Below are 142916 nucleotides of genomic sequence, written 5' to 3' on the forward strand. Positions count from 1 at the left end.
ACTAGATCAGCAAGGGTACTGCAGGAGAGACACAACCTATTTCATTTTACAACAAGGCAGTAAAGCTGAGACTCAACTTGTTATTGTAGTTTAAATCACTCCTTTTGTGAATGGAAAGAAAGACATTAAGGGTTTTGTGCATATACATTGGCAAACAGATTTATGGCAAATGTGTTTATTTAATGTGGCTACTAATCTGAAGTCCAAACGGTACGAGCCCAAAGCGAGCACATTAATCATACTGCGTGTAATTAGATGTGTTCACCCCTTTATTCACCCCTAAAGAACATGTGCACTATTGCTGGAAAAGGCAATGCATATATTCAGTCATAATCATTTTCAATTTATAGTTAAATTTCATAGGCAGGATAAAGTTGAGTGTTGTGCTTCTTCAGCTTGAAACGGTTGTGGTGTTACAGTTTTGCCTCAAGGCCCACATGTCCTACATTCTTTCTGTCACTCTCACACATTCCTGTAACAAGAACAATACCATTGAGATGAATTAATGTTCCCTGCATTTGTTTGTTTCTGGGAGGTGTCTAATTGATGTTTTAACAGTGCCATTCGTTTTTCTTGGTGGGCCCACAGCCTTTGCTTTGCACAGATCATTATTTCCTCAAAGAAAATTAACTGCAGCCAATACTCTCATCAAGGTCAGTTTAAAATACTTTTTTTAAGGGGGGGGGGGGGGGGGGATACTTTCTGTTAGTGAAAGCCTTTAAATGGAAAATTAGGAGATGCAAATGTGTTTGTACCTGTGTCTTATTCAATAGTTAGAAAACAACAGTTAATGCTGTAGATAAGGGATTGGAGAATAAAGTCTCCAGCTTTTAGAATCCACCGTGCAATGTACTAATAATGTAGAAATGTTAAGAGTCTTAGCTAAATCCAAATGAGCCTTTCATTATAATAAAAATAAAACCAAATATTGACGTCAAGGATACATAGTCATGGAGAAAGAAGAAAGTCATACTTCGTATAACTGGCCCCTGCTGAGTCAAAGAGTTCTCTAGATGACAGATGACTTCATGCTGTCCCATGCTGTGACAGCAGGCATGCCATCATTCCCTGGCGCCTTCAAGCTTCCTCAGGATGATGTGAGGATTAGCAAGGCTGACGTACCAATATACCACCGGCGGTTTTCATGGCAAAAAAAACTGCAAATGATATTCAATAAATGTCTCTTGTCAGATCCAGTTGCCAGAAATCACTCTGACTGCAGCGTGTTATGCAAGAGGGTACTTTTAAAAAACCTTTCTAATCATATTCCAAAATGTGCTGTGTCAAAGGTTATTCATAATTCATGCAGCATGCATTGGAGATGAATCCTACATGTATCCAACCTTCTCAAATATTGCTTTATTATCATTTTTGTTCAGACCACTAGCCTTTAAAGTATAAGGCCTAAATGTTATTTATAGTCATTCAATAGCAGTGTATTCCTTAAGACTTAAGGAGCTAAGGGCCGTGGACCACAATCTGTGCAGTATAAAGCTCAAGTTGCTGCTTCTGTGAGGTCAGCCAGTGCCGTAGATAATATGGCTGGCCAATCCAAAACCGCAAGTTATTTTATTCATATTACAAAAATCTGCTGAAAACCCAGAGCTTCTCGTGGCTGACACGGGGGAAGTCAAGTTGGCTTTTCCAATAGCCTGCAACACAACCGCCGTCACAGTTAACTGACTCGTATTATTTATAGGGGACATACAGGGTGACACAAGCTTTCCTGTAGCGAGGTTGCACACACTCGCATTTAGGAGCAGAATTTAGCTGACATATTGCTTCCCTATATGGAGACCCTGAGGAGCTGCTGCGCTGACAGAAAATAGAGGGAGGGATACAGGGCTTCCTCACCTCCACGTATAATCCAACCATCCTACCATTAGGACACATACCTATATACACACCGTGTCCCTGCAGCTGTTCAACATGTGCATTTTCATGCAGCTCAGCTAAATGCATGAAAATGGTGACACATTCACACCTGTTAGCACCGGCAGCACCGGCCAACTCTGACTGACAACTTCCCTCTGGCCATCATCACCTCTCAATCGCAGGAGAACTGTCCAAGCAAACAGTCCATCAGCAGCGCGTCGGAAGGCTCTGCCGTACAGCATTAGTATCAACAACCTTTCCACATCTCTGCTGATTACTGGACAAAGGGTCTGAAAAAACAAGACAAAATGTCATTTCTGTTTGTTAATAGAAGCTCGCTTACTGGAATCTGAGCCACCGTTTGGGAATAACTAGTGTGTGTGCGCCACAGGACACACATTACTGCTGTTTGGTGTTTGTGTGTGTGCTGGAAGGTAATGTATTAACTGCTATACTGTTGGTATCCGGGGTCGAACCAGTACGTTATTATTATTATGCGTGCAGAGGAGGCAGGAAGTTGACTTTATTTAATCAACTCTACGATTACGTTTTATTTGGTAAATTCTGATGAAAAAGAAAATATATAAAATCACTTAAATCATCGAATTCAAAAGATGACTTAAAGTTTGAGATGGCTCAATACATTACATTTACAAGAAAGGTTAATCACAAAATAAAACAAAGAGATATTTTTGGTTCCACAGATTTAAGGCTAAAATGTGAAGAGTTTACAGAATAACAATTGAAAGGGTCTCTAATCATTGACAAAGAGTACATCTGTCATGTTGACTCCTTTCTCTGCTGCTCATAACAGAGTCATACATTTACCCCGTGTTTGTTTTGATATGTACTGCAGAAACTTAACAGAGCTGTGAGGTTTATTTAATGTGCTGGGAGGAATGGGTCCTGTCAGTAAAGAAATGGGGAGATGAATAGTCTGTTATCATAGATAAAGATCATAAGGAGTGCAGGGAGAAGATGTATGGATAGGTATAAATCTCCTCTGAACTCAGAGAAGCATCCCTAATGGAAACAAGTTGTTGAACTATTAGTTATTATTTCGAATGATAGATTTACATGTTTGCAACCTAGGAACAGATCAACACAATATACTTTTCAGCACGAGGGCCATGGTGAGTATAAATCTTATAAGCATGACAAATGAAATAGCCCTTATCTCTATGTGTCTCTCCTTACGACTTAATAGCAGCTCTTGGTCTGCAGTGAGGAAGGTGGTATGTTAAACACTTCTCTGGCATGAACTCTGATCCCTCATTGTCTGCCTATCTGCACTAAAGACCTACAGATGGATGAGTGCAAAAGGCGGATGAAGGCTGTGTGGTAAAGTCATCACGTGGTGATGTAAAGCAGGCGCACGCCGGGGCTTCTCCACTTCAAGTTCAAAAGGAAATGAAATTCTTATATGATTTCTGTTTCACTTTTTGCCCCAAGCGCCCCCATCCTGACCATTACCAGATTTATTGATGTTATTCTTGAGATTGTCTACATAACTTATGTAAGAGATTTAAATGGCTGATCATGTTTTGGTCCAGTGTCAAAGTCTGACATAGTGAGTCTGACTCAGAGAGCTGCTGAGTCCTTAGTTTGACCCAGAGGATTGAAAAGGATCTACCGATGTGTCTACATGCCCACATAATGACAAACTGCTGGTCTCCTCCCTGTGGAATCTTAAAGTTGTTTTCACTATCATGCACAAAGCAGCGGTTATATTTTACAACGATATACTGAAAATCCACCTGATTTTTAGAAAGATGGAATATTATTGGTGATTATAGAAATGTAATGTCCTTTTTACCTGCAAATCTAGGATTATGACACATCCTTTTGAAAATATATACAGTATTTTGTGGACCATCAACCATTGACAAACAGATCTGATGGCTGTAAGGTAATGTGTTAGGAAGTGGAAATTGTGAGTGTAATAAATAATATTAAGAGAGGGCACTGTCTGTTTGTGAGAAAGACCCTAAATCAATATCAGAATCATGTACTTTGATGTAAATTATGCGTTTCGTCAAAGTACATGGCCTTGAATGACACACACAACCAATACCAAATTAATACTTATTCAATGTGGCTCATATAGCTTGAACAACAACATTTTCTTCCACATAAGCTGACCTTGGTTATCGCTGAGTTAGGAGCGAGCTGTGCGATATCTGCGTGGGCGAGAGGCCTTCCTAGTTTATCACCTGTGCCTCCTCCACCGCTGCTTATCCTCTCCGCCTTGAGGAGTCTAACAGTTTGCAGAGAGCCCCGGGCCGGGCCGACTGATAAAGCCTATTCAATTAGTCAAGGGGGGTAAGTCACAAACTACAATATGACCTTCATTTCCGTCTGCTCAGAGATACGACAAACAGTCATGATGTGTGTCCAACTTGTTATTCAGTACAGTGGTTTAACTCAGAGTTTGTTGCTGCCCTTTGGCAATTACAGAACCCTCAGTTGCTGTAGACATGTTTAAAACTAACAAAACAATATGGGTGTAACCTGCAGAAGTTTCAGAATGCATCTGTTTTTGTTTCATTTGAAAAACTCTTGTTGTAAAGGCTTCATAATGTGCTCAAACTTCATGTATGGTATCTTGTTTTTTTCATGAGCTCATGGCTGTTATCCTGCAGAACCTCTCAGCTGAGCCTCAGACCCTGAGGTCAAGAGGCTACCATGATCTTTCCTCCCATGTTTTAACAGTTTGAGTGTATTCTGACATCTCCGGGCTGTTTCCCTGCTGTATCACATCGTGTCCCCTCATCTCACACCACGTAATGTTACAGAACACAGAGTGGCTCCACTACTTTCAGCAGCTGACTTTCTTCCATGATCATGATTTTAAAAGTGCATAGAGTGCAAACACATATACCCTCATTGTGTCTATTAGTTGATGGGCCGAGCTGCTTGTGGCCGGTAATTCAGCCATTTGTCCTTTGTTGGCTAACAGCCCACCCGGCTGTGCTTTGGACCAAGCCAACTATCTGATGGCTGTGGAATACTGATGCTCAGCTGTGGGGCTCTGTGAGGGTGAAGCTTCTGCCTCTTCAAGGCAAAACATTCAAGGCCCAGTTTTTGTGTCAGTCACTTTTGTTTTGTTTTGTTAATACTGAGTGACCAAAATTAAATAAACTGCAATTAAACTGGATGGAACAAGTCGACGCTTACACATTATTGAGTGGATTTTACACTCTGCGTTTGATCCATTCAAACTTGTTTTGTTGTGCCATGTCCGGTTGAAAATATTACTGAATCTGGTATTGGGAATGTGGAAGTCATAACCACCAACATTTTTTAAATTGTCATTTTTGCTTTGCACAAATGCATAGCGTTCTTAAAATGTAAATCCACAACTGAACATCAGACTGTTAATAGCTACATTTACAGTTAATCGTTTTGTCAGACACTAGGAATTGATCTCAATGAGAATTAAATTAAATGGAAAAATGTATTCAAATAAAACGAATAGAATAGAATAAACAATCCGGCAAATGCAGACAAATAGTCTTATGTCCCACCCGAAATAATATAAACACAAAAACAAGATAATAATTGTACGCTAACAGAACAGTGATCTCTCAATGTGCTTCAAAAATGTATCCGGACATTATTTCTGTTTCTATAATGGTTTGATGTAATGTAAGCGGACACTGGCCCCATCAGGCTGATGAATTTTACAAAATACATTTGTTAAAAAAAAAAAAGGTGGAGCTGATTTACTTTAGATACCAAAGGTTCAAACAACATTCATTTTAGTCAGTATGCTCATTAATAACATTTAAGTACATGCAACGTTCCTGTTATCACCAGCTAAACATCATGTAACTCAAGATACATTGTAATTAGTCTGTATTGTTTGTGTAAGTTTAATGTTTACAGTTTGGAAATTCAACCTAAGGGGCACTAAGGGTAGAGTAAACATGCTATTTCTCAAAGCCATGAGCACTTCAGGACAATATTTATAACTGGTCCGCTTCAGACATTTCATATGTTTCATTATAGCTAAAGTTTTTCTAAAACCCCAAACCTCGGTCTTGATTTGCTTGGAAATATTGCTGCTGTCGACAAAAGAAAAATATACATGTTTCATTTTGGAAATCAAAGACAGAACATGAGCGGGCTGCCGGTGAGCAGCAGTAATAACCAAATGACTGACCCTGGCAGGAAATGACATGCATGTCGTTCCTGGGCATCACTGTGTAGTGCTGACTTACCCAAAATAGGCCCTGCCAGTAACAACAATATTACACACAGATCTCTCTATGTATGCGCAGGTTAAAAAAGCCGGAGCTGGCAGCCATTCCTTCCCCTCATTATTTCCATCTACTTCCCCTGCTCGAAAATCCTCAATGCTCTGATGCCATCTCTGATAGCCAAGACAACCAACAAATCACAGGCTGATCCTCAATAAGAGCTCCAGCTTACACTGAATGCCCGAGGACCAGAAATGAGTTGATCTCAAGACATATGGAGTGCCACAGTTTGAGGGAATAAGGCCCATAATAACATGTATTTACTTTCTGATTTGTTAAATGTTACTCTCTATGTACAACAGCGATTGGAGTCTTATCCAAAATACATGTTTTGGTCTCATTCACAGTCATAGGTAAGCCTTACTTCATGTAGTAAAGAGCTATATCTAACATTATATTTGGTTCTATGAGTTCAATGCAGCACTTTAGGTACACCTGACAATGTAAAAACTGCTCAAACATATACTGCCACAATAATTAGTTTCATAACAGTTATTTTGCATTACTAATTGTTGATGAAAGGGGTCACTCGTATCAACAATCACGCAACTCTAGTTTCCTTTTTGTACCCAGCATTGTAGCGTTTATCAGCTCAATGTTTTGGTTTACTGCTCTGCTTTTTAGCAGCTGTATTGCCCAATATTTCTCTGAGACAAGAAAAACTGCTAAAAGAGAGATAATCTTGAGAAACCGGTGAGTGATGCCCTTTAGATTTCACACACATTTAAATGTTGAGATTCCTTTTGCCCTAAAATGTATTTAAACATGAATCTGCATGCAAAATCAACAGTCTGACCGTGTTGTTTCTACTCTGAAAATGATGTATCATCTAGTTTTTGTTACTCATATCATTATGCCTAAGACTGAGGTTAGTCTCTCCGTTTACACCTGATTGTTATGCCTTTGTTTGTTTTACCGATTGAGTACTTCATGGTTTATTCGTTCTGTTCAACTAAAGTCATTAATACACTTATCTTTGACATTGCCTAGTTTGCAGATGAAGCTTTAGCTCACAAGAGGCTTATATAAACTGTGACCACCCCTAACGTGTGACACTTAGAGTGTATTCTAGCTGGTTTCCTATTTCACTATAGCAATGCATGCACTCAACACATGACCAAATATACAACCAAGTGCTTCTCCATTGCATTGGAGCTCTTAATGGCTACATTGCTTATTTTGCCCCACTGCTAAAGAGAACATGAATTGTCTGGAGTTCACGCAAGAAACCACCTTAGCACGGCGTAGTTGGAGGCTCAAGGCCGCTCTGCTTTGTCTGCTGCCACTGTACTCCACTCAAGAATCCATATCTTTGGAATTATAATTGAGGATAAATATTATCAAGTGCAATCCGAGAGGGTGTTGTGTATTTGTGCTGGGGCTAAGCAGAGAGCCCCTGGGAAACTGAACACCGGTTTGGGCCCTTACCACAGGAGAGCTTAGTTGGAGGCATCTTCCTCAGTGGACCACCGCAAGCATCAGGGAATATCAAGGTGGAAGGTCAAGGTAAAAAGTGACGTCATTTCCACGACTAAGACTGCGTATCGTTGGCTAGAGCTAACACAACTCTAAAGAATGAACAACCCAATGTATAATACAAACATGGAGGCTGGTGGTATACTTTCACCCAGGCTAGCGCTGCTCCCGGATAATTGGCATTGTAATGTTCAGCCTTTCGTTCTAGTCTCTCATCACCAGGTGAAGAATAACAACCCATAATCCTAGTTCTCTAATCTTGTACAGGATCACTGTCAGCACCTCCATAGAAAGTGGAAGGCTTCCTCAGCTTGTTACAACACTGGCACCAGTAGTAATCACTAATCCTTTGGTATCCATGGTAAACAAAACCTCTTGCACAGTCATTATCTATTCACAGCCAAAAGCCGTCAGATAACAAAGCAAGAGAGAGAAAGAATGAAGGGAGATGCAAGAAAGCTCAGGAGAAGTAAGAGAGAAGAGTGTGAGAGAAAGCAAACTGGAAAAAAGACAAGGGGACAAAGAAGAGAAAGAGAGAACAGTATTTAATTGTATTATATAACACTCATTGCTGTGTGCCAGACAGCAACTTCTTTCTCTCTTTCAAAGGAGAGTTTCATGTTGTAAAAGCTCCAGGCATTTCTCAGCCTTGATGTAGGATGATACTCTGTCGCTGATTTGTATTACAAAATACTTACCCCTCCAAGATTGAAAACCCTACACTGTCTATTTTCTGGAAATCTTACATAACAAAAGTTTAGTGAAATAAAACCGTAAAACTATAAAGATGGCAAGCCCTTGAGTATTTAAAAAAAACAGTAATGCACCCCTTGGCAGAAAAGAGAAATATAGTCAGGGCTTTCATGGACAAACGCACACAGTGGAGAGGCAGGAACTGGGTGGGGAACCTAACAGCTAAGTCCTCCTCAGTCAAATTTAGACATGCTTGTCATAAGCCAAAAAAGGTAGGTGGCTCTAGGCAGCATCTATAATCATTTTTTCTGTGTGGTGTCCAGCCCAGGCAGATGAGGTACAGTGTACATTTTGGGAACATATGAGGATCTGCTGAAGAGTAGCAGAATGATTCACATCTGCAGAGTGCTATCCTAGACTGTGTTGCAGGTCAGTGGGTTCAAATGTATTTGTACTCAACACCATGAAAAAGGGAAGTGTAGGCAACTACTCCTTAATTCAATAGTCTTAAATGATGGAGACTTATAATCTAACATCTTCAATAGCTGCCATATATCGTCATGTTGATCAGTAATAGTCCTTACAAATAAATATTTGATGGACAATGCCAGAACTTGAACCACAAGAGGTCAGCAAAAACAGGACTTTTAGCTTGTTGCCGTTAATACAAGCGTAGAAGATATGGTTATATACGAGTAAAAACAAGTCAAAGAAATGTATCTTTTTACATAGGCCCTATCCCTTGTAGGACTTCTTGCAAAGAAAAATGCAGACGTTGTGTCAATGACGGTAGGAACATTAGCCAGCAGCGTGATTCTGCTAAAACTCACTGGCACCTGATATCAAATGTGAATACCTAAAGGAACAAGACACTGTATTAGAGCACAGCAGAAACCCATTCTGTAACATAACGAGAGTTTGTCTCCAAGCCTTGTGACACCGCCCCAAATAGTTTTCCAAACACAATGCACGGATTATAAAATCCCTTTCCCTTTTTTCACAGCGCCTTTTCCAAAAACAAAAGTCAGTAGAAGCAGCAGGCGCTTCTTACAATGTGCATGTAACTCAGTACCCCATAACTCTGTCTTGCCTTTGCTTCTTCTCATTATTGAAATGCTTGACATATATCTGAGCTTCTCAAATGTGATCTCATCTTACCATAACAATCTGATACAATATGTGGTTTTATTGTTATGGAAAAGGCTGAGCTGCCTGCCTGTAGAAAGTTAGGTATTGAAATTCAAGCTGTAGTTATGCATCGGATGGATTTAGGATTTTGTAGCAGGCTCCACCTGGACTAGAGCCTCAGTATTTTTCAAAAACAACTATTTTCCATTGAGGAATGCATTGCCCATCATTTTGTAGGTAATAATTTTTTTGAAATACTTTTAATTGTTTTATCTGTTTTATCTTTAAGTTCACAGTGACCAACCAAACATGTTTCAAATCAGAATTGGTACATTTCTTGACTGGACAAACATTTGAAATGCAATGATATTTGAATTAATGTTCTGTACATGATGCATGTAGATCTTTCAATGGTGTAGCTTGGAAACCTGATTATGTGCATGGCAAAACATGAACTCCCTCTGCAATCGTGAAATGCTGTGCCTCTCATAATCCCATGTGGTATGTTCCCACTTAACTAGTAATTGTATTTTTTCTTCACATATTTAATAGAACAACATGGCAGCAGGGCTCTTAATGTATTCCTTGTGCTTGGAGCACAACCCTAGCGTTGAGTGCAAGGAGAAGTGCACACAATTAACTAATATAATTCACAGATGTGTTCACTGAGACTTTCTTTTCTTTCTCTCAGTCATTTCAGCATTGCACAGCAAGCTGAGCCACCTGAGAGTCTGGACACGCTCTCACCCCGCTGTGACCTACTGGCACATGCATTTCAGATGACGTAGTCATTAAAATACACTAATTTGATAATAATACAATAACAGCAGCAACCTAGGGCTAATTTAAAAAAAAAAAAACATTTTCCCAGACCGGCGGTAAAGCATATGTAATGCCCCATTGAAAATACAGTAGCCTGTTAGGTTTCTTTGTGAGGTCTCAGGGGTATTTCAGGGTGCTGATTTCATACCACAATCATTAAAATCTTAGCTCCTTTTTGGCTGAGAGCGCCTGACTGGCGACGGCGCCTGCCAATTATATTGGATCTCCAAGGTGTAAACATGATGAATATCTGAGGCTGTTTTACAAAGGGTTAAGGTTGAAGCTCCTCCACAGATCAAGGCACATTGACGATTCAAGAATGAACTTTCTATTATTTTAACTAGACTGTAAAGCTCATAGGGCATGCATAAAGGGGAGAAATGATTAAGTCTGCTGACCTAGATTTAAGTCATATTTTGTGACATTAACCTTTCCTTAAGGCTTCACAAAGAGAGCAACAGAGGGACCACTTGGAGAAAAAATGAATGACTAGATTCAAAAAGTTTGCTGGATACATTTAAATCAAGCATGTCTCCAACAAACTAGAAAACAGATGTGTTTTTAAGTGTTCAGTTTTCCCATGGTATTTAATACTGGTTTGAAGTATGGATAAAACTGGCTAAAGTGATTAATGGCATATTAATGACCCAGCAGAGTTACTGAAGTTAATGCCCGTAATACAGTCACAGCAGTCAAATACTCCAACATGCAAACCAAAAGGGGACGTTTTTGCACATTATTATCCAGCTATGTTAATCAGAAAAACCCTCATGCTTGTGACCTGATCCCAACTGTCCATCAACGATGAATATCATTAAATGTGAGCCACCATAGTAATTGTGCCCCTAATTCTTCCTCATCAAGAGACAAAAACAAAAACAATTGGCCCCTTTGTATCCTTCCTTTTGTACCCTTGGCATGGTGGCTTTGAAGCCTACAGGAGTGGAAGTGAAAGTGATTGAACTTGCTCAGTGAAGCTTGTTCTACAGTACAAGTTGCGCAAATCATGCATCATGACCCATTTGTGGGTGTTTATTAACCCCATGTACAGTATTTCCACATTTTGGGTTTGCTAATGAGCAGCACACATGTCTAGATGTGCATGTAAGTATCACCTTAGGGCTGGTTTTCAGTCCGTCAACATAACAATTATTTGATGATAGATTAATCATTATGCCACTGAGATAAAGTAAACACATAGGGGGCTTTCTAGGGTAATATCCGGGAACCTGGCAGTCTATAGGCCCTGACAGCTGACACACCAAACCAACATCACAAACAAGCCTAATTTTCCATGCAGCTAGGCCAACAAGACGCATTTGAACCAAACACACAGCAAAAACAAGAACATTATGGCCAACAATCACGTTGCCTTCTCTCTGCACCAGCATGAGAGGAAATGCGGCATGGGCAGGGAAACATGTAAATCAGAAAACAGATACATTACATCACATGTCACTTGTTCGACGCTTTTATCCAAAGCGACTTACATACTTAGATACACAAGCCATTACAGACATTTAAAAAAGCAGAATGTAACCATGTTCACGTCACTCTTACTCACCACTTAATTTGAATCAAGACAGCCATGAAGACGTGCACCTTTTCGATTATTAAAATGATCATATGAGATGAATATTTTAAAACAGGAAAAGCCTCCGTGGGCCTCTCATTTCACTAATTTCCCCTCCTCGACTCCTATCCTCGTGTCTTAGTCCCGCCCACAGGAGATGCGAGCGGAGGAGCCGAGGAGTCGAGGAGGGGAAATTAGAGAAATAAGAAAGGCCCCGTGTGTTCCCTCATGACTTGAGTTGTTTTTTTTCCTCTCGTCCATTTCCCTTCCCCTTCGCTGATTGGCTTAAGGTGAGCAGCCAATCATTGATTTATTTTGCCGTGGAAGATCCCGACCTATGGTCCCGACTCATCGACGCCTCCAACTCGACCATGTCGGTTAATCGACTTCAGGACCTTAGCGAATATCGTACTGCAGACTACTAGAGGGTGGTCGCTGACATGGTTTACTTTCGCAGGCGCATGCTTCCATTTGTCATTGTTATGCTAAACACTGCTTTGGTATAGAGGAAATTGAATTAAGAAGCCATCCAGCAGCAGGCTTGCCCTTATCATTTCCATCAGCCTGATCAGAAACACATTGAGCTGCCACCAACAGAGGGTCAGAAAGTCACGTAACCTTAGGCATGCAGCCATTTCCTGAGCACTCCATCATGGAAAGACTCTGTTGGCTTTTGGTAGTGATGTAACATGTAAATAAAGAGTCATTTACTTGTGAGCTACAGTAGGCTAGTAATGCTGTTGAGAATGTTCTGTAAAACATTCTCTGTACAACTGTACTGTAGACATACACATGGAATTATATAGGGGCCAGCAACAGAACCGCAGATCATGGATATCTCAAAACCATGTAAAGTAAAACAGAAAAGTTCTCTATGGGCAGATACTGAGATAACTGAGAAAATATGTTACGGTTTTTTTGTTATTTGTTGTGCCCTTTAAGCTGATGGCAACATGACACACAAAAACAATTGAATCTGCTTATTCCCATAAATGATGTTAGTCTCACAGGAGGTAAATCTAAGCACGATATCCACATTTCATCAGTGTTCTTGTTGCTAAACCCCTGCTGAGCAAAGTATTCTACTTTCAAACTCCACCATGACTACAGGATGTAAAACCAATTTATAGTCGAGTCAGGAAATAATTCTGTCAACAATGGCAGATGGAAACATTTACAATCCACCAAAATGCTGCCGTAACGTATTGGCAAAGTAATACTGTACTAGGCAACCAGCATAATGTGAGTAAAATGCCACATTTAAAACATGTATATCATGTGATTGTATCATCTCAAAACACACAAAACAAGCATGCGGTGGAATCATTTATTATAAGTATCTTTTACCATGCACAAATACCAGGGATAATAAAATAGGAATGTAAGACAGTAAGAGTATATTGTATTCTGTAAATATGCTGAACATAACATAAAAATAGTTATGTGAAGAAAAGGTTATTAACCTTAAAGAAACGTTTGCTTTAAATGAAATTAAAAAGTGAAAGAAAAGCAAAATACAACTTCTAGGAACATCAAAATAACATGAATGAACAGTGATAAAAAAGGATGAAAATTACAAAACAATTGGTTTAAGCAAAGTGAAAAGATATATTATATTGAACTTCCAGTACAGTTACTTAAGTCAAAGTGATTTTCAGAGCCCAGAGGTATTCCACATGTTCCTGAGTAGAATTTAGATTGTTCTCTGCCTCTTAAGGACAGACATGTTCACAACTAAAGTGCAAGAAAGAAGACTTTAAACTGTATGGAAACTGTCAACATGTTGGCGGTTAGAAAAATAGAAGACAATAAATACATCTTCAAAGATCACATCTTCATACAGCTGAGCTGTAAATGTGAACTGCACACTTTTTAATCTTTATGATATTTATATTTTGAGTCATTATGAATCTTAACAGCAGTGCTCTAAAAAAGGCACATCAGCTCTGCATATATTTGTGTAAAATAAAACACTGACTTCAATTCTGTGGAATCATCATGATTGTAAACTTCAAGTTTAGGGATTTGATAGTATCACACAATGAAGGCATACAAAAAAACATCCCTTTCATCACATTCTCATTGTCGCTGGCCGCGCTCCTGCTTGAAGGCCACGATGAACTTCCAGGCTTCAACATACTGGGACAGACAGATCTCCCCCGGGAATAGCTCCTCCACATCAGGGGGGGGTGTCCAGGTCTTTGCGCTCCATGTAAGACACCAGGGTGTCTTTCAGGCTTTTAAAAGACAAACATATCATTTATACATGTGAACTGACGTCACACTAACGTACACACACCTAAATATAAATTCTCCATTCTATAAAATTCGTTTTCATTCATTTTTTTCCCTAAATGAAATAAATAATATATTTTTTCACACTTGATTTAAGACTTAAGGTACATTTTGAAAGTTTGTGATCCATATAACATTAAGTGAATACTTAGTCATAATATATCAACTTTATGGTTCCATTGGAAAATATTGCAATACTAAAATGTAAAAAGTTGTAATATATAGAACCAAGTCTAACCAAAGTGAACTTCATGTTTGTTAGTGTGTGCAACATGTTCAATTCAGTCAAGGCGTCTCAAAGTGGGAGTATGAAACCATCCACTTTGTTTTAGCTGATGGGTTTCCCCTCTTATCTCTATCTTTCATCCTGAATGAACCGGCCTCTATTTAAGACATACTTTTAAGAAAAGATAGACATGTGCAAATTACACGTCATTTCACAAAAACCTTTAGTTTTTACCTCCAGTCAGGCCTGTAGGTTTCAGGTGCATTGGACTTTTTAAGAACAAGCACCAGGAACTCGTGCATCTCCAGCAGGAAACTGTCAGCGCTGCTCTTAGAGAAGAAGCCGATGAGCAGCCTGTGCTCCTCCTCGCTCAGGGCCTGTTTGTACTTCACTGAGACTTCCACAAATGGATCCTGAAGAAGAAAGAGAAAGCATTTATGATTTTAAGTTTTTTTTTAATGAATAATTAAACCATTTCCACCTGTGTGTTTGTATACTGATGTCTTACCCTCTTGAGCCGTAGCATATTTTCTGATTTGAGTGAGGCGAGCAGCTGCCACAGAGCCACACAATGCTTAAGACAGCACATGCTCATGGCCTGTAAGCAAAACAGGGAGACCATTAAGTAAGATCTCATAAATCAGTTCATTTTCATCCAACAAAAAAACAAGAAAAGTAGCTCTTTGGGGCAGATTTGGCAAATTCTAAGGGTTATGTACATTGTTAAAGAAATATCTGTTGTAGCGGGAGAACATGCAACAGGATACAATTATCAGTGTCCCAGATAGGCTGACCTTGAAGATATGTGCAGCCATCTGGTTCCCCATCTGCAGCACCTCCTCCAAGTAGCAGGACAGCTGCATGAGAGGCTCTCCCCCAGTCGTGGCGAGGAAACCGAGGGCCACTTCCAGTGTGGACAAGGCCTCACACACTTCACTGTAGGAGTGCAGCTCCCCAGCCATGGCAGACAGGGTGAGAGTCTGAAGAGGCTCCTGTTGGCACACAGTCACAGGTCGTATCAACTCATGAGGACATTATTTACAACAGTAGTGCTTAAGTGTGGGCTTTAATGTGTACTGTAAGATGCAAGCATTTTTATTCTAAATATTGTGTGCATGACTTTTATATTATAGTGTTCTGTTTTTTTTTTGTCTCTTTGCTGTATCATTGTAAATGTCCCCTCTCTGGGATGATAAAGGAATTCTGATTCTAATTCTGATGACAAGTAGGGTGCAGGTAACCCGAGGGGAAAATTGGATGCAGACATAATGTATGGACCTGGAATCTTTTTCAAAGCAGAAACAGAAACATATTTTTGATCAGATGACAGTAATCAGAAAATATGATGAAGCATATCCTGAGCCATGGTTTATATACCATATGTGGAAAATGAATGATAGTTGTAGTACTTACTTGCTGGACTTTTGCTTTTACATCCTTCAGGATGACCTCGTAGTTGCGGTCATGTCTGGTCACCAGTGTTGGAATGCCCTGTGGGAAAAGGGCACAAGGATTGTTGTATTAACACATTTCCCAACACAATTCTGTGATTTTCTAGTGCTTTCCTTTACTACTCACATTGAGAGTGATTAGAGGTTTGCCCAATAGGTAGCGGGAGATTATCTGTTGCTGGATCTTGGGCAAGTCGTACTCATGAAGAGTCTCCTGGCCTTTCTCTATGCTGTACTGGGTGTTGGACAGAACCAGGGGCATCAGGTCTCTGTCCAGCTCATACCGAATTACGTGCAGTTCAGTCAGATCGGCAGGACTGACTTTGTAGCTGGGTAGAGAGAGAAAAAAGGCCAGTCAGACAGTATCTGTGCAGCTTGTGCTTAAATTATTATATGACTATATCTGCAAACATGTTTTGTTTTGTAGTTATGTTTCAATCCTTGTATTGGTCTCTCAGTGAAGCCAACACTTTAATGTAGTGTATATGTTTGAGGCAGAAGTTAAACCGAAAAATGTGGCATGAGCGCCCCCACCTGGTCTCCTCTCCAGTGTGCTTATCCACACAGTACACCAGGTCATTATGCAGGGCGATGAGGTAGCTGACAAGAGCTGTGGAGCACAGGCCTGGGCCTTGTCGTCGTGGTAACAGCACCTTTAAGTCACTGTTGTGGTCCAGGTCATTCTGGCAGAACTCTGCTGGGATCTTGATTTCACCTGAGCGACAACATTTCAATTTAGGTAGGATCATCATGTTGGACAGACCAGTGTCAGTGTATCAAACTGTTTGTATTTACCATTAGTGGCCAAAGACACTCTGAGCTGATTCCAGGTTGTTAGGAAGATGTTGATGTATTTATCATACCAGGCTTTCAGCGAAACTGCACACATGAAAAAAAAAACATAATTGTAATACCAAGTGTAAACATATCTTTGTGTCCTCTGACTATTTTGCATGTTCTCCACAATGCTACTCTGCTAACTGCACAGCTCTTCAACTTCCATCAGAAATCTGAAATACTGCTTGTATCTTGTATGTTCTTGTTCATTTATAATATTTTTTGTAAGTTTTTACTATAATTGCTTTTATTCTCCAACTTTATTTCTGTGTTTATTAGAAACCAAAGCAAATGTCTCTTTTGTGTAAACCTACTTGGCATTAAACGTGTTTCTGATTAATTCGAGACATGACCCGCAGTACAGAGGATTGACTATAGCATATTAAAACCTCTCATGCGTCTAACAGCTCTTTGTCTCCTTCCTGGTTAAAACAACTCATTCCTTGACAGGCAGGTTTTTGAACGGTACACCGCCAGCTCCTTTGCTATGCCATTTCCGAGAAAGAGGTAAGTAGGAACTATGTGTAACTCTTAGCAAGTGAGTCATACTTGACAAAGTTGAGAATCACTGGCATAGGCAGCTAGTTTCAGTACCTGCTTTCTGACTGTGGAGGAACTCCGTAATGGTGCCACAAGTCAGCTCAGTGATGTTTTGAAACTTCTTGACCAGATCTCTCTGGAGCGTGAGGATATCAGGAAGGTGCTTCACTAGTCTGAGCTCCGCTTCCTAAACAAAAAAAAGAATGGATGTGTTCAGATAATCGCTTGTAAAATTATGTTTAAGATCTGGTTAAGTATGCGAATATTAAAGAAGCCACAAATTAGGAAAATGTGTTGTGTGTAAGCCGGTCTTGCGCCATCAGTATCCTTACATTAATATTTGTATTTATCAGCACAGATATTGTGGCATACAAAACGATGTTTAATTTCTGGTCATTCTGGAACCATTAACAATGAAGTCAGAGGTCTTTCAACAAAAATACAATTATATAGATATATAATGGTAAAACATTATTTGTAATTCTGCACATTGTGTCTTTTAGTGTGTGTACTGCACAAATAGGGGCAAAAGTGTGCTCTTTAATGTAATGCAAGCAGTATTTAATTATTGTGGTTGCCATAACACCCAGTCTCTTAGATACATTGCATACATTTTTTTTGTCCAGTTCCTGACAAAGCTTTTTGAAATCTGGTCATTGTTTCCTTACCCTATGCAGAAATCTCCAGAGCACCGGCAGCATGTCTTTGCCATCATTCTGCTCCACAATGTGAGTGAGGCTCAGCAGAGACACTTTCTCCCGGCAGCTCCACACCGCAGAGCCGTGGATCAGAGAGTTCTGGGGAAGTGAGGCCAAGAAGAGGCTGGGATTTCCAAACATTAGCTTCATGATTGGATTGGCCGAGACGCGAGAATCAGCCTGGAGGAATTTGTTCACTTCCTTAAGCCGTCTATCCAAGTTCTGTGGAGGAGAGAATGACATGGAATTTTAAAAATAAAATCCTGGAATGTATAATGCGTATTATTTGTTCAAATGTAGAATAAATACATTATTTCTACCTTCAGCTGAGGTGTGATGATGGTGTTGCTCACTTCCATCTCCCATCCATTTCTAGCGTCTTTGGTGGAGAGCAGATTGTCAAAAGGAGCAGGCCCTGAAAGGAAAGACCTGCTGTGTTAAATAGTAGAAGGTAATCCAGTAAATCGATTGTGTCCTTTTTTAAAAAAGGTCCAAAATGTAACTTAGTAGGACAGGTAAAAAAAGTTTCTATACTAAGATACACTGACATCGCATCAAAAAGCTAGAATTAGAACTGCAAATACCAATCTGGACTTACACGTCATATTTCTTTGGAGTGATTTAAAAGTACTTGATTTTAAAGCGACACCCCTCTTTTTCCTATTTTCCGTCACTGTCCTGCAGCTTGCAAATGAACAATATAACAAGATAAGAGCAAGGTTTAAGAGCAATAAACTAACTACCGTTAGAATAGAAATGAAAACAGTGAGAAAGCTGCTCTAAAGTGGCAGACTGATATTCGGATATTGATAGAGATGTTGGTATCATTATGTATCTCAAAACATTCTCAAAGCGTGTGACTGTTTTACAGGTTTGTTGTTCCTTACATGTTTGTTGTTGTTGTGGTTCCACGAGGCTGCTGATGAGCAGGTGAACAGTGCTGACTGTGTCATCTGTCCCTTTACCCAGAGATCTGATGAGATGTTTCAAGTCCTTTTGCAGGTGAGCAATTATAAATGCACCTGGGTCATGGACTGGTGGCTTGATGATGGCCGAAATAGACTAGAAACACAAATACAGTGGATGACTGACCAGACCCCATTCCCTTAAATGCTAAAAGCACAGTTCTATAACACATACATGATGGTTTGTGAGCATGTTTTCTGGAGATTCTCCAAACAATCAAGAATAATTTGCAGGAAGAGAGGGTGTCCATGATAACTTTCCAGTACCTGTGGGCAGCTGTGGGCACCCAGTAGCATGGCCATGTGATTGAGCATGCGGGCCATGGTGAAGGGAACCGGGGACATGCTCTTTGTGTCCAACATGTCTGGATTGTCCCTGCGTCTGTGGTCACCGAGGATGTGACCTGTCTGAGTGCGGTCACCTCTGTGAGAGGAAGATAACAAAAATAAATTGAAATTAAAACAAAACATACACTAAGTGACTGTTTATATTAGATGTTTGGCTCGAATTATATCACAGAACACTCACTGCAACTGAACAGCTTGAAATCCCGCCACAGGAATGTGGTTGTCGCCTCCTATTTTAACACCACAGTCCGGACATTCACTTGTTTGCATGGGCTGGCCGCACTGGAGAAAAAAAAAGAAAGAAGACGCAAGAACGTATTTTTCAATGTATGAAAAGCATACTCCAGAAAAGAGACTCAACTAGATTGCAACGTTTTTATGATTCAGACAGAACATAACATACCTCTCCAATGGTGCATGGGTGACCATTTGGACAATCTATGGTAAGAGTAAATACAAAATTACTTGTATAGTATTTTCAATGATATATCAAATGTGAGTGTCATTTTGTCTGTGACTTACTGTACCACTGCAACGGCCCCATAGCTTGTTGAGCCACTGCTAACATGTCCTCAGGCATAGTTGGCAAGAAGGCTGCCTGTAACAAAACATACAAATATGAGGTGGGCTTCAAAGAAGACAAAGCCAATACTGGAAGCTGTTGACAATATGCATACCTGCATGTTGGCAGGCGCCATGGCCAGCTGCTGCAGGGGGGCCAAGATCCCCATGTTATTGATGAGCAAGACAGCTGCCAGGTGAATGGTTAAGTCCGCCAGCACACACTTTGCACCAGAAGCCCCGGGACAAACAACCAACGGCCCCACCTGGTTGGTCACTAGAGCTTTGGCAAAGGCCTTTAGCTGTGGGCTGGCAAGGACTTTGGAGTCCTGGATGTAAGCCATTAGGGCTTCCAATTGCTGCAGGTAAAATAGATTCATTAATATATATAGATGTATAGTTTACTGACAAAGACAGAAAAGAGTCCAGTTAAGAAAAGCGTGGGTAACCGTTCCCAAATTACATAAACAAATAGTTATATCAGGGGGTGTGAAGATCTACCTTGGGCTTGGGGTGGAAGCTAGCATTGGCTTCTCTGTAGAGAGTGGTGACTTCCCTGTACAACGCCAACAGAAGATTAACTGTTTTACCCTGTGGTGAGCATCTGCACCCCTATAAAGAAAAAGAGCAACATGTAAACTCACAATTAAAAGCAGAGTCCTTACCAAATGCTCAGTTACCAACAAGTAAGTAACGTTACCTCACAAATCTTGTCCAGTTCGTCCACTTTGCAGTCCATTATTCCCTTTGCAACAGCATCCCTGATGATCTTGTAGTCGTCCCCACACACAAGAAACTGGTCTATTGGGGTGGCTTCTTCACTCTGGGTGTAACGTAAATAAATCCACACTATTTAGTTTCAGCTTTGGAATACAACATTGCTTTTATCTGGGTACTAACACTTAAAAATCACAATGTTGAACCTTTTGTAGCACTTCCACGGGGAAGAGCCAGCGCATGTCGTCCACTTTGAGTTGTTTCAGGACAAACTCCACTCCATGTTGGCTGCAGATCTTACGGATCAAGTAGACTCGATACCAGTCGTTTCCACTGCGCCGACACAAGCTTACCACACTGGCCAGGAAGGCTGCGGTTCCACTTTGACCATTATCCTTAGCCTCTGCTTTGACAAAAACAAGAATTACATTTTGTTAAACTGCACGCATTCTAAAACACACACAAATCACAAATTGTGCAGTATGTGTGTAACTAATACAATATGTCATTTAAATTACGCACCAGGGTTTCTGAGTTTTTCCATAATGAGGGTTGCAGCCATATCCAGGTCCATACGCACTCTGGCCATTTGCTGCAGATACTCCACAGTGGCTTTTTCAGCAGACTGGTCATGTGATTGCAGGTAGTCAGTCAGGAAGGCACTTTCATCCTTCAGACACCGCTGTTGGTCTGGAATGGACCTGAACTGCAACCTTTCAAACATGGAATCCTAAAGAAATGAAAAGAGACACTACTATTCACATGTGCGATAAGTACATTTGCATTTAATTGACTGATGCTGACAGGCTTTATTTGAAATATACAGCAGACCAAGAATTCTTGAGTACCTCCAGGCAGTTCAAGTACAACGAGTAGAGTTCATTTTTGTCTGACTCCTCCAAGATGATACTCTGCTCAACTGCCACCAGATGCTGCTGCAGGTAACCTTTAACTTCATCGAAGCTTCAGAAAAAGTACAATTCAGACCCAAATTATAAACAACGCAAACAATCTTAGAATTGTACATACATTAAGTAGGCTTTATGCAATGTGCCACAACATCACCTCACCTGTACTTCATCAGAAGTTTGAGCACCACTGACCGAACCACTGGATTTTTATCCACAGAGTCATCAAACGGAGAGAGCACCTTTGTCAGAATTTGCCGATTGACTGGAAAGAAAAAAGCATAGTCAGAGCTGATGAAGCATGTATAGGCAAAGACATGGTTGTGGACACGAGGGTCCTGCCTGGGCCGCCTGATAGCTTAGTGGTTAGAGCTGGCGGCCCATATTAGGAGACCGCTGCCAATCAAGACGGTTCAAGTCCCGAGCTATTTCCCCATTTCACTCTATATCTCAAATAAAGGCACTCTCTGGCCCAAAAAATATCTTTAAAATAAACAAAAACAACAAGTGTCTTACCTCCGAGAGTTGTAACATGGTTGGCCTCCACCATGAGAAAGGACAGCAAATGACGAATGACAGCTGAACAGGGGGGAGAGTTGTCTTTGAAGCACACGGTGGACACCAGGTCAATGAAGAAAGCATTGCACTGCTTCCTGAACTGAGCATGTTGTTTGATAAGAATCCTGCAGAAAATAAGAGATGCATAGTTTAACAGTTTTGAGGTAAAATTCACTACATGCCAGATTCACAACGCATGAAGCTTCTAATAACAGTACAGTTCATCAAAGGAGTAACCAACCTTATGGCATCTGAAGGAACCATGGGGAAGTCGTCGTTAACTGGCTGCATGCAGAGGGGACAGTACATCTGACCGGGAACCAACCACTGTCTGATACAGGCTAAACAGTAGATGTGTTCACATGGCAGGCAGACCGGATCTTGGGCGTCTCCCATACACACTGGACACAGCGTAAGACCAAACCTGAAACAAAAAATATTAGGTGAAGACATCAGGTGGAGGCGAAGAACAGTAGGGGTGATTCCGATGAAATGCAGACAGTGAAATCTGAGTTTTTACCTGAAGATGCATTCAATGGCTCCATCTTTGCAGTTCTTGAGCAAACTGATTACTGCCTCAAAGGACTCCTGAGTTTTGAGGTCTGCATTTTTTTCCAGAATCTATGAGAAAGGAAACTTTGATACTTTGTCTATAAACAGAGGAATTACTTTGGTTTATGGCAATTCAATTAATTGGTGTTATAAAAATTCTTAAAAATATAAAAGAACACGTATCAACCTGGCAAAGCCCTTTTGTATGCTTCAAAAGCAGAGGTGTCAGCTTCTGCTCTACCAGCTCAATGCCCAACAACATATGTTCCACAAACAGAGAGAGAGAGAATATCCGATTCCATCCAGCTCTAAGAATAAAGAAATAGAAACGAGCAATCTTAATGTAGCTGAAGCACTTTCTACTGGTAAATGTTGGATATAAAATTGTATTAAGCTTGACTTACTGTACTCTGTGGACGATAGCTTTGCACCTGTCTCCATAGCTTCTCACACTGTCCTCAGAGCAGATCAACTCAATGGGAACATGGAGTTTTTTGACCTGTCTGAGCCAGTCTTGTCTTTGGGCATCTGTGTCCAGGGATCTAGGCTCCAGGTACTCCACACATGCAAAAGCAGCATACACATCAAGTACCTTGAAGACAGAGGGAAATGTATTACTACACATCACAGGCCACTAAACAGACAACGTTAATAATACTAAAATACCAAACATTCATAAGTCGCATGCTTGGCAATTTCAAAAACCTTGAAGAAAACGGTCTTTTGAGGCTCACCAGTTCAACCCCGTCTCTGGTATGATGATTCTTCAACAGATGCTGGGTCACCTGGGGCTCAATGCAAATCATTCTGGAGAAGTTCTGAAGACGGTTCTTGAACTTATGATAAGCAGCATGGACCCATGGAAGAGATGTCACTGTATCCGTATTATTGAGCTGCAAACGCAGCTCATTGACGCAACAGTTCAGGGCACCACACAGGAGCTGGAAAAGAGCATGACGTGCATGAGTATTAACATGCACCAACACCACACGGATCTAGATTAACAATGGCTGCATGTCAAAACAACCTCCAAATCTTCCTGACATGTCACGTTCATTGTCATGGAGATGAAATCCTGAAGGTAGCGTTGGAAAAACTCTGTCTGCATCTCTCGGTCTGCTTTCTCAATGTATCGCCCCAGTGGTGTCTTCCAAAAGAACTCATCGAAATCTTGTTGGGTTTGGCCTAACAGACATACACATTTGTTTACACAACATCAACATCAAGGTGATAACATAGCACTAATGTAGAGTACCTGATAACAGGCCATTACCTTCACGTTGAAGGGCATGAACCCAGAGTTCCTCCAGGTAGTCCTTGATCCTCCAGCTGAAGGGCATGCTGCAGCTCATGTTCCTGTCTTGGGCAATGTAGTTCTGCACCAGGATTGTTTTTGTCTCAGAGCTATCAAAAGAGAAAAACAACAAAAAGTTTAAATATGTTAACAGTTTGTTAAATCTTATTACCTTTATTCATCATAACCATAACTCACTTGGGGTCCAGTGTTAGGTGTGGGATTTCCAGCACCTTATCATTGCCAAAGATATCTAACCAAAGCCTCTTGACAAATCCACCACACTTTTCATCGAGTAGGATGTTCATGTTTTGATCACGGTCAATGACTGAAACCAGTTGAGCCAAGAGGGGAATGACCACAGCCTGGACGCGCTTCCATAAGGTGTGCCTGTCACAACAGACAAAATGTTAACAGTGCAGTTCATAAAGAAATATGATTGTTTAGGCAAACAGAACATGTGTATTCTATGGCACTAACCTGAAAGTGCCTCCCTCTTGCAATGCGTCAATGTTTGAGGCCTCCTTAATAACCCAGTTGCTTTTGATGGATAAACCATCATGAGTCGCCAGCAATGAGTGAAGATGCTTCTTTACAGTTTGCAAAAATTCCCCTGAGAATAGAAAGATAAGATCATGAACACCGCAACTGCTGTAAAATAACAACACCAGTGAAAGAAAGTGTTGTTAGTACCTTTTACTTCGTCGTTGTCACTGAGGAGTGTCAGCAGGATCTCAACTCTCCGAGTACTGCGGCCACCTTCCACCTGGTCCCTGAGCATGCCGACTGCACTCTGCACGCAGCTCCGCACCAGCGCTGTCGTGTCCACAGCGTTTTCCCAGCCCTGCAGCAGGAAACAGTGGTTAAAAGCTGGTAGCACAAGCAACCCAAATAACATGACATATAATCTTTGTCAGACAACTGACTGAAAGCACATCTATCCAACATTAAGAATCGGTTTTATTACCAAGTAGGTTTACACATACGGGGAATTTGCTTTCGTATATGTAAACCTAGATGGTAATAAAACTGATTCTGATTAAACTGTAAGTGTAGATTTTTTTTAATTAATGGCAAATTAAAAAACACATTTTAAAAAGGTCCCATGTCATGGCCATTTCTACTGATCATAATTCCATTGTTGAGGTCTACTAGAATAGATTTATATTGTGCAATTTTCCAAACTCACATTGGTTTCTCATACAGCATCTCTGTATAGTATGTGTATTCACTCTTTGTCCTACACGGCTTGTTGGAGCTCCTGCCCCCCACTCCCTGTGAGCCCACTGTGCTCTGATTGGTCAGCTCGCCCACTATGTTCTGATGAGTCCACCACCGTTACAGCGGAACATCAGTGATTATGTGTTACAATGGCGTTAGCAACCAGAAAATGACACAAGTAATGACAAACAGATGCGAATGCTGCGTGGGGTCTGGGTGCCGTGTTGGCGGGATGTTGCGCGGCTCGCTGCTGCGAGGAGCGAACAGTGTGAGCTGGGTTCATTTCCTGAGACAACGAGACATCGCGAATGGATGCGGGAAGGGGGGGGGGTGCTGAGGGGGCTGCAGCACCCCCATCTGCGAGGCTCCACTAGCACCCGCACCCCAGCGCATCACAGTTTCACCGCTGAGTGTGTGTGTGAGGAGCTTCACGGATTGGTCCATTTGGACCAATGGGTCCATTTGGGTATGGAATAGACCATGGTCTCGTCACTGTACCCAGGAAGAAAAAGAGAAATCTCCAACGAGGCATTCTGGGGCAGCATAGACAGGTCTTTTCTGTGTTAGAGTTTTACTCACTACAGGGTGTACTTTGAGGGTTTGTGACTTTGCAGACCGTTTACATGCATAAAAACCTTCATAACACACAAGGGGACGGGTAATAACCGGAAAAGCATGACATGGGACCTTTGAATGTGTGGTTTTCCCACAACAACACATGTATGTTGTATCCGTCTGTACTCACATTTCCTTCTGCATTTTCCTCTGCTTCCTCATGCTCATTCTCAGTATACATGTCATCCACTTCCATGGCTATAGAAAAAAAGGTTGTAACTTAATGCCACAAAGATTATACATAGAGGAAATTATTATTTGCCATCGATTAATTATGAATCGTTACCTTCAGGCTGGCTCAACTTTGTTTCAAACATTTGACTGATTGTCATGTTTTGCAAGGCTTTGATGTCTGAAACAATGTCCTTTGACCGTCTGAGGTCATCAATGTGAACTGATCTCCAGGGGCCTGTAAATATTAACATGTGTCGGATTATTCTTCAAACCATTCGATACAAAATAAAAAAATCACAACTCTTATTAACTTTACCTCCATGAAAGCCGATGTAGGAAGTCCCTCCTTCCATTCTTGGCAGTCTGGTGATAAAGTAGACAAACACCCTGCTTCCGTTGCTCTCGTGAGTTATCTTGTTGATTTCATTCATGGATGAATATCTAAAAGTAAACAGCAAAACTAAATATGACGAATCCCAAGATGGACATATAACCAACAAAGAGGAAATGTTTGACCTACTTTGCAGATGCAATGAGATTGGCACTGTGAGAGGCTTCGACAAAATCACTCTGAATGAGGAGGATCTTGTTGGGGGGTCCAGTGTTACTGCTTCCATTATTAGCTGTGAGGAAGTTCCTACAAGAAAACAGGGAATTGAAGTTGAGACTGATAACATACTAAAAGATCAGAAGTGTATGTTCTTGGTAATAACAATGCTTTTCTGAACACACATTATACCCCTTAAAAATACTGTAACAAAGGATATATTTAATGGACATTTAAAAAAAAAAAAAGTTCACCCCAAGAACAAAATTAATTTGCCTATAGTGTTTTTATCAATATAGATTGTTTTGTTGCACGTTGCTGAAGCTTGGATAAAATGGCCACAGCCATATGTCCAGATATTATGAACCTGTTAGTCAAGATATTGATTAACAGTCATGTTGGAGCAGTTTCCTTTCGAAAAAAAAAATGTTATGCCAAATTCCAGCCAACTGTATTACATTTGTATTTGATTTCCCTCTCACCTAACAAAATGTTTCTCCTTTGTATTGTTTTTTTTACAACTTACCATACCCTTATTAAGAAGAACATTTACTTTCTGCATAATTGTGTTTATTGCAGTTTACTCTATGAGAATACCAACACGTTTCAGGTTATTTCAGTTTAACAGAGCCACATATTTTAGAAAATCTAAACTAATACATTTCTCAAAATATCAACAAACCTAATTTTCTTCAAGAACGAGTACTCAGTGTCAAACTGCTGGAGTGACAGAAGCTCAACACTATTCAACACTTGTTCTAGTGTATCAAGGTCAGAAGCTGTCAGAAGTCTGGAGAATGTCGTCACCTGTGGTTTGAAATGAGAAGTATCAAGGCCTTATAAATGCTTGCGAGCATGTATTTGAAACCACTATAACAACATAACAACTTTTAGGTTACCTCTGTGAAGAAGGAGTGGCAATGGACTTCCTGCATTGTGTGTGCAAGAATGAAGTCGGCTAAGCAGCTGTTATTCTGCTCTTGGAAGTAAACTCTGGCCAGATTTTCACTCTCCACTTTGGGAAGGCCTGTGCAGTCCAACCGCACAACTGAGTCTGGTGTGGCACATCTGAGCAGTATGAGTTTTGCCTCATCCAGTACTCTCCTCTCAGGATCTGAGATGTCCAAACTGCCCTTCTGCGTTTCTACAACTTGTAGTACCACTGAAGCACATGTGTCTGAGTGGTAGCCGATAAAGACGTCTGGCGGTTGGTACTTGTAAGCCTGAGCTACTGTTGCGTGTTGATTGCTGAGAGAGACAAAGAGTCTCAACCATCTCTCCAGTTCTTCCGCAATCTTCGTCTGCTCGGTTTTAAGGACAGTGTGGATGTCCATGTAATGTTTCTCCAGCCTGTTGATGAGAGGTATTGGAAACTGTTTGTAGACAACCTCTCTTTCCTCAATGACAATCAGCCGGAAGTCCCTGTGCACCCGACATTTCACACGGTGGGTTCCCAGTCCAAGATCCACATATTTCTGTCCTCCCAACCAAACATAGTATTGGTTGAGGGCATCGTACAGGCTTTCATAGAGGTTTTGCAAGTTTAGGAGAACAACCGTTTGACCTGTCTCCATGCAGACCTTTACTCTGTTGATGTTGCGGCAGATTTGGGTGTACTCTTGGTCTTTTGGGAAACTGGATCCAAAGATTATTTCTGGCTGACCATTTTCTGAAAAGAAGGTTTGCTGCAAGATTTGTAGCGCTGCATAGTTTTTTGTCAGTACCAGCAGGTAACGACATTCTTCTTGTCCAACCGACTGAATGTTTTCCTTCACAAACTCAATGGCACTGATGTTAGCCAGGTCCTTTGGAAAATTCAGTCTTTTGGTAAAGACGGAAACTGCGTCAACATCATCCTTTCCACTGAAATTTCTCAACACTGCCTTTATGGTTTCTTCTGGAGTGGGATTCCTTTGAGAAGCCTTGGCCACTGCAAAAATCATCTTAATCAAGCTGTAATAGTCACGTAGGCCAAAAAAGCCTTTGCCTTTTTTGTGGCAGATGTTCAAGTAGGCTCTTGCAAAGGGCTGGAATAAATCCCTGACTTTCTCCAAAACCATTGCATCAGACTTGCATATGCCTTTAGCACTCTCAATGAGTTCCCTCACATCAGGGTCACCACGGGAGACACAAATGCCTCTGTTCATCTTTGCAGGGTCTAAAGCCCAGTTTGAGATGCCAATGAATCCAACCTTTTTGTGTGGTAGTGGCTCATCATCAATGCATCCCTCTTCTAGCAGTGGATGGAGGGTTTTCAGTGGCATTTTTGGAGAGTCCTCAGCCAACCCAATCTCATCAAGAACCACAACTGAAATGTACTCAGCCAGGTTCTTTCCTTCCTGGAAGCGTCCGCATTGTTTGAATGTATTAATGATGCCTTCTGGTGTTGAATGAGGGCTACACTGGAAGGAGACCAAATGGATTTGTTTAAACCCTTTGTAGAGATCTGAATGAGCAGCTTGGCCCTGCATTGCATCAGCCACAAGAGTTTTAGACAAAGATTTTGAACTGCCAGGTTTCCCAACTAGGAAGAGAGGGATTTTTAGCTCAATGCAGATGACCATCATGAAGACATTCTCTTTCAGTGCACTGTTTCTCGCAATGGTATCCCCCATTGGAACACCGCTCAAAAGCAAATCCTGCATTAGTGTGATTTCCTGCATTAATTTTTCTGGGCTGTATTGTGGTGGTAGGCTTTTGCTGATTTTCTGTCTGTATTTGTCCTTTTTCTCTAAGCAGGCATGGTAGCACACTCCAATGGCCATGACTAGAGACCAGAGAACAGGGTCTCTGACCTCCTGCTGTCTGTGATGCCTTTCATTCTTCTCAGCTTTCTGTTTACTCTCAAAATCTTTTAGCTCTGCAAACAACTTGATGTGGTTGTCGTGGAACCAAACAAAAGACTGCATGCAGCGTTCGACATCTCTCAGGCTGACAAAGCTGCATTCATCCTTTTTTGTCCGCATGTACTTCTGTGAAGCTGAGAGGACATCAGTGATGCACTTGATGTAAGTTTGATGAATGGCCTTTTTTTCAACCACTCTTTGCACAATCTGCTGGATGTATATTTTCTCTGTTTGATCGTTTAACTGTCCAAAGTCCCACACCAGAGGAATCATGCTTGGTGGTAATGCTTGAACTCTGTAGACTAACTGGCGGAGGGGAATGGACCCAAGCTTTTCATCTGACTCTTCAGCCCGAACTCTGTACCCAAGGCCGGCAGATTCTAACCTCTGAATCATCTCATCCGTGTGCTTTCGGTAAGGGTTGCATGCTGCAATGATCTGCAATCCACAGTCGGATGTCAAACTTTCTCCCTTGACTGTCTTGTCACAGAGGACCTCCTTAATACTGCTAATGGCATCGGTTGTGTTGGCTTCATCAAAAAAGAGAACAGATTCAAATCCATAGTCTCCCTTGTTGATAGAAGCAAGGTCTTGAGCTTCTCTGATCTTGGTGTAAATCATCTCAGAAGTTGTGCCCCCATGCACCTTGACCAGTTTCATGTTCTCAGTGGCCACTCCACTCCTTCGCAACTCACAAAGGAATTTAATGAGCCTTGTCTTACCACAACCTGTCTCTCCCATGATAATGACAGGGATGCCACACCTGAAGCGCATATGGATTGCTAACATCTTCAGTATGTTATCAGTGGTAAGCTCATAGGTTTCATCAGGGTCAAGGGGCCACTGGATACCAAGAACATTGCAGAGTCGCTCTATTTTCTCTCCTCTTGGAAGGAGATCAAAGTCCATGTTGAAAGGGACTCTCTGTAGTTTGAGGCCTTCATACAATGTCTTTGTCATGACATTCTTTTTTATCACCCTTCCAGAAGTGGGATCGATGGCATCAACAGAGTTCGGTCCATTGGGCTCAAGATGGAAGCCAATAAAGGTCATGGACACATGGTCATCATTAAAGAAGATGTATGGATGTGGTTCTGTTTCCCATCTCTTTCTGATCAGAAAAGGAGCCAAGTCTTCGTCTTTGACACCAGTCATGTCCATCTGCAGCCTGCCAGGACTCTGGTCAGAGATGCTTAGTGATGGAGTGGCAAAGTCTTTTGCCATCAGAATCATGAAGTCCACCACAAAGGTTTTGAAACCAGTCAATCCAGTGTCTCCTGTTAACTCAGGGTCACAAAAAACTGATGACTCACAGTCTTTCAGCTGAAGATTGAGGAACCATGCGAAATTTCTCAGCTCTGCCCAGGATGGATCCATCATTCCACAGAACATGAGAAGCATCTGAAGGCATTCAACCTGTGACCCTTCAACATCCTGGTATTTGAACAAATCAAGATCATTGTGGTTATGAAACCGTGTGAGATACTGGTATGGCCGCTGAAAGGCTGCACTCCTGTATTCTTCTTTATCCATTAGTGGTTCTTCATTGGTCTCAAAATAAGGATCATCTTGCTTCTTGATCTCCAACATTAGCACTTCTTTGGGTGGTCGGCAGAAAATATTTGGAAACACACCTGTGAATGTGCTGTTCAAAGTTTCGGCCTATGCAGAAAAAGAGAAAATAAAAAAACACATAAAGCATCTGCAACGGTTTAAGAATCAGATGACGAATGATTAGCATAATTCCCAAAAAGTTAAAAGTTTTACCTGCCGTGAAACATTTCTAGTTGACATGACAGTCGGCTCTAACATCTCAATGAGATACAGCTGCTTGTCACTGCACTTCCACGTCTTTCCCTCAGAGTCCATCAAATAGCGCAGGATCAACAATTTGAAAAGAAACTCATGGAGACCTTTCTGCACCTTTTGAATCACATAAAACATAGCCCAATTAACCTTATATGTAAGCTTTCGAGATACTAAATATTTATTAGGCAATATTAAACCAAGATAAGCATTAAGATTCATATTTACCGATGATGTGACGTCAAAATGGAACATCGTGAGTTCTTCACCTTTGGGGGTGTTCAACAAAGATTGAAGGATGACATTCTCGTCAACATTTGGTTCAATCAGGCGAATGCATTTCATCTTTGATGGCTTTTTGGAGTGTTTCAGTTTTTCATACAGCCTCTTGATGTAGAGAGATTTACCTGCATTTAAAAAGAAAGTTTTTATTATGGGTATTAATACTCATAAGAGTTTACTTAAGTTCACCATCATCATTTTGAAACAGCCGAGTACTGTACACATGTACTAACCAACACCAGCCCTTTTGGATGACACAACACCGACGCGCAGGCGGTCTTTGAACACAGCTGCAGCGCTGCATTGATCTGCTGGAACAACGTAGTGTTTGTGGAGGTATCTCTCGATCCCGTCCAATGGCTCCTGGGGAACCATGTGCAATCTGTACTGGCTGAAGGCTGAAGGAAGATAGGCATGTTCTCTTTCAGAGCTGCAGATGAGGACAAGTCTATAGTCTTTTCGGCTCTGCATTTTCCTTCTCTGAAAAAAGTTCTCAACTTTAGAGCTCACATCATAAGTGAGCAGATCTCCGTACAGCAGAGTGTATATTTTATGTCCCCTGTACCCTTGGCTGAGACAGCGTCTGAGGAATAGCTCCACCTGTTCGTACGATGTTGAGGAGTTGCACAGAAGGACTTCATCATAGGTGGGAAGTGACTCTGCTTCACTACTCATGTAAATGGAGATGCAAGATGTCAACACCTCATCATGCGGGCAAACAATGAGGTTTGGATTTCCGGCGGCCAGGCCTTTGGGTAGCTGCCTCAGTATTAAATGTCTGGTGTCATCATCAGAAATGTCTTCATCACTCTCATCTTCTTCACTATCTTCTTCTTTGTTGGCTAGTAATTCCAACAGTCTTCCAAGACTTTGTATATCAAGAATGTGTGGAAGATACGTTTTCATGTTTTTCATATAAGCATTCCATATCTGATAAAATGTTTGCACACCATTTGCTTGGACCACAAGACTGAGAGAATCCATCTCATTGGCAAAGTCTGTGTCTCCCAGCTCACTTGTTGGCACGATAACAAAAGTCTGAAACTCAATTTCTTCATTTTGCTCTTGTGGTTTTTTGAGGATCTCATACTGGAGTGTATGCCAGACCTGCCTCAAGTCTGAAGCTGTGCAATTTGGCTTGACAAATGAGAGCATCATGAGAACTTGGTCCTCAATTTTGGCCACATTTTGCTGAGTCAACTGGCTGCAGAGGTAGACAATCTGTTCGGCTGTGTAGTAGTTCAGGTAGTAATGCTCGGACCTCTGTTTGTCCACAAAGTTCATCCAATAATCTAGGCATTTCTCAATTTTCCTGCAAAATTCAGGAAGCTGCTCTACTATGCTGCCCTCCACAATGACAACACTGAGAACACTGCCCAGATTGAAGTCCATCATAATGCTGGGTTCCTTACTGCTCAAACTGCAGTTGATCTGTGCTTCCCAGTGCCTGAAAAGAGGATTCCCAGCAGTGTAGAGGGCAATGAATGCCTCAGCTAGTCTTTGAACACTAGCAAAAACCTGAAAAATAAATACAAACCTATCGTCAGATTATACATTGAATCATCTTTTGTATGTACTTGGTAGTCAGGAGACATACTGTATATGTGACCTGCTCTATCGAAATCAGTCGCATTGACCCGAAGACACATTTTGAGTTGTATACACTGCTGGAAAGAGGAGATTCCCTAACCCTAGCTTTCTAATGATATCAGGATTGTTGTTGTACTCCAAATATTAAGCAAAATATGTCCCATTATATAATGACTGTCACCGAGTCATCATTTTGAGAAAAAGGCCTTCAAAGTTTTCTCTTCTCTGGATCGATCTGATTGATTATTAGTGGAGCAAATGATCAAAATACTACGGAGGGAAAATATTTTCGTTTGGATTACTGGTCTGGGGGAAGCTCGCGAGTGTGTGTGTGTGTTTGTGTAACTTTGTGTTTGTGTGTATTGCGTTTGTTTCCCGGGGAAAACCCTCACGAGAAACACCGGCTGTTGTTATGCCTGCTGTGACGTTAAATTACTCCGTTCTCCGCTTGTAATTATGCCGTCACAAGCTTCAAAGTTCTATTTATCATCTGAATTTGCCGAAAAAGCCAAGACTTTGTTTAATTGAAATCAGATGAAAACAAACTGTAACGGACCCTGCCGTGTTATTTATGATTACTCTACGCTTACATTCATAATGTCAGCTGCGGAAGAGCAGATTGCCTGTCATCTTCCCTTTACAAGCTTAAATAATGTATTTATCGTGTGAGTTTGGAAATAAAAGTTTCATATTCTGAAAGCCAAGACTTTGTTTGTTTAAAATCAAACAAAACACCCAAACCCCGAAAAAATAGTTTTTTACGCAAATCCACGTTTATTTTGAAATGAGCCGTTGCGACTTCCGACTGATTTCGATAGAGCGGGTCACATATGGTATATTCAATATTTTAAGAAATGTGTTAAACTTTGAAAGATAGAAAAAACTGAATAAAAAAATATTATAGGATTGTTATTATTATTATGAGCCCATACTGTATAGAAGAAGTGGTTCTATGGTAAACTGAAATGACCTAGCTGATAAACGATGAGGGAACAATTTCAATATACCTCTGCAAAGTGATCAACTTCATTCTGCCCTTGATCCCCTTTGCCAGACATGAGCATAAGTTTGTTCTGCAGCTCTCGAAGGTCCTCAAGAGAATAGCAGCGCATCCTCTGACCCTCATCATTCTCCTCTGGAATCTGCAGCTTCAGGGCGGAGTCAAGACTCAACTGGAACGAAAAACAGAAATATAATCTCATAAATAATTCTGTAGGAACTTTCTCAGAGACAACCTCTGTACTTCATGTATGTAAGTTTGCTATCATCTTGGATTTTGTTATTTACCTTTTTTACATTTTGTGCACTGATGAGGTAGATACCCTTGCTGTTGATGGCTGATGCTAAGGAAAGAGATGACAGCTCCACCGATCCATGACTGTCCTTCACAGTCTTCAGCCATTCCAAATGCCGTGCACTGTCCCGCTAAAAAATAAGATAAGATTGGCAATGTGCTGATTAATATTCCGTTTCTATTACAAATACTTGGGGTTAACCCAATTAGCCTAACTGTATGATAAAAACGTTCACACGAGTGTTTGTAGTTAATTTACTGTTTGCGATCGCTATTATTATTTTATGTCAGAGGATTGTCTCCTTCAACACATTTGTAACTAAGTAAATTGTACAATAACAACAGAGAAACAATGTCTACACGGGTTATTTTTAACAAAAGTAACTTTTAAGCTTTAATATTTCAGAAGTATTGGCTTTCTCACCAGTTTATCTGGTAGTTTGCTGTCATTCTTCAAAGCTTTCCAGAGCTTCTCGAGCACCTCTTTGAAGATGTTGAAACCAGCATCTTGTTTGAGCTCATAAAGCATTGAAGAATATCCTTGGACAGCATCATGGAAGCAGGCGACACGATCCACATCCATGTCATTCTCTCCCGCGGAGATGGAAGCCAGGTCAACGAACACCTTCAACTCATTGATATCTGAAAGCAAATAATAATTGTTTTAGCTAATTTGCCTGAATCAGCAATAAAAGCCTTGTGAATACAGCATATTGTAACTGTTCTTACCTTCAAGTGAATCTTTAACCCAGTTTACAAAGTGTCCTCGGAGTCCCAGCTCCTGCAGGCACAGTCTGCGAGCCTCAGTGATGTCCACCAGCACTATCTTTGCCTGGATCAAGTGATTGTCAATCCGATTCAGCGGCTCGTTCTGGAAGTCTGCATGGCTCTGAAGGGAGAAGAATGTGAAAAGACAATATTAAAAAAATAGATATAGCCGTATTGATTTTCACATAATGTGGAATCTTTGTTGGGTGCAATATACTTAGTTCATAGCCACTTACAACTTCAGTGAGTGTCTCCAGAACCCTGAAGTCCCCCTGGAGGCAAAGCGCCTCTTTGACCTTCATGATAATTTGAGCCGAGGCCACAGCTAGATGAAGTTCGTGATACTGCTCGATCTGTTGAACCCTGCTGTGGATCCACTGTTTGTCAGTGGATTTATCAATTCTGCACATGATGTCCAGATCCTTTGCAAGCTCTTCATACCTGCCCTTGTAATCATGGAAAAGCTGGTTTACCTCCTCGAGCCTTATACTGCTATTCTTCAGACGAGTGTAGATGCCTTTGTATTCACCATAGCAAGGCTCGAAAATGTCATTGTGTATCATTTCTGGTGTTGCATTAATGTCCGCTATTTGAAGTGCACCAGGGTCGGCTTCTGCCATTTCTTCTGCAACCATGAGTTTGGCTTGATTCTCCCAACACACTTTGAATATATGACTGTCTTTGAAGGTGAACAGGATCTCGCCCATGTATTTGATTTCTTCACCCAGATTAAAGTAGGTGACAACACCCGCATTAGGTGAGGACAGGTGTTCAAATGGATGAACCTCCATAAAATCGTTCAGCTGCATCGATTCCACGTTCACATGCTTTCTCTCTTCCATGTCCTCAAGATCAACTGTCATGGAAATTAAATAAACATATGTTAGCTCTGCTGCAACTATGATAAGGAAACCAAACAGAAGGTTTTTCCACCATACCTGTCATATGTTCCTCAAGTTTGTGGCTCATTGTTAAGACAATGTCCACAAGATCCTTCTCATGGTACACATTGTTCAATTCATCCTCTCTGCATTGTAACAGCCTCTTCATTTTGCCATTATCCCTGTATTGTTCATTCTCAGAGAGGCATTCTGTCAAATATCAATTCAAACACACACATCGCAAGGTTACTATTATGCTTGATAAATGAAATAGCATTTTTTGGGGGGTTATTTATTTTTGTTATAGGTGTGATGTGAAGCAGACTGTTTTACCAATCTTCAGCAGATCTAAGAAGGCGGCTCTCCTGTCCAAAATGATTTTCAGCAGGCTGGTCTTTATGGTTCCACGGACCAGTTGATTGTTGATGGCTGTGAATGATGATATTGCAATGGCGATTTGGTCCCTGGCATCTTGAGAGAGCTCATTGATCAGCTTCTCATCTGCGCCTGCAATGAGAGAAATGACATGGCAGTTTTTTGTCTAAAACCACAAATATTCTAATGCTTATCTTTTGCCATGAGGTCATTAAGTGAGTCTATTTCTGTTAGCTGGATTTTTTTTACAAGTATATTAAACCTCATAACTCTACAGATTATTTCTATTTGGTGTGTACATGTTTAAATTGGTTTATATATTCAAGCAGAGATACCATGTAGTTTGAAATAGTCTTTGGCGGCAGTCCAGGAGAGTAGGTGCTGAAGGACCAATTGTTCATCATCCTGATAATTTCCTTGACGGTCCTTTGGCCAGGATTTCTCGATAATGGCTGATATGAGTTTCCCGAACTTCCAGTTTACCTTGAACTTCTCCAACAGCTTCCCCTCAGACTTAGTCTACATTATGAGGAAAAACATTACTGTGAAGATTTGATATCCGGCCAGGACTGTAATAAAACAAGGAACCAATATAATAGGTTATAGATGTTAAGAAGTTGTCAAACCTGGCATAAAGATGTAACAGCCTCAAGAGCACACCTCTCGACACTAGCAGCAACGAGTGGATAGGATTTACTGAGTTCCTCTATCTTTGTGCAGTAAAACTCAGTTTGATCCACAGGAGATTCCTAAAAGCAGATGCATGGAGAATATATTTCATACTTTTTTATTACAGAAAATGAACAGTGATGTGTAAAAGAAGTATCACTTACCTGTTTGTATTTGCCCTCAAAATCCATTGTGAATGTCTCTCTCCATACTTGTGTGCAATCTTTATCCTTGAATTGGATGGACATGATGTTGTTCCACATCTGTTAAACACAATCAAACACAAGAAAACATTTCCAACTTTCTCTACTGATGATCGGTTGTGAGCATCAATCTGTACATTTTGTGTTTCATTCAAAAAATAAAACAAAACTGCTCACTTCAGTCTCTGCTGTGGCTTCAACTCTGGTGTACATGGATGAAATTGCCCTGTTTAGCAAACCCTGTCTGTAGGATTGACTGATCCAGTTTCTCATGAAGGACATCGCCCGAGAGATCAGTTCTTTAGCATAATGCTGCTCGTTCTCTCCTTTCTGAGTCTCCTACATAAGAAGCAATATTACAGAATTTGAGATAAAAAAAAGGATGAATTCTCTACGAAATGCCAATAGCTTTATATGATTCACTTCATATACCTGTGGCTTGTTACTGTGAACAAAGTCTGACACGGATGCAACCAGATTCATGCAAGCTACAGTTATATCCGGGTAGTTCTGGGTATAAGAAGCCGGTTTGACTCCCTTGCAGAGCTTTTCCAACAGTTTCACTGATGTGTCAAGGCACTCTCTCCTATACGCCTCAGTTAAAAGGCTTGAATAAAAACAAACAATAGAAAGTTAGTTAGCATATTACCATCCGTATACACATTTGATTTCAAGTTCTGCACAGTAAAATGTTTAATTGCAAACCAACTGAATATAAAACGGAAAATTACCTGTACTTTTCTTCAACAAGCTTTTCTTGGATATGTGAGAGAATGTGAGATACTGTCTGAAAAGCAGAAATCCAAAAATATTAATTAATTTAGTGAAACTTGCTAAAACCCTGAAATGTATATTATTTTTACTAGATGTTCCACTTCACCTGGTAGTTACTGCTCGTAATCTCCAGAGGAGCCTTGTTAGTGAAAACATGAAGCATGTCCAAAAGCTCGATGTCAATGATGTTACACTCCATCAGATCATCCAATGGGATCAGGAACATGCAGGATCGCACAAAAAGTGCATCCACTTCCATCAAGTAACTGTGGCTTTTCATCAGATTCACTAGAGACCTAAAAAAAAAAGATGATTAAATAAAATGCATGTACAGCAATATCTATTCTGAGTAAAAGCACTGGAAGATCGGACTCTTACTTCCTTTCTTGACTGCTCATGTATGATAATGAGGTGCCAATGTCAAGGCCTTGCAAACCTGCCCAGGCTGCACCATACTTTGGGTTTCCAGAAGTTGGTACTTCAAAGGGCTTCGTGTTGCCCTTGAGAAGGTGGAGGAGTGGCAGGACCAGAATCCATCGAGGCATTCCCGCTGTTTTCACAGTTTTGATCAGATACACCAACATATCTGTCAGACTACAACAAAGAAAATAGTATGAGCATCTGAATAGAAAAGTGTATTTGGCTGCTCTTAAATGTGTAGATCGCTACTTACTTTTTGTTGAGAATAGCGACATCCTGAGAAAACTCTGCCCAGTAACCGAGGAACTCTTCTTTGTCCCGTTTGGGTAAACAGAGCATATTGCAGAGCTGATTGAGTTCACCATTGTCCAGTCTGAGTTTATGCTGTCTCCATACATATAGCATGATCACAGCTGCTTTCATGCGATCCTGAGTGTAGAGCATCTCCCCACCTCCATCCTTCCTCAGAGGAATAACCTTTGTCAGCATGAATTCTTTCAGCATCCTGCTCACCTAGGAAATTATACCAGAGAAGCAGAGGTAAGGAGTAAGATGGTTTAGCCATAACTGGGGGTATGCACTCTTTTTACACAGCGGTTGTGAACTTACCTCCTCTTCCCCATAGTTTAAGGAGTGCCACTTCTTTTGTTTTTCTTCATACACAAAAGGCTCTCCATAAACTTGACAGAACTGATTCAGCTGGATCAAAAAACTTCTCAAATTGGTATCAGTCCAGCTCCTGAGAAGATCAAATATGGACTCCAGCATGATGTTCCCTGCGATCTCTCTGCCTTCAATCAGATTCTTCCTTTGGTCAGGCCAGATCGTTTCTTTAATGCGCTTCAGCACGTTCTTCGATGGCTCGGCACAAATGATGTCATCATATTGATGCCAGTCCCCTTTACAAAAGGAGAAACAACAGAAATGTTTTGTGTGTAAAGTAAATACATCATTATAGAACAATAAGATACCCTTTGGGTGCAGGCAAATATGATTACAATTTAACCAAGTAAACATTACATTTACCATCTTCATTGACAAGGCCGGGTTTCACAAACAAACACCTGTTGGTAGTTTGGTGAGTAGAATCCAGTTTGTATATGTACTCGTACTCGTACTCCCTCTTTTTTTTGTTATAGACAACATATTTGTACGGTATTGACACAGATACAGCTTCAGCTTTGATTGTAGGCAGACTGCCCTCAACCAGAAAACCATGTTCTCCAAGATCCCTGTGAAAGAAGACAAGAAAGTAAAATGTAATGTATGTGGTGTTAACCCTTATGTTGTGTTCGGGTCTCCCGTGACCCGTTTCAAGTTAAAATTATATAATAACTACGCTCTAGTTTTTTTTATCGGAACAAGGCTTCATGATATCCTCCACAACAGCTATATAAACACTAAACCATTTTTTTTTAGCGAAGTCTGAAGGTCTCTAAAACAAAAAGTGTATAATTTGGTGTTGGGGTCTGAGAAGATCCAGCAGCATTGTTGGGGGTGACTCGGGTCAAATTTGGCCCAATCAAGATTCATCTTTGACTTTAGACAAAATATTTTAGGGATTTATTATTGTTTCCCATATATTAGGCCACCATCTGATCTTAATTGACGATGCACCCAAGAATAAGCGTAAGCATAATACCTGGTCACAGACAGCTCAACTGCATCTTCTTTCCATGTTCCAATGTGGTGCCCAGCCCTGATGAAGATACGATCTTTTTCAGGATCAAATTTGAAATCCTTTGAGAGAACTGCATGGAAGTAAATTGTGAGTCTGTCCTGTGCAGCAATGTTCTTGTTCCTGGTCAGCCTGAAAAGCAGAAACAAATAAAAAGAGATTATATAACACACATAAAACTGATCCAAAGCTAATGTGTGCAATTGTGTGAGAGAGCTTCTTCACCTTTTGGGGGGCGGTTCAGCATGAGTGCTGGGCTCCTTGCTGTCCTGTTTACTTCCCTTGTCGGGGGTTTGTTCTGCTGTCGAGTCCTTCTCGCTGTCAGACTGCTGAGCCCCCAGGGTCTGCTCCGCGTCGACACTGGAGCCTGTGGGGTCAGCCTGGAAAAAGTAGCATTAAACATGCATGTTAAATATACAACTTGAACCAAATAAAAAAAAAACGAATAAACATTCTGCACCAAAAAACGTATTTTATTCAATAACATTTCCTTGTCATACATTTTAGTCTGCATTACCTTTGAAGGTGTTTGAGGCCCAAACACCATTGGATTCTGTTTCTGCTCCTGCTGACTCTTTCCCTTCTGTTTGCTTTGTCCTGTCTGCTTCTCATTTTTCTCTACATTGGCATTCTGGTCCATTGCGGGTGGTTTATTGGTGTCCAAGTCTTTCTTTTTCTTGGAGCCTTTCTTTTCAGTCTTTTCATCTTGTAGGTTTGTTGCCTTGTTCCCTTTGCCTGAACCTGCCTGAGAAGTTACTGTCTTGCTCTCACTCTTGCTGTCTTTTGAGATGGGAGTCGGAGTGTCAGCTGGTGCTGTGTTGGGAGCCTGATCCTGAGCTGATTTCAGTGCATTGCTCTCTCCCTCAACAGTGATACCTGGAGCGTCCCCAGAATGAATCGGAGTTCTTGCCTCTAATGCTAAAGCCTCCTTTTCACTCTGAACCTCTTGTTTGTCTTCAGACGGGCCCACAGGAATGTCAGCTGCTACTGAACTAGGCTGGCTCTCTAGTGAGGAGGGCCCATCTTGGAGGGACTCTGGTGTCTCATCCATTGCATTTTCTGAGCTTTCACTGTCAGAAGAGTCTGGCCCGCCCTGAGTCTTCTTTCCTTGGCTGCCTCCCAGTGAGACATGAGACATGTCTTGGTCTGATGACAAAGGGCCTTCTTTCTTCTTTTTGTTCCTCTTCTTCTTCTTTTTCTATGAAGACAGTGGAAAATCAGTTTTACAAAACCATCCTTTACTGCTAATGTAAAACTATGCGAGTCAAACACCTCTTTGTTTTAATGGCAGACATTTCAGATTTCTTAAGATCTAAACTACTTCTGATCGCTCTTCTAAATGACGTACAACATAATCACACGCAATAACAGCACAATTAGCACAATGGTGAAACAGACCTTGATATAACTCCATTTATAGCAAATAAAAAACAGGAAGGTGTCATTCTGACTAAAGTCTACCATAAAGACTTGTAGATAACCATTTGCAGACATAAATTGCAAAAGTGTAGGTTACACGTTACATTCACATGTGATTGTGACTCATGAAGTCACTGTAGACCAACAAAAAAAATGGGACAGGACACGCACCTTTTTCTTTGGGTTGCTGATGGTCTCATCATTTGGTCGTTTGGGGGATCTATTTGACTCTTTGTTGTCCACATTTTTTGAAACTGATTTCTCTGATGTACCTTCTGAGTCTGCTACCAAGGGTTTGGGCTGATCTGTTGTATCTGGAATCAAGATATGGGTTGACAAATCAGACTAGATCCGAACGTGTATAAACCAGTGTGACAATTAGAAAGAATTATAAGCGCAGTCTGCTTAGAGGGTTATCAATGGCAGTCTTATTTGCATTCCAGCCAAATTACATTAATTGTTTTACTTCTGTTTTCATTAAAAGTTACAAAAAACCCACAAAAGCCTGATCATTATGTCACATGATGTTTGTTTAATCTCAATTTGTCCAGATGTCTGAAAATGTGTGAACAGATAATGAAGAGATGCTGCCATCTTGAGGTAAGAGAATAACACTAACACTTGACAAACCTATTTTATTAATTTAATATCCAGCACTAACTATTTGACATTCAAAAGTACCATACAGTACAAATGATGTCAAATGGGTTCATGTCACGACAATATGAAAACATTTTGGTTTTGAAAAGTTGAACCCACTTCTTAAATCAGCTTTCATCCTTCTTAATTTCTTTACAAACAAGTTGTTTTATTTATCATTTAGGGATAGAGTGACATTTATTTATGTTCAAAACAAAGATTGTGGTAATATTATGCCATTTAGACTACCAACTTAAATTAAAAAAAGCTCTATGGCACACTGTTAAACAATACATGATTGGTTCTTTAAATCATATTATGGATGTTTTATAAACAAATAAAACATTATAACCACGTAACATTATATTGTGTGGACCTCATCATTCAATTTATCTATGTAAATAACTCATTATTATGTTAAACCACATGTCTTACTTACCCTGAGTGTTTGCAGATTGAACAGATAGCTTATACCCACACTCACTGCAAACTTGGCATTCTTCTCCGAAATAGTATGGCGACAACCTGGGCACTTCATCTTGAGAAGTCAGTGTTCACTGCAAAAGAAAGTAACAGGTTTAACTGCTTTAATTGTACATGCAGGTCCCACCCTGTTGCAGAATCCTTTCACTTTCATTTCTGACACTCGAGGCCTCATGAAACAGCGCTCAGTTGGCAAAACAACCGCCAACAGCAGAGCTGTTCCATTCACGGGCACGGACTTTGAGCAGACTTGCCCCACATACTGACCGATTTAGCGTTTCGTTTGGTTTGAGGCTGAAAGGTAAATAACCCCTAAGCAGCAGAGTGGCAGTGAACCATTGCAAGCCACCTATGGGCACGCCCACCTTTAGTCCCGCTAACTATCATCGAATAATAAAATCACGCGGACAAAGAGAAGGAAACAGCGAGGTCTTACTGCGCTCTAAAATATACGCCGATGCTTTAGAATAATAACACATCAAAACAAGTGGAAAATACTCTAAAGTAGACAAATAAATAAACGTTCCTTTTCATGAAATACTTATCACATGCTGCTGCACCAAATGACTTTTTCTGAGGGTGCAAAGGCCAGTACAGTAGACAAGGTGGGCAGTGCATTTAATAAGGGAGGATGCCGTCTTAACTTTGCTACTTGTCTGTTAGATAGTAGACACACAAGTTATCAGCTACTGTTGAAAAAACGAAAGACTTATAAAACAATGCTGTAAAAAAAACTACTACTACTTTATCATCGGCCTTGTTCATACCAACCCAATTTTGCACTTTGCTCCTGTTGTTATACACATGTTGTCTGTTCAGGTCAGGATTTAGCACATGTTCCTAAGATGTAATGGCATGCTAAGAAATCAACATCAGGGCCTTTGAAATAAGGGGCAGACTCATATTTTGAATATATTTAAATCGTGTGACTCTCAACTTTCTCTTTCACTGTGAAAATATGGGATGATTTATCTAATGAAAATGCTTGACATAATCACTTCAACAAATGGTTAATTTTGCAATATAGATATGCATGAACTAGAGGTCCAATGCGAAGAAAATCATATGGAGATAGGGTTGACAGTGTGAGTAGTGTACACTAGGTAATTGTGTTTTTATTTGTACTCCAAACTACATAATTATTAAAGACAAATATTGTACTATCTGGACGGGGTGAGAGAGTTATCATATTTCAATATATACTCTATACTATAGATATATATCCTTCATTATTGATTGATATATATATTCACTGTTTTGCATATTTAGTTTTACTGCTGCTGATAAAGTAAAGGTTTTTTATTTGTATTGTGTTTTATTAACCTCTAATTCATGTGCTATGTCTTATCTATGCTGCTGTGACGAAAGCATTTCCACAATTGGGATCAATAAAGTATATAATTAATTATCTCATCTTATCTTTACAATCTAAAATGTGGAACAATGTTCTTCAAATTTCACTTGAGTGATGCCTCTTGTTCACAAAAAGATCTTTGGCTCCAAAGTTCCGCCAATCACATGTTTGCTTCCTAAAGATCCTGCGTTGCGTCACTTCCTGTTTCGAAGCCAGCGTTAAAACGGATCATGCTAACTATAAACACACAGCAGCACATCTTCTACCATTATCATTGTTTAATCACGACACGTGTATCAACTGCAGCAACAGTTATATGTCACAATAAAGAAGTGTCCTTACTACATTTTGGCTTAGCTTAGCTTACCCACTTGTTATTTAACAGCCTGTCTAATTAGCTGCGTGACAGTTTCGTTAGCCAACACTAGCCGGGTCTGTTTGTTTATCTGACTTAAATAACAGAAAAGCAATAGCATTTGCAGGTGAAAGGACAGTGTAATCTGAGATAACACCACATTTGATCACATCCTTAGTTAGAAATGTCCAGTGACAGCGAGGTCTGATAGCTACTCTAGCTGATAGGACAATACGTTTATTTCTTGTTTGTCATCAAATGAAATATGTCGTCTTGACATGTAGTTTTCTATAAAGCAGTAACAACCTTGTTAGCAGTTCTACCTGAGCTGGATGCGTCATCTTTCTTCTGTTTTTGAAAGGAAACCCTCAGGAGTCTATCTGCTGTAGATGCACCGACAGAGTCCCAGGTCTACTGTCGTTTCATTTCCGCATGTGCTATAAAGTTTCGTTTTCTTTGAAATGGGCGTCAGCTAGTAATGTTTCTGAATTACTCATATCAGTATTTTTAATTATGGGAAGGAGGCCAGAGCAAATGTGCATGCACAGGTGTGCAAGGTTACTTATAAGGACTCTGACACAATTCAATAATTATAATGTTGATACATAAACAAGTACGCCTTTGATACTTTTTGCTACTTTTTAACACAAGAACAGACTATCTGATTATTGCACAATTAAAGAGGTAATTATGCGGTCCTATTATGAATGGAAAGCATGGTTGGCTGATATGGAGTCATGAGCCATCAAGTGATTTAGTTACATATTTGTTTGGGAGATTGTGTGATTTTCTTAAGAAGATAAAAAGGTTTCTTAAGACACTATGGTTCATATATTATCAAGTCTAGTGCTCTCATTAGAAAACCTTTGGTGACATGTTTTTGACGTCCAGTCATGTATACTTTTTGATGCATTTAAAATGATACATTTTGAGTTTTGCCTACCTTTCTCCTAAACTAGGATTGTTCCAAGGATATTGTTACCCAACCATGTACGCATTTTTGTCTAACTCTGTTCAGTGCATTCACTATATGGTCACAAAGCATTAAGGCTCATATAGAAAGGCTGCATGTGACTGTCATTTACTTTGAATTTGACTTTGAGCAAGGACACCACAGCAGTTCAAATCACAGATAACTCAGGTTTTAGGCTACTAGAAATTCCTCCATGATGTGTTAAAGTGTGCGTATTAAGTGAGCCGACTTCCACGGCATAACATGTCCTCAAAGTAGTGTAGTGGCAAACTGTATATGTAGTGCAAACTTTGTATGTAGTGCAAACTTTATATGATGTGCAAACTTTATATGTTACCTAATATGGTAAAGCCAAATGCAGTAGTTCCATGATGATGTATTTCAGTTCATGTCCTTTGTTCAACTTATGATTAACCTTAAGAATGTCTGGGGGTGAAGCACAATGTCTTGAACAAGTTCATGTGTTTTTTCCCTGTTCCACAATGAGTTCCTGCTTTCCTCAGTTATAACTGTCTTTGACCCACAATGAGTTCCTGCTTTCCTCACTTCCATCTGTCTTTATCCAGTTCCTGATTTACTATATTAGCAATGTACAGTTTCTGTTCCTCTGGAAAGCAGGCGTAGTTATCTCTCCATCCAGCCCTGCCACAGTGACAGGTGACGAAGTGTTGTTGAACTGTCAAGATCCTATAAAACCTACACACACACTGTGTGCACTCTTCCAGAATACTCTGTACTCTGTGAGACCTGTACCTTCGAAGCTTCGAATAAAGAACCAGAAAGACAACTCTGATTGTTTCACCAGTTTATTGATTGATCATTCTAATTGTATATCTCCACAGTATTGACTAGGTCTAAGATTTCCATAACAGAAGAAGCACATGGACCTGGTGAGATATTACTTTATAATGCACTCAGCATAGCAAAGTCAGTTTTGTTACATTGTCAATTTAAAACTTGATTTAGGCTGAAAGCACTTAACCAAGACAACAAACTGGTCTTTAACTGTGTTTGTAGCTCTTGCAATATGCTCTTGCTGTGAGTAGGCTAATAAGAAACAAATATATACAAAAAAAATAATCTATTGTGGGCAGTGTTGTTTTACATGCATAGAGGTCACTACAGTGGACAGCTATTCAAAAGGTGTTTTCTTGTATATGCATTTTTTTTTTTGCATAGTTGCACCATCAGCCACTACATAGGACCCTATTGCATCATCCCATACACTGCCACTCAGTGCCAAGTCAGTGTAAGTGCATGATACATGTCTCTAAACCAAGATGGACGACAGAAAGCCACATGGACCAAGTCACCCATCTATATCCTGCCAATCCTTTTATGGAAAGCGTCCCCTGCAGGTATAAAAAATGTGGTGACATCAAGTAACAACTAAGGAATCATATCATTCATAAATTATCAAAGTATTGATGTTATGTTTGCAGGAAATCATGATTAACCACCTGTCCACTACAGTGGACGTCATGCATCACTGGCTATATTTCAACTACAATTCATACTGGTACTGCTGCTGTTGTTCCCAGGGCCGTCCCTCCCTACAGGCAGATCATGCAGACTGTGTGGGGCCACACCTTGCGGAGGGGGGCCTCATCTGAGGCGCACCTATGCGATTAAGTGGCGCAATTAGGGTGGCGCGTCACGGTTTCGCCGCTGCGAGGCTCCACTAGCACTAATCAAATAACTGTGCGTGGGGCCTCAAATTGGCCCCTGGCCCTGGTAATTCTTGAAAATACTTCATCTGCAATATCTTTTTGGGCCGTAAATCAATATACTTATGTTATTATAATGTATTTTAAGTTTGCACATCTTTATTAATCATTTTTTCAAAATGTACATCTCTTCAGTTCAAACCCTGAATGCATACTGTCCACCTGAGTGGACATATACAAATCTATTTGAAAAAACTAGATTAAAAAAAAAAAAAGTTAAAATCTTGTTTTTCATTCCCCAAGAGCAATAATAACACTTGGTAAAAAAATCCTGACTGAGGCTTTCATAATTCATGCATGAAAGGGTTAAAAATCCATACTGGCATGTCCCAGTAAATTCTCATAAATAGATTCATGTATAACCTGCAGCTGTGCTGTGTTACATTAAGTCTTAAGACCATGTGATGCATCTGATATGACCTTTAATCCAGTTATGTGCTTTGCTTCTCTTCAGCTCTCACATGACACCCACTTTTCCACTGAGGGAGGTTGTGTGTTGCATGCTTTAGAACAGGGGTGTCCAACATACGGCCCGCGGGATGACATTGCAAAGTGTAAAAATGACAGATTACATTTTGTATGTATTCATTTTTCTACACTAACTTAACCTTTTTCCTTAATAGTACCCACTTTAGTTTGTATGGTAGTGTCAGTTAAGGTGGTCAGGATTACTACACAAATGGGACAATGAATGTAAAATAATTCAATTTGTAAAAGACAGTTAATTAAATGTGAACATTTTCTGAATGTAGGCTACTTGTACTTTTTTGCACCAAAACAAAGGGAACAATTTGAAGTTGTCGTTATTTATAGGTTATTATGCTATGGTTTTACTGGTACGACCCACTTGAGATACAATGTGGCTGTATGTGGCCCCTGAACTAAAATGAGTTTGACACCCCTGCTTTAGAAACTTTGAAGGTTCAACTTTTACCATTTAGGATGCTATACTCTTAAACTGTCAGCAGAGGGCAGACTAACCAGAAAGTCTGGGTGAGATGCAAAAGAGCAGATATATGAACGTTTTTGTTTTTTCGGAAACTAGACCTCTCCTCTTCACCAAAGGATTTAATACGTGGACGATGATGGCTGAAAAAATGAGTCACCTAACTCATCTTGCTGAAACACCTATCTTGAATGTTCCAGGTTCCTTTTGTGCGGGCGTGTTACCATGGTTACTTAGACTGCACTCCCAGGTCAGGAGATTGTGACAAAGGTGTTGAAACCAGTCTTCACTTTGCAACTTGTTCAAAAAAGTGTCCCTATACACAAAAAATAAATACATTTACTGAAATACATGCACGCACAAGTCAAGTTAAAATAAAATCAGCCCAGTGGACACTCTTGAAAAGCTGTAAGGATAGTGTCAGATGGAGTTTACTCATGTCTATTGGCCACTCAGCTGAATCAAGATAAAACATTGAATGCCATGTAGCTGAACTTTGTTGTCTCTTTGAAACCTTGAGATATGTTTGCTTATTTGACAATCATTTTGGGTGCCATAAGAAAACTATTCAAGGTGTGAGGTTGGTGCACATTTGTTAACGCTAACATTAATCTTAAAGTAGCTTTTGTTGCCCTTGTCTTCTGTTTAATCAACAGTAATTAGTCTGGATAGAAAAACTAAAAGACACACAAAATATTGTTGATGTAACATTTTGTGATACTTTGGCACATTTTGTATCCAGTTAGTGTGAAAGAAGTATGCGTGTTGTCTAATTAGAGAGTTTTTTTAATATATGGAGGTTCAAAGAGTTGGTCCCTGAGAAATAAATAAGAAAATTGTATTTGCACTGTCTTTTATTGTTGAAACGTGCAAGTGCTCGCTGAGCTTTACCTGCACACTGTGCAGTAAATCACACCTTCATCATCATGAGAATCCATCTGCTCCCCCTGCAGGAGATACAGTCAATGAAAACATGTTTGCAGACAACTCAGTGCAGCACTATTATAATGAATTACAAACAGTATACATATGCTGTATAGATAATAGTAGATACAATGACAGTGCTACCTGTATGCCATATACTCAAGTTTAGTCAAGTAATCCTTAAGATGCTTTTTGATCTTCAAGTTTCTGCAGGCTACATTAACTGTTTCCAGAGTTAGCGTGTATTTTCTCCTATTCTTCTTCTCCTGTTGAGCAAAGCTTCCTTTATTGTAATGTAAAGTTTTGTATCGGCATATACAATTCCCTCAAATCAGGTCACTCACACCACAGACTGGCTTGGCTTCAATTGTAACCCGAGTGCCGGTAAACATGAAACCAGGCCCTGCTTAGAGGAAATGTCACACCGTTATGATGTTGCCGTCTTGTCGACACAGCACAGAACTGTGGTATTGTGATTTTTTTTAAAACACAAAGTACTTATCAAGCAAGTACTTGATTATTTAAGCATTTCAATTGTATTCACTATCTATGTTTACTTTTGGTCATTTAGTGTTCAAATGCAAAATGATAATCTAGGCATGCAATATGTGATCTGTAGTTGAACCTGTACATTGTATATACTGTACTAATACAGAACACCAGCTGTTAAATATCATACATTTAACACATCAAAGTCTTTTTGAAGAACAACTGCATTTGAAAAAAGTTGGAAAGCCTTTATTGCGGCAAATACATATTTATTTCACATACTTCCAAACAAACTCATAAACCAATTACCCTCAAAACACAATTTCTTCACATATCGTAGTGAGGCTTGATATCTGAAGGGTAGGTTCGGTTGGACAGTTGGTTCCTTAAAAAGAGAACAAAAATGTTTCTAATGTGTTTTATGTAAAAGAAAATACATAATAATGAGTCGATCTTTCAAAAGCTTTACCTGAACACAGTGATGCTAATACATCTTACTCAGTATGGAAGTCCACCTGCTGCTCCCTGCAGATGATATGATCAATCAACACATGTAGCTCCAATGCAACAATATTGAAAACATTGATAAGATGTATTTTAAAATACAAACGTGTTTCTGTGATTGAAGTATACAGTCGTATAGATGACTTCTGCTCCCCCCTCACTCGGATGTCCCTCTTGTGATTGGTTAGTGTCACAGCTGAGCCAGTTGACATAGTCTGTATTCTCCATACAATCCTAAAATAGAATATGTTGAACAATGTAGTCAAATGTTGCCTTTATGGTTTTATCATGAGCTTCAGTGTTACCCATACAACAAAAACAATGTCATGTGTTTTCCCATTATGGTGTCTGTCATACAGCAGAGACTTAAGATAGGGATTGAAGTGCCTTTCTTTTGCTGAACTCTGTGCAAATTGAACTGCAACAGATTTCTATAATTGTAATATAATATAGACTAGAATGCAGTCTTGAATAAACAAAAACAATGACCTGTATTTCCTCTTCACAGCCTGTCTCTGTTATCCAGGTACTTGCTTTGTGGAATCTGTAACAGATAAATAGAATCACGACAATGCTAGAAGGCATAACCAAAGCTGTGATATACATCAGCAGACCCCTGAGCAATGAATAACTCATTCCTCCAAGGATCTCATTTGCGGTCTGTCGTAGTTTTTGCCACATCAGGCCATGTTTATCGAAAGCCAGGAGATACTTTCAATCAGCAATGGCACTTGCTTATGGGACTTGAGTTTATCTGAGGCCAATGGATGAGACTCATTACTTTCCTCATTAAGTATGAATGTCTGTACTTGCATGTTTCTACACATGTACTTCCCCACTGCTCAGTGACACAAAAAAATATCTAGTCCTTCATACAGGCCTCACCCTCTTAGTGAGTGTGCTCCTTTCCTTATCTACGTTTCAGAAATGGAAATGGTGACATCAAAAATCAATAAAAGTTTACCTTCTGATGGCAATAAGAGCAATCACAATGAGAAGCACGGTGATAGCAGTAATGATAAGTACCTCTCTGGGGAGAGTTGTCCAATATGCTGTGAAACAAGGCAGAGGGTATTTTAACTCATACTGTATTTAATAAATAATAATACAAAAATGTTTCATTTGAGGTTTTCTTGAGTCTTATTCATCCCCAACATAAGTAACATAACAGTACATTTTTTTGTTTTTTGACAACTTTTAGATCTATTTTAATTATTTTACAACATGGCTAATATTGCAATTGCTGGTAATATTAATAATGTTAAACTACTCACCTTTTATCTTTAAAACCACAACAGAGGAGTTTTGGCTTCCGTGTTTGTTGGTGGCACAGCATAAATACTTGCCACCATAATCAGGAAAAAACACAGGCTGGTGTCCGACATCCTTACTAAACTTAGCATCTACTCTAAACCAAGTATAATTCTCCACTGGGGGGTTTGCATGGCTGCTGCAGATCAAGCTGACGTTTGTCCCGGCGTCTACCTCCATCGACGGACTGACAGACACTGATGTGTTCTTAGGGCCATCTGGAAAAAAAGATTTACTGTCAGAGAAATCATGTCTGAAATTAGTCAACTCAAATTATGTAAAAGTGTTGAACTTGTGTCCAGTACTTACATTCAACATCAATATGTATGGCTCCTGAAGTGGCTCCTGTGTGTGTTTTTAAAGAACAAATGTAGTTTCCAGTGTTTTCGGAAGACATGTTGCTTAAATAAAGAATAGATCCTTCATTGATGTGTTCTCCATTTTTAAACCAGGTGAAGGCCGATGAAAGGTTACCGCCATCACAGCTGTGTGTGCAAGTGAGATTCAAAGAATCGCCTTCCTGCATTGCTCTGTTTCCATCAGGATTTGTCACAGAGACTTTCAAATCTAGAAAAGTTAAGTATGGCTTTAGTTTCAAACCAGACAGATTGAAGAGAGTGTTCATCAGTTCTTTTACGGAAAAGCAACTTACCAACAACCTTTAATGTTGAGCCAACTTGATGACTCCATTTGAACTCTTTGGAGTTAGTTGTAAGCCTGAACGTATATTTTCCTGCATCATTTCGCTCCACTGGGTGTATTTTCAAAGAACAATTTTGTCGATTGTCCTGAATAAAATGGAACCTTTTGGGGGCTGTTTTAAAGTTACTGCCATATATTAAAGTTCCCTTTAAATGAGACTTGGCATGAACCCACCTGCATCCGTTCACTCTCAGGGGTTCAGGACAGTAAAAGGAGCAAGGGATGATAACAGACGAGCCTTTCACTGCACAGATACGCTGCTGCTGATATATCACCTTGCATGTATTGCAGAAAACACCTGAAAGAGATTGATTGATTCATATCCTGTAAGATTATTATCATTTTAATAAAACATTAAATTATGTAAATGTTGTACCTACCTGCCAGAAAAAGTGGAATCAGAGTCCATGTCAAGTTTTTTTTTTCAATGCGCATGTTTTCAGTTACAGCTTGAGTGAGTAAGTCAAAAAATAAATGATTTGTTTGTGAGAGCTATGGCTTGTTAATGGCCTAAAGATGCACAATCTCTGTCTCCAGTTGCTTCTCATGGGGTGTAGTTTCCTGTAATGGAACAAAACAAATCGAGATAGGACTTAAGCTTTTTCTGTTTCCGTGTGAGAAACAAGCACTGAATGGAGGAAACACATCCTGTGTATAACTGGAAATTATGTTTCTTTGATGTGGTCTGAGCACAGTCATTGTCATGAACCGTTTCAAATATATTGTATTGTTGACATTACTTTTAAATAGTTGGTGGTGAAAAATTATAATAGTACATCAGACTTATAGAGCTTATAATAAAACATCTGAAATAGTCTGTCATAATGTGCACTTTTACGTTGGAGTAATTGGAAGGCGAAAATGTGTATTCTATAAATCTCTATTTATAACAAAAATGTTATTTTAAAAAAAAAAGTTATTTTACACCACCTGCTTTGACTTATTACACGAGACTTCCCAATTGCTTTTCTGAAAAATAATACATGGCTTAAAGTTAGCCAGGAGTAGTGGGTTTATCTGATGTGCGTCGTGTGTAAATCAACCCCACCCCATCCCTCCTGAGCCGTTTGCGTTGACGAAAGTGTGAGAGGATGATCACGGGGTCCCTATAAAGAGTGAAGCGGTGACAGCAAGGACCACCAGAGAGTTGGAGGAGCGCAGACGCAAGCCTCAGTTCTCGACATGGAAATGCACGCTAAACTCGTGCTGCCCATCGTGATCATCTCCGCGCTGGTGGCTTGCAGTCCGACGCAGGCATGGTACAAGCAGGTGGCTGGCCCGAGCTACTACTCGGTGGGCAGGGCGTCCGGGTTGCTGTCCGGTATCCGCAGATCCCCGTACACCCGGAGAGCCGAGCTGGACTCGTCAGACAGCGACGAGCTGGCGACCAACAGCGTGTTCCCCGAACTCACTCAGAACAATTTCATCCTGAAGACGATGGTGAGTGGGGTTGGGTGGGATGGCTTGCAGTTTTACGCATTACGCATGGCGACTGGTAACTTGGCGAAGGCAATTTCCATTCAAATTACAAATGCTACAGAATCAGATGCTAAATAAATTCAATAAAAAGCCCAGGCTTGAAACTATAAATTACTTAACTATTAACATTGCACTCAATAGTGAGGCTAGCATGTAGAATAATATTAGGACCAAACTATACATTATTTGTATCTATGTATATATCTTTATAAAACCAAAGATCCTCTGCACTCATGGATAATTCAGGCAGGACTCAGCACCATTGAAACTATTTACTATTAGCAAATGTAAAGAAAGCTGGATGGATAAGATGGTAGAAGTTCATTCAGATTCACAACAACTTAATTATAATTTAAAGTCTTGTATATAAAATGAACAGCATAAAGGGGCTCATTATTTAGCACAATGGCACTTTCAGGTGTTATATTTATTACTGAGGCATATATTAAGCATCTAATGTTGCTGGTAGAGGTTGAGATCATTTTATACCGTCCTTTAAAGAATAATATATTACATTTAATAAGTTGAAATAATGTTTTTGAAATGTTAAATCAGTCTGCAAAGTTAGTATTAAATGCAACTGTCAAATCTAGTATAGAACAAAGGTCAGTGAAGTTCCATTTCAAATGAGAATTAGAATAAAGTAAAACAAAATGGAAACATTGAGGTAGTACATACCAAGTAATTGTGCTGCAGTGCGAGGAAGAGGAGAAAAATAAGTATTGTGATGTTGTCCATATCAATTACGTACTGGTATAATTCTCTTCAGGAATATACAGTATGTTAGGGAATCAAAATTACACTATTTGATTTAAGTGTACTTTACTTAAAAGGTAACATTTGTTTAAAGATAAGCATCATTTCTATTTTTCTCTCCCAACAGCCTGTTTGCATCAAAGACATCACACCTGACCTGCAGAGCTGTGAACTCTTCCAGGAGAGCAAGGGATCCTTTAAGTGCAAAGCGGACGTCCTCCTCACTCTGGACTCCGCAGACTGTGCAGGAGACTGAGGCTGACATCTGGGCCAGGGATTATAAAACTGTACATCTCTCACTTTTAGAGTTAGCTTAGTTTGACACCTTTTTGCATTAGATTGAAGACATGCTAATTTCCATGTACCATTTCACTTATTTATTATACAAGTCTTTAAAACATTAAGCTGTAAAAGTTATGTATTAATGTACATTTTTGATCTGAGATTTCATTAATAAATTAATCATACTGCAGCCATGTGTTGAAATTACTGAATGCAAAACAAATCAGAACGTAATTATCTTTTTCCTTCTCATTTACAAGAAATGTCTTACATTCTGTATAATCAGCACAATAATTGTGGTCATGAATTCAATTTAGAGGGATTAAAAAAGCACTATAAGTGTAAGATTTAAACCAGGAAAACTCTGATTAAAGTTATAGTTTACATTCAAATCTGTAAATAAATGTATGTGCTAAATATGGTGATGTTTTATTCTAACTGGAGAAGTAAAGCTGAATGGAGAAGAGATATTGTAAATAAATGGCTTTTTAAAAAAAAATAGACCATGCGTATAAATACATATTTTTATTTAAAATGTCTTAAAATGTACTAACAATAATAACAATAATATTATAATATAATAATAAACATATTAGCTGCTTAAATAAATTATTTAAAATTTTGAAGAAAAAAAAAAAGTTAAAACATTTTTCCACAGGAAAACTAAATAAAATTAACTTTAAAATGATTCACATCTCAGCAGCCTTCAGGAAACTTATAGCATCTGGACATCAGCTAGATTGGCCTTCATGACCTGATCTATGACCATGTGGAAGACCACCTGCACGTTGGAGGTGTCTGTGGCAGTGGTGAAGTGGTGGTACACGGGTTTGTCAGGACTGGACGAGGAGAACATGGCGGTGATGTGGTGGGCTGCAGCATCCACGTCACCATCTGCTCCTGGAGGAGGATCAAGGAAAACAAATGACAGATCTTGAGACCAACAGTGTTCGGTAAAGTGAAGAGTTCAAACTCCACTGATTCAGTCCGATTCATTAATATTGATACAACAAGAACATGGCTAACAGTGATATTCTGTACAAAAGTTTTCCTCAATTCCCAAATAAAACATGATGCAAAGTTCACCTGTGAGTTGCTGCGAATGAGTGGAAAATATGTATGACCATGAAAGGGAAGAATAAATTATATACAAACAAAAAGAGGACTGTGTGTGAAGCCTCTGGCCAGGAGGAATTCTGATTACCACACGGACAGAGGGGATGCTTCGACACATCCAGCAAAAAAATAAAGAGACACACATACAACTAATTCCTAGAGGAATATAAGACTAGAACATATGTCCAATGTGCCCACCAGAGTATTAAAAGTTGAGCTCTCACGTCATTCAAACTTGAAAAAGCCATCCTCTCCAACATACCTTTGTAACTAGAAAGGTACAATCTCAAGTGTCTTCCGGAGCGTAGGATCTTGTCCCGGAAAAGGTCAGTTTTGTTCATGAACAGTATCTGTAGGAGAGAGGAGAGAGATATACACCAAAAGTGTAAAGTTTAAATTAACAGTGTACACAACACTCTATAAAGGGCCCAGTACTGGCAGGAGGATTGTCTTCCATCATTCAACAGTATAACATCGGTACAATTCTGAAAAGCTGTTTCACAAGCATAACATTAGTTTGAAAATAAGAAATGAAAGCATCACCCTCATAAATAAAATAGAATTCCTGTAGTGCTGTATACGAACAGAAATGTCAGGATACATCCTGTGTAATGAGGACATTGTGAATCCCTCCACTCACAAGGGACACGGTACATACATGCGGTGCGTCCATATTATAACATACATAGAAAGTACCCTGCTGTTCAGCGAGGCGTCAGCTAAAACCACACACACTCTATAACACTAATACACTGCAGGTGAACAGACTAGTCCATGGAGCAGTCCACGAAAACACAAAACTGTCACTAAAAACTGGATTCAGCATAACTGTAGTGTATGAAAGCACAACTTTGAAGTCCGAAACAGGGCTGTACGATAACCCTCCCCCCTAAATGCCTCGAGTCAATCAAGTGCATATATAAATGCTGCTGAGCAACAAGTCATTCATGCTAAATAGCCCCAAAAACTCATTAACAGGTAATCAAACTAAATGACAGTGTTAAACAGTGCTCACAGCCAACTTGCTAAACAGAAACCACATGCCCTACATCCCAATTAAATGTTGTTTGCCAATTATGCATGTCAATCCTAGCCAGTTTGTGTCCAGTCTGTTTGGCATGAAGGATTACTCAAAGCTCCACTCAGTGCTTCAGTCACCTCCAGAGAGTTAGATGAGCTTTAAAAAACAGACCGTAAGAGCATAACACACAGGCAGAGGCAATAAACATAAAGCTCTTAAGTGAGGCCTTATTTTATTTTTAGCATACTGCCCTTTCAGAAAGCCATCGGAAATATGTGCAAATAAACTTACCAGTGAGGTGCTGCCAAAGACGGTGTTGGTGCAGATGGATGTAAAAAGTTCAAGACTCTCCTGCAGTCGATTCTAATAAAATAAAAAAATATGGAAGGGAGAGACAGATACAATTGATGTAGTTTGCACCCAATTCGATTTATATTCAGTGAAGAAAAGAAAAGAAAAAACATTAGTTTTATGGGATTAATGTTTTTCCTATCATACCTCTGAAGGGTCCTCTGTGTGTGTCATATCATAGCTACTGAGGGCCATGACAAACAGCACAACCTGAATACAGTCAAAGCAGCTTAGCCACTTCCTCCTCTCACTGCGCTGACCCCCGACGTCATACATCCTGCAATAAGCAAACACAATCCATCCATGTATTTGTTCTTTTAATGTTTATTTTATTAGCTTTTCTTTTTAATGACTGATTTTAAATGCCATTTTCTTAAATGTCTTTTTTGTAAAGCACTTTGAATTGCCTTGTGGTAAAAAGTGCTATATAAATGAACTTGCCTTGCCTATCATACAATGAGTTCCTTATGGTCACATAGACAACATGTGCAAGAACATAGTTTGATTCTTTTTGCATGACCATTTCCAAGAGACTGGTCAAATGAGCACATTATAATTAAGGAACAATAATAAAACACTTTATTTATATAGCACTTTTCAACAAAAAAAAGTTACAAAGTGATTTTTGTTCATAGTTTAAAAAGAAACCAAACATTTCAGGCCTACAATAACTTAAAATCATACCACTAACAAAATCATACAACTAACAAAACACCATCTTTTTAAAATCCCTAAAAAGCAATATAAAAATGTAGTAAGTAAGTAATAACAAGACATGTTGGAAATAAAGCACATTGGTAAGAAACCTTTTTTAAAGAGAAGTTTTGAGAAGAGATTTAAAAGATGTTTCCGATTTTGCAAGATCTTAGATAAGAGTTAATCAAAAAATAAAACGTTTAATCATAGGGCAACATGACAAATGTTGAACAAATGCCTCGATACAAAATTACAATGATAATCCAAACCCCATTTCAAATATTGGGGCAATCCATTTCAAAAAGTGATCTTGCACAAAGTGAAGTGGAGGGTCTCGCTGACACAGGTAATGAGTTCCCATTTGGGCCAGACAGTCTCCAGGTGCATGATTGCAGTACTCATGTCAGAGGCAATGAAGCGTTTACTCCGGGGCGAGAGTCAGGGTTAACAAGCTGGGGGACAACAAGCCTAAACTACGGCATTTGACGGCAGTAGTTTCTGCGTTAACATTTTTTTAAAAAGGTCCATGCTGTACAAAATAAGGCTTTTAAAGTTTTTCAGAGTTTTCTATGAAAGCAAAAACAGTCCTTGAAACGTATACAGGTCGGAATACGTGGGAAAATATCACTATTGAATTTAGCCATAAAATGGAAACCACCTAAGGCATCCAGTAAGACGTGTCCTTATTATGCTATGCTCGTTTTCAATAACACAATATCTTCACTCTTCATCACTCAAGCACACAGTGGCTCCACAGTGTCACTTTTATTTTATTTCAAAAATACATCTTGATGACACATGATCTAAATGAAAGAGTGTTACAAAATTGTCCAATTCTTTAACATCTCTTAAGTGAAGCATTGTGATGCAGTTCTAACCACGAAAAAGTGCAATATATATCAAGTCATTGACTGTATGGATTAGATGTATTATAACAAGCACACTGAATGCCTTCACAGCACACGGTGCAGGGAGAATCCTGATTGGTTGCTTACTCTGAAAACAAAAAGGTCCAAGGGGAAAGGAGGGTAACTTTTGTTGTATGTTTTATGTCTACACTTCCTTTACATGTGTTATTATTCCTGGAATAACCAGGCACAGTGAAGACATTAATATTTCATGTCTGAGTCTCAGGCAGCTGCCTCCCTCAGCTCAGGAGAGTTCAGCTTTATCAGCGACCCTTCAAGAGTTGGTGCCGAGGCTGAAGCTCCAGAGGCTCAACAAGCAGCTAGCTGCAGACAGCAGAAATTGTATAGAGCGTACACCAACTTCGTGAACAGTGAATGAACTCTGATGGAAAAGAACACTAAAGTCCTCAATAAACTAGAGTTTGGGTTTTTCTTTGTTAAACCGTTGGTTGGAAAACCGATGTGTCGATGATTTTCGAAAAGTTATTTATTGGTCGATATTTCCATATCGAATTGTCACCAGTTTCAGTTCAAATTCCATTAAAGAGGTGTGAAATGTGCTTGTAGGAAAACAAACACGGCAAACATTTAGTCAAATGTACTTTTTTTGCTCAGTTACAATAATGTGAGATACAGACGTATAAATTGGAACACCTCCTCTCTGGTTTGGGTTTTTACTTTCCAAAAACATAACCCTCTCATTAAGCTAAGAAGCTGCAACCACTGCTGGCTTTGCCTGCCAGTGTAGAAAGCCTTACCGGAAGATCACGTCATGAAGCTGAAACTGCGTCTCAATGATTCCACAGGTCCTCACTCTCACTCTCAGAACATCCGTCTCCATAGGAACATATTTGGGAGAAATTATTCGACTGAGGTTCTCGAAGAAACTGTGGAGGGAAGAAAACGAAAGAAACTGCATCAACTAGTGAAGATCAAAAGTCAATTGTTAGGAGATGCACATCCAGTTTTTGCTTGCGTTACTCATTTTATACAAAGTCTGCTTAAAAGTGTTGGGGAGTATTACTGCCGGAAAAAAGTATATTGTGCGACTCGAGAGGGAGCGGTTTGAAATCTGATTAATTCCCTCAAGTGATACACTTAAATGAAACCGACATATATTGTGTTTTTGATAGGCAAAACACGTGGATGAAAATAAAAAAGGTATAATATGTATATCCTTATTTTTAGTTTTCCAGCTGTGCATCATGGGTTTGACAATGCTATGGGAGTGAAATGCTAGTTATGGAGCACAAATATGATCTATAAAAACTCTTCCTTCAGAGCACTGATGTGTGCTGTAACCTGACCTTCTGTCCACGAGATGTGAAGATCTAGCAGCAGGGAGGTTTGTTATGCTAGACCCTTGTTGTATAGATAAACCTTTTAACATTGATTTAATACCACCAATTACAGATAAGTAAGAATGTCAGGTATTACAAAGTGAGACGTGTCCATTGGGTCATTTGTTGAATGAACCCTTCACATTCATGAAACCTTATAAGTTAAAAAGGTTTAAAACACAGATTATATCCATCGTTAATTCCCTGTAATTTCAAATTTCCTTCCAGCTACATTGAGTGTTCGGTTCACGCTAATGTCCAAGAAGTATTTTTACACCTTGACGTGCCCTCAGGTCCTGGGGAAATCAAGTGTGTCACGATACGTATAATCCAATATTTCTGCAGGGGGAAATCAGTGTGGGGTCCAGCAGAGTGAGAACACTGCAAGACAGCCAGCGGAGATTCATATCATCCTCCAGCAGCAAAACTAATCGAGTTCCGGTTATGTATCCGTCACATCATTTCTGTCAGTCTGGTTAGCTGGAGTATCTTTTAATAAATAATTAAAATTGCCATTTAGCAAAAATGTGTCCACACTTCAGTTAATGTTCCACACTTCAGCTGATGACACAACACACTCAACAGAAGGATCTATGCAGAGTGGGAAGGTTTGGATTTCATGACACTCGCCGGCCGTTTCTTTTTTGATAAACAAATTGTAGGGCACAACTGCTGAAGGACACAGGTTATAAATAAAACAGTTCTGCTAGGATGTGTATTGGTGAGAATCTGGCAATTCGTATAATGATACTATTCAATTATATTGCAAGCAAGGTTGATATATCGCCGTTTTCTAAAATCTAATTTTAGGAAAACTTTCTTAGTAAATACCTTGTTAACTAAACAGATTTTCTAGAAACAGCTTGGGTCCATGTATACTTCCTGTCAGCTGATGTTACTCACTTGCACTGCAACAGCTAAATGTATATATAAATGTAGTTTATGGGTTTCTTGCTCTGCAACAGGACATTAACTGGGACATATGTTGATTGTTTATAATTGTTAAATGGTGTATAAAGAACACAGTGAGATGTAATGTTGTAAAATATAGTTATATCAAAATATTTGAATTAGAAGCTAATGCTACTTCAACAAAACCTCTATAGCATTTCCCCCTTACCCAACAGCTTCACACCTATGATGCCGTTTGACTCCTTTTCTCATTAAACAAGACTCTTTAATGTAGTCCGTTTCATCTTCTCCACCCTAATTCCCCATCTATCTGGATATCTGCAAACATTGCTTTTTAATTTGCTCCCAATTAGGCATCCCGATCCACAAATGTCACATGAATCATTTCCTGAAGACAAGGTTTTTTCAGCACCTGCTTTACTGTTGCTCTGTATTGATCAGGGGTGACAAGACACTTCTTACTGTGCAATTTCCCTTGACATTTCCCCTGTCTGTCATAATTGGTCACTTAAGGTCATTCTACTCACTACAGTGCAGAGTCATTCAGCTCAAACTCGTAACCTCTGGCTGCAGCTGCCCGCACCCCTTGATCGGCCCAAAGTGCACATATGGCATGAGCCACGAAAGGAAGCAGCTCGTCGTCGTCTCCCAAACACTGACTGCAGGACAAGATGGAGCGAGCATGCATCTGTAGTAAATGGGACAAAAGGTAATTAGATGAAGTCAATGTCATTTTTTCTCCCCCAAATGTAAAAGTAATGTAATGCCTGAAGGTAAAACTGGACCAATATGTTGTGCCTTTCAAATCAAATCAAAATGTATTATAGCCCCAAATCACAAGAAATGCCTCAAAGGGCTGTACAAAGCAAACAAAAGCAAAAACAAAATACAAAAGACATAGCATAAAAATTATATTATACATCAACATAAGTATTATCATGGGATAAAAGCATGCGACGGAAGTGATGGTAATGATGAGCCGAAACTAGTTGATGGAAATTAGTTTAAAAGGAAGACCGATGCGAAGAGATGGTTTTTCAGTTTGCTTTTAAAGGAGTCAACGGAAATAGCTTTGCAGATCTGAAATGGAAGACTATTCCAAAGAAGAGGTGCTCAATATCTCATTTACAATCTATCAATCATCTACTGACAAGTGTAGTATACAGATGAAGACTGACATTATAGTGTGACAAAGAGGCACTGCAAACAGACTTTACAGGACTTTAATCTAAAACTGTGTCTTTATTCCTTACCTTGTTTTTCTTGTTAGCAAGGTTAATCCTCAGCATCCCCATTCCTCGAAGAACAAACCTCATAGAGGTCAGCAAATTGTCTAGTACCGCGGCCTGTGAAGGGAATGACAATCAAACTTTTTCCACATAATTCATGCGCTTCAAGTTGTTTGAGATTCAGGGTGTTACAATTAATGCTCATTTTCTTTTGATTTACAGCTCTCCAGTACCTTGAAACTCATGAGGTCCTGTTTGGAGAAGCCATGACTGTGGATAATCTTAATCTGTTTGATGAGGGTGCTTTTTCCGCTCTCTGCAGCTCCTACCACACAAACCAGATACATGATTTTACTTCAAAATGCCAATAGGCCTTGAGGGAAACCTGATGCATTGCAGTAGTGTTTAAATGCTTTTAACTTACCAAGCATGAGGATTTTCACCACATTCATCTCAGTCCTTGCATGCTCAAAAATGTCTTGCTCTATTTTAGAGCTCCGGAGTTTAGCCTTTTTGCCCTCTTCTGTGATATCCGGGCACAATCCCATGCAGACCTGAGGAAGATCTTTAATTTGGATATGTATACCTTGGGACTACTTTTAAATAAAATACGAAACTAACTTAACACATTTGTAAATGACATTCCTCAAAAAAGAAGCATCAAGAAAATATTTTCTGGCACTCATATACATCATAAATGTAATCTATAAACTCGTTGGACTACAGCAAGCAAGTTTGACTAGCTCAAAAATAAGCTAACTAGCCTCCTTTAATGGTAGGCTATTTCGTTTATTTCTACTACATTTTGTGATGTAAAATTACATGTAAAAGACTCAGGAAATTCAATAAATGTGGAGCAGTAGCCAAACTTACATTTGAGAAAAAGTTATACTTGAACTGCTACCTGAAGTTTTACTCCATAGCTCAATTTAGATTGGAAGACAATTTACACAGTTAGGAAACCAAAACGTTTAAAGATGATTACTTATGACCATGAATCTCTCATGGCTAGTTGTATCGGAAAGCATTCCATTTATAAATTAGTTGTACAATTTGATTACATTCTTTACCTGCAGTGGGACTGGCAGTATATTTAGACAACAAAACATGACGGTGTCGTTTGAGTCACAGCCTGAACTGCCAACAGAGCTAGCAAGACACGGAAGGGCTAATTAGCTTAATTAGAGGAAAGTGTGCACAGCCTGTCTTTTAAAAGCAGAGCTACTCTGAAGAGGAAGAACACCTGTCCTTCAAAATAAGAGCATCATTTCACGTTAGTGCGCAGACGTCTAAATATACTAGAAAACGTACTGGGGCCCTGGGCACATGCATGGATGCCTTGTAGCCTACTTTTGATAGAGTATTATTTGCTGTTGCCTCTTTTACTTGAGTTAAAAAACAAAACAATACTAGCCTACTACTTCCACCACTGCCTCATCAACCCAGTCTCACGGCATTTCGTGTTATAGTCACGAAATATAATCTATTGATTCGTGTTCAAAAATGTAATTCTATTGCCAATAGAAATACATTGCTTTTCGTTCTGTGTGGCATGAATAAAATGGGAAAATTGTGTCGGTGAACAGGAATCAATAGATTACATAATATTTCGTGACTATAACACCAAATGCCATGAGGTTGGCCTCATACAGTACATTGCTTGCTGTAAAATCTCTCTAAATGTCACTAAAAGCAGGGCCGCCCCTCCCTACAGGCCAATCACGCAGGCTGCATGGGGCCCCGCCTAGCGCAGGGGGCCCCGCCCAGAGGGCCTCAGCTGCTGTGCGCAGTTCTCCGCGCACCCCCAGCGAGAGTGAGAGTGAGAGGTGACAAGAGGAGCACGTATGTAACCCGACACCGTTGCAATGAATCGACATTTAACCAATCACGGCTTTGATACGGCCACTAGTGCAGGTGAAGAGATGTCGGTGAAAAGACAGTTTCAGTCCGGCGCAAAAAACAAAACATAAAGAAACTAGCGCATCACTCGAAGGTGGGTTATTGTATGAGTCAAATGTACAATTTACGAATGTTGTATAAGTCAAATTGCCAATTGCCATCTTAAAACATCAGCTGCAATTCACGACATGAAGAAGGCAGTCTCTGCAGAGCATATACAGTAGGCTAATGGAGATGCAGTTATTTCCAGTATTCTTTATTTACCATTCATTCATTATGTTATGCCTTTTATCTGCTAATATACAGGAGGAAGAGTGATACTGTCTGTCTACTTGGCTTACATAACAGTTAAAGTTTACAGCCTAAAAAACATGGAGCAATTGTTCCCCTTTTATTCATTTTTATGTCAATTTGCACATTTCATGGTGATGCTCAGCCTCTCCCCTTAACTCCCAACAGTCATCATCATGTCAACCACAACACAGAGAAATACTGATAGAAATGTGTGTGTAGTTGTTGATACATTGCTGACAGAGGGAACTAGAATACAGATTTAAGAAATATCAGTTTTTGAGCATGTCATAAGCATGTTTTGTCTTGACTATATTACAACTATATTATAATCAAACAATATAGTATTTTTATTATTGAATTGATTATCATTATTATTATTAGTAGAAGTAGTTTATTTGCATTAATTATGTTTTTATCTTTTTGAGACTAGTATTTGGCAGGAAATGCAAAATTCACCTGTAAACGCATACTGAGCGACATACATGCACATTTACCATTTACCTCAGTGTATAAAAAAGTAACCGTTGATAATAATAATAAACAGGAATTATATTTGCAAAGTATAAAAAAAATGTTCACTCCTGTCGGTTGGGGGGCCTCATCTCACAATGTCGCTTGGGGCCCCAAGTTGGCCAGGGGCGGCCCTGACTAAAAGCATTGCAGTATGCTTGTTATATAAACAGCAGAGGCCAGCAAGAGATATGGTTCTGATTAAACAGACATTCACATTGATCATAATGCAGAGGCACTTTTATATTCTTGGAAAAAGCTTTCAGATCTTTTCGGTGTACCAAGCAGCTACTGAAGAAAACTCCTCTTAATGGCCTGACATTTACCAACCTGTGTAACTCATATGATACAAAACGCAGAAAAAAACGTCCTGATCAAATGTCCTTTTTGTGTCCAAAAATCCATGCTTTGTAACGTAGGCCTACTAAATAAAAATAAAAAAGTAAAACATTGAAGTGTTCCTATAGCAAGACATTTTCTGTTTCAGGGGAAAAGGGATGACACATAGCCTTTCAGATTAAAGTGTTGTTATTACCAGCAGTAGTATGTAGTCCAATCAGTTCCTAATCAACTGGGAGATCTCAATAGCACAATACATTATACTCTACACTGAATACATTCCAACATACATATTATTTTTTAACAATATGAAACCATCTATACAGTAGTTAATGGAGAAGGTGTGAGTAAAATATACATTTACAAAAAATATAGTATTTAATCCCATTTGATATAGAGACTGATGTTTGTTCAGGGCTCAATGACAGTAATATGTCTATTTTATGATAAAGTTAACATCACTGAGCATCTGTCATAGTTCTCTAGTTATACTAAGAAAACAAATTAATGATTAAAAGCAGTCTGTTAAAACTCTGTGGTGTTCTATTAGGATAAGGAGTGTTAAAAGAAAAAATTACAATTCCACTCAAAAGGCCAGGCGTGCAAGTCTGGACAATGTGCTTTTTTGAGTTAAACTTTTCTGCTGTAAAACTGAACAGTTCTGATGACTTTCTGAGCATTCAGTGCAGTCTGGAGAAAGGTCTGATATTTACATGAGGTCCCGGAAGAGTTTCAACAGCTTCTCACATTCAAACAACCCAAGTTAGATTCAGTGAAGCAATTCTCTAGTGTTTTTAGCATCATCCAGAGAGAGCCAGTAATCACTCTATAATATACAGTACATACAATTTATAAGTAAATCGATCAGATGTGGGTCTACACACATTGCTGGGTAGAAAGCAGCAACTGGTATTGATTAATTAAATAACTTCCTTGTTACAGTTTAATGCCTGCCCACATCTCAAGTCCACACACTTGCCCTTCATATGTCCAAATCCCCTCATATTTCTGGAGGCAAAAAAAGGACATTTAGAGACACAGTTTTGTCTTTCTTGCTCCAACCTTTACAGTCCATAACCTCATAGTTTGTATATGTGACTGACATGAACATGTAATTGCATATGCCGAATATAATACATGCGCGCACACACACACACACACACACACATACACACACACACACACACACACACACACACCCACACACACACACACACACACACACACACACACACAGTGTATACCTGATGATCAGTGATCACACAGCAGACTATATCCTCCTGGCTATAAACAGGCTGCCCTAAGGACTGCTGTTATCAGCCAGGATTGTTGTGCTGACGGTGTCATAACACATATAAGAGCTGATTTCATTGTACATGAGTTTAGATTAATTGTCAGTGTTATGTTGAGTTTAGATTAATTGTCAGTGTTATGTTGAGTTTAGATTAATTGTCAGTGTTATGTTGAGTTTAGATTAATTGTCAGTATGATGACACTTAGTCAATGGTGCTTGTTTAGAGCCTTCCTACACGACAGCCTGGGGTCTTTCTTTAGTTTTCTCCTCTTCTTGTCGCTTCATGGCCTGGATCACAGCAATCTCTTTGGCCTCTTTCTTCTGATTCCTTGCTTCAAATAGCAACCTGGATCCAAACAAATGAAATCGTTTATGCCGATTTAATAAGTGCCGATTTATTTAAACTAAGAACAATATGTTTTAACCTGTGTTCATAACATAAAATGGTCTATTTCTTCCGAGAAGTTCACCTGTTTTTAATTATTCTTTGCACAATTGCATCTGTAGTCAGGCTGTTCTCACTGTCAACAGTCCGCAGGATTTCTTTTCTCCTCGGCTCCTGGAAATGAAGGAAATTAATGCTATATGAATGTGATTCATCATCTCTGCAGATCATAGTATTTCATAAAGATGTTTTTTAAAAAGCTAGATGTGACTGTGATTGGACTCTTACAGCATAAGGGTCGGATCCATCCTTGTCAGGATATATTACTGTCTTCCCATGGCATACAAGATCCACCTACATGGGGACAAATAGGTTGCTGTTTTATTTATCCTTAATTGAAGAGAATATAGTGATGAGGATACTGTAATTGCTTGTATTCACCTTGAAATGGTCCAGTAAATCTTTTGTGACTGCAAAGGGCGCACCAATCACCACTTCTGACACATACTGTAAAGACACAAAAAGAAATTAGAAAACGATTGCACACAAATTGTTTGCAGATCAATAATAATTCTGCATTGCACTGTTTTGATGGTGGAAGAAGAACCTACTCGACAGGCCAGCACGCTGAGCGTTCTCTCATGGACATTCATAATGGGGTAGTTTTTCCCTTTGTAGCGGTTCACCTCCTGAAAAATATGAACAAAGAGAAAATGCAAAAGTGAAATGTCAACACTAGACTCAGGCAGGCAGTAAACGCATCATAAAGGTGAAAAGAAATGCAAGGTGACTCACTTGATCAAAGTGCAACCCGACTATAATGTATGGCTTTTCTGCGAGCTTATGCACTGCTTCCAGGAAGTCCACATGGCCAATGTCTTAATGGGCACAAGTCAAGGACTAGGCATTTTTTTTAAAGCTAATGATTTTTCTAGCAACAAATCATAGAATTATGAATATTTTACACAATGTGTGCATGATACCACTAGTTCAGAAATGGCGGTGAGTTAAGTTTAATCAAAAAGTTCAGAAATCCAACAATATTTAGAGTGAGGTTCTTAAAAGATACGGAAGAGGTCAAAGGCTCCTGCCACGTAGATAATTGTGTCTCCGGGTTGGGGCTCTTGTCCTGAAGCAAACTGGATGATCTTCTGTGAAGTCTGCAGGAACTGAGACACCCCTGTCCAGGGACTGTGGCCCTTCTGACCATGTAATCCAGAAACAGGCACAATGAGTACAAGCAGTGTGCCAAAAATAATCACAACGCTACATTATCGCCACCTAGTGGTGCAAGTAGCAATGTCACCTTTGCTTTATAGCTAACACAAGGCTGCCCCACAAATCCCCAGCACATTTATTCAACCATCGCCAAATTCTTAAATGTTCAAATGCAAAGTGACCCTCTACTGCCATCACACTATTTCAATCCCCAGCATGTTGACTCTAAGCTACTTGAACCATCCAGGAACAGAAGTGGCATTGACTGTTTTATTGGCAAGGCCTATAACTTGATTATAAAGTGGGTCCCCAGTAGAGGCCTTTGTGCAAGAATGGTTGACATCTGGACACATAGCCACTACTTGAATGACAAAACTGTTAAGTAAGAGGAAGATCAAAAGCAAATAATTTTAAATATATTATTATTGAACGTTTGGTAGTAAGCTGAGGGTTTGATAATAACTAGTTGATGGCCTAAAACAAGCTGTGAATATGTTTGGTACCTACCTTTCCAAAGTTGTCTTTGTGCTGCTGATAGTCTGAACTATCCTAAAGAAAGAAAGAGAGGTTGTATTAGACGTGTGCTGTTTAATAGGCGCATACAGAGAGAACAAGGTTGTACTCACAATGTTGCTGTGGTGTGCTTTGGTCATCAGTAGCATCCTGCCGACCAGATCTGTAGTTGAAACTCCCTGGGTTCTCTTACACTCCCTGTAACAACATAACACACAATGAAACACTCTCAGAGACACAGAGAGAGCATCTCATCCTGTCTTATTGAATCTCCTGCTAGGGGAACTCACCTGTACCGCCCTGACTTCTTCACCTCTTCGTATGTGTCTTTTCCATCAACTGTTAGTGTTATATCATCTGAAATAACAGCATTAATGACATATGTGTGTAGAAATGAATCAAGGACAGTTATATCAACTAATTACTTGGAAGTGTTTATGACTTCTTTGTTTTTATGTCTGAATGAGGACATGATATATCATATAGTGATATCCTGTACCTCCGTGCACACAGAAGTCACAGTTGTACTTGTCGAGGGTCTGGAGGGTGGTGACGTAAGGCGCTCCTTCCACAACCTCATCCACCCATTTTATGGCCCGCACCATCTTGTATCTTTCTGCCTGAGTGAAGACGGGAGGACCCTTGTGCTTCGCAATCTCACCTTGAAAACAAAACATGTACACGTTAAGGATACTGTTGGAAAAGAGAGACATAATGCCATAATGTATTATCACTTATGTAGAGGGATAGATTACTGATATCTGCTTGCACTGACTATGAAATCATTCGGGTGTCTCACAGTTTCAGAAAAGTGTTCCATAGGAGGGTGAGGCAAAATCACTGAGTCGTTGAACTACTGTCAAAACTAGGTCAACTAAGCCAACTAACTTAATAATAATAATAACTTGAATTTATATAGCGCCTTTCATAACCTCAAGGTCGCTTTACAAAGAAACTTGAGGAACATAAGCAGAGGCTACAGGTAGCATGGATCTCCAGACTCAGCAGATACAGGCTGAATCATGCAAGAGAAGGGAGGGAGCATCAGAGTTATTAAAACAGCATGTACAGATGAGCTAGACCTCAAAGGAATACTCCACCCTCAAAATGTTAATTCGTCAATCAGTGACTTATCATGTGTCCTTGCATTCTTGGAGAAAACGTTGTATCTTTCTGTATAGCCTCCATGGTGAACAGAGAAGATTAGGTTCAACACATTTGTTCAGAACCTTTCACTCGACATGTGCACTTGTGTAACCCAACTGTTATTTATCCATTTAAATGAACAGTAGTTTTCAAACACACACTTTTTTCAACCTTGGATGGAATTAAACATTTACTTCAATTGATAAAGACTGTATTTTTTTTATTTTTTTTATTCAACATGTAGAATGCAGAGGTTTTCTTTACAAATTTAAGGTAACACACGATGAGCAATTGAGATACAAATGATCCGTTTTGGTGTATTCCTTTAAAGAGAAGGCTTTAATTCAACAATTTAAGTCCATAGTTCTGAGTCTTACTATCTGTGTGTACTCCAACGATGAGGTAATCTCCCATGGCCTTGGCCTGTCGCAGCTGGTTGGAGTGGCCATAATGAACCATGTCATAGCTAGGAGGATAAGAAGATAAGATGTCACATTAAAATTACAGCAAGGTAGCGAGTTACAGGAGCTGTAAGACAAAGCATGTCTTGAAATACAGTAATAAGGTAAGGTAGTTGCTATTTTTACAAAATGAAAACACATTGTACAACTCTTTTTCAGTACACCATGCTTGATTCCAGTCAAACACATATGGAGAATGAAGCATTGTGGTGAGTTTAACACTGGTCTCAAAGTTAAAATCGGCAGCTTCTCTTTAACACTCAGATGAGTGTATGTAAGTACACCAACAAGGTGTTCTGACAACTTGCATTAACTTAGACCAAAAAAAGAATCTGCATAAATCAATAAAAAGCAATCACCAACTGATATGTATGCAACAGATCATGCTAAAACGCTGATATTCCTGATATTATCGACCCACCAATGTAATCATGTGGTCTGATAAAAGTTTAAACATATAAAAGGCAAAAGCACAGTGTATTTTTCCTCCCATCACACTCCACCCAGGCTATCATGGTACCATCTGTAGATAATTAGATTAGCACAGATTGGAGACGGAGATTGTAACATGGTAATCTAGCATAGTAATAGAAAACAGATGGGCACTAGCCTTCCATCACTGGTACTACTGCCAACAGCTGACAACAGTCATTTTTCTCTCTGCTCTAATTAAACATGAACAAAAAAAGAGAGGAAAGTTCAATGACTGATGAAAGTGTCTCCAGGTGCCACTGAAGATGCATTGACTTTATTAAGATCTGACCACAGAGTCATTAAATTACTGTAGCAACTATAACCATTAGCAAATGTGAGAGCAATTAACTTGAAGATTCCCAATAATTAATTTAAAAAAAGTTTTAGATGACTGAAGTAAAAAAGAATTGGCATCTGTGTCCTCTCTAGTACATTAAATGACACGTGGCTGAGCTCTCCCAGGAGTCAAGTGCAAAACACCACTATAAATAGCATTTTGAAGAATCAATAAGAAAACAGATGAGCACTGCCAGAGCTGCAGTATGTACACAGCCACAACAGTAACAGAAGCCCATGTTGTTTTCAGCCCCAGGCTATGCTAATGAAAGACAGCATCTGTGGTGTCACTATACACAGCCTGACTGAAAACAGCCTGGACTGCACTTGAGTGTATTGTAACACAAAAACTATAGGTTACTTACGTAACCCCAGTTTTCAGAGTAACATGAAGTGAGATGTCTCACTATGGGATGCGCCTCATCGCGGAGCAAACAGAAGCATCAATCTCATTACGCCAATCCTGATTGGCTGGTGATCTTGACGTCAGCGTCAGGGAATTCACCCCCTATAAGTAGCTTGCGCCACGACGCATGCGCCATTCAAAATAAGCACCTCTTCTCGCTTCACCATAGCAAGGAGGGCCGTCTGGTGAGACATCACACTTCATGTTACTCTGAGAACTGGGGTTACGTAAGTAACCTATAGTTCTCATTCATAACACTCCGTTCGATGTCTCACTATGGGAAATTGTAGCTCCCGTATTGTCAGACGAGCTTATCTCGAAAATCACCAAACCAACCAGAACTTAACAGGTAGAGCTCTGACTCAACCAGGTGCCCAGCACTGCTTGAGTCATACTGGGAGCAGAACGTCCAGCCTGTTAAGAGGCGGACAAAAGTGAGCGGCGAGGACCAGCTCGCCGCTGCACCAATGTCTTGGATGGGATGGACAGAGTCCAGGATGCAGCCAGACCCTGAGTCGAAAGAGCTCGCGGACCCGAGGGTGCCTGCGAACTCTGACTCGTATGAGCCCCAAAGCAATTGCTTCCACAAACCAGTGGGAGAGCCGTTGCTTAGTAACAGGCTTGCCCTTATAAGGGTTAGCCCAGGACACAAGGGGTTGGTCATTATGACAAAGCACCCTTGATCTGTCCCTGTACGTGCGTGAAGCACGGGCTGGACACGGCAAATCCGGCCGCTGTTCCCCGGAGGAATACAGTGGCGGGGAGGATGCCTCAATGTCAAATGTGGTACCCGAACCGACCGCCTTAAGATAAAGGCAGGGTTGGGCTTCAACCACACTCTGTTTGCCCTGGGGCGAACTGAGTGCATGAAGACTGTACAGATAGTGCATGAGTGCCACTGGCTCGCTTGGCAGCTGCCAGGGTCAGCTTCATGTCACACTGTATTCAGATTGTACCACTCACGGGCCAGGCCCATAGAGCCAAGCGCTCTGGGTGTGGGTGAAAGATCGCCCCCCCCCCGCTTGGGACAGTATGTCCCTGCGTAGTGGGAGCTGCCATGGCTGCCCGCACAGCAGCTGATATATCTCCGCTAGCCAGTACATAGCTGGCCAGTGCGGAGCTATCAGGATAAGTGTGTGGCGTTGCTCTCTCACTCTGGCCAGAGTTGGGGGTATCAGAGCCAGGGGTGGGAACGCGTACAGAAGGCCCGGGGGCCAATTGTGCGCGAGTGCATCCACGCCTAACGGTGCATTTAGATCGCGCATCGAAAAGAACAGCTGACACTGAGCGTTGTCTTTCGATGCGAACAGATCCACCGCGGCTCTGCCGTAACGCACCCACAGCTGGCTCACAATCCTTGGATGTAGAGTCCAGTCTGCATAAAGTGGTATACCTCTGGACAGTAGATCTGCCCCGAGGTTCATCACTCCCGGTACGTGCGTCGCTCTCAGAGAGAGGAGACGCCTACCGCTCCATAGGATCAGTTTGCGCGCCAGTGTGTGTAACTGGAGAGAACGCAAACCCCCTTGGCGGTTAATATACGATATTGTGGTCGTATTGTCTCTCCTCACAAGGACGTGATGTCCCCTGAGGAAAGGCAGAAAGCGTTTTAGGGTGAGAAACACCGCTAAAAGCTCCAGGTAATTTATGTGCGCCCGCTGGAGGTCTCTGCTCCAGAGACCCCTCACCGGGCGACCTTCATAAATACCTCCCCAACCTGTCAGACATGCGTCCGTGGTGACCACTTTCCGTGAAAGGACAGCACCCATAGGCACACCTCGTACTAGAAAAGTCGGGTGCAGCCAGTGGCGCAGTGCCATTACGCATTTCACAGTAACCATCACTCTCCGCACGCCATGGCGCGCGGGGTTTAGTTTTAGGGCGGCCACCCAGCGCTGAAACTCCCTCATGTGTAAGCGTCCCAGTCGTACGACCAGGATAGCTGACGCCATGAGCCCCAGCAATCGCAGGCATGATCTGAAGAGAACATGTTTGCGCAGCTGGAAAAGAGCGAGACAAGCTCTGAAAGCTTTCACTCTATCCGCTGACAAGCGAGCTGAAAAGGGCACCGAGTTCAGGCGTAAACCCAGGAAGAGTATAGTCTGCGCGGGGCACAACATGCTCTTCTCTGTGTTTATTATGAAACCCAGGTTGAGCAGGTGCTTTACGAGGACATTTGTCTGCGTAACAGCCTCCTGCTCCGACTGTGCGAGAAGCAGCCAGTCTTCCAGGTAGGTCGCCAGGCGAATACCCTGTTGTCTTAACGGGGCTATCGCGGCTTCCGTACATCATACAAACACCCTTGGACTGAGAGACAGACCGAAGGGGAGTACTCTGTATTCATAACAGATCCCCTGAAATGCGAATCTCAGATATTTCCTGTGTGGGTAATATACTGGGATGTGAAAATACGCATCTTTCAGGTCGACTGATGTAAACCAGTCGTCTTGTCGCACGAGCCGCAGCAGAGATGTGTGAGTGAGCATTCTGAACTTATATCTTCTTAGATATTTGTTCAGAGCCCTCAAATCAAGTATTGGCCGAATTCCGTTCCCTCCCCGTTTGGGAACGAGGAAGTACTTGGAATAGAAGCCGCCCTGACTCTGCTCGGCGGGTACAATAGATATAGCCCTCTTTTCTAGGAGAGAGATAATCTCTCTCTCCAGAATATGGGCTGACTCTCCTCGGGCCTGCGAATGCAGAATGTCCGAGAAGCGAGGGGGGGTGACAGCGAATTGGAGTCTGTAGCCCTGTGTTACTGTCTTGAAAACCCAAGCAGATGATGTGAGCATCTTCCACTGCATGCTCCTTAGAGCCAGTGGAGATGTCACGTCTCTTCCCCTCTGAGTCTCTATTTGTTGTGTTATGGGGCCCTCTAGTGTCTGAACATAGTGGTGCCCCTTTTTGACAATCCCCACCGACACTGCGCATGCGCATGACGGTGGTGCCTTCACAACCCCAGCCGGCACTGCGCATGCGCGTGACGGTGGTGCCTTTAAAGCCCCAGCCGGCACTGCGCATGCGCGTGACGGTGGTGCCTTCACAGACCCGCCTGTAATCCGCCTTTTGAGAGATGCCGTAGCTGCTCTCAGAAGGGGAACAGTTGACGGGCTGTTTATTGGTTTTATTGTTTTTCTTATCATTTTTTTGAGCTGCGCCCTCGGCCTGAAGCCTGGATGCGTCAGCGGCAAATGTTTTATGACAGAAATCAACAAATTTGTGACATGTGTTTGTGCGGACTTGAGGATGGTGTTGAGGCATCTCTCGAGGAGGCGGGAACACATTTAGAGCTGGGGAACCGTGGACTTCCAGCTCTGTCACAGAGGGGAGAAGGAGGGGCTGTCACGCCGCTCGCTTCTTCTTCCTCGACTGCTGGCCAAAATTCTGGGTTGGCTGCGCCTGAGCTGCAGCCGGAACCGGAGATTTTCTAGGCCAGCTCGCCCTCGTCTCCAGCCTGGGCTGGGGACTCGGGGCGGGCTTTTCTTCACAACCCCAGCCGGCAATGCGCATGCGCGTGACGGTGGTGCCTTTACAGCCCCAGCCGGCACTGCGCATGTGCGTGACGGTGGTGCCTTTACAGCCCCAGCCGGCACTGCGCATGCGTGTGACGGTGGTGCCTTCACAGAACCGTCAATTGTCCGCCCTTTGAGAGAGGCCGTAGCTGCTCTCAGAAGGGAAACAGTTGACGGACTGTTTATTGTTTTTATTGTTTTTCTTTTCATTTTCGAGCTGCGCCCTTGGCTGGAAGCCTGGATGCGTCAGCGGAAAACGTTTTATGACAGAAAAATCAATAAGTGTGTGACATGTGTTTACGCGGACTTGAGGATGGTGTTGAGGCATCTCTCGAGGCGGCGGGAACACATTTAGAGCTGGGGAACCGTAGACTTCCAGCTCTGTCACAGAGGGGAGAAGGAGGGGCTGTCACGCCGCTCGCTTCTTCTTCCTCGACTGCTGGCCGAAATTCTGGGTTGGCTGCGCCTGGGCTGCAGCCGGAACCGGAGATTTTCTAGGCCAGCTCGCCCTTGTCCCCTGCTTGGGCTGGGGACTCGGGGCGGACTGCGACCTCTGCGTTTTCGGTATCTTGAACCGAGCAGGGTTCGGAGCAGCTTGGACGAAGGGCTGCCGCTGCGAAGGCAGCGGCTGGGCCCTTCGAGGGAGGCAGAGGTGGAGGGCCTCGTCCTCCTTCTTTTTCGACTCGCATCTCCTCTGCATGGAGGCAAGAGCGGAGCCGAAAATCCCCTCGGGAACGATGGGCATGTCAAGCACATCCTCCTTTTCCCGGTCTGGGAGGTTGGTGAGGTTGAGCCATCTAGCTCTTTCCTGCACCACCATGATCCCCATTGTTTTGCCTGTGGCCTGGACGGCGCAGCGTTGGACACGGAGACAAATGTCTGTGACCGCGGCCAACTCATCCAGAACGGCCGGTCCAGGATTACTCAACATATCCTCACAGAGCTCCGCTTGGTATGCGGTTAGCAGTGAGGAAACGTTCAGAGCCCTGGCGGACAACGCTGCGGCTCTGTAGGACCGTTCAGTCATGGTCGACTGGAAACGGTCCACCTTCGCTGGCAGCGTGGGGTTCCTGCTTGGTGACGGGCCCATCCTCGGTAGGAGGTGGGCTGCCACCAGCAGTTCCATCGGCGGTATGCGGAGCAGGCCGAGCCTCTGCGGGCGAGACCATGGTGAGGTCTCGCCGGGAGCTCCCTCCTGGTGAGGCGTGGGGCTCCGTTCCCGCGTCTCTTGCCGCCACCGGGTCCCGGCCTGACACGGCGTGGGATCCCGGTTCCGCAGCTGCCGCTGTTAGTGAGCCCCAGACCGACACAGTGAGGGGCTCAGTCTCTGCGGCGGACGCCCCCGTGTCTTGATTGCCAAACGGCGAATCAGTGGACATGAGGGAGTCCTGTTCCAACAAGCTAGCTTGGTGTGCTAGCCGTCGGTGGAGGCTCTTTCGGGTGAAAAGGGCACAATGCCCGCACGAGCCGGGGTTGTCGATAGTCTCCTGGGCGTGTTCCAGCCCGAGGCAGGACGAGCAGACCTGGTGTGAGTCTGTGCCTGCTATCTTCAACCCGCAGCCGCATGACCGAGCCTCCGAGTCCCTGACTCCTCTGGTGTGAGGGGGAGAGGCGTCCATCTTGTTCGCCTCGTGGCGTGGAGAGGACCCGCTCGTAACAGGTACGTCGTTGAGAGAAAAAGTGTTACCAACCCGTCCTTAATCCGGAGAAAAAGGGACGGTGTGGGTCCTTTGTTCTCAAAGAATATTGACTGGTGTGTCAATATACTTCTAATCCTTTTCTCCTCCGTGAGAGAGAAAAAGAAAAGCGTCCTCGCTACCGTGGTGTCGGTAGTAAGGGGAAGCTAACTAGCAACAGGTGCGTAGCTAGCTTGAGAAAAATCAAAACCTTACCTTCATTTCCGGGGAAAGAACGGCGAGGTCGATTTTAATACTAACTGGCGTTAGTATTACCGTCTTCTTGCGAAGCAGAAGGAGTAGCCGGCGAGCGCCCGTCGACCGAAATGGTTATATTTGGGTTAATTCTGTGGACCGTTAAGCTTGTCCGGCTACTATAGAGATGTGCTCTGAAGCGAGAAGAGGTGTTTGAATGGCGCATGCGTCGTGGCGCAAGCTACTTATAGGGGGTGAATTCCCTGACGCTGACGTCAAGATCACCAGCCAATCAAGATTGGCGTAATGAGATTGATGCTTCTGTTTGCTCCGCGATGAGGCGCATCCCATAGTGAGACATCGAACGGAGTGTTATGAATGAGAACAACCATTACTATGCTGCAGGGCTTGTCTATGTGATTCAGTATCGACTACTTGAAAAACACAAGAAGAGGCTTGTTTAGGAGGAAGCAAGATTTTCTGTGTGTGAAAATGGGATCCACGTGTTCAGGTCTGAGGGGATAGTGCAAGGTCGGCAGAATGTCAGGGGGAGCATTTGGAGGTGGATGAATAAGGAAACTTGGAGAACCAGACGGAGTTATATAAGACCAGGAGGCTGTTTCTGTGAGTGTTACACTAGCTGGATGCCCAATGTGTGTTACCGTATTCCTGTTGTATTTTTTAGCAGGGTTGGATCATGACTGTGGGATGATGAAATATTAATTAGCTTAGCCTGTTAACGGACACCTAAACAGCACCTCTCAAGAACAACATCAGACAGACACCTGTAGACACAGTGATAGAAACAAATGGGTAGGAAATACCGTTAAAGAGAGTATATTCTTTACATTTTGGTGAGGTTTTCAAGTTAAATTAAAGATTAAAATACCTGAAGAAAAACTCAAAAGTATAGGGTGTATTGTTTTTGTTTCTTTATTGAATCATTTGACCTTCACTGACGCTTTAAATAGCTCTTTTATAGTCATGTTTGTATACACTCCCTCAGCTGAAACACAGTGGAAGTGGACCCCACACTCTAGTGATAATGCTTCTCTGAGAACTGATCTTTAGCCCCCATCACCACTTTTCATTGTGACGAATCGTTGCTTTGTGCAGAGGAGAAGGGGCAGAGTCAAAGATGTCTCAACAGATGAAGTGACTATGCTCTTCTCTTGGGATTTTCCTAACATACTGCTGACAATGCTGGATGTCAGTAAGAGAGTGGTGGTGTCCAGCAGGGCTTTGGGAAACAATGTGCTCAGTGGCGAGATATAATGGCCGTAGCAGGTGTGGGCCGGAGGGGTTGGAGTGGGTTAATGACATGGGCTCTGTTGACATTGGCTCTCTTTGCATGCTCATCCCACCGGTTAATATTCTGGCATCCCAATTATTCTGCAACATTCCATCAAAGCAAGGACAGACAGCCTCACCTAAATAGCAGGAATTCTACTAGAGAAATACACCATAATCCTGGCCTTCATGCACAGAAATTCAAAACATTTATTTTTCCACTGCACCATGGAGCCAGACTGTCTACCAGGGCTTGGTGTTTCTCACAGAGAAGGCAGTTCTAGAGCTGCAGCTAACAATTACTTTCACTATCAATTTATAGTTTTATGCATCCTAAAAATTGTGAACCATGCCTTTTATCATTTCAAATAAAAGGCATTCAATCACCTTGATTTTGACAGGCTGGAAACAGTGTCTCAAATGAGTGATCGGTTGTCAAAATAGTTGGCAATACATTTCTAAAAAGTCTTTCAATATATCAGTTACTCTAAATGTGTGAGGTATATACAGCTGACACATCTGCTGTCCATCAAACCTGTTCAGTGTGTTCAGAATCATTAGGCATGTCCCTCACACGAAGAGTGGCCATCAATCAAGTTGGACGATACACTGATGCTTAAATGTAAATAAATGTAGTATAAAAACTATAATATTAGACATTTAGCTGGAAGAGCACAATAGAAAAAAGGTGTCTTTGTTTTTGGCATTTGATGTGATTGTTTTTCAACTGATGTGACCACAAGAGCAATTTCTGGTTAGCCTTGCCCTTCCCACAGCTGTGTTAACATTAATCACCTGTATTGCATTAAAGGCCGTGCCTGGTGCTCTGTGAGCGCCTTGCTCAACTCTATCATAATTGTTTTTATTCCATTACATTGCTGAAAGAAGACACCTTGTTTGTGGAGGTGTCATTATGTCTTCATGAAAGTAATACCTTGAATAGTCAAACTAAGTAGGTTCAGAGTGGAACTGGTAAACAAGTGATCTGAGGTGTATAGTGTGTTATTGTTCTGGGTTTGAACATCATAGTCTATCGATTGTAAATACATTTTCAAACCAATTAAGTATGTATTTAAAAAATGTATGTGTACGTTATCATTCTGTGCGTGTAAGATAAAAAGTTTCAGTTTGAAGAACAGATGTTACTAACAATGTTAACAGTGACTCATTGTTATATTCAATTATCACAGTGACAGTGAGCCAGCATGCAACATACCTGAACCCTGAAACTGAGAAATGGTGCATGTGCTGTAATTAATCTGGTCTTAAAATGTATGGAATTGATACGGTCAGCAATATTTAGCAGTGAATTAAACTCATTTTGCTTTACCTATTTCATTGTATCACTAGCTTAACATCTCTGTGGCAGTATGACCTTCTTGGTGTTGTCCCAAAGTTTAGATCTGGATAATTATACGTTGTGAAGCTATCCTTAAGCTAACCCTATTTCCTACCAGTATTAGTCAGTTATTATGAGTTAAATTAATTCAATGAGAACAGTTTAGAGGATGAAACAGAGAAACATTTTGTGGCCACAGCCATTGATTTTTAGTATAACTACAACTTTAGACATTTCGCCGTCTTACTGGCAAAATGTGAATTGTGTTTTAATTTGTTTTTGTTTGCCTCTAAAATTGATTTGACAGACACTTGTATCTAAAGCACTTACTATACTATGTTATTTCCAGCATACACATGGAGTATTCACATCGCTGGTCATAAGGCTCCATCTACATAACAGTGTGATAAAATGCAGCAGTAAAGATCAATGTAAATCTGTCCTGAGGAGAACAATTGAGATGATGCCCCAGTGGTCATTTACAAAAAAAAGTAATGCAACGTGATAATACATCTTGATCCACATAGACTATGTGTATGGTCATTGCAACTCACATGATAGTATATTTAAAGGAAACTATTCAACTAAAAGTTGTGTGTACACGGATGTCTCTGAAGAATGGAGCAGCAGTCATGTGAGAGCTGTGCAGCAGGCCTGTCCCGGCGGTGGATGATAACACAGGCTGACACATTCATCCACACGGGCTCGATGCGCACGACCAACCAACGTTGTTACCATCTCCATCCCACCATCATTCATCCGGTAAATTACTCACCAGCCGTCACACCACACCCGGATTCTTCTCCTCCTCTTCTCGGGACTGCAGGCTGCAGCTCCGGGGGTCGTCCCTGCGTCTTTCCCGGCTGCTGTGCTCACTTGGTGGTAGTGATGACCGTTTTTGATCATTGTGGTGAAGCTGGTGAGTGATAAATTAAAGTGCAACTGTATCCACAGAGCGAGCCCCTCCGGTTAAGATGGTGACAGTGTCAGTTGCGTCCCCCGTTTCAGTGCAGGACAGCCGGGTTGTGTGTCCGCAGCAGCAGCGGCAGCAGTCGTGCGATGCGCCAACGCCTCCTCGACCCGCGACGCAACGACGCACCACGCGCTAAGTCAAGTCGGCCGAAGAAAGCAGATACATCCCAAAGAAAAGGAAGTCCTGTTAATAAAAGTCCTTCCAACACATATTGGTCGTCACTGGTTTTATTTTGAAAAGACCGAACATGAAAATAATGTGTTCTTGATGGCAAGCTTGACGCAGGCTGAATCGTACAATGAGTGGCCGGTGCAAGCAACCGACATGTTGTTACATAATAGCGGCGAATTTCCTCGGTCATGTGACAATATCTGGATTCCCACAGATATGGCAGGCTGTCTGCCAAAGCTGTCTTTGATGAGAGGCCAATGTTTGGTCTGTATGTTCACTTCAATGTTCTGCAAGTTACCCCTGTAAAATAACAACTATAACAAAGACAAGATGGGACATGTCCTTTAATCTTTAAGGTATTTAAACATGCTTTGACAAAAATAATTAGCCTATAGTGTTGGAGATAATCTTCCCTTTAGCTTCATGGAAATGTATCAATAAGAATGATATAATAGCCTAATATACAAGTAAAATTATGATTACAATATGTATTCATATAACTATACATGTATGTACATTACTACAACATAGTTTGTTATGTGAATGTATTGAAACAGCATGCACTTTACTACTATTTCCACTTTCTGGTTGGATGCAAACACATTTCGTTGTGCAATGACAATAAAAGGTGAATGTAATCTAGTCTAATCTAATAAATAAATGCATTTAAATGTATAAATTAAAACATAGGCCATACATAAACGCTTGCCAAAGACATAATAGGCCTACATTTAATTAAATTAACGTTCCAGTTTACATATTTTATGTGGAATCAATACAAATGATGCAACCCATCAGACCTGCAGGCTGCAGTTCATCTTTATGTTAGTAAAGATTGCATACATTGCTCACTATCCTCAGTCTGTGTAAAGATAATTTTGTGGTGTGTTTTATTTTAAGTGAAAGATGTGTGTTATAGTCCAGTACAACCATGCACTCAAAACTATGTTGAGCAATGTTTTAGCCAACAAAATCTGAACACATACCTTTACTGCATTGCTGTTATTAGTTTGTATAACATTGCACAGATATTCCTAATCCTAAAATCTCAATAAGGACCAGCCCTGGACTATAATAACAACATAATGTGTACATTTGGGTTATAGTTTCAAAATGCAACAAGTTGGGTGATAAATGACTTACCTGTTTGATAAAGATGTGCATTGGAGGGGAAATCCTTCTGTTAGGAGTGTTTGGCGTCATCTTGTGGAAAAACCCTGTTAAATCTCACATAGTATTTACACAGAGGCACCAGCAGAGGGAAACCCATACCCACGTATTGCATATAAACTGGGGCAAGGTTAACTTACTCCACACAAGCAGTCATATTTAATATCCTGGTGTCTTCTGTCTTGTCTCTCCCGTGGTCAGGAGTCCTTTATCTGGTTTGCAGGCGATGATTCTGAATTTGTAAAAAAAAGTGTTAAATAGGAGAATAACAACTATGCTGATGTGATCAAGGAGAAATGCACTTCTCACCCAACACCTCTTAAAAACAGACATGTCCTCCTCTGCCATGCTGACATTTGCAGAGCTGGGCCCCGTGCCAAGCTCTGGCAGGGTAGACGTGCTAAATGAACGTCCTTGCTGATGGGGATGGCAACATTAATTGTACAGCGGAGCTGCGATCTGAGAAGTGGGGCAGGCACCTGCTGCAGAAGTGGGTGAAGATGAAGAATGCTGTCCTAGATTGCCCACCAGCTTACCTTAACCCAACCCACCAAATTAATCAACTCTTCAGAGGCCATCCGGTTGTCTGGGGCAGGCATCCAGAGGAGGAGAGGAGCCTGTTTTTAAGGCACAGGTCACACAAACTTGTAGGAGCCTCTTCAATTTAGGAGAAGGGGGGGGAACAATACCACACTGCATTGGTGCAGAGGCACTGGGGGTTAGACTTGCCCTGCAGGATGGAGGGGTAAGATTTAGCTCATCTTCAGCCATCTGTCTCTTTGTCTCCCCGTGTTCTCTCGAGATGTGTTTTGAATGTGCTGGGGTTGAAACGCTGCTGATGTTTGATGAGGTGCAAGGAGACAGAGGGGGTTTAGGAGGCCCACAGGGAGCACAGATGACTAACTCACTACTCCTCCCAATCTAGGACAAGCACACCTAGACATCCTTCATGACTCTAATGTTTTACTCGTGTCGGGCCAAAAATACGTCCACTGAGGTTAGCCAAAGTGGGTCGCCCAATGGCTTTTTTTGGATCACAGAAAAAGAAATCGTGCCATCTAAATGATCGCTGTCTTCTAAAACCCACCCTGGACGGCAGAGAGCCTTCCCCACTAGTTTATTCTTACTGGTTTCAAACTGGGTCAATGACGCCACAGAATATGATAAAACCCCATTTCAACAGTGTTTAAAAGCCTCAAAAGACAGAGTAGTAGGGCATAAAATCATTTTCCAAAACATTTTATTGGTCTTATAGAAAATAAAGTAAGCTGTATCAACAAACATACAATATATACATCAATAACTTAGACACCTCAGAATCACATTTAAATCCACAGTTGTTACTGTATATATGAATACATAGTACTTATCTACAGATTGCAAAAAGTACAATAATTTAATTTATAAATAGTTACAATTAACTATTGTCTGTTTGCATACAAAGTACTGCAATATTTTATTACAACCCATACAGAAAAATAACAAAGACAGATAATTTACTTTGCATTACACGCTTTAGTCAGATCCTTATACCTTTGAAACACAGTCCTACTCCATGGAGTAAGAGCAAGAAACCTGCACAGTCGGCTGTTTTCAAAGCATCATTTCATGAAAAAAGCCAATGTGGTAAGAGCTATTAAATTCATCTGCAACACAAGTGCTGTTATTTTTCCTCTCTACCTTGTTGCTTGCAAAAACAAAACAAAAAATAGAAGAAAAAAAGCCATAACCAATTAAAAATAAAAATCTGCAGAACAAATTACAGTGTTAAGATCAATTTAAAAAACACACCCAACACATAATGAGAACAGAAATGCTGTGGATGATGCTACAGCAAACAACGAGCATTAATGACTGGTGTAGCAGCAGAGGAACCTTAAATGTACAAAACACACACGCACACACGCATACCAAAGAAAATACGATATTGCAAGAGGCCCTTGTGACAGAATCTATTGTAACAACCATTTCACTCAGTGTACAAACATTAATATATAATAGCTTTCAGTCAGATATCCAAGTCCAATTCATAGATCCTGTAAATCAGATACTTTTAGACCAGAGAAATTAGAAAGTAAGGTCCCACGATTCCTTTAAAACACTGTTTAATGTTAGCTACTACAAACAAGGGCCAATTGCTCTTCCATTTCAAAAGTCTGAGGGCGAAATAAAAAACACATTTTACAAAAAAAACTACAAAACAGCAAGAATTATTAAATAACAGACCATAGTCACTTTGACAATATTGATTATTAATCTACTCTTTCACACCTTTCCACTGAGTTGCATATTAAGGGTCACTTTTTCACAATGGTCTTTATTACCTACTGTAGCTACATACTATACACCTGTATGTGTGAGAAAGAGAGTCGTCATCTCTAGCGGAGATTGAGATTGGTCGACGGCGTTGCTAGAACACCTTAAAAGACACTTGACACGAAAAAGATTCACTCCACAAGACTGCCACAGCAATAAGGACGCCAACATCGATACTGGGCTATGTCAAGAGTCAGATATATATTTTCCCACAGTTAACCAGTCAATGTAGAGAGCTAAGCGTTTTGAGGATAGGATACTTGCACACAGACAGTAGAACCAGCACCCAGGAGTTTTGCTGAGGCGTAGTTTTTGAGTGACTGCAGATTAACACCTCGCCGACACTGTAAGACATTCTGACCAGCGTGAGAGTGAGATCCCCATGAAGTGCATACTGTTCACGTTTCTACTACTTTCGTTTAACTCCACTGTTAAATACCTTTTCAGAGGAGAGTGATGCGACACTTGGCACAATAGGAGCGCTGCTGGCAGCAGTTGATGATTGTAATTCTACGTGGTCTTGCTGTGTGTCTTTCTGAGTGTGGATTGAAGCCCTTTATGACATAAAAATAAGGGCGGAAAAAAAATGAACAGAGCTGCCATCCCCTACATCTCTTCTAGAATAGTTTGTTCATTTTTTAGAGTGACCTGTTTTGTCCTGAGCAAAACAAGCAGGAGCTTAGTGCATACAAACCCTCAGTCAAACCCTAGCTAGCGCTTTTAATCTGAAAATCCAGTGGGTAAATTCACAAAAGTAATGCTGCACCATTTGGAGGTTTAAGTTCAATGATGCAACCTTATCAATATAGTCTAACAAGTGGAGGGGAACAACACTGTTGACTTCACATTTCATTTAGACTTTAAAAAGCTTCATTTAAAAAGGGTTATTATTTATATCCCGACAATCTAATTCAAACCAATTTAGAATGGATACGATCATAAAATCTTCCCGACATGTTACAGAGGATGTTTTTAGAGGGCATCCATCACCAAGGGCAACCATAATTCAGATTCTGCAATGACAGTATCACGTTAAGCTTAAAGTAAAAAGTCAATAATGCCTTTTCACCCAATTCTGTCTTAAATGGCTCAATGTGGTAAACTTCTAATGACAATATGATTTGTAACTAACACCAAGGAAGCGGAGGATATCACAGATGCCAATACGCACAAAGACAATTGACCTTGTTTACACCACCTAGTTTAGCTCTACAGATTTGTTTTAAATAGCACAGCATTGACATCTATACAGTGAACGACACTGCCAACTTGTCACTTACACATCACATCACGCGCTACCCCACAGTACGCGCCTAGTCACTAGAAAAAAGCTATCAGACTTCAATAGTAAGCCACTTTCGGTACAATTGCAAAAAAGATGTCACAGGATTTTTTTTTTTTAATGTTTTCTGTATCTGTATTTCTAGAAACGATGGAAGGTAATCTACCTAGTAATAAAAACCAAGAACTCAACATTAGACAAAGTTTTCTACACCTTAACAATTCAAACAGTAAAGCTTGTGTAAAGATTTTCTCTTGGAAAGATCTCACGGCCCTGTTAACAAGTAATTACAAAAAAAAATGCAATATATATCTTTCAAAACAAAACAACTTGAACATATTCTCTCTATGAGCAAAAATGATGTTTCAAAATGTTCGTGGATTTCACTGTTTTCCACAAAACACGAGGATATTACTGTTATAACATTCATGTTTTCAGATATTGAAGAAGAATCTTGTCATATTGGAATGGCACTCAGCTCTGGAACAATAAGAACTGATGATCATTTCTAAACGTTTCTCCTAAACCATAAATATGCAAGACCTCTTTGTATTTTCAGTGCATACATATATTATTGCATCTACCAGTCATACTGATAATGACAAGTTCATTAAAGCCCGTCAGAGATAAACAGAAATTAATGCTAGATTTGGGAGCATTATTTCGTGCTTATATTGTTGACAGACGAGCGACAAAATCACAATTTTGACTCATTTACTAGTTTGGGTTAGTCAGGCTGTTATGTAGACACCTGTAGCATCCACACTAATAGTTTGTAACCGATTGTTTTTTAACCAACTATAAGTCAGTGCATAATAACAGGCAAGGGGTTAGTTAAACAATATATTTGTACTGGTTGTGAGACTCTAAAAAGGCCAATTCTTAGGACGGAAACATCTTTAGAGCTCAGCCTTAAACACACTTGCATTATCTTATAAATACAACATGTATTAACAGTCTAAATTTGATCAATCGACTTTGTACCTCTTCCAACCAATATTACTGAGTTTTTGTAACCACAATCTGCTTTTTCAATTAAATATCTCGTGTCTCCATTCTTCCTAAATCGTACAATTTGATTGTGTCACTCTGAAGCACAATATATCTGCTGACAGGAGCAGACGGCTGAGTCATACTTTCAGAGTGAATTTGGGAAGCATATTGTTAGTGTTAGTGCCAAGGGTTAAAACAGACAGGTAATCCTGCGGCATGTTACAATGCACTGACTAGTTTTAAAATCTTCCTCCCGCCCTTTCTGCTACTACGACCTAGCCTGTGTTTTGGATTTGATGATGGTGATGACGCTGGTGGCAGCTACTTTACCAGGGATGAGGGGCCCTATGACCGAGGCCATGGGCCCCCTGGCTGAGATGACAGGGTTGCGGGCCACAGTCCTAGCAAAGCTCTGGAGGGCCTCATACTTTGAACGCAGAGCATCCAGCTCCACCTTCATGCTGGCGTTCTCTGAGGCAAGCTTGTCCACTTCCTGTTGCAGCAGACCCTTTTGCTTCTCCAGCTCCTCTTTCTGGGTGACCCTCTTCACCCTGCAGCTGGCAGCGTAGCCCCGGTTCTTCAGGGTGCGCCGCCGCTGCTTCAGCTGAAGGATTTCATCTTTCGTCAGGCCCCGTAGGTGCGCGTTAAGCTCCCGCACGGACATGGTCACCAGCTCGTCGTCTGTCAGGGTGGTGCCATTTTCCCCTGGCTCCCGCTTCACCTGCCGACGGGGATTAGTTAGCGTTAGTTTTAGTATTTGCATTTCACCGTTTTAATTTGGTGTCAAGCGATTTTTACCTTCAAGGCCTTGTTTCCCTTATTTGTGGTAGTCATGCCCCGAGAGCCGCGTCCACCTGTACTGCTGGTTTGTCTGTAAGGAAGCAAAGTCAATATCAGCATATAGAAAACGATCACAAGAGAAAGACCTCGAAGGAAGATTTCTGTGAAATGCACCCAAATGTGTTTTCAGACAATGAGGCTACAGCATGACAAACTCCTTTGAAAACACAAAGCACAAAGTGGGTCAAGGACTTCCTTTCAAGTGATGCCAAGTCCGTTCAGTGAGTGGACCATTACTGCACCTGTCACTATGAACAAATACCTTGGTGGTATGCATTTCCCAATCCACCACAGGTCTCTCACTTCAGTACTGCGCTGCACTCAACCAGCAGCGTGGCGAGTCAGGAGGAGGATAACATTTAGTTGTCTGGCAGCAATTCACCTTTTCTGTTTTTCTTGGAAAAACAAAACTCAAGAGAAGTCACTTCTGTTAAGTGCAGCCTCTCAGAGCAGAAACAGCAGAGGATGTGGATGGATTAAAACAAAGCATTCAGCCTTTCTACTTTACCGTTTAGCTCAGCTAACATAAAGCACAGAGGGACACAAGGCAAGCTTTCATCTACTGTAGCAGCTATACACTCATACCTGTCTGCATTTGGCTAGTGTGCGACAATAATCCCATAAATCAATGTAAAGGGAATATGCTGTAACTACTGCAGAGCCTTGGTTACTATGCAGAACAACAGGGCTGCACTGCAGTGTATTGTGTCATGTCTGTACTGAGGGAACACCAAGAAAAGCTGCGCACACCAGAAATCTAACCTGCTGGTATTAAGACGGACAGAAGACGGGGGGCCTTCCACTGTGTGCGCTCTGCCACAGGATAAGTCTGCGCACACACACAAACACACACAGTTATGGCTCAGGGTGCTTTACACTACACACATAAAATGCTGTGTCAGCGACACCGGCACCCACCACAGGCAGCCCATTGCCTCTGTAAGCTAATTTACTCAGCCCAGCAGTGTGTGTTTGTACTAAGCACATAAACAAATGCATGTGGGCCTTTACAACCTTTTAGCATCGAAACAGAAAACAAAGGAAACAATCTTGAAAAGAGTGTGTGCTTGTGTCACTAAGATAGTGTTCATGTGTATGCAGAGAAGAGAAGAAAGAGAAGAGTCGTAGCTCTAAAGTGCACTAAGCCGACCAGGATATTTCCATGGCAACAAAAGGGTGCTACAGGTGGACCGGTCACCTGAGCCAAACAGGCAGAGACAGACGCTTGTTAAAAATGACCTGAATACGACACTATCACACAGGCTGGGGACATAACATGAGGTCAGATTGTGACTCGCATTCTTGATGCTTTCGCTTGAAAAAGTCCTCTGGCGCCTCATAAAACTGCAATGTTTGCTTGTGATGCAAATGCCCACAGGAAAAAAGCCTTTCGCGTTCTGCGGAGGACTTTTTAAATGGGATACTTTCATCCATGTGGGGCTGGCTATGAATAGCTGACTGATAGTAACACCTACCTTTCACCGGCCTTTGTGGTGACTCATTTCCAGTAAGCATTTGGACCACAGATGCAAAACATAATGGGATAATGGTCTGCCTGATGATGCACAGATAATGGACAAATAGACAGGAAAGTACTCCACTAATAACTGGATGAGAGGATGATAGGATGAGAGTAGAAAAAAAGGCTGCTTCTTCCAAATTTCATATAAGCCTATCATTTTCCCCTCAGCCGCCAAGATGCTACATTGTTTAAAAAACACTTGCAATCTTGAAATTGCAGAGAGATGGCACATTGTCCAGGTTGAAGAGGCTATTCTGTCCCACAGCTGTGTAGGATAACGTAGTAGGCATGGCTTGGCATGGCTTGGCATGGCTGAAAGCTCGCCATATGACACTGTGGAATGATTGAGCCCGGCTGCAACCCTCCAGCTCAGGCTGCCGCCGACAGACGGCTACCAATGACAGGGCATGGCAGCACAACACAGACAAGGTCCAACGCACAGCTGCTCCCTTCCACTACCGGGCATGTCATACCTCACTGAGACAAAGAGGCAGACTCACACAAACACATTGGGATGAGAAAAAAACACCAAAAAAAAGAAAAGCGCAATAGAGGAATTTCACAATGAGCACTTGTCTGATTTAGGGCTGGGTGATATATCAATACAAAAATGATACAGTGATTTCAGACTAGATGTTGCGTTTGGTTATCATCATTTTCTTATATGGCATATGTGCTGTCTTTTCCTTGTAAAGGCAACATCATGTTAAAGTACATTTTCTAATTTCTATTATTGATGTATTATATCTATACCATAGTATTGAAAGCTCTTGTGTGTAAATATTTGATTAAAGCACCAGAAAAAGGTCAACCCTACAATATCTTAGCAATATTGATATTGAGGTTTTTGGTCAAATATAATGTGATAGTAGTTATAATCCATATTTCCCAGCCTTAATTTGATTGCACAGAATGCCCTTCATTTGACAAGTTCACTCTCTTAATTGTGGCAATTAAAGGACACTCTACTTCCTTCCACACATGTTTCCTTTTATAAATGATTTCAGGTCTTTTGTGAGTGTCTGGCAAAGGGTGTGTGAGGCAGGAGCCGCAGCTTGGAGCACAGGGACAGTAGAGGTAGGGAGCGGGGACACAGACGTCTTTTGTAGGTGCGTACTGAATTTCTATGAATCGCCTGGAAGAACGCTGACAAATCAGAGCTGATTGCTTGTGGAGGAGAGACATCACACCCACAGGAAATAGAAATCGCTGAGTGTGGTCACCCAGAGAAAGAGAAGGAGGGGATGTGAGAGAGAGAGAGAGAAGGACAGAGAAAGAGTGATACTGAAAGAGAGGGTGAGAAGAAAGCAAGAGAGAGCAAACAGCCTTGTGAAAAAAATGCACGCTCGACACATTTGGAGGAGCTTGAGAAGAACAAGTTGAGGTAAAAAAATAAAAAAACACTGATCTCAGCAAGGACCAAAACCAAGGTGCCAATTAGGAAGTTGTGAAGTTGAACTAACACGACGAGAGCAGCCCAGCCAACCTTCAAAAGCTGTCTGTGTTCATCTAAATCTATAGAGGGCAGCGAGCGAAGGTGGGGTCGGCTTAGGTTGAGACTTAAGGGGGTGGGGTGGGGGCTCTGGTTGGATAAATGCTGATGTGACATGATAGGTCCGGCCTTGAGCCCGTGTCATGCTTTAATGATCTCATCCCCTCCACAGGATCTCTCCAGGGGGGCTGCCAAGGATGGACACCATTAGCTAGGGGACCCTTTGTTGAGGGGGAACCGAGGCTACAGCATGAGTCCCCTGATGAATATTTATCACTGTCGTTCCGCCGCCGCCTAAGGTGGGGGTGGGAGACGGGGGTGGGGGTGGGAGACTGAATAAAGATGCTCAGGAGGTGATTCTTCAAGGATACATCCAAGGCTCTTCCATCAACGGCTGTCTCAAAATGGCGGTAGGCTGGTTGGGGGGTGATGAGGGGGGGGGAGGGGGTTTGATTTCTGGTACTGGAGGTGGCACTGATGGTGGTTCAGGGCTGCCGGGAGAGCCTGCTCCACTTGACAGCGGTGTAACAAGATTATCAGGGCCATAAGAGCAAACAAAAAAACCCCAGCAACCTGCCTCAGAATCCAGATTACGACAGCGCCTGCACTGTGAATACTAAACACGGCTGGGGAGGACTAACGGGGGGCGCGGGCTTCACTGAGACATGACAGTGGATTGCATATCACGTAACTAATCACATGCACATGTATCCACACACACACGGACAGATTACCAAAGACACACAAGCACATATACATTTAAGTTGTCATGATTGATTCTTGAAAAGAAGCGTCTGAGGACTTGGCACTGGCAGCTTGCTAATGAAGTGAATACATCTCGACAGTGGAGGTGCATGCTGATGAAAGCTTGTTTTCAGGACAACAGAGGTGCTCTCCGACAATGGAAACTCAGTTCTGTGGATATCATCACACCAGATAATGCATTTCACTCCCAAAGTATCTCCTCTGACATGACCAGTCCAGACTTGTAAAGATCTGTACAGTCAGTCACACGCTTCGGCCCAGATGTAAATTAGGCTTTAGATGATTTGTATTATTAATTGTCTTTGCTAACATCTAAGAGGATTAACAAAACACACACGAAGAGAGCTGGATGTGGAATCAGAATGATCACCTATTCAGTTTCTCGGATCAATAATGGATGTAGCCTTCCCGCTCCATTATCATGGACTTCCCACAGGAACGATGATAACCACGAACATACCGACAAGCACACGAGGGGGTGAGGGCATGAAATAATAAAATAAATGTTCCCAAGGACGTTCCCATCATGCTTTGGCTCATTTATTTAGACTTTCAGATTATTTGTTCACTTGTTCTTTCAGGAGTGATCTGCTCAACGCATTTTCACCCTGTGCTCCACAACATTCTCAACACTTCATGCCTGATCGGAGCCTCTCCTTTTACTCCTTCCTTTGTAATTCAGAGTGGAAAAGATGGTCTAGATATTCAGATCTAATCATTCCTCCCTTCAGCTGAGTGAAGTCAATTATCAAGCAAGCTGCATGTGTTGGGCGCCATTTAACCGCAAATTAAAACTCAGACTCCTCTGATAGCTCTGGAAGAGTACGGGAAGACTGGTGTAAAGTTGTGTGTGGGGGAAAACAGTGTGTGTGTGTGTGTGTGTGTGTGTGTGTGTGTGTGTGTGTGTGTGTGTGTGTGTGTGTGTGTGTGTGTGTGTGTGTGTGTGTGTGTGTGTGTGTGTGTGTGTGAGAGAAAGGTACGATGGGAAGAGGGGAGGGAAGCTATTAACTGCTAAGTATTCAGAGCGTGAAATAAGAGTGACAAAAAGAAGGAGAGGAGAAATCATTCAGCAGCTTTCAGAGGGAAATGTGATACGCTTGTAGTAGAGGGGAAATACTAAGCCAATCGCTTTGACCATTGGAGGATCACTAAAATAGCAGTTAGCTCAAATCTTATGCTCCTTTTTGAAGGACTGGTCCTTTAGAACAAACACAGTGTGGCTATAATTCGAAGGGTAAAGTGGTTGGTAGCAACAGTCTGAATATTTTCCGGATATTGTTGTCACCTGCAAAATAACGTCATGCTAGGTGCCAAGAGAGATGCTGAATGTTATATTTTTATCAAAACACACTAAAATTGCAAGAGAAAAGTGTGTTCTGAAACAAAGGGATTAATTACCCCATAAATGAAGATTTGAAAAATGCAGACTGAACTTCTGCTGAATAATACAACGAGAGACAAATGAAATGGCTGCTTATGATTGAACGTATTATTAACCTAGACCTGTTTCTAATTTGAACGAAGATCAGGGTAAAGGTTTTGTTAACGTTTGAAATATTAGTTTTGTGATCAGTCAATGTAAAGAAGTAAACAACCCTACTGTAATAGCTTTCTTAAAAAAACTCCAAAATGCTAAATTGTTCAACCATCCAAAAATGTTTCCTTTTTTTTGCAAATAGTTTTAGGCTGATAATTATCTTGTCAAACATGTTCCAAATCTGATGTCAGATGTCCGCTTAACTTCAAAGACATGTGTCAGTATTGCTCTCTTTGATATTAACCACAAAGTATAAAGTATCTGTAGTTGTCCGATGAAGACAAACATCAGACGCTGGCTCTGAAAAACTCCCATATGGAGGCTAGTATGTTCTACCGTGCACAAGAGCAGTTGGTGCATGCATGTCTGGAATTTGCATGCAGTTCATGTGGTTTAAAGTGAAAAGATGAATCACAGCACCTCAAGGGATTGTGTATGTTCTGAAGTCACCGATAATGTGAAGCTTATTTAAAATGACTCGGGTTAGACTGGTCTGCATTAACCAATGTTTTCGATACATGCATAATCTATTTCCAAGCCCAGTTGCTGTTTACTCTCCGAGCCGCTCTGTCAGTACAAGCTGTATGACAGGAGAAGAGACTTCATTGGCCTCCCACTATCTGCCTGGAGGACTTGATTAAACAGGAAGAGAATTGATACTTCGGCCTTGCACTGGCAGAGGAAGTAAGGGTTGCAGGCAGCCCACACATTGGCAAAAATATCCAGGAGCTTTACTACACTAGCTGCATACATATTAAATGCATTTTGCAATGAGCTAACAGCAACCAGGCAGTCTTTGCAGCACTCAGAGACTAGAGCAGTTCAACACATTTTAATGCTACTTAAAGTCAAATCTAAATGATTCCCGCTGATGACTGGTACCACTGAACAGCTAGGATTTTAGCTGGATTCTCTTACATTCAAAACAATTCTGTGATATGGCCATCAAACCAACAGAGCCTAGCAGCATCAGTGTAAAAAACAAACAAAAAGAATAACAAATGAATCATCTTTCATTCCTGTGGAGTGCTTCGATTCCAATGCAGTCACTTAGCTAAAGTTATTACCTGGAAATACCAAAGATGCTCATTTCTATTAATAACATTCTTACCGCTCAGTTCAAATGACCGCTTGTGATGGATGAGGTCTGACGACAGGATATTTCATGGAGCCTCACACTCCATGCGTTTTGTCCAAAAAATTTAATTAAAGAATTTACAATGACATCGCTCTAGAATGCAGTCTGACTTACTAATCATGCATCAGTACTAATAATTATAACTATAAAAGATTGTCGATGTAATGCTACTGTTTGCTCCTCACATATTTTAGCCTGAACTCAAACTAAGAGTACTGGAACAGATGTCAAATATCAAAATAGTTAGAAAGAGGAAGGTTCTTTTGTTGTTTTGTTTTGAGTTATGTTAAAAGTTTGATCCCCAAAGCACCCAGTTTGCTCGCAACAGTTGATTCTGAAATATCTTTTCCTGAGCAAGAAACTGAACCCCAACCGGCTCCATCTGTGGCGCTTCAGACAAATCGTTAATAAATATATAACTTAATAACTGCATGTTGTATTCAGCAATAGACATCACACAGGGAGATTCTTATTGACTTCATTTGTGTCCCTTCCCTTTTGTATTTGTTCAAATGTTTTTTAAATATATACCTCATTTATAACATTTGAATAATGCCAATGTGTCCTTTTGCAAGTATAGCATTTTTTTAATCAAATGATCGGTTACCTTTTGACCAAAACAGACAGTACTAATGTTCGTCTAATGATCTGCGTGAGCTCCTTTCCAATGTGGGTTATACACTGCTTATCTTAGAACAAGGTCTTGCTATCTTTAACCTCCTTAGAAAATCGTATCCATATCCAGCCGAGAACATATCAGAACATTCTCCCATTCTCAGAAAGGCATGAAACCTGACAACTTCTTCCCTGGCTCGTTTTCTTTTTGACATAGCCCCTTACACAAATACATGTATAGTTAAATCACTTGTTTTTAATGTCAGTTCACCACTGACATGCCTTAAACATTAATCAGCCGAGATAAAAGTAGGTTACATGAGAAACAGCAGCCAGTTCCATGCTTATGCTTTTCTGTCCAATATTGGCTAATCTAAATAATGAACACACAGAGAGCAGTAATGAACATGCCAAGTCGAACTCAAGTTCCAAACACAAAATCATCAAACACACTTGCTACTCTGTCTGGATGAAAGTATTACTTTCAGAAGTAGAGCGGGCATATCGCAATGCTAAGCAATCATAATCTGCACTACACTTGCAAGAGGTTTCATCACCAACACTCCCTCCCTATTGCAAAAAAGGGGGGAAAGAAAAACTATATTGATCTTTTTCTCCCTTGCTTCCAGGCATTCCCATTTCCCCGTGCAGCTTAAGCAGTGCTTTTGTGGGCAAATCCCACACTTGTGTTTCTTTCTGGAGGCTATTAATTGTCCTGGATAGACGTAACTGCTCCCAAGGCACAGCTGTGTTGGCCATACAGAGGTGCTGGTGGCCAGTGTTCTGTGCAAAGTCTTGCCTTGTGTTTCATCAACCTCAAATATCCCCTTCCACCCTCCACCGCCTGCCCAGTCTGAGCAACGCCACTGGGTATGAGTTGTGCACTCGGTTCACCTCTGTGGTACCCAGCCTTATTTTATCATGGCTAACTCAATGCAAGTGGTGATAAATCTCAGAGCTGATCTCCACCACTCCCTGCCTCCATCCTCACTGCATTGTCAGCCCCATCGGGCTCTTACGGGCCCTCATCTGTTCCTGTTACCTGCAGAGAGAGGCAGAGGCGGGCATTACGCTTTATTGCAAAGCCAAGCTTCCGATGTTGGACTGGCCTGTCTGCTAAGCACACTTCAATGCCCTGCTCGCATGAACAGAGATGATGAAACAAGTTGGATATCTGAGCAAGAATGGGCAACTTCTATCTGTTTAGCCCTGCCTATATATGCTCAACAGTTTCCAAGGTGACTTTTCCAATTGCACAGAGATTCGCCATGGATAATTCATCACCTGCCCTCCATAAGCGTGCACTCTAATAGGCAGCACATTTCATCATGTCACACACAGGGAAACAAGAGCATCTGCCAACCAAAAATAAAAGGAATTAAGTGTTATATTGCGTTGAATAATATCACAAGCAAGCTGGCACCCCGTAATTCAACTATTCAATAACAAAAATAAAAAAAGCACACGACCGACACAATGATTTATACCAGCATTTTATTTCAAATACTGCCTACATTAGGTGTTCTTTTATAAACTTCCCATGATTACACATGATCCAAATTAAACAGTCACTTATTGCGGGACTCCATTATAACAACACAGGCATAATATATTGCTTATCATGCATTTCTTTAGATGGATTTGACATCGCAGTTGACATCTAAGCACTTAATATAAATGCACTCGCACCCTGACTTGTTGAAGTACATCATGACAGCACTGCAATAAAATGCACATTCGGAACTGAATGTAGATTAGGCTATTGATAAATGCATGATGGTCATCACTTGATGCTCATGGCTTGATGACTGACTTGCACGACAGATCAGCACCCTTTCGATCCATCTCTTTAATAACGGCGGCTTGGTGATAAACATCGACCCTTATCCACCGAGCAGACCTTTGTCCGGTGGTGCCATATTTCGGGGTGGATTCTGAGAACGTCTAAATACATCAATATGATGATTCAGCACGATAAAAGAATACCGCTGCTTGTTTGTTGCCTTTGACATTAAAGCATCAATGTGGTTAACTGCCTGGCTGTGGTAATAAAGCCAAGGACGGCGGGTTTGCCACTGCCATTGTTACAATTTAACCAGTGGTTTAATGAATAGTCACTTCAGGTGAACCAATTCAATCGGAAACGATGGTTTGGAAGCATTTCCTAAAATATTTAAACATGCAAGCATTGCAAAAGCTGCACAAAAGCACACCACAATGCACATATTTCTCAATCACATTCACGTTTGACAGGAATAACATGAGGAGAAATATTGAACACCAACCTGATCCGGCTAACCCGCTGCCTCGGCTGGCTCTCGCTTCTCTTCACAACGAGGTGATGAAGCAGCAGGTTTGAACAGCGAGAAGCGCATGAGTTGACAAACCAGCAAGAAGCGCTGTGATACAGTGGACACCAAACTGTTTATCACAAAGGAAACCTAGTTGCACAGTTTTTGACATTCCACGGCTGTCTGCAACCTCTCTACGCCTGCTTGTGAAAGTGGCAAACAACTCCCCGCCTACTAAACAAGCAGGCGAGGAAATCCCCGTGCTCAGCCTTCCTACTATAACAGTAGCAACACAGCACCACGAGCCATTCAATAACCGACAAAATCACAGTTTTACCTCCAAACAGCCGGACATAACTCTATATAAAAAGAAAATATTTTTGACATGTTTTATTCGCTGCTCATGTGTGTAAAACAGATTACGAGCTGCCATCTCAGCATAGTAGGAGCCCGAACCGTTCAGTTCCCATCGGCTACACACACACTTCCGGTTGTAGGTTTCAAAATAAAGCCAACACTTGTGAGAACACGTGTGTTAAACCTCTTGAATAGTACGGGCTCTCGTATTTTGAAAAACCAAGGCTGGAATGAATCGGGCAAACTTGACCAGGAGAGATAGAAGAAGCTAGGTATGCTAACCCTACAGCTAGCCGCGGCCAGCGGCGAGGCGAAGGCATGCATACTCAGCATAACAACACCGACTCTGTTTGGTTTACAGACCCACCTGACTTAAAAATTACGCTTTCTTAAGTTGTTTCCGTCAGGGTCCCCTTCTTACACCGTCACGGCGGTGAGCAAACATTAGAGACAGTTAAATGTCGGGTTCACTGACAGAAGCGGCAGCGCTTCCAAATGCCAGCTCGTGCTCTCCTTGTTGATTCCTTTCTCTTGTATTGAAGCCAGACGTCATCGTGTTTGGTCACGTGCCTTCATTCATGAAGGATCTTCTTTCCGCACAAGAAGAACATATTTTAACCAAAAATATACCACCTTTTGGTACATAGGAGCTTCTAATGACTGTATGTTGACTGGTAAAAACTATTGTTGGCATTCACTGTATCTAACACTAGCCAATGTCACTCAAATAACCACACAATTACTATTTGTTTTTTTATTAATAAAACCATACAATCTCACAGTTTCATGTCATCATAATATATGATGTCCTTTATTGTTTTATGTTTCATGTGGAACCTATATGCTGCAGGTCTCCCTTGAAAAAGAGATATATGATCTCAAGGGACCAATCTGATTAAATAAAGGTTTGATATGCAATGTACATTTTTTTTTAACAAAGTAATTGTGAGATCGCATGAATACACGTGTATTTGTAATTGCACTTTCAGGGAATAAGGGCTCACTGATTTACTGCATACCACTGAAAGACATTGTTATTTAGTACAACTAACTTGGCCAACTAACACCAGCAACGCCTGACTGAATTTGTTCAAGCCATAGTAACAACAGATATAGCAACCGTTATTATAGGCTAGTCTCCACGCCTGACAAAGGACAATTATTTAATTAGAGAAAGAAATATAGCTTACACAGTTTTTACAGCATCATCCCAAATATTGATGTTTTATTATAAAAACATAACCCAAAGGTTATCTTTTGTTCCCACAACATCTGCCAGTAGTGGTTAATTCACAGCATAAAATGCAGAGCATATCAAATGTACCGTTTCAAAGCTTGACAATAAATCACTTCTTTCTGGTCCTGGGCTTACTGTTGTGGAACATACTGATCCCATGAGATTTGACTTCGACACCCTCTGGAATCAATCCTGGCTGCTGCAACACTTGGTCCAGAGTTGTCTTCTTAATGGCAGCTGAGGAGATTTTCTCTTGGTCAGCCAAAAACTGAAGTTCCCTTTTAGAGAAGCGCAGGAAAAGACAATATATTTACAACATAGTAAGAAACATACATATTTAGCAAATCATAGTATACTAGCCTAATAATAATCTCACCACTAGGTAACTATGAAAAGGACAAACTCTCGCCATAACATTATTTAATGCTTAATATAGCTCCATCTACGGTCTAAGTTATACACTTCAAAATAAATATATCACCCTTTGGTCATTTGAATATGACAATTAACTTAAAAGCATTTGTTCTGTATCCCCGTGACAGGAAATATGATTTGTTATTTTGTTTGTCTCCCTCTTTCCTTATCAACTTACCTAGTCCTAACACAGGATGCCTCTACAGCGTTGATGAGGAGGCTGCGGAAGCCACCACTCTCCATGACGTGCAGGGCATGGATGGTGGCGCCCCCTGGTGAACACACATTGTCCTTGAGCTGGCCAGGGTGTTGATCTGAGTCTAACAGCATTTTAGCAGCCCCCTTGAAAGAAACACAACAAGATGCACATTAGACTAACACACCATTGATGTCATATCCAACTTATATATTCATACTGTGTCCATAGCCAACCGAGACAGACTGAGGTCAACACCTGTCAAAGCTGAATCTTGATTTATAGATTTTACCAATACAATTAAACTGAAAATGTACCAGAGTGAATTAAGACGGAGACAGTATATGAATACATCACAGCAAAGCTTGGAAAACATAATTTAAACCACCCCAATAGTAACATTCTAAAAGGAACCAAATACCATACAAGAAAGTGTACATGTAACACATACATGTGTTAAAAGATAAATAAAAGTAATACCAGCAAGGCTTGGGCTCCGAGGCGTACAGCCAGTCTCCTGGGAAGGCCCATTTTCACTCCACCATCAGCAAGAGCATCTACAGCCGTAAATGCCTGCAAGTTGCATAGTTGTTAAACTTCTCATTACATTACATGTTACTTGTTAGACGCTTTAATCCAAAGCGACTTACATACTCAATACTGTGGACAATCCCCACAGTAGCATGTGATTACAAATGATCAAGCAACATTGAAAAACACGCTGAACATTATATAAATGACTCACGTAAGCAGGACCACTGCCGCTGAGACCGGTGACGGCATCGATCAGATCCTCCTCTACCTCAGTGCAGTATCCTACACTGGCCATCAGCAGCTCCAGAAGCTGTCCATCCTCTACTTTTGCATGGGTGCCTGTGGCGTACACGGTGGCCCCCTCACGCACCACCACCGGAGTGTTTGTCATGCACCGCATTACCTTGGGAAAATCACGATACAGCTGCAGCTTCTGTAGGGGAAAACAATGTACTGAATAAATTGTCCTGAAAATATCGGGAAAATGGCGCTGATAGGATCATTTGCACTCCTCTTAGTAAAAGTAACTAAATGTTAATAGTCAATCAAAGTAGTTGACATTTCATTTGCTTTGTTCTGCCATGTAATATCATTTTAAAGACAACATATCTTTGGCTATGCACAATGCAGATGATTATATGTGGTCCTAAACTAGATACAGGTCTGATATTTTTGCAAAGCAACCTCAGTCTGACAATCTATGTGGGAACTCATGAGACTTTTATTTTACTTTAGATCAACTTTTGTCACCATTCTTTTGTTGGCAAGTCTTTTGCAGAGGTAGTGGTAATGACAGATCTGTCAATCGGTTTCAATGAAACTGATTACGTCACAATTCCACCAGCCTCTGCTCTGACTCGAATTGGTTATGTTTACAAAAAAACAATGTGAACAGCCTTTCAACAAAATCAGATCAGAGCAATAATTCAGAATTCAGTACAAAGGCTTGCAGCCATGGGTGTTTAGGGTTCAAGCAGCTAACTACTGTCATGTTACAGCATGTGATTGTGTTGCCTGAGGGTCTGCAGCATATGAGAGCAGAAATACAGGAAGAGCCTTGTGGTAAAAAAACGAAATAACCAACATTTTACAAGCTTTAGCCATCATCTATACCAGGGATGGGCAAATGGCGGCCCGGGGGCCGCATGCGTTCGGCAGCCAAATACCGCAAAATAATCTGTGACGCGCTTGTGTGAATTGTGTTTGTTTCCCGGGGAAACACTCACAAGAAACACCGGCTGTTGTTATGCCTGCTGTGACGTTAAGTTACCGCTTGTAATCATGCCTTTACAAGCTTAAAAGTTGTATTTATCATCTGAATTAGGCGAAAATAAGTTTAATATTCTAAAAACCAAGACTTTGTTTATTTGAAATCAGATGAAAAAAAACTGGCACGGACCCTGCCGTGTTATCTATGATTACTATACGCTTTCCATTTATAATTTCAGCGGGAGGCGGAGTGGCGCTGAGGAACAGCAGAGTGCGGGTTGACAGGTGCCTGTGTTGACATTCCCCTTATTGTATCTTAGGTTCAAGTTAGACAACTAATGTCTGGGTTAGTGTTCATGACTTCATGTTTATGTCATCTTAATGCACACACATTTTCCGTGCTTTCCAATAGTTTAAAATAGTTGTATTCCACTGTTGAATAACCTGTTCAATACAAACATGCCACTTGCAAAAATCAAATAACATTTATGTGAACTGATATTTGTGATATTTTATTAGAGGATGTTCCCTGAAAGATTGTAAAATGTCAATGAAGATGTTAGACTTAGTATATTTGTTAATAATTACATACAATACATGGAATTTGTGTGTGTGTGTTCCAAGTGAACCTGCGGCCCCCTGGTGGCCAGTACATACATTATGTGGCCCCCACAACCATCCAAGTTGCCCATCCCTGATCTATACTATAGCTGTAAAGTACATAGTTATTTGACTTTTTCAGGTGCATGCTGTATACAAACCACATCACCTTTATCTTCATACAAGTAATATTTATACATGCAATAATGGTCATTATCCAAGATATGTTTCATATGTATAATGAAATATTGAGTGAATATACATAATATATATATATATATATATATATATTGTAAATTATGTCAAGTTTGACTATTTACAGTTTGTAACACGTGGATGCAGATGGCTTTGACTTGCCTTCTCTATAGAGCTGATGGTGACACCTGCCGCACAGGACACAATAAGATGACGATCTTCAATGTCTGGTCCTATCTCATCCAGTACAAAAGGGATGATGTGGGGCTTCACGGCCAGGAAGAGAACATCGCTCTTGCTCACTGTCTCTTTGTTGCTTGTTGTGAAATTGACACCCAATTTCTGTAAAAAAAAGATACACGTTTCTACTTTGTTGGACAGTATACAATGCAAGTAAAAGAATGTTTTCCATCTCAAAAACACATGCATAAATTAACAGAATTGTTGATTTACCAAAGTATTGATTCCTAATGGTCTACCTACCCTTAGTCCCTGTACTGTGGGGAGATCTGTGTCTGGGGAACTGGCTGTGATTCTGTGGGTGGCAATCACGCCTTAAAGTGGACAAAATGTCCAAAAAATCATTTCAGTGTCTGATTGCAATCAACATACACTAACAACACAAGTGCAATCTTTAAAATACAAACATGGTAAAGTATAAACTCACCTGCAGCTGAGAAGCCTCTGACCAGAGCGTGGGTCAGCTGGCCTGCTCCAATGAAACCCACACTCATTGTACCGGTGTGTGTTTAGAGCAAAACTTTATGGATGAATTAATTATCTCTCAACATAGACAGGTGATAACGACGAGGTCTAACAAATGGTTTGCAGCCTATATCCTTCTGGCAGCCACGTACGTTGTGATGTAGTAGTAAACAAACACCCTACTTCCGTATTAAGCGAAGCGAACGACATTGGCAGCAGCCATATTGTTATACAGTAGGTAAACTTACAAATATATCCTGAAGTCGCCGCGAAGTTGACCGACAGACCGACAAATAAAGCAACCTTTTAACAGAAACACCTAAAATATGTACTCTGTCAACGTGGCTCATCTGTGTCGCGCTCTACTGTACCTGACTGACAAGTGAATAAGCCAATGAGCATGCACGTTTAGGCAATATGTAGCGCCTCTGACCAATCACAGAGTTGTTGGTAGTCACTTTTAGGCGGGTTCTTAAAAACCCGAATGCCTAGTTGCGTCAGGTTTCGCCAGGGTGAGAAAGGTTGTTGAGTATGCCGGTAGGTAATAAAATAAACTATCATCTACTGTGGGACATTTTGAAAGGCATGTCACTGTAAAGAACTAACACTTTCAAGGAGACAGACAAGTAGTCTGACCGAAGTCGCCTAGTTAACACCCCGGAGTAAATACAATGTTTGCGTTACTCTTCAGTGCCTGAACATTTTACATTTTGTCTTGTCCATTAATTTTATGTCAACAAAACCCAAACCCACCGATGCAGAGAACGGAATTCCTTCCAATGTGAATGGACAAGGGACAACATTTCTGAGAAGCATGTTTTCTAACACTGTAATCTACAGACACCATGCAGTTTAACATATTTATAAATTACTCTGGTGTGCTATTTAATATTGAAATATGTTCATTTCAATTAGCCTACTCAGGCTGAATCATTACTGCTTTAACAATCAACATAACTACCCATTTCGATTTTGATTTGAACCCTTGCTAATAATCATGTCACTGTTTAGGAAGAGTTGTTGAAAGTGAAAGTGAAGGTTCACATATCAAAACATAACCTTACTCATACAGCAAAGGGCAAAGAAATAAAATGACCAACAAAACATACTTTTAGATATTTTATTAAATATGAAACATTATCTATCAGAAATATAGCAAAATAAGAGATATCGAGATATGTAATACTGCTGTTAAATGTCTTGTTTTCAAAAAATCATGTATCAGATACATTTAACATTCAGCCGAAGACAGGAAAGCCTGATGACCTTCAACTTTTGCATTGCATGCAGTGTATGATGACAAACTGTGGGACAAGATACAACAAAATGGTCAAAAAGCTGAACCAAAAGCTATGTTCAGTGCATACTGTAAACTTAGCCTATGCTATTTGTAAGATATATCTTCCTTCATTTGAGTCATACAGACATTTATGGTTCAGCCTCTGTACTCTGAACACACCCGTAGGTCCTTCCTGTTTGCAACCAGCAAAGGAATCTGGAGCAGAGGGATGTATTTGGTGCAAAACTGGACAAAGTTCCCAGAATCCTCTTTGAACAAAGTTGCTACGATTAGATCGTCGGCGCACCTGGTCTTCCTGGTAAGTCACTGCTGAACCTTGGGAAAAGCCTTTATTTGTTGTTCGAATAGGATAATACTGTTAATTTTGCTGCCTATAGGCAGTTTAATTAATACTGATAAAAAAAAGTCCACATAGATACGGTAGCATAGATCTATGGATCCAAGGGATTGAGTCCTTCACAGACACTTGAATGAGGAGAGCAAGGTGGATGTGGTTTTTGAGTCTATAGTCTTTAGGAGAGTCTTTAGGTTCAGACAGCAGAGCTGGAGACGAAGCGAATCCTCTGGGAGTAAACAAGGTCAACAAAATAAAGGATCATGTTTACGTTGGTGAACACAGCCACAACGAGTTTACTGTCCCAGGGACATTCTCCACGTGGGCAATCCTCAGGACGAGTAGAGGTGCCGTACTTCCTGTCAAAGCTGAAGATGGGCCAGATGAGGGCAGTGCTGAGGTAAAGCATCACAGCGAAGAAGGTGTAGACGATCACAAACCGGTCAAAGGGGAACCGCAGGGCAGAGGTCTTACCGGAAACTGTCACTCCCACTACTATGACAGTAATAGTGAAGCACAGGCTGTACACCACCACACAGTACTGAGTGGCAATGTGGAGGGTGTACTCACTGTCATTGGCCAGGGCCCCGAAAATGATACAGGCCACAAAACCCTGGACTACCTTGAGTAGACCGGAAACAGTAGCCATGTAACCCACCACGGCTCCCGTCTTTGCTCGAGTTAGGAAAACCTCAGCACCGTAGGGGAAGCAGCAGACACTGGAGCAGACAGTGACAGCAATGCGGTAGAATTGAACCTCACAGCTTTCATCAGGGCACTCTGTTTGGAGGAAGTAAACAGGGTAGACCACGGAGGCAGTGATATACATGAGTGTTGCCAGCATGGCAAAGGCCACGGTGAAGTTATCCCAGGAAATAGGCATGCATGCGTGGAGCCGTGTGATATCCAGGGTGAACACAACCAGTGTGACAGCAAAGCAGAAGCACCACACAAACATGCAAAATTGTCCATAGCTGGCGCTGTAGCCTGCGCTGTGAGAGACAAGGGCCATTATGGTGCAACCGAGGAGCAGCTGGCACATTCGGGATATTCCTAAAGGTGACAGCACAGCTTCTTTGTTGAGGTAGTGTCCTCCATTAGAATCCATCTTGTGTGTCGAGGCTCCCAGAAGCAGCTGTTTTTCTTGGTGAGATTCTTGACGTGCTGTCCTTGTGGCCCACTCTTTTTTTGTTGGGCACAGACTTCACCCTTTCCTTGGTTGCCTTTTTATAGATGGTCCTTAATTATAAATGTCTGTAATGTTCGCCTAAGCTTGCTTTGTAATTACAGTAGTGTGCTTAACATCAAGACACATTTATACACTGTTATGTAGAAGTTTGCACAGTAAACGTAAAGGTTATTTATTGAGACCTTAACATAAGATTATCTAAGATCTGAATGTCTTTTCTTGGCTGCACAAGCCTATACATTATGAATACAGAATATTATTTCTGTAAATCATATAACAGTGGAATCAGTGCTTTTATACAGTTTATGTTATAATGACGAATTTGCTCCAGTTCTTACTCAAAGCTGTAGTGTTTGTCCTCAGAAATCGTGGTTTTTCCTTGCGTGCTCTCTTCAATCCCCAAATTGTCCAGTGTATGAAAAGTTCAAAGTGTCGAAGGTCCTCTAAAAGTCGTATACAGTGATCAATCTTCCAACAATAGCCGGCAGTGCTGGACAGGTGGACTGGTTTGTTGTCCTGTCAGTCAAGTTCCATTACTCCGCAACTCAGTCCTTGTACATTGTTCACAGTAGGCCCCCAACTGCCCATCCAAATAACTGAAACTGTTGGCTCTGTCTCTTGCTCTTTGTCTTGCTGTTTCTGTATCCTTTTCCCTCTTGGATTTAGTCTCCCACTCTTTCTTGCGCACACAAACACACACCCTCTTCCTGCTGTGTGTGTCAGTGCGCACTCAAGGGGTTGTTTAAATGAAAGTGTGTGCCCAGACCAGGGTTACAGGCCCCGCCAGCTCTATAAATAGGGGGTCTATATTCCACAGAAGGGTGGGAGGCTACATGTGGCAGGCAGTATGGGAGTCGTATTTCTAGGGAGCACCCAGGGAGGCTGAGTCAGAGCACCCTCAGAAAGAAACTGGCATTTATGTGCAGTGTAATGACAGGGAGTGAGGCTAAGACTCCCATTAGAGGCAAAAATTACATACAGGGCCAGAAGGATGATTATGTACAAGTGATGGCAGATTTGAGCGATGCATGTGAGAGGGAAGTGGGAATAAATTAGTAGTTACTTAAAATACGCCAACCTGTGATATTAGTATGCTGGGATTTTTTAGTTACAGTGTGCAAGGTGAACATATTCATTTTAACAGCATGTGAAGTCTAGTTTATTACAGCTCAACCCTTTTCCACTAATTTGCTATCAGTTGTGTGGTATTCAGATTTCTTGTTGGAGGATGACCATTTCAAATACAAAATAATACAAAAAGATGTTACCTTTCAAAGGTGCTAGAATATAAAAAAACAACACTTCCTGTTAGTACAGTGACCTATAAGTCATGTTTTGTTATGCCCAATTAGCCTGTCCAAACTACAAAATCCATCGATAAGACCCCAATGGCCAGTGTCCCATCTTGTGCTTGTCTTGATACAGGTCTACAGGAAGAGAAATTCATTTCTAATCCAACCTTAACACATTATTGTCCTCGATTTCTTTGTGAAAAGATACATTGATGATAGTCATGGAGAGATGACTGACTTTATATCAATTCTACTGCTAACTACAACAGCATGGAACTTGTATTTGCCTCCTATCCTCCTTACCTTAACCCTGCAATGTATTACACTTGATTGAGGCAGTGCATGTACTTGTATATTTTCATTTTACGATTTTGCTATGTTGTTTTGTTTCTGAAGTGATTATATTGCAAAGGAAACCTAATGGATCCATTACGTTTGAAATAGTCATTAAACAGATAATCCATTGATAACAGTACAGCTGTTGGCTTGATATCAACAGGTTTTCTATGTGTTTCCCCATTCTGACAGTCGTGTTGAAACGTCGTCTCTCCCTTGGATCTTAATTATCTTTCAGTCATATGTTTGGCACATTAGAGGATTATGAGCCCAAATTACTTGTGATGGTTAGGGAAGTGCCTTTCATTGAAATGTGAGCGCATGTGTGAATAGGTCATTAAAACCCACATTTTAATCAAAATAAATTCATCATAAAAATAGTGAGTGCGGTAAACAGAAGACACAGCTATAGGGGTCACAAGATTGTTGTAACATATTAGTTGACATATAAAAGTCACCTTGTTAACAGTGCAGATTTTGTAACTGTTATGTAAAAGCAGCTGATGGGATATAGGTGTCAAAGCAGGGATTGCTTCAGCAAGTTATTATATAAGACATTTTAATGTATTGTAGAACAGTTCTTTGAAGTTTCATATGACCAGTTAGTTATGGGTAATTATTTTATAAATAAAAGCCAATATTTCTCGTTTTCACCTCAACTACTTCTTGAAATGAGCCACTTTTTTTTTTCCCGATCTTTTGCAAAGCTGCTAAAATATAAATTGTTGAAAAACCTTTAGCTGACTTTGTATACACTAAGCCTTATATCTATTATCAGATGATGATAGTTATCAGTGGGGTAAAACACTGTGTGGAGCCTGAGGTAGCTGCTGACCTTACCTCCTGCAAGTCATGGAAGAATGGAGAATGTGCAAATACTACTGATGCCTATTCTACTACAACTTCTGCTCTTACAAATACTTCTATCTATAATATAATAATAATAATAACAAGACTTCACAGCAATATTTAGCTAGTAGTATATGTAATGTGTCTTTTCTTTTAGGTCTGATACAAAGACATGCAATCAACACAAAGAGAAAAAACAGCAATGTATTTACAATTTACAAAGAATCACTTCTCTGTGTAAATAGCACTTATAAATATGATTTACATAACAAAATAAATATGTAAATTACCAATGTAGCTTGAGTTTCTTTCTGTGAAAAAATATGTTACAGAATAAAATTACTATTAGTAATACCTTTCCTTCTCTGGTGTGATGCAAAATAGAGGTCCTTTGAAAACATCATTTATAAGGACATCATTAGATACAACACTATCATTATATTAAAAAGTGATCTCTATTATGATATATAAGAAGGGAGTTACAATAGTGAACACTTGAAAGAACCTATACAAATACTCAACAAATATACAATACACAATATTTGTCTCCCTTTAAATGTTCATTCCATTGATTTGAGGATTGTTACTGACTACTACTGACCCAACAAGAATGAGTACTCAAAGTCTTCAACAGTCTTGGGATGATGTAGCATGTGAGAAATAGGTAAAGATGAGATGTAATGTGGTTTATGTATATCTAATGATAGACTGTTAGTGTTTCCAGGTTAGAACCACAATCAACTTCAAACCACCAAACCAGGCATTGTCTTTACAGCTGTAGAATATATGCTAATTCGTACCGTAATAGTTATTTCAATCCATGATAATATCAAAAAGCATATATAAAGTATATGGCATTGTCTGTATTTGGTTCTTGTTTGACTTATTATTCTGGGTACTTTAATTAACAAAGAATAAAATATGATATGTTTTCAGCTTTATTTTCAGCCTAACTTTGAGGGTGTGTTAAGTTAACCTGGTCTTTTACCGCAGGCTGATTATAGGAATCTAGGTTTATTTCTATCCTTCTTGCCATTATTTCTTAGACAAATACAAAATGTTTTTTCCGATCCAGTGCCTTCCTCACCTTATCATATGCCCCTGCCTTGATGTAGTTTTTGTGTAATGAGAAACTATTAAACAGTATTAAACAAAAATAAAAACGTTATATACTCTATAGTAACAAAGACAGCATCCTTACATCCTTATGGTGTCTCCTCTTTTCTCGTTAAACAATGACAAAATATAATCTATAAAGTAGAATGAATATAATATAAAAAAACAAAACATCAATGAGCATCCTTAAAACTGGATTACATTCGTGATATTTTTCTTTTTACAAAGCAAAAGATAATTTAAAAGGAGAGTAGCAGAGAGTTGTGCCTTTTCTTGGTATTGTGTTGCCCCTGTTACTTGTCACCAGTTGTGAGGAAAGGGATTGTGGGACAAATCTAAGCCCCTGTGAGTAGACTACAGGTAGAATGGGTTGTGAAGGTGGAGTTGGGGGTATCAGATATGGGGGGCCGGTCAGAGAGACCAGCCAGCCGTGGTTGGGCTTAGCTTGGAGATGCTGTGTGTGTGTGTGTGTGTGTGTGTGTGTGTGTGTGTGTGTGTGTGTGTGTGTGTGTGTGTGTGTGTGTGTGTGTGTGTGTGTGTGTGTGTGTGTGTGTGTGTGTGTGTGTGTGTGTGTGTGTGTGTGTGTGTGTGTGTGTGTGTGTGTGTGTGTGTGTGTGTGTGTGTGTGTGTGTGTGTGTGTGCGCGCGCGCGTGTGTGCGTGCGCGCGCGCGTGCGTGTCCGTTTAGCTGCCGCTGCTTAGCATGCCCAGTAGCTTGCTGGGGTCCATGCCCTGCTGCTGAGCCATCTTCTGCACATCGAAGCCCATGTGCATGAGGAACTGAATGACGTTCATCTCTTGTCCTGTAAACTGGTCTCGGATGGTGGGGCAGGTGGGGTTGCAGTGCGGCCACGGGCAGCTGTCGATCAGATGAACGGGGCAGCCCTTGGGTGGAGCTTTGTTGTTCCTGTTGTCGTTCAGGCTGCGGTCCCAGCAGTGCAGAGCTCGTGGTAAAGAGGTGCCTTTAACCTGAATGTCAATCCAGTAACTAGAACACAACACAAGAGGGCGCTGTCAGCTCACAAGTATAGGGTCTCAAACACAGCTTAGTGCTCCGTGATATTGAAACACTGGAAACAGCAGGTTTTAAAATGTATACTTACTTTCTGGTGATAACTTCATGTGAAAGGCAGGCTGGAGCAAACATAGCTCTGGAAAAAAGAATGAAGAAAACAAAACATGAAACATTAACCAATACTTGAATGGTCTTCCTAAAAAGCAGAGAAATGTTCTTACGGGACATCTTTGAGTGTGTTCCTCAGCTCAATGCCCAGATTTTGAATGTAGCGCCACTGGCCCTCCTGCACAGGCTGGCCTGTTAGCTGGATGTTGTCTACTGCCAACTGGGCTTCGTCAAACAGCCACTGGACAACAAAAACTGGGCCTGCACAGGGAGAATGAAAGAAGAAAATTAATATAGGTTCATAGTGTGCATTTACAGTGCGGCTGCATACTATATCATTATTTGAATAGCTACTTCAATGTCAACTTGCACAATAAACACATCGAGAAAAGACTGCTAAATTCCTTTAAGAGATTTGTTGAGTTAGTTGAAGTAGAAGAACACTTTTGATTGGTGCCTTTAGTGTTTAGTTCAGTGTATAATAAAAGAAAGTTAGAAACATTTATTTATTCAACAATACATTGTATAAACTTTAACAGTATAGGCAGAACTCTTATAATCTATTTTCGGTTTATTCAACACAAGTAATATTGTTAGTGCATTTTGTTCCTCCTATAATGCAGCCATAATAAGCAGTCTATATATATGCTAAAGATCTGCTTATTATTATGCCACACAAGTATGTTGGAAGAAGGTACATTTTACATAATACAGAATGAGACCCCAAGCTTACTTTGTATCGATGGGAAGACTCTATATCCAAAGAAACAGTTCCACTCCTCTCCTTCATGGGTTTGCCTGCACCTCTCTGGAACCACTCCTCCCCAGTACCTGATGAGCAGGTGAGAAAGACAGATATGTTAGCAACCTTACTGAAATAAGTCCATCTTACACATTCTTCAATGATAATATCACCGGCTCCCTTACTTGATGCCTCTCTTGATGGTCTCAGTGGGGGCGCAGGTGATGGCGTCCAAGCACTCCGTGCAGTCCGTGCAGCTGTACTGCTTGTTGTCCAGGAACCAACCAGAATCAGACAGGCCTCGCACTTGTATCCCAGTATGCCCCAGTCCCTCCAGCAGCTCCGCCACATGGTCCACGTTCAGAAGGACCCCAGTACCACCAGCACTGCACTCATGAATACGACATATTGCTATAAATACCTATCAGTACATTTGAATCAAATGAATAACATTTTCTATTTGAAAATCACAATATTCACACACCTGCTTCCTGCTAATAGGAGAACTTTGGCGTTGTCCAGGCCTTTGTTCAGCAGGTCCTTCACAACCTCCTGTATGATGAGTGAGCCCATGAAGGCATAGCCACCTACACACAACACAAAGACATTAGAATGTCACTTTTCTCAAAGAGGGTTACATGTCACGTTTGTTTTGATGATTCACTCGTGTCTTACTCTGCTCTGTTTTGGCTGTAGCGCCACTCCACACATCACTGGAGCAGTACGGGATGAACCTGCGCAACCAACACAAAGTTAAAAAGCTGCTGGGCCATAATTATAAATCAAGCTTTGATAAACACACAAACATTAATCAACTTACACCATGTTGGCGTTCCACCAGTGAGGGTTTTCCTCAGGCAGCGGAGACAGGATCCCTGTGCCTGCAGCAGAGACAGATCAACATGTATCATTAGCCATCCTGGCACTCCCAGACACATCCTCTTCTTCCTCATCACCATTACCACATGGATTACAGTTATTACACTGAAATGAGAGAGGGTGAGGCGTCTCTGTTCCTACAGCAGCGGGCGCCAGGTAGCCCTACACCGCAACTACATTATGACGGGGTGACAGATACATCCGATCCTTTAAATTACTGGGACATTACGGTGGGATCTGGCTTCTTTTTCTACCATGTTGGGGGTCAGGACTTGCTATAGCCATTGGTGGAGTAACAGTGGTGCTTATAGCAGAGTAGTGGTTGGAATACAGAATAGCTGATGCTGACCTGTTTTAGTTTGGGGCCACGTGGATGAGCTCATCAATCTCCTCATGGTCTCGTATCGGCTGTCACAGTTCTCCTTGTTGAAGCAGTACCAGCCACCTGGATATAAACACACACCAAAAATATATGTGTCATTCTTAATCTACAATTACTCATTATTCTAAATGTGGGCATGAAAGGAGAAACATAATGAAATTAGATAAATGAATACTCACCCTCTAGGAATATCAGCCACCGTCTGCTGCCTCGAGACTCTTTCAGGTAGTAACTATGAGAAAACAAAGAATAATAAATTATAGCCGACAAAAATATGATTATGTTCCTCAAGGTTTATTTACCGCCAACATAATAATCTATTTAAACAACAGAAAGATACAACCACATTCCACAGTTGTGTGCTTCAGAGAGATGAGGTAAACACTGAAAGTAATACCCGCACTGTTTCTACCATCTGTGACGGTATCCGAGCATGAAATATAAACACATACCACATGATAATGTTAATCTTAGCAACGATGTCTTGTTGATTCCTATCTCTCAAAGGTGACAGACGGGAGCAAAAATGAAATTCTGCCCAGGGACAACAGAGAACAATGCGTTGTTGTGTGTTTATAGTTTATTCTCAGGAAACTGATATGGTGATCATACGGGCGATACACGGTCCCCTATCCTGTTTGTGTTGTAGATGCCAGTAGATTATGTTTCTCATGTGTAATGCAACACTGGTAAGTAATCATAGTCTCATCACTCTGAGCTCATCCCATATAAACACATGGCATTGATAAATCATGGCTCCAGCCCATAGGAAGGATAAGAGACATGAGGACATTTTTGACATATGTAGTTGTCAAAACCTTTATCCCAAAATGCCCCTCAGATCCAACCTGGGTAAGTGATATTATTTTGCCAGGCTGTCTATACAAATAAGTGAATACATGTCACAATATAAGATGTGTGCTGTATGTTATCAGCCCAGGAGAGGGCAATGCTAACATGATTCTCCCATACTGATGGATGTTCTCAAGGCTGACACATCATCCTTTTTGCAACAGGATTTTGTTTCAAATAATAATACCAGATCACAGGACTTTCTAATGTGTAGAGTAGCTTTAGCCACATAATCCAGATGTTACAAATGTGCTTCTGTGATTCTAACGGATCAGTATTCACCGCACTTCACCAATGACTAAACTCCACGGATTGCCAAAAACATGTGAGTTACTTAAAAAAAAAAACAGCCTTGGCTGGAGTTCTGAGCTGTATGCCCAGACTCTGAATCACACTTTGGCTGCATATAATATCTTGTAGTCATTAATGTAGGCTGAGGATGGTATACTCTACTCACTACTTCCAATAACAACGTGAAGGCATGCTAGATCAACCCACTCACGGTAACAAGTACAACTCCGAAACATCAGAGTCAAACAGTGAATTATTTTCTCATTGCATTGTTGTTAATCTGTCATATGTGATAAAATACCTCTCGCAAAATACTGTTAGCAGCTGATGGATAAGCATCTAAACTGACTGACAAGTGACTGAAACGCCATCTGCCAGTCACCATCCCTAGCTGTGTATCTAGAGGGTTAAGAGCTTTACCCCGCTAACAGACACCAGGCACTTTGAGGTTTTACAGGAATTAGACAGGATAGTAAATCCATAAAGAAAAATGTATAGAGAAAACCCCTTTTAGTCAGGTCTGCCCATCACTGAACAGGTCCCAGATCATTTCTGATGCAGAGACATCAAAGCCTCCAGATACAACATTAACAGTAAAGCTTTTATATAATACTTGCAAATAATAATGCCTATGATAACAATTCAGCAGTGCTTTATATTTTCCTATATCAATACTAAATTAGGGGCACATCACAGATTTTATGAGGTTTTCAAACTCTTTTCTTGTGATGCAGAGAAATACATTGGCAGTTTGAGTCATTTAAGAAGTATAATAAGATTAATTATATATTTTACACCAGCGTTTTATTTGATTCACCCCCTCCTTCCATGACTAAATGTGCCTATCAATATTACATTTATAAAAATATATTTTGGAATTTCAGCTCCTGATTTGACTTATTTCAAATTGAACATAACAGAGAGTACTAAGCATTATGCAATATGAGAGGTAGTGCATCTGTTTGATATGCTTTTAGTGTCATCCTACTTTCATATTGAGAAATTATGCAGGCTTTGTTGCCGGGAAATGGATTTCTGCTGAAAAATGATGGATATCATGGCAAACAATGTACTGATTACCCCATTAAATCAAAAACTACAAGGAGCCATTGACATCGAATTCTAAAGTAGCCAAGTAGACAAGACATACTGTCAAATGGCAACAAAAAATAGATATGGGCGGGGGTCTTAAAGGTTGAATTTAAACTTTCTGCAGAGCAAATCCTGCATTCTAATTTGAAGCAAAGGAAATGAAGCATATGGCCATGGCTATCCGCAAATTTCACGCTTCACTGACACAAAGCAGCTGTTTATCTCATTCTGTTATTCTGTCCTAGGACATTGCTCTCTTTTTAACCCCCCCCCCCCATTTATTTTGTTTATTTTTACATTGTACATATTTTCTATTTCTTTTTCAAGATTACCATTTTTGAACATAAGCAATAAACTAGGGTGGAAAAGGAGAGCTTCAGTGCGCACACTCGCCGCCTCTGGCTAGATACATGTGGGTTACTTCGGGTAGCAGGATGATCAGCGAGACGCCCTGCTGAAGTAAATAACAATTCATTCTAGCCTCAGGGCGCACACCTGAGCCTGCTCTGACCTGCCGGTGATCCAATCACATGGGAATCATGATCGATCACACTGTGTATTCTCAGTTGGTACATACCCCGCAGGACTCCCATCGTTGCAGGTGACTGATGTATTCTCCAAAAAGTTGAGCTTCATGTCATAGTCGAGCTTCTGCGCCGAACACGGGTAGAGGGACTGCGCAAGGTTCTTCACCTGTGTCATGAAGTTATCCATGTTCTCCTCCACGGCGGTGAAATCCAGAGGGAAGCTCTCCGTGGTGTCCCCCCGGTCCGCCCGGTATGTGGGAGGAGGTGGCGAGCGGCGTGGTTGTGGGTTGCGGCCACCCCGGAACCTCCGTGCGCAAAGAACTCCGGACTGCATCAGCATCAGCAGCAGCATTGATGAAATCATTCTGATCGCTGTCATCTTATCCCGGTGTTAAATGTCCAAATGCAATGTCTCGTCAGGGAAACTCAAACTTTTACTGATGGAGCTGAGAAATAAATTACGCACGGTTTAAAATACGCCTCAACTCTTGTCATCAACTCCAAGCAATGTTAACTGACGTCGTTTTAGAGCAACACAGTCATCAACTGATTATCTGGATATATTTCAAACTTTCAAAGAGCCTACAAATATGTGCCCATCTATCTAGTACAACTCAAGCGCTGCTGGACCAAGCGCACAAGCTTGAACGACAACACTCGTGCCATGCTCTTGTATTTTATTCAAACTTTCCCCCCTTGTGTGTCCGTCCAGCCAATCGCAGGCGCGGGGAAGGACTCAGGGCATGATCAAGCGTGGCAGACTACCCCCCTTTTTTTAATTTATAGAGGGGGAAAAAATGTCCATGCGTTGGTTCTTTTGATCCGCGATGTTTTATTTGATGTGGTGGCTTTTATTGGCCTTGAAATGCCCATTTCCCATTCCACCACACATTTATGAAGTGAGAATAGTCATCTTGTTACACACTTTCCTGAAAATCAAGTGGGGAAAAACAAGAGTCGTGCTGAGATCCAACAATATTTGACCGAGAAAATAAATAATAATCTCAACAGACTTTACATGTTTAAATAACGTAACATCATTATTGTATATTTCATTTATGTTATAAGGCATTTAAATCCATCAGAGATTCCTACACCTTACAAAAACCCCACAAACTCCTCCTTAAAAGGAGTTCTGACATAGTTGAGTTGCTCTTGTTTTCTTAAGGTTTAGAAAAAGGGACTTGGACACTTGTTTTTTCTTTTTTTGTATCCAGACGGGGCCTCCAGAGATCAAAGCAACCATCACTCTTTCTCCCCCCTCTCCTCGCCTCCTCCCTCCCACTTCAGTCTCTTCCAAACTTTCCTAGTCTACTGTATATTTTAAGTCGAGCAGAGCATCCTGATGGGGAGCCAACTTTTTAACACAGGAATGCCTTGTTACGGTTGAGGTAGGCTTCCCTTGAACAACCTCTCATTTTAAGGACACATTTAAGTTAAAAGAGTAGCCCGCAGTGATTGCATAAGAATAACAGTGATTACTCATCACTGTGACACTTTGTGGTGACTTTTGTCTTTGATTGAGCTCATTCTTCTCATGTGAGACGGACTAACTTTTTGAATTAGTGTAGTTGTAACAGACTGGGCATTACTGTCACTACCTGTACATGTATAAAACCAACAATGTGCTAACTCTAGAGCAGTTTAAGAGGATAATACTTATCTTGTGTCATATGTATGTATCTCTGAGCTGTGCTGTCATACACAGACTCAAAGCTTATTGATAATGTCTTATTGATGCGGTCTCTGTTTTGGCAGTGAGATTGGAAAGAGCCCTGGGGCCTGATATGGGGGTAGGACTGTTTATTCAGATATCTATTGTGTGCTGTCTGTCAAAAACATTGATAGTAAATCTACCAAAAATGTGGAAATGTTTAAACATGCTCACATAGTTGTCAGCTCAACAACATAAAAACAGTTTTACAACTTCTTAGAAAAATATCCTTTTGGCCCGTGGTAAATCGATGGTCCTAAAGGGTGCACACTGTTCTGAACCAGGTAAGATGGATATGAAGTCAGCAGCAGGACCGATGGTATTCATTGGGAACTTCAAACAGATGCTTGTATAGATTAAAACATGTGGTAGGGCCCAGGAGGAGAGGCTCTGTCACAGATTGAGTCTAGTCACTTTGACCCATACCTCCCTGTTTTATCACACGTCATCCCCAAAAATGTAACCCTTAAATCACTCGCAGATGGACGTTGGCCTCTGACACACGCTACCATGAAGAGATGCCCCGGCGGTGTGTGGAAACGTCCACCAACCCAGTGAGTGAAAAGTGTGAGCGGGAGATGCCCGCAATTCGACTGAACTAGACGTGTAGATGATGTGTTCCATTTCCATACAGTATGAGGCTGGAGACAGAAACGCTGGTTAGCCTTGCTACTGTTGGTGCACAGTGGTTTGTTCTCTACTGTGCACCTTGTTTGAACTCCAAGTGCTAAGCCCTTCTGGCTTTCACTGGTAATTCTCTCTCTCCCTTTTTTCTTTGCCTCCCATCGTTTGTGTGTAGCGCAGACACAAATGTAACCATGCAAGTACAAACGGATTAATCCCAGAATTAGGTCATTTGAAAATGACCCAGCTGTTCTGATGGCAGTCCCTCAGAAGTGCCCCTGTAGCCCCCACCCTGACTCCAGGCCTCCTGTGAAAGTCAAAGCCTGTCTTTCATCTCCGATCAGTTGCATGTGCCCTCACAGATCCACAGGTTTTACTGCTTAAGTCTGGGCTGGCAGCATTGATCATGTGACCGTTGCCTGCCTAGCGTTTAGACACATCATAGCTCTGGGAGCGCTCTTTCTGTCTCCACAGCCTGCCAGTTCTGCTCACACATCCCCATCGTCCGTCTCCCAATGCCTGTTAGTTTTGATTTGCACATGCTGTTGTCGAGGGTCCATCCGTGATCATCAAATCCCGCTAGTTGGAACTGTTAGGTCAGGTTACATCAAAGAGATCAGGAGGGATCAGCCTCTTGAAAGGGACAGGCTCTGGCTCATATCATCAGAAACAGGTGGAGGTCCTCATTGGAAGAACAAAGGAGAGATCACCATCTATAAAACTTTTATATTTCATAGAAGACTTTCTTTAAATTCCCTTACATTGCCACCCCTCTCCTACACAGAGCATTAGCACTAGTCAGCACCAGCATAAAACATAAGATATCAGGTTAGGGATTGTGGGACTCAACCGCAGCACTACAGCCCATGAAGGTCACACAGCAAAGCCTGAGACTTAGTGGTATCATGCCACAAAGTGTTTAAGTGTGGAAATCTGCTAAAAGCCAGGACAAAAAAGGAACTGGAAATGCATGGGATACGACTCAGGTGTTCTGAGTTAGTTGAAAAGTTGTTGAAACCTTCAGAGGTTTTGAGTATATTGTAGTAATTTCTCCTGTGGCAAGTACCAGGTTTAGAATTGTTTTGTATTGCCTGTCTCAGGATTAGATTCAATATTGTAGATATTTTTCATGCAAAAATTATTTGTTTGCATTATTTGAAAGACAGCCTCATTAACAGGTAAATCTGACTTAAATGTTAGAGAGCTGTGACGTTTTCCGCTTTCCTCCCCTGTCAAAGCATTTTAGCTTCTGTTCTCTGTCACTTTGACGCAAACCTTCAGAAGCAGGTCCCCTTAATTTCATGTTGAAACTATTGTTTAAAACGCAAAGCAAACATGTACAGAGGTTTTGGGTGTCAACACACTGTAGAGTTCCTTTCATGTGCCCCCACCACATGTTCCTGATATTACCCAGAGAATCTGTAAACAACCTTGATCCTGACTTAAGTCAAGAGGTGCCATCTAAGATGTGGATGTAAATGGGGAGTAAGAGAGAATAAGAGAGGCTGGAGACATCTGTCGAGCAGGCTCTCATTTCGTAAGAGGAGGCTGTGTATTGGTTACAGATGATGCCCTGTTTGATACAAATGTAATCTTTCAAGATAGGACAACTTGCATTAGGGGTCTCTCTGGCACCAAGGGGTAATCAAATAGTTCAGCTGACAGGTCAGCTGTTTGTTGCTGATCTTTCACCTGAATGATGGTCACAAAATAGCTGTTGTTGCCTGTAAACAGTTCTGTCATGTCATTCATACTAAGCGAGATGTTGTTGTGTGTCTCAAGGTGGGGGTGCATGCATGTTTTCCTGCATTTTTGTGGGAATGTGTTGTTGTACAGGAGATTTAGTGAAGTCAAATGAACCTCCTCAGAGGTAACGGTGCGCGAGTGTTCGGCCTTCCTCTGTAGGCGTTTTCCATCCATGCCTCGAGACTGAATCACCCTTTGCAATGCCCTCTGCCAGGTAGCGACAGAGCAGGGAGCAGAGACCAATTACCATTGGAAACCTGCTATTATTATCATCAGAGAGGCGGCAGCCCTCCTTCCCCTGCGCCTATTCTCATCTCCAGCGAGACAGGAGGAGAATCAAGCCCTTTTGTCTCGGAAATGTTTATTTATGCCAGAGATTTGCCAAAGGACATGGAAAAGCCCTTATTACAGGTCATGACAGTAGAGCCACAACACACGATTCATTTTCTATCCTTTAACCTAGTTGTCTCTATGGGGAAATGCTTTTTAAGTCCACACCCTGCTGTAAAACATGGTCCTTATTCAATTATGTGAGAGCTGTATTTGAGGCTGTTTTCAGAATCTGTGTAAAAGGAATCAAGGATTTCCATTATGTTTTTGAACATTTCTGTTTTGTGGAAAATACAGATATAAAAAAGAAAAAGTTGTTGACATGAAATCTAAATTGATGTTCGGTCAAAACTCCTGGTGCCAGTTTTTCAAAACAGTGAATAAGAACTGATCTACATTAAAGGCAACATTTGTTGGAATTATCAACTAAAAAGTGGCATAGTCTTAGTAATAATCCCTGTCTGGGAACTCTGCCCATAATGTTGTGAGTACACGGTATGTCTTCCCTCCACCGAGCCACTGGGACACTATTAGAACACGGCACAAGCCTTATTATTTTTGACACTCTCTTAACACCAAGCAGCCGCTTTCTTTTATCCTCTCAGCAAGAAGATGAGACTACTGTAATCGAAGAAGACAATGATCAGTGCCAGCCTCATGGCCTGGCCTGGTACCTGCTTTGATGTCATATTTTGGTGTATAAGCGGGCTGTGGCCCATGCCAAAAAGCACCCATAGTCGCCAACTGTCTGACAGGCTGCCTTTCATCAGAATGACATCACTCTTCTACTTGATTTTTTCCAAAGGCTCTTCCAGGCATGGGAATTTTCTCCTAGGAATCTAAAATCATCATCCCACGCCTTTACACCCTTAGTCTCAAAATAATACATAAGCTTGTGTGGCATACATACAGAAAGTAATTGTACAGTTACTGTTAGCAGTGTGAGTTAGTTGCCCCAAGATTTTGCCAGGCATTTCTGAAGACTCTTTAATATAGAGATGCTAGGGAAATAGATTAAGATTTGCACTCCCTGATTTTCTGTTCAAAGGGGAAGAGAGAGACGTGATAGATTAAAAGGTTGAATCTGAAGTGTTTGCTTTCGGAAGAAATTGAGGAAACTGCTGTGTGGTGGATATTTATATCCAACTTCTCTGGCTGGCAGCATTACCACTCTGACCAGCGTCGGCTTCACAGGAGCGCTTTCTGTTTTCACCTGTAGGTCACGAGCAGACGCCCTCCCCACATCACACACTCTCCTGTGGATTCCCCAAGCATGAAGAGGTGTGTGCAGCCCCTGACCGTCCTTTCTCCAACTGGAAACTAGAGTTAAGGATTTTCCTAGAGACATTTTTTTTTTCAAAGGATTAGAGAGTGTGTTTGTTTTTTCTTTAAAGAAAGGATGTAGAGAATGACGCTACATAACTCATGTTGCTGCACTGCTCTTTGATGTAGTCGGATGCATACAGCACATATCCTCTTACAAACAACATTTGGTATAATTATCACTGTGTGATGTAATTAGAAACATTGACTGAGATACATGAAAGTTGATTTAACCGAGGTAAAATAGAGACTTCTTAAGTACCACCTAAGCCATTGAAATCTGGGTGTCTTCCCACAAAGATGTCCTCTTTGCTCATGAGGTCACATGTGGTCGGCCTTTTCAAAACAAGGTAACATATCTGTTTGGAAATATGCAACACCCACTTCCCTTTCTCTTGCGGCAGGAAGAAGGTGGTCATTTATGGAATGAAGAAAGTGTTACTCAGGCTTTACTCACAAAGGGTTTATGAAGAGCTGTCACTGCCACACATCTTGTTTTTGTGATGAATAATGAGCAATTACTACCAGCACCTTCGCTATGTCTATCTGGTTTTGATCTGTTAATAACTCCCATCACTGGAATCAGGGAAAGGGGGCTTGTTTTGGACACATTTCTAAAAAGGGTAGAGAGGGCAATACATGTGGACTTTAGATAGGTTGTTAGTCAATCTATGAGTAATTCCACATTTGTCTCTTCCCTGTAGTTCTAAAACTTAGAAAGTTTCGAATGAAAATAAAGAAAAAGTAGAACTAAATACTTCTATCAAGTAATATTCCTAAAGTAAGGTCTACGAAAACAATTAAGCCTGAAAATAAAATAAAAAATTCCTTCAAAGCGAATGCTCTCACATCTGGAGGACAGGTGTCAGCCTAATTCACGTGTCAGAACTTTCTCCTTAATTTACTTATTTAAGAGTCCACAAAAGCGAGAGGGAAGTGGTTTGTGTACCTCTGGATTTGATACGGGACAATATTCCATTTTTAGGAAACCTGAAATGCATTGTTATTGCTCTAAAATGAAAGCATGTTGGGCAGGTAGAGGAGAGGACAACTGTAACGTGTCTGAAGCGTAACCTGTTCTCCGGCCCTAGCTTTGAAACCAGATGAAGATCGGCTGCAGCCCTGAAGTCATTACACCTTCAAAGGTAATTAACACATGGCTTTTGTTTGGGCCCGATGAGCCCCAGATTATGTAGGTACAGATGGTCAGGGGGGGGCGGACGACAGATACCTAGAGCAAGGTGTGCTTGGATGTGCTTTCATGTCAGCAGGAAGTGCTTGACCCCTGGCCCCCTCGTGACCTCAAATCTAGGCTGTCAACGCCACTTCCCTGAGTGCCCTGTAAAGATGAACATGTGGACAGAGACAGGGGGCCTGCGGACCCCTGCGCGATGAGCAAGAGAACCTAGCTGGCATCTCTGCCGGGATTCACCTTTTGCCCATTATGCTAATATAAGAGGTTATGTAAGATCAAAGGACTGTTTTATTCATTTTTACTGAGGTTTTCTGACTAAAAGTGCAACAGCAGTGGGTGGAGTAAGAGCACAGGAGCTGGAGATCAGAAAGGCGTTTCTTAATATTCATCACAATGAGCAGTTTTTTTGGATATTCTGCTTTAATGTTTTGAAGCACACTTTTTCTTTGTTCTAAAACCTACAACCTGGCATATTTTTCTCGAGGTAAATCGCTGCACTTTCTCTCTTCTTTTGCCATCAAAAGAAAGACATTTGAGCCGCTTTTTCCCACCAAAACCCTGATTTCTCTCCCAGTACAGATACTACAGTGACCTGTGTAGCATCCTATACATCACGTAAGTGATTACTATGATACCATCATTGTTTCATCGGTTATAAATTCTGTTTTATAAGCAAAACTTTAATCTCTGACAGCAGATATTTGCATTTAAATGAATTATGTTCGAGTGGGCTAGGTTAACAATCCATGTGGAGAGCAAAACGGGCAAAACAAATGTAACCAAAAGCAATCTGTGAACCAATTGGGTGATGTCAAAAAACTCAATTGTACTTTATTAGCATGTAACCTGGGGACAGTTTGTTGGGAACTGGAGATCCACTGGTTCAAGTCCCTGAACTGATCAAGTACAGAGAGTGGACTGTTACCTGAAGAGGTGCCAGTTTGCTTCCTGGACACGGCCAAAGTGTCCTTGAGGTCTTGGCCCGTGGTGGATAGTTTACAGGTGGTAGAGACAGACTAGTTTTATCCTAGTTTGCAGTTTTTAGGCTAAGCAACGTTTACTGTACAGTGAAGAGAGTGGTATGATTTCTAAGCTAGAAAATAAATACGAATATTCCCCAAACTGTTCCTTTAATATCCTTTTCCAAATCAAGGGATAAAATATAATAAATACAACATAAAGTCCATCTTATAATTTAGGATTAATGTGGTATTTTCATTGTTGAAAAGTACCCTTATAACCCAGCCTCATGATTGCTGGTGCAATGATTCTTTGCTTGGACATGTGTTGGTTTGAGTCATTGTGAACTCTGATTCAAGTAGGAAAATAATTAAAGTAAATCTTATCTTAGGGAAGATACATTTCTTGGTAAAAAATTGATACTTTGATGCTGAATTCACAATGTATTAGATAATCATGTAAAAGCACAAGAAGGTGGTTCAATTCAGATTCAGGTAGCAGTAGTGAACCATACTCAACATATTGTCGGTTGGACAGCTCCAGATCTCCATGATCTGTGCCCCTGCAGGCATCAAACACATATGCAGAGCCATATATACAGTGATCCCTACAGTTTAATATGAATGATCTCAAGCAGACACTTGGATCCGTGGGTCATCAGTCTGTCTCAGGAGAGTGTTTGATGATTGCGTTTTATTGTTCCAGAAGGTCAAGATCTTCAAAGCACTCCTTCTGTTCTCCACAGGGCACCCGGGCAGCAGCTGTCGGAATACACTCGGCTTTGTGTTTTTATATGAGAGAAGAGGTAGGTCAAGCCCACTCTCACAGAAATGTTTTTACTGGGGGGTAGGCACTCAGTGGACACCATAATATTGTTGTTATGCCCTTTTGTGCTGGAGAGCCGGGAGCGTGTGAATCCTGTTGAATGGGACGTCACCTCTCCCGGGTCTGACGCTGATCAAATAGCCTTTTTGGAATGATTCAGCAGTATCCTTATGTTCGGGAATGAATGTGTATGTGTGTGAATTGTTACAGACAAAAGAGACCACCACTTGGGATTTAGATCAAATGTCTTCCCTCTTGTGCTCCTATAATGCACTGCATAAGAGCTTATGCACTAAAGCAACACCAAAGTACAACCAATGTTATTTTTGACAGGTTTACACAGCAGATGATCTGACCTGACTTGATGCCCTTGGTAAACCCACAAGATATTTTCCTTGTCATATCATTGGCTCCCATAAAAGGTTGCTGTATTAATTTACTTGGATGTTTATATCTGTAATTTGATATTTTCAATGCTACAAATAACTTTACACATTAATAATTGTGGATACTTTAAGGATACACAAGCCTCTTGGAAAACTGAGCTTCACTTTTAAGGAACGATCTTATTTAACCTGACAAGAATAAAGGCACATCTGAAAATGAAGACAAAGCGTGAGAGAAAGGCCCACATCACTTATAGCCCTTATAGCCACATATTGTCGTCTTGGCAGCCTGACACAGAATGCAGTCAATAAAAGGAGTGCGGAAGTTTAGGATAATTGTTAAATAAAAAAATGAGGTTAGAGCTTTCTTCAAGCTCCACCACTGTGACAAAGCAGAGCTAAAACTGACAATACATATTGTTTTAGATGCGTCTTTGTGCGATCAATTATAAACAAATAATCACGACACATTGTTATCTGATCACTCAAACCATTTGCAAAGGTGGTCTGGGATGCATTTGACCACATTTCTTTTGTGGTGTAAACTTTATTGCATCCTAATGCTCAAACAAAGACACTCTGCTTTTGTTCCTCCATTTTCTCATTTAAAGTTAGTTCTCAAATCATGTAAGCTGGTGTATCCACAAGGTCTGAACAGTTTTAAAGGATCCCATGGAGTTAGGAATAGACCCAGTCTGTATTCTTTTTATTCTTTTTTTAATTTCCAGCAATGAAGTGCATTTCTGCCTCCCTCTGTTTAAATACAACTACACATTAGGTCTTACGAATGGCAATTATTTCGATTTTTATTTGCAGTTGCGAAGGGTTTATTTGAAGAGAGATTTCGATCCCAATTATGCACTGGAAATGATGTGGCGATACATTAAACGGCAGGTGTGAACTGAAAGCTGTCCTTTTGTGATTGGATCACCCGAGGAAGCGTGTTAGTACCAGGTGCCATATAAGTGTCAATTTTTTAGATTTGTCACAGAGTCAATGGCCCCCCATCAGCTAGGAAACTCAAAGCCAACAAGGAAGCAGTGATAAGACCTGGATGGTGTAGCCTGCTGTAGAATAGTTCACACACTGTTTCTCCGACCTCCTGAACTTTCCAGCTGACCACCCTGAAATGCTGACTTTTCTTACGCCCGCTGGGATGCTGGTCCACCCGTGCACCCTTCTCTCTTGACAGGATGTCCATGAAAGACTCCCTCTCGCCCCCCTCCACCTGTTTTCACACCCAGCAAGCTGAAGAGGCTCCTTTTCATGCCGTTGCTATGCATTTGAAGTGTCCAGTTGCTGAACACATACACCCAAGATGGTCTGTGGTTTATGCCTTTGATAGCTGGAATGCTGTTTTGTATTTTCTTACACAGCTACAGGTCTGAATGCACCAAACCCTAAGGCAATTTAGTTTCCAGTTTTACAGAATAAGAGTGGCTTTGTATAGCGTTGCTTCTCATCACATTTTTCCACTTAACCTGCTGTAATTCACCAAGCTTTGCTTAATTGCAATTCAAATAGAGGTGATGAAAGCCACCTACTCCACACTGTGCCAGTAGTTTGTCAAAACTGGTGTGGATAATTCCCACTCTACAATAATAAAGCAGTTTGTTTTCCCCTGAGCCTTTGTAAAATCAACCAAATCAGTTGGCCAGATTTCTGCAATCTGCAATTCCCAACATTTCCCAGACTTTTTTAGTTTTTACAATGCCAAGAACTAACAAAACACAGATCACATGCATGCAAATGGTACAGGAAATTTGAATCAATGTATTCAGTCATTATCTTTGCAGCATCAACACCCTTTTAAATACACACTGTAGCAAAGCAGCTTTTGGACGTTTGTAATTTCATCGCATCTGTAGCAAAGCTTGATGGAGAGTGAGAGACAGTAGCAGGAAGGGGTTAGGGCTCAAACAAAATGCTGTCACTTTGATCATTTCCTACTGGTCTTTGATCTTGGTGCTCTTGAAAGGGCCGATAATGATGTTTAATTGATTATGTAGAATGAACAAGCTTGGTTTGCTCTCGTATCATTCATTCCTCCCCTTCCTTGTGTGCTCTCTCCAAAAGAAGATCGTTTGCATGCCATATTGCCCCTTTCCTTTCTTCTTCTAAAACAAATAAAGACGTCAAACATCAAAGCTGTTCCTGGTTAATAAAAGAAGACCTCAAATATTTCCCATTATGTTTGACATGGTTTTGGGTTTCGCCAACCAGAGAAATAGAGCAAACAGGACGGAATAAAATGTTGTTGTTGCTCCGTTTCTGTGTTACAGAGGTTAAGCAGACCAAACTTGAGCCTTTTCTTTGATGTTATTCGCTATAATTATTCAAAGGTAGCCTTTCTCTCTTGTACTTCTCTTCTGAGACACAAGTCCCCCAACCCATTTTGACAACACACTCCACCGCTCTCTCTTCCTACTGTCCCTTTCCACGCTCCTGATTATGATATCTAGAGTTCCCGGCTAAAACAACAGTCTGTCAGAGGATCACTTTCCTTTGAAGTCGATGTCAGTCAGTTGATGTTTCTGTCTTGAGCCAGAACACTGACCCCCGACCTCCAGTGATTACTTCCGTGGCGCAGCCAAGCAGAGATAACTGTAAATGCAGGCCTTTGATATCCGTTTGAGAGCGGGAGGTTGAGCCTGAAGGGAAATACAATAAAGGTCAGGCATCTTAGCATGTGTGTGCACACAGACAGACAGACAAGGCACCACATGGCAGAGGTCAAGGAAACATGGTTATGACTTCCTGATAAAAGCTGTGACACAATGATATTTTAACCTCTCAGAACTCAATTCAGGAAACATTTGTGGAGGACTGCTGATGAATGCTTCTCAATTCTTTCTTCTGTGTCAAGCTTTTGTTTTAATAAAAAAATAAAAATGTAGAAGAGGCTAGCCTGTCTCTGTCGGAACAAAATCCACAAAGCATCAACTTCAAAGCTCATTAAACATTTGCGCTAATTGAGCTAAATCATTTTAGCACTCCAATAACTCAGTTATGCGTCAACTAATCATATATTTTAGTTTAAAATTGTATTTTCTATAAAAAACAAATGCTGATAGCCATCTCCCAGTTAGGGTTAGCGACATAACTACAATTAACTAACTAGCGACTGTGTAGCTTGCCTGTAGAAACACAACATTTACACATACAACGTTTTTGTACAGATTCAAACATTGCAAAGGAAAATAATATATGAATAATTAAGATTTCAGGTAACTTTTAGCCAGGCTAGATGTTTCCAGTCTTTGTGCTAAGCTAAGCTAAGCTAAGCTAAGGCTGCTGGCTGCCGCTTTGTATTAACTGTAAATATATAAGTGGTCACTTTCCCTTGATGAAGAGATTATTTTAGAATTTTCTTTCATAACATCTTCTGTTTTTAATTTCAAATCAATAGCATTATCTGTTTGTACCTGGATAACTCAGTGTTGTCTGCTTTCACTCAGATATTTTTGCCTGAGTAAAGGCTGTAAAACCATCCAAGTTCAATACTGAGATGATGAGACAAAGTCATGGAGACAAAAAAGAAGTTGGTTACTTTCTCGCAGTAGCGAATTGTAGAGGTATGTTAGAAAAAGGGTAGTTTAAATAAAAAAAATTAAAAAGTAGGAATAAAGAATTGAACTTTCATCATTAACACGTGCAAAAGTGATGGGAGAGCTAAGAGTCTGTGTTGTCATTGAGTGGACTTTTTGTGTCCCTGCAGATGTCATTTATTCCTGTGGCTGTAAGTATTTAGTCAACATGACAATCTATTTTCATCCGTGTCCAGATGGCAGACTTAGAAATAAACAAAATTGCATGGACAACATGCTTAAAACTGTAAACAACTGTAAATATTCGATCTAGATTTGGCTAATGAGCCAAACCCGCTCTCATCTGATTGGCTCTTTGAGAATGGTGTTACAAAGCTATTATAATCATGTTTTGTATAAATCTGACTGAGCGAGTGTATTTAATCAAGGGCCCACCGCTTTGACATCGGTGTATATAGTCATTACTGGAATGACTGTTGACAAGTTCCGATAAACAAGACCAGAGCTCTCGTGTGAGGGACAAATGAAGATGAGCAGATGAGAGTTTCTGATGGGGACTCACTCTCTCTCTTTATACTCTGCTATAATTATGGCCTTTCTTTTTTTCACTCTGTACTTCCAGTCGGCTGTGGTATTTTCTTGTTTTGTTTTTTTGTGAAGCAAAGAAAAAGCCAAAAGACTAGCATGCTGCTGGACCGAATGTCATGTTTGAGCTCAGAATAGTAAACACAAAGCCTTGTAATTTGCAGAATGCTTTTGTCATCTTTACCTCTAATTTCTCTTTCGGCACAGAGTGACTGCCACATATGAAGAGCGGGAATCAAAGGAAGCCGTGGAATGCGGCAGGGTAAAATGTAACACAAGAGTGAATGACGGGTGCTCAGACCGCTGGTCCCACTATGTGTGTCGTTGCTCTTCGTTTCCTACTCAAATGATTTTCAATTCACATCTTTTCATAATGAATTTGTCATACGGATGGATTGAGTTGCCGCAAGCATTTCAAAATGAAACAGAAGTAAAGGTTGCATTGTCGTATGTGGAAAGAAAATTCCTGAATCTCAAAAAATGTGTTTTTTTACCAACTTGTCTCTACAACAGGTGGTTTCCTTCCCCCCTTGAGTTTATCAGAATGATAACATTTTGGTCTAAATATTTGTTTACATATAACCAGTTCTCAATGGCACATGTCTACATCATGAACGTTCATTAACATTTAAAGCAATCGCCATATATATATTTAATCTATACTTCACGTTTTCAGCTAATCTTGTATTCAACAAAACCCTGCAGGACTTCAGCCCTCCACCTCATAACACAGATAGAATACTGTCTTAAAAATCACTTCTTAAAGTTATTTTCTAATTTCCTGATGCTGGATCTCAAATGAAATAGAAAGTAATAGTGTCAAGCAGCTTATGCTGTTTCAAACAGCGACCTCAGGAGGGAGCTGCAACTGCTCAGGATTTTGCTCTAATTTCAGATACAGCTGTACGGCAGGCTCTGTCACCTGTCACCTTGTTCTCGGCCTGCTCACCTTTGTGCGTGCCGCCTAATTCCCTCTGTGAGAACTCCCATTATACAATGTAAGCAACAGCATTGCTTGTATGGTTAGAAACAAATGAAATGACAGCAGTCTGACAGCACTTCAGATCTTCTTTTCTCTCTTTTGTCCTGTCAGTACCTTCTCTGTTATCGGCCCGTTGTGTCAAGAGAGTCTGACTTTGAAAACCAGCTGGAAGACTTCCTCCAGGTGAAAAACTGTGTCTTTCTTTTTGCTGTCCACATTATGTGTAATTCTACACCTGTGTCACCATTTCTTTTTCATATTTATCCTTTTGAAATCAGTGAATAGATCGTATTATGTAATGTAAGTATTTTGTTTGCAGGAATACACCTCTTTTACTTCCTGCCTGAAATTACCTCAGAAAGTTATATGAGGGAGGGGGGGGTCAGCTGCTCTGATATGTAATTGCTGTAATTTACTAGTAGTAGTTAGACCAGTATATTTATTGTTTCAATTCCTGGCATTTCAACCGGGATTAACAGGATAAAAGGCATCAAAAGTCAGCCCATTATTCAAAACAATTACGGTTAGTTGTTGGCTTGTGAGTGATGTTTAAGAATTAAGGCCTTGTCTTTGTTCTATCCTTACATTAAACATCACTGTGTTGTCCCCTGTCTTTGAGATGTAAAAAATGGTGCCGCTGCCATGGTAACATCTCCCATGTCAACAGCCTCAGCTCCATGCACCAGCCATCCACTGATATGAACTTTGTTTCGGGGAAAGTGAGAGAGGGAGCCACTTGAGGAGACGTCACTTTAAAAATCCCTTTCATGTTGTGGAAAAGCGATGAACTTCTGTTGTCGTTTTATTGCCGGTGTGATTTTTAAAAGCATCCCTCTGGCTCTTTGAAGTGAGAACGGGTCTGTCTTTCCTCTGCAGTGGTGTAACTATGTCAGCGCTTATCTGGTTCTTGTCTCTGATCGGATCAGATGAAATCCTTTCTCAGTGTCCAGTGTTTCAAATATATATGCTGACAGTTATTTTACTCTTATTTTTACTCATCTCCTATTTCATAGTCTTTTATTATTTAAAAAATGTTTTCTTGATTTTATTTATTTTTGATTTTATTAATCTTTGCTGTCCTGTTTTTTCACACTTACCCTGTTGCTGCTGTGTACAACTGAATTTCCCCTCGGGATTAATAAAGGTTCATCTTATCATCTTATCTTATCGAATCACAAATCCATCTTTTCATCCAACTTCCAGCAATAAATAAAATAAATGTATTTCCCAAAATGTTGAATTATACTTGAATGACTGTTTATAAAGCTATGTTTGAACTTAAGTAGAATGATGCCTTTGCTGACACAAATGCCCCCTCTTCAAAGTTAGCTGACCAGACCATAATTGTTATATCTTTCCTCACTTTTTACAGATTTTGTCATGCATGCCTTCATGCTGCTGAAGCCAGAGCTTCATTATGCTTTTAAGGCCTATTCCGGTCAAACTCGCACTGCGGTCACACACATCGAATTGTTCTCCTGACAGCTGTCTGTGCCTTTTATAATAGCTACTTGAAACAGAGGAAGTTTATTTTTCTTCTAAGCATTATTTTTACTGATTCATGTGTCTTTTTATGATGTTATTTCAGCTCCAAGCTGGTTTAGAAATAGTCTCAAAGTGCTATTCCCAAACATTTATGTACCTAGCATATAAACATTTGTATTGCTCAAGTGTAATTTTGTGGGCAGGAGTAAGGAGGGAAGACAAAAAATACATGAATATTTTGATTTCCTTCCAATACATTTTTGGAATTGTAATAACCTCTGGGACAGACAGCTTGTTACCGTCTCATGTGGCTACAGGTCCCAGTTGCCCTCGCTCTCTGTGGTATGCGTGTCCAAGGGCTTGTTACTCTTTGAGGTCTTGGTTTGTGTAATGAATTGGTAATCTGTCTACACAGAGGATCCTACACCCTCGAACCTGAAGTTCACTGTCAAGTGGCTCTGTTTATAAACTTCTTAGTGTCTCTAATAAAAATGGCTGTCACGTCCAACCCCCCCCCCTCACACACACACCATGCTTGACATGGTATGTCAGATATAATGATGTATTCCAGTGGCGTCCACCGTTCTCCTCTGTGGTGCCACCTCCAGGTTTGTATATGTTCAACATTGAAACCTATGCTTGTGGCTCGGCTGCTGAGGGCCAAATGCAAATTGTATTCTGGTGCTAAACTGCCAGGGAAGCCAGAGAAGGTTGTTCTCTGCCTGACTCGGGTGTATTTGTGCAGCCATTATTTTAGGGGTGCTGAGGACTTTCCAGCTGTGGCAGAAAAACAACATCAACATTTGCGTTACAAAGAGGCGACTGAAAACACGATCCACTCCGCAGTGTGTTTGAAATGTTAACTAAAGAAAACAAGCTGGCTAATGGTTTTGTATTTATATATTTTCTTTGGAGGCTTTGAAGTCTGAGCCCACATTGCATGTCAGCCCCAGGCAATGCTGGAAAGAAGCCTAACTGTGAATGTAAAGACACCCAAAGAAAAGCTTGATTTTTACACTGCGTCTGAGGACTTTTCACAGATTATACTAAATCCTTAATTTGTCAATCCCAAATCAAGTAAAAGAGAAGTTAATTTAATATGAAATAACTACAAAAGTGCTTATTTGTTGTACTGACCATGATCTAGGCTTGTGGGTATATATGTTTTCAGTCCAAAGAACAAACATTTGTGGACCATTGAATGTTTAATTTAACCAACAATTTAACAAAAAAGGATACTGCTTTTGAAAAATGTCCCAAACATAATTAATGACCATTCTTTTATAAAATTTGACTTCTCTGTTTTTCACTGTTTTGTTCCCCATAACAATATCAATGTACCCCATATTTATGGTGTAATTACACCATAAATATTGAATAATTACAATATAGTTTGCCAACATTAATCAAAAGCATTAGTCAGTCTTATATTCCCTGATGTCTAAACTAAGTGGCCATCTTTAAACATTATTTCCAACCAGACACTTTTCTCCATCTTTTACAAGAAATGCTTCCTTTTATGCAATCAAGCCTAATTAATGACATCATCATTTACCCGTTAGTTCGTAACAACTTCCTACCAAATAAATACTTCTTGAAAACAACAAAATGGGTCAAACAGGAAACTATTTCTGAAAAAAAATGTTGTTAGCATTGTTTATACAACATACTGTATGGACATCTGGAAACCTGTGTGCAGACAAAACCCATAATAGTTTGGAGCCACATTGTTCTGAAGAAGATTCGGTGCAGTCTAGTGTGTCAGTGTATGTGTTTTGTGTGCTTGGGTGTGTGGGCTGGGCTGGGGGGTTATTACTGCTTCTTGTTGGTTGCGGCGCAGTCCTGTGGGACATCTGTGGGTTGCGTGATGGGCTTTGTGGAACGGTGCTCTGTTAGCGGAGTTAAACAGGCACAGTCACGAGCTCACCCAGACGCCATGGGCACAAGCGGCCTTGTCTCTTTGAGGCTTCCTACACACGCACATATGCTGGCATACTATACACAAAATGACACTGTTACACAAACATAAAGCACATTCAGTTTTAACCACAGGCAAATATCCTGACAAGTGTTTAGGAGTAATTAATGCTTTGGAAAATCTTTCATTGGAGGACCTTTACCATTGATGTTCCCTCTATCCTTCCCAAGCTGGCCAAATCTTAGTAAGCTGTGAATGAGTTATCCTGCAGTTGCCAGCATTTTTGGTCTTTATAGTCTTACCAGCACATGTTTGATACACCCTAACCACACCAGCACCCACCATTCATTTATCAGTGAAGTTTAAGGCCTGAACCGTCTATGAAAGCTTTTACAAAAACAGCCATAAGTTACAGCTAATGTGGAGCTCTCAAACTCTTAAATAGCTGCCTTTTTATGGTTGTTGATTTATTTAGTTTGAAGAGGGAGTGGGTGTCCGTGTTAGCGTTTTATCTCCTTCTTGCCCATAAGCCTCTGTGGAGGTTAAGAACAGAACATCCATTACAACTACGAGACATTTTGTTCAAAGAGACACAAGATCCTGCATGAGATGTGTTATTTGGTTGGAGATGAAGTGTTATTGGCTGGTAAATGTTGTGTATCCGAGTGGTCACTGCACCGCTTTGTCTTGTTCTTTAGCTGGAACGATTTCATGTCAGACCCTGATACATGTAGATTTTAAATGATTAAGTTAAGGATAAATTAAGGGAAGAGGAGGATAATGAAGACCAGAGTGTAAATGGGCCAGAGTGATGTTAAAAAGAAATTAAAATCTTGGGGAGATCAAACAGCCAGTCAATTGACTTTGATGTTGGTCTTCTTCGTTCTGAGTCATGGTTTCAGACATTTTATTAGTCTCTAAGATGCTTAATCTCTTCTTGATACCACCTATATTCCAAATGAACAATAGGTTTATTAAAAATGACCGTGACTTCCCTTAAGTTTTGCTCAAAGCATGCATATGAAATGATATAATTCCTTTGTCAACAACTTCACCTTAACAGAATCTGCATACCTCCAACTTATATCGTGGCTTCTTGAAAACGGTACCTTTTTAAGGACTCTGTGTGGATGGTGAGAAAGGGAAGTGACACTTATGTGGTGTGCTTTCAATGCGTCCTAATCCATGCTGTTCTTCCTTGTTTTGTTTCCTTCAAGTTCTGATTTTTAGGAACAAACAAGTTTAGCCACATGCTGAGAAACCAGCATGGGAGGCCCGGCTGGGAGGCCCGGCTGGCTTGGCAGGCAGGCTAAATCCATCAGAGCTTTCCGCCTTTTATGAGATTACATGAAAGCGCGCGAAATAACTACAAGCGTTTGATCATCGGAGAGCAAGCTGATTTACTACCGAACCCAACACCGAAGGTTAGACCTGGCAGAGCATCACCCACGGACGCCTCAGAGAAAGATGAGAGTGAAACAACTCACCTCTCACTTTCTCCACAGTTTACTGCGATCGCGTCAGGTAGAAGTTTGGTGCCAGTACAACCACAAAGCTTCACCTTTACTGGGTGAACTAATGAGCTTAGGCAGAGGAAATCTTTAACCTGTATCAGACATCCATTCCTCAACAGAAAGGAATTAACAGAATATTGTCAAACTAAATGGAAACGTCTGTTTTTCATTCCTGGGCATTATGTCATGGGATCGCACTCCACATTTGAAATTGTTTCACCTGAGCGCTGTGGGATACTTTACCACATGTTTGTGTGGTACAAGTGTTATTTGTGTTTGCATTTGGAAACTTGGAGCGGTTTGTAAAGAAGCACCTGGCTAATTCATGGCGCCAGTTGTGAGTGCAGCGCAGCATTGTAACACTTTAGTAATAAAGGTCAACAAAGGCATTAAACCTTCATTCACACCAAATGCTGTTTCGTAAAACCATCAATGACTTAGTAAGTCCACGAGGAAAAGCAACTAGACTGTGTTGCCATTACGGAAAGCACTTTGAATTAATGTATTTATTCAATAGCAGGATGTTTTAACTCCTAATATCAACTGCTGTGTTTTTTTTCGATTATTTTGTGTAATATTTGTAAATCCGAAGCTGCATTGGTAATTGATTATGTTCAAATGCGGTTTAAATCAACACACTAATTGGGCTTTCAAATATTTTTGCCTTCCAATGCGTGTCCATAAGGATTGATGGCCTTTGATCAGCGGATGCCTCACAGAGATGGAGACAGACGGAAAACGACAGAGACCCACTAGAAAAACCACATTAGTCAATGGCATGCTTAACAAGAGACAAAATGTTGAACAAAAGAAAAAATAGGATAAAGGAAGTATTTGCTTCAAAGGTCTTACTGTAGTGTAATTTTCAAAAGGGCTGGGTTGCCTCCGTTCTATAATTAAGTACTTCACATTGGGTTAGTCTGGAATTAAAAGGACTATTGCCACTTTTCAACATGGATGTTTTTATATGTCTATGTTTTTCTGTGGTGGAGGATGAAAGGGAGATGCCTTCCCTGTCTCCTGAAAAGTCTTTGCACTAGTGGAAAGTAGACAAGGAAGAGACTCTGCAGTGTTTGATCTTGTGTTTTTCCTGCCTTTCTCGTATTCAAACAGTCCACAGAGGTGGTTTCATTTTTATTGTGTGCCTGACACTGTGATGCTTTTGTTTTCTGTCTATAAACTCGGTCCAGATGACTAGATGATGCAGACAGTAAGGCAAGTGTCAGAAGTGTCTCCGCTTTTTTGAGAGAATTGCTTATTTACCTTGTTAGATACTTTTGAACCTTCTACATTCCTTTGCTATCCAATTTAGTTTTTTTTCGATTTGTTCTCAACACACATCTCCTTCATGGGTTTTGGATTGTCTGAAGTTTCAATCAGTGCAATGGCATTCTCTCTGGAGGAAACTGAAACAACAATCTTTTTCAAGTGTCCTAAGTGAAAATCTGATGACAGTAGTTGAGACTAGTGGACTGTAAAGCATTATCTGTGGTTCCGTGGTTTCTTCCTCAAAGTACCGCTCCGGGGCAGCTCTCAGTTCAATCACAACCCCTGCTCTGCTTCCAAGACTATACTCTTGAAATGACAATAATACACTGACGTCAAATGTGGGTGTTTTCTACAAAAAACTAAGCCAAAAATAATAATGAAACGCTGCTGATTATCATGGAATCTCTCATTCATTGGTGCCGAAGTATTGCAGCTTCTCTGTTTTTCCTAAGTCTTTTTTTTTGTGCGCCAGACTTTAAGTCGTCCTGATGAAGGATAGCATCCTTCAAAGGCACTTAAGAAGTATAATTAATAACAGAAATCAGCAATTTGAAATTACAGCAGAGGACACACAGGTCTCTTTGAAGCCATCAAATCTCTATGGATGACTTGTGGTCTTTAATTAACCAGGATTGAAGAAATTGGGTGGGGTCTGTCTACCATGAACCCACCGCCTACCACAGGCACCTCCACCCAACAAGACTAAAAGGAAAATGTATTCTTGATGCAGAAAACTTTTCCTATTATCTGACTCCAAAACATAAACTTGAACTCAACCCTTGACAGTGAATCTTTCCTCTTGAAAAACACATGTCCTCATTCAGGCAGCCATAATGGATGGCATCTGATTAAAAACCAACATCAACAATGTTAACCAGCATCTGGCAGGCGACTGATGAAGCTTTCTCCTTGTCTTTTGCATAGCTATTATGTCAGTCAAAGCCCTGAGATGAACCACAAGCCTCAAACAGAGTGTGTGGTGTTAGTGTCAGTGAACTTGATGTGGTGCAGCCGTTCACCTATCTCTCTCTCGACTCTATGGTTCATACCTCAGACGGCACAGCGCAGCTATCACATGCTTGTTTAAGCTCTGCCAGCTTTGTTTACGGCTCTCCCTTCCAGCTATGACATTCAAGAGGTCTGTCACTGAGCTAATTTTAGACCGGGCCTGTCATTATCAGGATAATTTGAGACTAAAGCTGTTCCAATTAGCCAGCATCCCAAACAATGACATACAGTATATTGAGGGAGCATGGCTTAACGTACATGTTTGAATTATCTTTTACTTGAGATGCTTCCATCAATCAACAACTACAAGACGATTCCATTCACAAGAAAGGACCACATCTGTCAAAAGTGGTGGGACAAAAAAACATCTGTCCTTCCTCTCGCGCCTAACTGTATTGGCCGTGCCATGGAAGTCTTGGTGAAAAGCATGTGGCCAGTCTCATGTTTCTCTCTACTCTCTGTGGGTGGTCCCATGGGGGGCTGTTTGATTATTCTGTTATAATCTTTTGATTACAATTCAATATGGCCCTCTTGAGGAGAGAGAAAGCCACTGGAATTGTGTTGGTCTGGTCTGTGAATGAAGTGATTTCATGAGCAAAAGCAGGCCTCCTCTCTGTCTTACCTTGAAGTCAAGAAGATTTTTCCATTCGTTTGATTAATTTACCAATTTTGGGTTTGACGTCTTCAGTGGACCTTTCCCAAATCAGTTGTTTTTGATAATCCCTTTCAAACGTCTTGGAGTGGAAATATGAAAACAACTCTGAAAGTGTATCCATGCAGCATATTTGGCAAAATTCTGACTTTCAGCTGTTCATTGCGCTTGACAGGTGCATCTGGGGAAAGTTTGGGCATTCAAGAAATAGGTGATTTACAAAAGAACAACGACACCAGAGCCAACAAGCTTAATGAAATACAGCCATGTACGCAAGTGTTAGCTCTTGATGACGCAATTATCTACCAAGGAAATTGGTGGAGAAAAAGAAAGTGGAGTTTAGCACATGTATCTTTTTAGTAGACTAATTCAACAAGATCAGTAGTCAATATTACTTTTACAACTTGGAGTGCTGCCCTTGGTATTACTTTAAAGCCATATCTGTCTCTGTCTGTTGCTACATACCGTCTATGTTTTCCTTGATGTTTGGTGAACAGGTGCACAAGGAATTTAGTTCTAACTGTAAAGATAAGGCTGCAGTTCCTCTAAAATCTAACATGCAAGGATGCAATTGAGAAAGTATCTGCATGCCCCCTGGGTTTTCAAACTATTTCCATTTTTTTTTCTCCACCCGCCTCACTGTCCCTTTTGCTCTCTGTGCCCATAAAGGGACAATGGATAGCCTCCCCCATGTGACCTCATCTGTGTTTGATTTTTCTGCCTACTTGAAATTGGCCATGGGGTTAACATTGAGTCCTTTGATCAGCCCTGCCAGGAATTGGACTTGTTTATCTTGTTTATCTGATGATGGCCCCTTAATGGGGGGCATACATTTGGCAGGGACATGCCTTGATGTGGGCCTTGATAGCTGCAGGACACAGAGAGAAGAGAGGACCTGGACCCTGTAATGGTCGGAGGTGAAGGAAAGACGATTGCAGATGTGGCTCGAGGGCATCTGAACCTCGTCTCTCTCGGCCACTTATCTGACCCCGTACAGATGGCCCCTCATCATCAAAAAGCACAGATAGCCCCCATCCTTACCCTTTTTAAACCTTGGCAGCTCCTTTCTGTAGCTTTATGAGATTGACAGTTATTAATCCACGAGCCGACTCAACAATAGCTTGCTTTTCTAGGAAGCCTCTTAAGTGCAGGAAATGGCACATAATCAACAAACTTCTCAAATGAAAAGTTACACCGTTCCCCTCTTTATTGACTTGCTGACGGATATGCAAGGAAACGGTGCGGGTAGAAGGCCCCATCCCAGCTCAACATTAGCCTCCTGAAATGAAAGCTTTCCTCTCCTGCACCACAGCTGGACTCCAGGGAGCCTGCACAGCCTATTTATTTGTGCAACAATGTAATCAGGGGGTCTGTCGTTACGAGACCTAGCCTTTGCACCTTCTCGCTCCCCACCAGCCCAAACCTTTCTTCTGTTCCCATCAGCTACCCTCCCCTCCTTATACCATCTCTCTTTCACCACCCTCAATCTTTTTCTTTGAGCCTCATCATTATCCAAATCCTTTCCCTGACCCTTGTTGACCTTAGAATTGTTTGATGTGCTACTGGCAAGGAGAGATGAAATAAAGTTGAAAGTTTATTGTGTTAACGGGGAGATTTCCATGATTAGGGTTTTACAAATAAACGTTCCATATCTTTACCATAGAGATTGCAGAGTCCTCTGTGTTTTTGGGTGTTTCTCCATCCGTTTGTTAATCTACCACGATGCCCATTGATGTTTTTCGACACATGCCCACTTTCTCCTGTTCCAATCAAAGGGAAAAAGTGTGTAGTGCAGTAACATGCTAATAATTGAGTCTGTTATGTTGTGGTTTAAATCATGAGATTCCTGCAGTTAAAAGCCAAGCGTAAGTAAACAAGCTCGCACATGTGGCCACAATATTGCCGTTCTTCTGTCCAGAGAAGTTCTCTCCGTGGGAAAAGGAGTGTTGTCCATACACTGAAAGAAAAGTGGAGTGAAGTAAATTTAACAACCTATAAAAGTAGCATCTACTTACAGTTAGGAAGTGTTTGTTACTAAAGGGAATCAAGTAAACTTTACTGTCAAATTTCAGTTTTGTAAGTACATTTTACTTACTCTTGCATAGTAGATTTTACTTAAGATTACTTTGCATCTTATTACAAATCTCCAGTAAAAAACTATTTAGCTTTTCAGGGTTTTTTTACTTGCTATTCTTACCTTTTATTTAATAAATATGTAGGTAATGTTTTAATATAATTTATTCTACATGTAAGATCAAATGCAATTACAAAACATAAAACAGTAGACACTTTTAAACAACACATTTATTGTTGTTCTGTTGTCTGTATACACGCCATGATTAATCTGCAGTTTACAAGGATTTTAACAAATACTGCACATACATCCGTTAAACTAAACAATCAGGCACAGAAACACATTGATATACTGTCACTCAGAGGTCGAAGGAGTATTTCTAAAGTACAAATATTCATACCAGACTGTAAGATTACTCTATTACAATATTTTCCTTTGATTTGTAGTGGAGTATAAAGCAGGGCTCGGCATTAACGACTGCCCGATGGCCCGGGGCCATCTAGTATTTAGCTCGGGCAATGAAGCCTCACCTGCTGGTTGCCCGATCGGGCAATCTATTATGCCAGTATCATGCAGCTCGCGGATCCAGTAATGAGTGACCCGACAGTAAAACTAACTAGTTTAGGTAGTTTGAGAGGTAATTAAAATAGTGTGATATTCTAACCTGAAGTGTGTGTTTGTCCGCTCACCGCTGCAGGTGATGATGCAGAGCAGCGTGTCGACTCGTCAGCAGCAGCTGATCTCTCTCTCCCATCAGATTAGACTTCACTCGCGTTTATGATATGACTACCTACTTATTAAAAGACACCTAAACAATAAGTGTCGCTATATGCAACCGGGTGATGCCACAAAGTATAGCGCAGCATTATGCATTTGTTTACATGCCCACCGGAACCCCGAGGCATTACCAACAGATCAACGCACAATCAACCCATACAGGACATCTCTTTCTCCACATTAAGTGTTAGACATTAGAATTGGCTATTCTTGTCTGTCACATACTCTTCTTGTCTGTCACATAAGTGGCGCAACTGAAGCGGTATTGCGCTAAAGGGAAATCATTTTGACCGGACATTTTGACCGGACAGATTTAGATTTGCCGGCTAACGGGAACTCTGACGTCGCCATTTTGTGTGCTTCGCGGATGCGCTCGGCTCCTCTCGACTGCTGCTCGGTCAGCTTCCGGATGAGGAGGCATTCGTTCGACCAATTTACAGTAGATAACATTACAAACATTTTTAACAGGGGCCATAATAGTGTAAATAATGTTTGTTTTGGCAGTTATAACTGAATGTAATGTTTTCTACTTTTTTACATCTGGGAAGGCATTTGGCATCAGATGGAAAGTGTCTTGACTAACAAATTAATTATTTCTTATAGCTATGCAGGGCATGCAAGCGAGCAAACACAAACAAGAACAAACAAACAAGTGAAATGAAGAATAAAATTGAAATTGTACAATATAATATTGTGGTGGTTCATCTTATAATTCAGTCTAGAGAATGCACCAGACAGCATCTAAGACCTGCAAAAATCTAAATGTTCTAGGGGGAGGCCCCCCAAACCCTTCGTGCGTCATTTTGTCCGCGCACATTTTTCAGGGCAATCTCTATAGAGAACCGCAGTGACGCGTCCTAAAACCCAGAAGTAAACTTCTTCCGGTTCCTTCGTCAAAAACGCAATGCAATTTCTCCATAGGATTTTGGAAAATAGCTCGAAATAAAGTCCGTTTTATTCAGCCGGATAATCTCCACATGTCAACCCTACTTTTATAATTTTTGAATCATAAATCTAGTCGCCAGAAGCAAAATGCTAACGTTATGCTATAAACGAACTACAAGCTAGTACAGCAGCAGGGTCGCACGACTTCAACGTCACGCCAACTTAAGATCGTTTCAACTGACTTACACTGAAACTGCACTTTGAACACTTTAAATATATTATTAACATTTTAAACTGTATACCCCGGTTATCTAGGCCCTTTTTTTGTTTGTTTAATGTATACCACGTTTATCTAGGCCCTTTTTGTTTTGTTTTATGTATACATGTCACACTGTGGGAAACGATATTTCTGGATGTATAACACATGTAGAATTTTTGACAATAAAGCTGACTTTGACTTCCGCGTGCTTGCATATTTTAACAAAGCTTTTTTTAGCCACACTGAATTTAACTAGAAGTCATGGCTGTCAATTACCAGTCTGATATCGTTTTACAAAGATGACAAGAAGTGTAGATAGAGGAGAGAACCACTACAAGTCAGGACACGTACAACAGTGCAGCCTAGATGAAGGTGTGCTTACCGGTGTTGTCAGGGCTAGCATGAGGGACAAGGTTTATAGTGTCGGTGAGTAGTGATAGCAAGAGTACCGTTAACCTAGAGTTAATTTATTCACATTAGTGACATTAATTCCCATCAACAAATCCATTTGATGTGTCACATGAAATCTTTATTACAAATATTACACACCAGAAAACACAGAAATATCCATGAAATAAACATACAGTATAGGCTATAAACAATTAAAGGGATAATTGGGAAGGCATTACAAATGTAAATATATTTTAAATAATAAAACAATCCCACCACCACAGGTATCTACAGGAGAAGAGGGAATTGTCTCCACAAAATGTGAATGCCCATGTGGAGAATGGAAATGCAGTCATGCGGCTGCATTAGCCAACTTTGCCATCCACAATTTCAGCTGCACTGACACCCCCTGTCAGTGGAAGAAGCCAAAGGCAGCTAAACGTACGCATTCAGTGGAGGAGCTATTTCCTCCAACCAATAACTAATTCAACCCGATGACAAGAGAGCCCACCTCCGAAGATCGTGACTGGCTGAGGGACAGACTCTGGGGCAGGTTCTCAGGAATGTATTGGCTTCTCTCCCCCGAGCCAGAAGAGGAACACTACAGCTTGGAAACACTTACTGTTCCTGAAATTATCAAATATGTTGGGCATCAGGGACCTGAGGCAATTGTGGCAAGCATGGCATTGTCTGAGGAGCAACAGAGGGCAATTCAGGTGGCTACCACTGGTCAGCGAACCAACCCAAACTTGTTCAGGAAAGGAAGGTTGACTGCCAGCAACTTTGGAGCTGTCCTGAGGTCAAAACGTGTGACTGCTTCCCTTATTGCCAGGGTGCTAGGGCAACAACAGGGCCTTGATGGTATTTTGTGTGTACAGTGGGGGACTATGAATGAATGTGAGGGCGTCAGGGCATTCACCACTGCAACCCAGATGCAGGTCCATGAGTCAGGTTTGTGGCTCTCCCAATCAGGATTGTTGGGGGCAAGTGTCCCTACGGAGCCAGGGAAATGACAATTAGTGAAGCATTGCAAATCAAGGGCTTCTGTGTCAGTAAGGAAGGAGTAACATTCAGCCTGCGTGAGGAGCATCCTTACTGGCACCAAGTGCAAGGTCAGCTTCACCTCACTGCAACAAAGAAGAAGAAATTAAGAAATTGTGAATCGTTTTTAATTTACATTTACTCGCCTTTGCAATGTTGTGGTTGTTAGAGTGTTAGGTTTCCTGTCAGCTCGTCTGTTGGGAAGATATAAAATATTAGTTTCACGGAAGTCACACTGTGACATATAAGAGCATTAAGAGATACAGTACATAGGCTAAAACAAAAACATCTAAAGATATAACCTTGCACTTTGATAAGTCTCGTGAACATTTTCACTATTTTGACATTTTTATAGATCAAAATTGAACTAAAGAAATAAAGGTAGATTAATCCATATTGAAAATAGGTGTCAGCTGCTACACTAATTATAATAGTTATATTTCTTAATTAAGATAAGATATTACTGTATTGATCCCAATTTGGGAAATGTTTGTGTGATTTTACGTCCAAGAGAAGCTATGGAGCAGAGAGTTCTCTGCCAGGCAGAGGTTATTTGTTATTAGTTCAATATGTCAAACTGATTTCCCTGACTACAATCTTTAGTTACATGGTGAAACGTTATGCTGCTTGTACTAATTAGACTTATCATATAAGCCACACAGGTTTTAATAGGATGTATTCATTATATTTACTTATGTTGCGGTCTTTTCAGCAGTGCCATCTCTAAAACGGCGATACAGTCACTACCTGTGATGGAGCGGATCACATGAGTTTAAATGTCACCGTGACATGGACAAAAATGTAACGTCAGCTTACCTCATGGCACGAATCCAGACTCTCCTTTGGAAAACATTGGCCGGGAAACTATAGAACGAGCACGTTTCATGCGAAGACCTGTGGCTGCAACCCGGAGCAAAGCAACAAACCATTGCGTAGCTAACTAGTAGCGCTAGCTTTAGCTAACGTTAGCCAACGAAACAAACTGCCGAGTAAAATTGGAAAACACTGTTAATTAATTATTCTATAATTTGTAAAACTACGGTGTTAAAAATGACAATTTCAAAAATACAGATTCTAATGGTCAGATATAGATATACAGATACAGTGATTCCCACAGCATGTTAATACTTTGGGGGGCCCCCAAAGTATAATGGCTCCCCCCAAAGTATAATTTGTGTGTTTTTTTGTTTTTTTTACTCAGTGAGCACTCATTGGCATTTGCATTGGTGGCAATGAGTGCTCACTGAGTAAAAAAAAACTTAAAAAACCATAAATTATACTTTGGGGGGAGCCACCCATAAATTATACTTTGGGGGGAGCCATTATACTGGTAAACAGCCTCTATGGGCGCGAGTCCAGACCCACTTTTGGAATCAAATGATGACGTCAGTGGGATTATCTCCTTTATCAACTCCTAAGCATCCCCGGGACAACATCACTAGCCCCG

The 142916-nt window shown here is 40.9% G+C and overlaps 9 protein-coding genes across 16 annotated transcripts; 1 reads left to right on the top strand and 8 right to left on the bottom strand.

The window, feature by feature from the left end:
• Positions 1–13142: 13142 nt before the first annotated feature.
• LOC117548349 (E3 ubiquitin-protein ligase rnf213-alpha-like) lies at positions 13143–42518 on the bottom strand. The gene is given in 68 exon segments (XM_034219559.1): positions 13143–14016; positions 14018–14066; positions 14585–14763; positions 14859–14948; positions 15145–15342; positions 15764–15841; positions 15929–16130; positions 16336–16516; positions 16597–16680; positions 17233–17365; positions 17847–18098; positions 18197–18291; positions 18764–18938; positions 19109–19265; positions 19371–19471; positions 19593–19627; positions 19712–19787; positions 19867–20109; positions 20252–20362; positions 20451–20573; positions 20674–20873; positions 20990–21197; positions 21316–21430; positions 21538–21640; positions 21892–22058; positions 22175–22357; positions 22454–22554; positions 22673–22793; positions 22890–23077; positions 23220–23426; positions 23513–23670; positions 23759–23889; positions 23978–24169; positions 24260–24392; positions 24473–24623; positions 25746–25813; positions 25902–26024; positions 26106–26230; positions 26310–26426; positions 27019–27143; positions 27236–30844; positions 30950–31105; positions 31217–31395; positions 31504–32788; positions 33868–34032; positions 34148–34285; positions 34579–34796; positions 34884–35043; positions 35159–35778; positions 35861–36013; positions 36137–36310; positions 36514–36697; positions 36805–36927; positions 37012–37110; positions 37228–37389; positions 37483–37657; positions 37782–37837; positions 37931–38120; positions 38203–38418; positions 38498–38757; positions 38854–39143; positions 39271–39476; positions 39887–40054; positions 40148–40302; positions 40440–41120; positions 41513–41655; positions 42420–42470; positions 42473–42518. Coding segments are annotated over 68 exon segments (15648 nt in total). The 3' UTR covers positions 13143–13908.
• Positions 42519–48675: 6157 nt separating this feature from the next.
• On the bottom strand, positions 48676–52296 carry LOC117548739 (B-cell receptor CD22-like). Of its 6 annotated transcripts, XR_004569365.1 has the most exons (10): positions 52129–52296; positions 51699–52046; positions 51356–51613; positions 51010–51264; positions 50700–50787; positions 50225–50279; positions 49842–49969; positions 49701–49756; positions 49541–49616; positions 48676–48765 (listed from the first exon to the last, which is right to left on the bottom strand). XR_004569365.1 is itself a non-coding variant. In XM_034220172.1 (9 exons), the coding sequence occupies exons 1-8, from the start codon at positions 52181–52183 to the stop codon at positions 49730–49732; spliced, it is 1191 nt and encodes a 396-aa protein (XP_034076063.1). In that variant the 5' UTR covers positions 52184–52296; the 3' UTR covers positions 49455–49616; positions 49701–49729. The 6 variants fall into 6 exon arrangements, 5 of the variants coding, with proteins under 5 accessions (XP_034076063.1, XP_034076062.1, XP_034076064.1 ...); XM_034220172.1 differs by lacking the exon at positions 48676–48765 and having other exon boundaries at positions 49455–49616; positions 49865–49969; XM_034220171.1 differs by lacking the exon at positions 48676–48765 and having other exon boundaries at positions 49455–49616.
• Positions 52297–52868: 572 nt separating this feature from the next.
• Positions 52869–54592, top strand: LOC117548790 (neuropeptide B-like). The gene is made up of 2 exons (XM_034220261.1): positions 52869–53188; positions 54111–54592. Exons 1-2 carry the CDS (start codon positions 52931–52933, stop codon positions 54237–54239), a joined length of 387 nt encoding a protein of 128 aa, XP_034076152.1. The 5' UTR covers positions 52869–52930; the 3' UTR covers positions 54240–54592.
• A 378-nt stretch (positions 54593–54970) lies between these two features.
• On the bottom strand, positions 54971–63002 carry LOC117548793 (guanine nucleotide-binding protein G(o) subunit alpha-like). The gene is made up of 10 exons (XM_034220266.1): positions 62909–63002; positions 62263–62392; positions 62072–62163; positions 61863–61955; positions 61137–61297; positions 59116–59244; positions 56901–57030; positions 56694–56765; positions 55644–55731; positions 54971–55165 (listed from the first exon to the last, which is right to left on the bottom strand). The coding sequence occupies exons 1-10, from the start codon at positions 62945–62947 to the stop codon at positions 54981–54983; spliced, it is 1119 nt and encodes a 372-aa protein (XP_034076157.1). The 5' UTR covers positions 62948–63002; the 3' UTR covers positions 54971–54980.
• Positions 63003–65051: 2049 nt separating this feature from the next.
• On the bottom strand, positions 65052–80244 carry LOC117548303 (ethanolamine-phosphate cytidylyltransferase-like). 2 transcript variants are annotated; one of them, XM_034219474.1, is made up of 13 exons: positions 79901–80244; positions 69814–69902; positions 68790–68951; positions 68581–68647; positions 68404–68488; positions 68285–68326; positions 67629–67761; positions 67355–67437; positions 67171–67248; positions 67001–67066; positions 66848–66913; positions 66645–66733; positions 65052–66520 (listed from the first exon to the last, which is right to left on the bottom strand). In XM_034219474.1, the coding sequence occupies exons 1-13, from the start codon at positions 80029–80031 to the stop codon at positions 66406–66408; spliced, it is 1206 nt and encodes a 401-aa protein (XP_034075365.1). In that variant the 5' UTR covers positions 80032–80244; the 3' UTR covers positions 65052–66405. The 2 variants fall into 2 exon arrangements, with proteins under 2 accessions (XP_034075365.1, XP_034075366.1); XM_034219475.1 differs by lacking the exon at positions 69814–69902 and having other exon boundaries at positions 79901–80032.
• Positions 80245–82662: 2418 nt separating this feature from the next.
• On the bottom strand, positions 82663–97479 carry LOC117548541 (transcription factor MafG). 2 transcript variants are annotated; one of them, XM_034219901.1, is made up of 3 exons: positions 96955–97479; positions 86829–86901; positions 82663–86751 (listed from the first exon to the last, which is right to left on the bottom strand). In XM_034219901.1, the coding sequence occupies exons 2-3, from the start codon at positions 86862–86864 to the stop codon at positions 86299–86301; spliced, it is 489 nt and encodes a 162-aa protein (XP_034075792.1). In that variant the 5' UTR covers positions 86865–86901; positions 96955–97479; the 3' UTR covers positions 82663–86298. The 2 variants fall into 2 exon arrangements, with proteins under 2 accessions (XP_034075792.1, XP_034075793.1); XM_034219902.1 differs by lacking the exon at positions 96955–97479 and adding an exon at positions 96225–96938.
• Positions 97480–97781: 302 nt separating this feature from the next.
• Positions 97782–102052, bottom strand: pycr1a (pyrroline-5-carboxylate reductase 1a). The gene is made up of 7 exons (XM_034219899.1): positions 101640–102052; positions 101456–101526; positions 101135–101314; positions 99180–99401; positions 98915–99007; positions 98417–98580; positions 97782–98102 (listed from the first exon to the last, which is right to left on the bottom strand). The coding sequence occupies exons 1-7, from the start codon at positions 101704–101706 to the stop codon at positions 97934–97936; spliced, it is 966 nt and encodes a 321-aa protein (XP_034075790.1). The 5' UTR covers positions 101707–102052; the 3' UTR covers positions 97782–97933.
• A 776-nt stretch (positions 102053–102828) lies between these two features.
• On the bottom strand, positions 102829–105230 carry LOC117548741 (myeloid-associated differentiation marker-like protein 2). Its single transcript, XM_034220178.1, has one exon. It carries the CDS (start codon positions 104417–104419, stop codon positions 103508–103510), a length of 912 nt encoding a protein of 303 aa, XP_034076069.1. The 5' UTR covers positions 104420–105230; the 3' UTR covers positions 102829–103507.
• Positions 105231–107096: 1866 nt separating this feature from the next.
• Positions 107097–114633, bottom strand: notum1a (notum, palmitoleoyl-protein carboxylesterase a). Its single transcript, XM_034219483.1, has 11 exons — positions 114030–114633; positions 111397–111449; positions 111185–111280; positions 110777–110837; positions 110632–110690; positions 110441–110543; positions 110142–110342; positions 109948–110045; positions 109328–109475; positions 109195–109242; positions 107097–109079 (listed from the first exon to the last, which is right to left on the bottom strand). The coding sequence occupies exons 1-11, from the start codon at positions 114356–114358 to the stop codon at positions 108776–108778; spliced, it is 1500 nt and encodes a 499-aa protein (XP_034075374.1). The 5' UTR covers positions 114359–114633; the 3' UTR covers positions 107097–108775.
• Between the last annotated feature and the right edge of the window lie 28283 nt (positions 114634–142916).

Source organism: Gymnodraco acuticeps, unplaced genomic scaffold (genome assembly GCF_902827175.1).
Source record: "Gymnodraco acuticeps unplaced genomic scaffold, fGymAcu1.1, whole genome shotgun sequence".
Taxonomy (NCBI): Eukaryota; Metazoa; Chordata; class Actinopteri; order Perciformes; family Bathydraconidae; genus Gymnodraco; species Gymnodraco acuticeps.

What these genes read in the sequence shown, in the direction of transcription:
- LOC117548739 (XM_034220171.1), bottom strand. Translation starts at nt 52,183, where the DNA reads ATGCGCATTGAAAAAAAAAACTTGACATGGACTCTGATTCCACTTTTT. An exon ending in CTCAACATTAAAGGTTGTTG is followed by an intron (nt 51,614 to 51,698) that starts GTAAGTTGCTTT and finishes TAACTTTTCTAG; the next exon opens with ATTTGAAAGTCTCTGTGACA. An exon ending in GCTGTGAAGAGGAAATACAG is followed by an intron (nt 49,970 to 50,224) that starts GTCATTGTTTTT and finishes ATTCTATTTTAG; the next exon opens with GATTGTATGGAGAATACAGA.
- LOC117548790 (XM_034220261.1), top strand. Translation starts at nt 52,931, where the DNA reads ATGGAAATGCACGCTAAACTCGTGCTGCCCATCGTGATCATCTCCGCG. An exon ending in ATTTCATCCTGAAGACGATG is followed by an intron (nt 53,189 to 54,110) that starts GTGAGTGGGGTT and finishes CTCTCCCAACAG; the next exon opens with CCTGTTTGCATCAAAGACAT.
- LOC117548793 (XM_034220266.1), bottom strand. Translation starts at nt 62,947, where the DNA reads ATGTTTTGTTGTCTAAATATACTGCCAGTCCCACTGCAG. An exon ending in TTGCTAACAAGAAAAACAAG is followed by an intron (nt 61,298 to 61,862) that starts GTAAGGAATAAA and finishes CATTTACTACAG; the next exon opens with ATGCATGCTCGCTCCATCTT. An exon ending in CTGAATGACTCTGCACTGTA is followed by an intron (nt 59,245 to 61,136) that starts GTGAGTAGAATG and finishes TTCCCTCCACAG; the next exon opens with TTTCTTCGAGAACCTCAGTC.
- LOC117548303 (XM_034219474.1), bottom strand. Translation starts at nt 80,031, where the DNA reads ATGATCAAAAACGGTCATCACTACCACCAAGTGAGCACAGCAGCCGGG. An exon ending in CGTTGGAGTACACACAGATA is followed by an intron (nt 68,952 to 69,813) that starts GTAAGACTCAGA and finishes TTTGTTTTCAAG; the next exon opens with GTGAGATTGCGAAGCACAAG. An exon ending in AAGAAGTCAGGGCGGTACAG is followed by an intron (nt 68,489 to 68,580) that starts GTGAGTTCCCCT and finishes ATGTTGTTACAG; the next exon opens with GGAGTGTAAGAGAACCCAGG.
- LOC117548541 (XM_034219901.1), bottom strand. Translation starts at nt 86,864, where the DNA reads ATGACTACCACAAATAAGGGAAACAAGGCCTTGAAG. An exon ending in AGGGAAACAAGGCCTTGAAG is followed by an intron (nt 86,752 to 86,828) that starts GTAAAAATCGCT and finishes CCCCGTCGGCAG; the next exon opens with GTGAAGCGGGAGCCAGGGGA.
- pycr1a (XM_034219899.1), bottom strand. Translation starts at nt 101,706, where the DNA reads ATGAGTGTGGGTTTCATTGGAGCAGGCCAGCTGACCCACGCTCTGGTC. An exon ending in CCATCAGCTCTATAGAGAAG is followed by an intron (nt 99,402 to 101,134) that starts GCAAGTCAAAGC and finishes TTTCCCCTACAG; the next exon opens with AAGCTGCAGCTGTATCGTGA. An exon ending in GCATCCTGTGTTAGGACTAG is followed by an intron (nt 98,103 to 98,416) that starts GTAAGTTGATAA and finishes CTTCTCTAAAAG; the next exon opens with GGAACTTCAGTTTTTGGCTG.
- LOC117548741 (XM_034220178.1), bottom strand. Translation starts at nt 104,419, where the DNA reads ATGGATTCTAATGGAGGACACTACCTCAACAAAGAAGCTGTGCTGTCA.
- notum1a (XM_034219483.1), bottom strand. Translation starts at nt 114,358, where the DNA reads ATGACAGCGATCAGAATGATTTCATCAATGCTGCTGCTGATGCTGATG. An exon ending in ACCATCAAGAGAGGCATCAA is followed by an intron (nt 110,046 to 110,141) that starts GTAAGGGAGCCG and finishes CCTGCTCATCAG; the next exon opens with GTACTGGGGAGGAGTGGTTC. An exon ending in AACACACTCAAAGATGTCCC is followed by an intron (nt 109,243 to 109,327) that starts GTAAGAACATTT and finishes TCTTTTTTCCAG; the next exon opens with AGCTATGTTTGCTCCAGCCT.